At 35.6% G+C, this 144179-nt stretch overlaps 5 protein-coding genes across 7 annotated transcripts; 1 reads left to right on the forward strand and 4 right to left on the reverse strand.

Annotated features, from left to right (window-relative positions):
- Positions 1-1074: 1074 nt before the first annotated feature.
- LOC123546763 (transcription elongation regulator 1-like) lies at positions 1075-28290 on the forward strand. Its single transcript, XM_045333297.2, has 18 exons — positions 1075-1295; positions 9536-9809; positions 10481-10642; positions 10896-11058; positions 11288-11559; positions 11819-12079; positions 12615-12840; positions 13089-13140; positions 13717-13870; positions 14371-14460; positions 15008-15126; positions 15557-15707; positions 20153-20320; positions 20748-20933; positions 21578-21754; positions 22934-23017; positions 25126-25287; positions 27586-28290. The coding sequence occupies exons 1-18, from the start codon at positions 1111-1113 to the stop codon at positions 27724-27726; spliced, it is 3027 nt and encodes a 1008-aa protein (XP_045189232.1). The 5' UTR covers positions 1075-1110; the 3' UTR covers positions 27727-28290.
- Positions 28291-30683: 2393 nt separating this feature from the next.
- On the reverse strand, positions 30684-100955 carry LOC123546764 (disintegrin and metalloproteinase domain-containing protein 12-like). Of its 3 annotated transcripts, none has more exons than XM_053551072.1 (21): positions 100816-100955; positions 97287-97396; positions 84214-84290; positions 80887-80968; positions 79660-79742; positions 78743-78858; positions 78269-78345; positions 77243-77326; positions 76550-76621; positions 72355-72524; positions 69527-69611; positions 64989-65122; positions 63360-63374; positions 55342-55513; positions 54987-55082; positions 46104-46235; positions 45318-45493; positions 44255-44459; positions 43536-43722; positions 42957-43095; positions 30684-39604 (listed from the first exon to the last, which is right to left on the reverse strand). In XM_053551072.1, exons 1-21 carry the CDS (start codon positions 100901-100903, stop codon positions 38212-38214), a joined length of 3693 nt encoding a protein of 1230 aa, XP_053407047.1. In that variant the 5' UTR covers positions 100904-100955; the 3' UTR covers positions 30684-38211. The 3 variants fall into 3 exon arrangements, with proteins under 3 accessions (XP_053407047.1, XP_053407046.1, XP_053407048.1); XM_053551071.1 differs by lacking the exon at positions 69527-69611 and adding an exon at positions 71802-71892; XM_053551073.1 differs by lacking the exons at positions 63360-63374; positions 69527-69611 and adding an exon at positions 71802-71892.
- A 17232-nt stretch (positions 100956-118187) lies between these two features.
- On the reverse strand, positions 118188-125822 carry LOC123547839 (uncharacterized). The gene is made up of 7 exons (XM_053550475.1): positions 125710-125822; positions 124956-125048; positions 124226-124327; positions 122759-122960; positions 122304-122390; positions 120898-120984; positions 118188-119960 (listed from the first exon to the last, which is right to left on the reverse strand). The coding sequence occupies exons 1-7, from the start codon at positions 125820-125822 to the stop codon at positions 119247-119249; spliced, it is 1398 nt and encodes a 465-aa protein (XP_053406450.1). The 3' UTR covers positions 118188-119246.
- Positions 125823-134748: 8926 nt separating this feature from the next.
- On the reverse strand, positions 134749-136872 carry LOC123546065 (free fatty acid receptor 4-like). Its single transcript, XM_045332253.2, has one exon. The coding sequence runs from the start codon at positions 136639-136641 to the stop codon at positions 135541-135543; it is 1101 nt and encodes a 366-aa protein (XP_045188188.2). The 5' UTR covers positions 136642-136872; the 3' UTR covers positions 134749-135540.
- A 5315-nt stretch (positions 136873-142187) lies between these two features.
- LOC123547840 (somatostatin receptor type 4-like) lies at positions 142188-143918 on the reverse strand. Its single transcript, XM_045335085.2, has one exon. The coding sequence runs from the start codon at positions 143618-143620 to the stop codon at positions 142535-142537; it is 1086 nt and encodes a 361-aa protein (XP_045191020.2). The 5' UTR covers positions 143621-143918; the 3' UTR covers positions 142188-142534.
- Positions 143919-144179: the final 261 nt, after the last annotated feature.

Raw genomic sequence — 144179 nt, forward strand, 5'->3', positions numbered from 1 at the left:
CAAAGGTTTGAGCTTTGTATCTCCTAAACCCCTTGAAGGATTTTCATGGAATTTGGGTCAAATGATCACCTCATCAAGACGTTGTACAGAATTCATGAGTCATCCATGTTATGTCAAGGTCAAGGTCACAGCTAAAGGTCAAAGGTTTACTCTTTCACTATCCATAGCAGTGGCGGGGGATTATGTTTCATCATCGTGCCATCGCGTTTTCGTCATCGTACCATCTCTGACATATCAAAGGCGTTCGATCGAGTATGGCTAGACTGGCTCCCGTCCCTATGTTTGTTCTTCTTTACATATATTATAAGTTTTATTCATTTAGAGGAAGTTACTCCAGCAGGCTGTTTCTACATTGATATTTTTATTGCCCCTGGCTCCGAACATGAATAAAACTTATAATATATGTAAAGAAGAACAAACATAGGGACGGGAGCCAGTCTAGGCTGTATGGTTCAGCCATCAGATAAAATGTGCTATTTTAGAGGCTTAAAATTTTATTATAAAATGTTAGCATTATTTATATAAATATAACCATGCAGCCAGGGAGCCAGGCTAGAGTATGGCATGAGGGTCTAATTTTCAAATTAAAACAAAACGAAATCTGTGGAAATCTTCTGCAAATTTCGGCTTAACCAGATCCGTCTCAATTGAACGGCTAATGAAGGAAATAGGTTGGACTTCATTAAAAGACAGGCGCACTATTCAAAAACTTGTAATTGCTTATAAATTTAGACAAGGAAACTTGCCAAATTATGATATCTAGTAGATGTATTTCCTGCAACAGTTTCTGAATCTACTCTCTATCCTCTTCGTAATAACAATCATTGTTCATCTCTGTTATATCGATGGTGTATTTGCCGGAAAATAGCTCATGAGCTAGAGAAGCCTATCTGTTGTCAACTGGACAAGTAGACTGGTTGGACAGTTTAAACATTAAAACGTCGGGACCAACTTAGGTAATTAGAAGTTTACAGACTATCCCGCAGATTGAAACTAAAATTTTGTTTGAATGTGTGTTTTTTTTCTAGACGACAACGGTGCATAATATTATTCGAGAGGTTATTATTCCACGTGACCAAACGAAACCGAGGCTTGTCTGAGCGTGCAAAGATGGAAGACGGAGACATACAAGACAGATTTGACGATGAAAGTCATCCACAGGATCGACCAGATGATTATGGTGGTGGCTACAATGATAACTCGGGTTATAATGATTATGATGGAAGTAAGCAAGGTCGATTTCCGGGACCACGCGGCCCAGGACCAAGAGGATACAACATGCGCGGTCCACCCCGGTAATTTTTCGCACCACTATCCTGTGGTTCTTGTAGAAAACTGTCAGATTATTTCGAATTGTTATAAATAGCCCTGTCTGTCGCTGCTTATGGGTATATTTGCCAAAATATTGTATTGTAGTTTTATTAAAGCAGGAAGGACAACTCTTGGCCTTGCATCCCATAAAATTTTGGTGCTACTTCTAGCCGGTACTTCCGAACGAACAGTTATGACTGGGAGGCACTTGTCTAGGAACTAGACACTTCCATTTAACAAATGTAATTGTATGTTTGTTTTTCTTTCATATGAAATTTGTAATTTGGGTAGAAAAGTTGCAGTGGATACTATCCCAGACTCACCAGTTTCGACGCACATAAAAAGCAACATGGCCGCGCTTTTTCATTCAGTAACATACGTGACTCTGTTAGATATTGCATGTACACTAACCTTTTATGCATTGAATCATACCAATAACATCTTATTCTAAACAACTGACTGCCAGAAATCAAATGGTAAACAACAACTAGTGTGATCGGCCATACTTTTTCTAACACATCTATAGGAGAGATCGCCGTGACGTCACGCGTTAACATCTGTTTATCTGGTGGTTGGCAAAACAAATGATTTTAACATCGTTTGCGTATTGAATCAGAATTTTTAATTTTTAATAACTTTTTTGCTCATTTATCAGGCTGGTAACATTGCCCGATCGGGCTTTCGACATAAAAACTAATTTTTCTTGAAAATTAGTAAAGATATTTCTTTCAAACTTGGTCCATTTATTAAGCATTTCATATGACATAAATTAAAATAAAAATAACTTGGTTGCCTTCAGTTTTGGTAGAATTATTTCCCCTTTTCAGATTTTTATGATGCATAATTGTTAAAGTCCAAAAAAGACATGTTCTAATGCTAAGTTTAAAACAAAAAAGGGTTCAATGGCTTTCTAATGCTCTTAATTATTGCGCTAGTACATGAATGTATATATTTTACTGTGCTTTCACTAACAACATTATAGAAAAATGTTAGTTATAAAAAAATTGTTCATACATCTGCACTAGAAACAAAGTATTAACCTTAAATACATAGAATAAAGGTATTGGCGCACAAGTTTTGAGCAATAGAAACCCATTGATCCCTTTTCTGTTTCAAACATTTCATTAAAACATAATTTGTTTGGACTTCAAAAATTATGCATCATAAAATTCTGAAAAAGGGAAATAATTCTAAAAAAACTGAAGGCAACAATGTTATTTCTACCATAGTATGCGTCATATGTTATGCTTAATTAATGCACCAAGTTTGAAAGAAATATCTTCATTATTTTTCAAGAAACATTAGTTTGTATGCCTAAAGCCCGATCGGGCAATGTGACCAGCCTGTTTATGGGTTTTCAAAATTCAAAAAGATTTGAAATACTAACAATCTTCATATTTTTGTATCCAAATATCTTTTTTCAATCAATAACCGTTTTAAATGACATATAATTTTAAAAGCGGCGTAGTGATTTTCACAACCTTTAGAAAAACAGTGTAAGTTAAGCGTTCATAATTAATCCATTTTATTTCGAAATAACAATTAAAAGTAATCAATAAATTGCTTGTTTTATAACCTTTCCATTGATCAAAAAATTATTTATGTAATTTGTGTTTTAAGAAAGTTTAGACCGTTAGAAAAACATCACTGTTAACAAAAAACATGGACGGTCGGCTTCTGCCCACCCGATCACTGTCTTATCAGTTCTAAAAATAGAATTTGTATACAAACACGATCTCTCCTATTTCGACGCATCTTACATGATAATTGTTACGAAGCTTTTGATTGGCTTAAATATTTGTGCAATCACTGTAAGTAATGCGCTACACCATAACTGTCATGGATGCTGCAATAAAACTGAACATAAAAGCAGATGCAAGTAGATAATCAATATTAAAGGCCAAATGATATAAATAAAGGCAGTGGCTACGATTACGGTACCGTAATCCTAGCCTCTGGTTCTAGGATTATGGAAGTTCCATATTCCTAGACAACCCTATGAGGATAGGCTAGGATTACGTAAGTATTTAAGAGGCATCAAATATATGTTAGGACATGCATAAATGACGTTGTAAAATTACTTATTTCACTATTATTTCGTGCCATCGATCCGCTGTTTTGGGTTAGTATAATCTTAATGGTGGCACGCGGAAATATTATAGAATTATCTATGTTTCATATATACCTGCAATTTTTGTCATCAAATCAACACAAATGGTCTTTAATAACATACAATATGGTTATAAATAAAAAAAAATCAAAGTATAGAATATTTTTTTAAACCTAACTTTTACCCTCATATTTCTATAATATTTCCGCGGGCCGCCATTAATATAGCGTTTAAGATTATACTAACCCAAAATGGCGGATAGATAACACGGAATAATAAGGCAGGCATCAAAAATCGCTATTTTAATAAAGTGAAATAAGAAGTTTACAACATCATTTATGCATGTCCTAACATATATTTGATGCCTCTTAAATACTTCCGTAATCCTAGCCTATCCTCATAGGGTTGTCTAGGAATACGGAACTTCTGTAATCCTATTCCTAGAACCAAGAGGCTAGGATTACGGTACCGTAATCGTAGCCACTGCCATAAATAAATCTGAAAACATTTAAACATTCATCAACATAAGGGGCTAAGAACATAAATAATCACTTTGCTTTTTTAATACACACTGTCTGATGTTTTTTCTTTCATTTTTCTGGACTGCAGTGTTTACAGAGGAATTTGGCACATTTTGTTTTATACAAAACTTTAGATGAACCCAGTGTTCGCAGCCTACTTGACAAGAGAAAAAAAAATGAAGTGTGAAGTAATGATCGCATTGATATATAATGCGTACACCTTCCAAAACAGTGCGTAAAATAGTGCGATTACATATGTCACGTGGCAGTGATGTGACCTTGATAGCACCAAAGTTGGCTGCAGACGTACAACAAAATTTCCAGTAACTTTTTTAATCTAAGCTTCCACAGGGAGGTTTTTAAAATGGATGAAAATTTGCATTAGTAGAAACATTAAAAATCATGTATAGGGTAAATGTAAGTTGATAAATATCTTCAAATTCCTGAACTTTCCAACTTTTTTATCGGTAAAATTAACCATGATGTTTTCTGTCATTACACCGAGTAACTACGTCATCGGACACCCCAAGTTAATCGAGAACGAGGTCAAAACAAAAATGGCGTTGAAATAGGTGTGCGTAAAATTACGTGGTGCGACTATATCCCCAATTCCTGTATCTTCGTGCCTTCCTATATCTTCGTGCCTCTGTCATTTACACGCGCTGCTAGTTCATGGAAAAGTTCTGACGTCATTAAATTGTGTAAACATAATAAGCACATGGTATTTCGTAAACAAAGAAGGCAAAATGCATAAAAAAACCATGTAGTTTGCCTTTAATCTGCATTAATTAAATATCTGTCATTGACAATGTGTAGCTCCTAACAAAGAAACCAAGTACAATGCAATTATTTAAAAATATCCAAATTTTCATTTCCAAAATTTCTGACAGTTTCATTCCAAGGTCATTGCCAATTCTCCTAACCTAATTTCATCCAAGGGGAAAATTTCCATGCTTGAATGACATAAGCGACCCAAATAACACAAGTGGCACGATGATATAGGAAAATGGCGACCATGACTTAGGTTACACACATGGTGGAAACATCTTGAGATTTCACAAAGACTGTTTAGGATAACCAAACAAAAAAGTTTGCATGATAAAGATAAAAGGTTTATCTTCAATATCATATATACAGTTTTGAATGTTTTTTGCCTAATTTTGGGATTTAAGTGGGGGAATAAGTAGTGGGCACGAAGATACAAGAAAAGGGCATAATAGTCAGGAATATCCCCGTACTATTGATACAAATTTACGTGCATTGGAATGCTATAAATAAATGGTAGACCAATCGGTGTTTCCAGAAACTCTAAAATGGGGGTTTTTCACCACCAGAATGGTACTTTGCACCCCCAGTTTTGGAGCCGTCTGGTAACTGGACGCCTAGCCTACATTCTAGCCATCCGGTAGTCGATTTCTAAATGAGTAAGTATTGATTTAAAGGTCCATTACTAAGGGAAAGTGAGTTGGCAATTTTTTTCATAGCCAGTGCATAGACTTCTGCAAGACACTAAATAATGAAGACTGGCAGGTCAAAATTTACAGAAGGTCTTTGGAACTCAAAGAAATGTATGTGTATTATGTTGAAATTTCAATGAATCGACAGAATGACCCTCCAGGTCTTTTTAACTTTCTTCATACTTCATAGAAAAATAATTGTACATATACTGCGATTTATTTCAAATTTCTACATACCAACTTTCATTTTCCAATAAAATGAAATAGTTTCTGTGCTTTTTAAAAGAAATTAAAATGTTCAATTTCCTTAGTATTGGACCTTTAATATATGATATCGGTACTTATCTGCAAACAAAATTTTGTGTGAATAAATACCAGAGTATATTTGCAATTATTGTCTCGAATAGATTACTGCATTTTCAGGTAATAAAACGAAAATAAACTTCTATTTTTTGTCAAGCCCGCTTGCGGAAGCGAAGACATAGTTGTCCAAATGTCTGTTCGGTGTATGTGCGTCCGTCCGTATTTGTTTGTCCGGACAATAACTGACGCGCATGGAGCAATCTTGTTTATATTTGGTATGGATGTTAACCTCAGTGAGACGGTGTGTCATGCGCAAACCCCAGGTTCCTATCTCAAACAGTGCTCCAGCTAGCTATTTACAGCAGGGCGCATCGCCCGTTCCGAAATTCGTTCCGCCCTGTTGCCCCGTCAGGCACCCTGCCCGTTTTTGCAACCATTCATTTCTTTTTTAAGCCAAACTTCCCTTTTTTGCCTCGGTGATTATAATGCACTGCTTTATTGCCCCTTTTTATCGAGTGATACACGCCGGTGGGCATTGACATAATTAACAAACAATTAAACAATTACCTGCTGTAATCGTGCCCAAGGCAGATCATGATATTTTAGACTGCTCCACTAGCAATTAAACTAGCATTAAAATCACTGAACCTTAGTGTTAAAACAGTTTGCAAACCAGTCTGAAATCATTATCATTTCGCGCCACCTGTCAAAGTGTACTTTCGTTTTCGGTAATATAGTCGTAAATACCCCTTTATACATATCTGAAACTTAAGTCCAGACAACAGACATTTAAATCTAATTAATAAAAATTGATCACAATCAAATTTAAATAGGAAAATATTTTGATTTTATCTTTTTACAAGTTTTTGAAATCGAAAGTAGGTTGTCGTCTGTTTTGGGAAATTGCCGATTTTTCATATTTCTTTGAAATTAGTTTACTAAGATGTAATGACAGGGTACACTTTAATGTCAGATACTGTAAAACGCTGTTAAACAGTCTCTGCATCATAATAATTTTTCAAAAATACTGTTTAAACTGGACATTCGACGACTTTTAGAAAAAAGTGTAACCATATCCGGATATAAAATTTTGGATACCCGGAATATGTCTATTACAAGTGCTAAACTTGCTTTTAGACTGTTGTAAGTTAAAAACTTTGCCTGATTTCATTTATTTAAGTGGAAGTTTAAACTTTATTTTCTGTATATAATATGTTGCAGTATAAATTTATAAATATCAAGTAGCCTACATGGAGAAGATGTGTACTGAAATTGTAACAAAATAGGCCTAAACACATAGATATTGTTATTCAGTATGCAATTACAAAGAAATGTTAGAAGTTGAAAATCAATGCCAAGTAAAATACAAACAGCAGAATTTTTAGTTAATAAATAGGTACATTAGAGATGACAGACATAGCCTATTAAAAGACCATACCTAAAGTGTGCCAAAAAACATGTCTAAACTATGCCAAATTCCATGCCTAAAGTATGTTAAAATGAACTGTATGCATGGACCAGTTATATTTTTCCCCTGGGGAGCACGGTCCCAGACCGACCACCACCCCAGAAGTGCCCTTTTCAGTGCCAGCACCCTGCCCTTTTTTAATCCTAGCTGGAGCACTGTCAAAGGTCAAGGTTACACAGGTCGAAGGTCAAATTCAAAAATGACTTTGTCCTGAGCATTTCTTCTTCATGCATTGAGGGATTTTGATGTAACTTGGCACAATTGTTCACCATCATGAGACGGAGTGTCATGCGCAAGAACCAGGTCCCTAGGTCTAAAGTCAAGGTCACACTTAGAGGTTAAAGGATACAAGAATGACAACTTTGTCCGGAGCATTTCTTCATCATGCATGGAGGGATATTAATGTAACTTGGCATAAATATTCACCACCATGAGACAGAGTGTCATGCGCAAGAACCAGGTCCCTAGGTCTAAGGTCAAGGTCACACTTAGAGGTCAAAAGTCAGATACAAGAATGACTTTGTCTGGAGCATTTCTTTTTTATTCATAGAGGGATTTTTATGTAACTTGGCACAATTGTTCATCATCATGCGACGGAGTGTCATGCGCAAGATCCTAGAATTACTTCCCTTTGTTGTTACTATAAATAGCTTATATTTGTAACTTTTTTATTACTGGTCGTAGGGAAAAGTCAAGACCACTTTTCTGTAGGACAACATGCATGTTACATCCAATTTTCACTTTCATGTGTATTTTGACTTATCTCTACTGGTGCGGATTTTTGTGTGGACTTAGAATTTTTATATTTTTTTTTTAGATTTACGTTCCTTTGTTGTTTCTTTAAATAACATATATTGTAACTTTTTGCAATCTCTTTTATTTATCATGAATGTTTGCCTCAATGATACAAGGAGTGTCATATACAACTCCCAGTCCTTTTGACAGCTAGCGGGCTCGACATATTGCCCGTGGGCATCTAGTATTGTTATTATTATTATCAAGAATTCAAATTAATTAAAAGATAGAAGTACGAAAATAACGAGATATATTTTCAAAATCATTTTCAAACTTTGGAACTAACCAGTTTTATAAGAACATGAAATTAATCAAGATACCAGTATGAAATAAAAGACTTCTACTATAGTAATTCATTTTCAAACTTTGGAATTAAATCATTATATATAAAAACAGTTCCTTATAAAATATTATAATTTAATGTTTTGACAAGAGTAATTTCATTTATTAAAAAAAGTTGGGCCATGATAAGGGCACCTCCTTGTGGTATTGCCTGGATGCACTGTGTACAGCATGGTATCTCGTCAGATTGTGGAACATACAGTAACTACAACAAGATGACTACGACACAATCATCCTTTTCTATTCATTTTACGACGGCTAGAACTCAGGCTGGGTATCCGGTTGCCTAAAAACTATGCCAAATCTTCTTAAATTTCTCAACTTCTCCCTAAATTTTGTGAAGGGAGAGGTCACTTCACCCTAAAATTTTGACCTAGGATGGTCCCTGATGCTGTATATTGAAGAAATAAGACTCTTGCTAGTGGCAGCTTGCACTTAGACTAGGACCCGTATTTTTAGACCAAACACCCCTGATTTCTTAAATGACACCACGGAAGGGTGAAAATCCCTAGCCAAAATAGAAGGTTTGAACACTGTCAAATAACTTGCATGAATCCGTATTTAAGTACAAGTGCTCACCCAGGTGAATATAAAAGTTCTGTTTTTCAATGGAACCACTAGTGCATTGAAACCACCTGGAAGTTAATGCGAACACTGTCAAGCTTTTAAGCACTCCCCTTCCCACCCCCTCATAGAACACATCAAGGACCTAGTTGTCCCTATATCTACACAAACATATACAGAAGTGGCAACAACAAATGAGCCGCGCCATGGGAAAACCAACATAGTGGGTATGCGACCAGCATGGATCCAGACCAGCCTGTGCATCCGCGCAGTCTGGTCAGGATCCATGCTGTTCGCTTTTAAAGCCTATTGGAATTGGAGAATATATTAGCGAACAGCATGGATCCTGACCAGACTGCACGGATGCGCAGGCTGGTCTGGATCCATGCTGGTCGCACACCCACTGTGTTGGTTTTCCCATGGCACAGCTCAAATGTGTTTAACAATATTACATCTTATTTTATAGTGCTAAATGCACACCAGTTAAAAAGAGTAAATCTATAAGCACAGTAATGACAATTTGAAAAATGTCCCACCTCGCAGAAAATTGATTTAGGATCCGCAGAACTGCAACAAGTATACATTGTTTTCTTTTGACCACCATTTTGCAGACAGTAGTCATGTAAAGTGAATGTTTCACTGAAATATTTCATATTACTTTCAGGCCTTTTGGAAGAGGACCACCGCCAAGGTTCAGAGGGCCACCAGGTATGAGAGGCCCACCTCCACCAGGAATGAGGGGACCAATGAGAGGTCCAGGTCCAAGGGGCCCTCCTCCCCCACACTTTGGTGGTAGGCCACCATTTGATCCTAACTATGGTCCCCCTCCAGGTCATCATGGACCTCCTATGGGCCCTCCAATGGGTCCTCCACCTCCAGGTATGGGACCACCACCTCCAGGAATGGGGCCACCAGGCATGGGACCTCCTCCAGGAATGGTAAGTAAGACAACAAATAGGGAACATATTTTTTTCCCCCAAACATTGGACACCAGTTGAAAATACTATAAACAACTTGTTATGAAGCTACAGTTGAAGTGTGTTTTATATGCAAGTTCTGTCTTGATCTTCTTTTATGGGAGCCTCTGTGGCCGAGTGGTTAAAGGTTGCTGACTTCAGATCACTTGGCCCTCATCGATGTGAGTTTGAGCCTTATTGGGGCATTGAATTCTCCATGTGAGGCAGCCATCCAGCCGGCTTACGGAAGGTTGGTGGTTCTACCCAGGTGCCCACTCGTGATGAAATAATGCACGGAGGGGCACCTTGGGTCTTCCTCCACCACCAAAGCTGGAAAGTCGTCATATAACCTGTAATTGTGTTGGTGTTAAACCCAACAAAGTAAATATAAAAAAAAATTATATTTCACATTCATGCTGACACGAAATAGTCTGGCAATGGCTGTCTTACAGACAGCTCTTGTTAAAATGAAGTCTGCATATGGTAAAGTTAATTTAAAAAAAGAAAACTGATAGCTTTTTTCAAGAGCTGAATCTAGTTATTTGTATTTTAATATATTTTGAGGGTTATGCTTAACAGCTTCGTTTGATATCATGTACCATGTATTAATAAATTTACAAATGTATTATGAATATATACATATTTTTTATCAGAGACCACCTGGGCCAGGACCATCAATGCCACCGTCTGTTCCACCGCCAAACTTCAGTGTTCCCCCACCTGGTTTTATGCCTCCAATGGGAGGACCGCCTCAGAACCAGGGTGATCCGGGGCTACAAGAGCTTTGGGTTGAAACTAAGACTGCTGAAGGAAAAGTAAGCTTCTACTAGTTCTAGTCAAAGTTTATATATGTTATTTCAAGTCAGATACAAGTTGAATCAGTTCAGTTAAAATTTTGTTTCTTATTGATTGCTATGAGCAGCTGTGGTTACATAGTTCGCAAAGTGCATTAAACTTCTACATGTACAAAAACAAGTTCTGTCATGGCAATTCATACAACATAACAGCCTGTGAACAGTACATTTTGAATAGCTTTATAATTAAAGCATTCTATGTTTCTGTTTTAAGGTTTATTTTTATAATGCAAAAACAAGAGAATCAGCTTGGACAAAACCAGAAAATGTGAAGATTATCACTCAAGCCGAGGTAGAACAAATGGCAGCTCAAAGTCAGCAGGCTGTCTCCACGACAACAGGACCAACAACAGCAGCACAAGCTGCACAAGCACAAGGTATGTAGAGATTGTCTAGTTCACACTTCCAATGATCTTGAATGAACACAAGGGGGCTTATGAAATATATCTGATTATTGGTGAATGGTTGCAACTTCTGATGTTAACATAATAAAAGTGTATTTGATAACAAGATTTTATTTCTCAAGTAGGTTTTGTAGTGATGACATTAAATGACAAAATCGTACACCACATACAAAATACAGTTGTATATTATATAATGTTCCAGCACAAGCAACTTCACAGCCAGATGTTCAGCAGCAGCCCCCTATTGGAGGTATGCCTCAGCAGGGTGCCCCAGGACAGCCACCACCATTCATGCCACAGAATAATTACCCAGGAATGCCAGGAGGGTTCACACCAAGTATGGTACCACCGGGAATGGCTGGTTTCCCTGGTCCAATGCCAGGTGCTCCGGCCCAACAACCTGCACCACAACAAATTCCGGCACAGACTGGCCCAGATACATCTGTAGTTGCCCATAAACTGCCTTCCAGTCAGGTATTTGTACAGTTATCTCAAGATTATTAGATATCTATAATTAGAATATTATCTTGTATGTAACAAAACATACTTTCAGATATATTTCTGCAAAGCAGTGTTGCAGGTTAGTGACCTGAACTTACTTTAATGAGATGTGATGCATAATAATTCTCTATAAATAATAATTTAGTCTAGAATATTAAAATCAGAACAAATAGAAGAGTATTAAAAAACAAGATATTTATAAACAGAAAACTCTTAATATTTGACCAAACAGCTTCCACCAAAGCCACCGGAGGTTGCAGAGTGGACCGAGCACAAGAACACAGATGGACGGTCCTACTACTACAATTCCAAGACTATGGAATCAACCTGGGACAAACCACAGGAGTTAGTAGACTGGGAGGCCAAAATAGCTGCACTTCAGACCCCTGCGGTACAAGAACCAGAGCCCAGCAAGGTTAATGGTCAAGCTGCAATGGAGACAGGCGGCGATGATCATTCTAGTTCAGGGAGTGATGAAGAAGAGGAAAAACAGGTTTGACTTGTTTCTAGAATAAATGTCTACATGCAGCCTCAGTGACTTTTCAGAAGAATATGTCAGTTTTCAGAGAATAGAAATGGCAGTTTGAGAAAACTTAGATGATACAGTTTATAAATACTATGTATTAGTAGTTAAGCATAGAAAAACAATAAGTAGACTGTCATTTATATGTTTGGCATTAATTAAAGATTATGCAATCGCATTTTATTTAATAATTTATTTTGGCTGCTTATTCCTAGAAAAGATATTTCTTGTAACTAATAACTTTCAGAATTTGTTGGTTTGACTCTGGTTAAAACTGTTCAGCAGTTTATCACTAATCAATTATATTAAACCTAATTATTGTTCCATACTTAAACCAGAGGTGGAGGATGAATAACTTCAGACACGTCCAGTCAAGTTGTCGGGAAGTATGTGACTAGCCCTGAAATCTTAATTGTCATTGAAGCAATCTGTCGATGTATAGTCTTGTGATGTTCTTAATGAGCTGATCTGATAGCAATCTGTATTGGAATGATTATTTTGACAGGAGGAGGAGAAAGATGAAAAAACAGAGCAGGAAAAACAACAGGAGAAATCTCGTCCTGTATCAAGCACACCTGTGTCAGGTACACCATGGTGTGTTGTGTGGACAGGTGATGGTCGAGTCTTCTTCTACAATCCTAGTACAAGGACATCGTTGTGGGAAAAGCCTGAGGAACTGCAGGGCCGTGCTGATGTTGATAAACTTACTGTTGGTCCTCCTGGAGAAAAGAGTAAGTTTTGATATTGTTTATATCCAGTAAGACTTAGTTGTGTCTATGTCTGTTGAGGCACATTGATAATATTATGATATGCACAGGTAGCATGCAAGAAAACATTTTTTGTTTGTTTTAAGAGCCAGGTAGTAGAAGCTAAAAGTATTTCAAGGAAATGGCAGTAAATGACTTAATTTATTGACTGGTTAGTGAGTTCTGTCATATGTTGTAGCAGCACTAAATCTTGTATAAACTATTTATTACAGCTGCAGCCCCCAAAGAGGAAGAAACAGAGGAACCAGTTGCGAAAAAGAAGAAGTAAGTTAATATGACATATTTCTTGCATTAGGTGAAAGAAAAGAAGACAGTACTGGTGAAGGTTTATTTTCAAAGATTTGAATGCTTTTACCTGTGTGCTCTATTATAATGTAATGATATACATAATCTTAAGTACACCACAGCAGAAATCCGTTTTTTTTTGTTTTTTTTGTTCAGCCATCTTTTTCTTTTTAATGAGCAATGTAATACTTCTAATAAACTAGTGTAAACATACATTGTTGGGTGTTGGTGAAATTTTGAGATATCTGAATGATTGAATGGCTCTATTAAAAGGTCAAAATTAAGCATGTAAAGTAACTGCACCTGTTGAACAAGATGGCCTATCTTTAATCGTTACGCTGGACATGATTGATTCTGCCTTTGCAATCAGTGTAGATCATGATCATCCTGCACATCCATGCAGTCTGATCAAGATCTGCACTGTTTGCCATTCCATCAGTATCTTTTTTGTATGCACCCCTTTTAACAGGTTATGGTACTATCCAAACTGAAAGATGGACAGGTTCATTTTAGAAATTTAGCAGTGTAAAGGTTAATCAATCACACTTTTTACAGACCCAATGAAGAGAAGACGGAGGAGGAGAAGAAGCCTATAGACAACAGTAAGGAGGCTGCTATAGAGGCAGAGGTACAAGCAGCCAGACAGAGGGCAGTTGTTCCATTAGAGATACGCATGAAACAGTTCAGAGATATGTTGGCAGAGAAAGATGTAAGAACTTGTTCGTGTTTGGAAACAATTTTTAACTTTTTATTCTAGTCAGTGTCTCTAGTATGTTTGTTTTTATGCTGAATGAAAATACTTTGAATGCCAGAAAGGCAGTCGATGCTTTGAGGACTGAGTCATAGGCAGGTAGTTATTAAGATTGCTTGTAGCTGACTAAATAAAAGATGTGGAGTACCACTGGCAATGGCTTCACGTAAGCTCAGGTATATACCTGAAATTGATGGACATCTGACAGGCATACCAGACTGATTTTCAAGTGTAAGCTTTTATAAAGGATGTTAATTAGGAAAATTAATGAAGTGAAAGAAAATTAGGCAGTGTATTTCCAGCAGTGATGTAGATATTTTTCGTCATCAGTATATGTTTCATGTTTACTTACTGAAACAATGTTGACATAAAATCTGAGCAAGAAACTTGAGTAACTGATTGTAAAGTAAAGTTTAGAATTGTAAAGGTGTTCAAATGTTGGAATTTCTTCTTTGTAGGTGTCAGCATTCTCTACATGGGAGAAGGAATTACACAAGATCGTCTTTGACCCAAGATATCTTCTACTTACATCCAAAGAGAGGAAACAGGTATGTTCTGTTTTGAATTTCTTGTGTAAATGCCCAGCTTGTAAATTACTCGGTCTTTAATTTAGAGGAAAATTGTGGAATCTAGACCAATCTGTGACTTTTTATACACCCGTCTCGGAAAGAGCTGGACTTTATGTGAACAACCTGAGTGGATGGGCGGTCGAACCCAAAGCATGTCCGCTGTCTTAAGTCGAACAGTTTTCATCCAATCTTCACCAAACTTGCTGACAATGTTTGTGGCCATAATATCTTGGCCAAGTTCAATAACCAGCCAAATCGCCCCAGACACTTGGTTTATGGCCCTTGAATTACTGGAAAAACTGTCCGCTCTCAAACAGTTTTCATCCGACAGGCGTATTTTGTGACAGTCTGGCACTCTTGTTTGAGGATCTAGCGACTTTCCAATTTTGTATTTAGTTTTGTATATCATTTAGATCTTCCTGAAAGATGATGGAATGGAATATGTACAGTCATGACATACATGAATATTAAAAAAATGCATATTGTAAAAATTGTATGATACTATAATCTGTTGCTTTTTGTACAGGTATTCGAGCAGTATGTGAAGGAGAGGGCAGAAGAGGAAAGGAGGGAGAAACATCGCCGACTGAGGGAGAAGAAAGATGCCTTCCGACAACTGCTGGATGAAGCAAAACTACACGGAAAGTATGTAACTTTCAGCTGATGTTACCTTCTGCATTTCAGTTGTATTATTTTAAAACTGTTGATAACTAAATAGGGTAGTTTTCATGAGTTCGCTAGATTTATCATCTTGTGATAAACACATGGGGTCTTTCAAGCTAGTTTATGAATATATTTTGGATCTTCTAACCTAGGAATGCTCTGAATACTTGCATGCAAGCAGGAGTTTTCTCAGTAATCAGAAACAGGAGTCCCCAGACATTGTTGAGAAAGAAGAAATCCTATCTAACATGATTTTAACAAAAAAGTATGAAAAAATGGAGAAAGAATATACTTAAGGACACAAAAAAAGCTGATGGAAAGCTGAATAAAACAAAGTTTCATCTTCAAGAAGTAAAATTCTTTACTTCCATTGGGAATTTTTGACAATGATATTTTGGATGTTTTATTAAAGGTCATCATTCAGTGATTTTGCAAGCAAGTATGGCAAAGAGGAACGATTTAAAGCTATAGAGAAAATGAGGGAGCGTGAGGCTATCTTCAGTGACTTTGTGTCAGATCTTAGACGAAAGGAAAAGGAGGAAAAATCTCACCAGAAAGAGAAGGTATGTATCAAGTTCGGGAACAGGTTGGTTTTAACATCTTCATGAAACACAGAACATGCTTTGTGTGGGTGTAGAGAAAACAATCTAAAACATAGTTGTGAACTCTGGAAAACGGAAGAATGAGCGTTAGTAAGAGTAATTTAAAATTTTGTTCATGTTGAAAAGTTCTTGATGAATTTGAAGTTATGGGATTCTCACAGAAAGGCATGTGAAGTGGTATATGCATTCCTTACAAATTTTTTCTCTCTTTTATGTTTGTATAATATTTGTATTTCAGACATGCTTGCAACAAACTTTAATACTACTTTCTTTTCAGGCATTTTACTTTGTAATGATTTTGACTTACTTTGTCATGGCAGATGTTATTTATATGTTACAATATAACATGGATGACATTATATGTTAACAGTATAGTTATATATAGTCCCACATTTATTTATCATAGAAAACAGAAAGAAGAATGCATTTCGTTTGTGTATTTGTAAAAGAGATTTGTGTTCGATATACATACATATTTATACAGAATTCTGTGTTCATTAATTTGTAGCTGTTAAAAAAATGAAACAAAGAAAATTATATTGACATATTAATGGTAAAATAAAGCATATAAATTAAATTGAACATGAACCATTACTTCTTTATACTTGTATTGTGATTATGTTGTGATTAAACCATGCTTTTCAGCTTTTAATGACATAATGTGATTTTCAGGGATTGCCCATTTAAAATACTTGGCTCTTAAAAGTATGATTGAAGTTAAACATGTTAAAGTGTGAATAGATGGAAAGAGTTTAAAAACTTTGCATAAATGTTTCTTGACAATTTGAATAAAAGACATTTTATCACCCAAAATAACTTTTCATCAAATCTGTCATGTAAAGTTGTTAATAAGAATTGGTAAGAAAACCAGACTGTGTTTGTATAAAGTGAAACATATGCACATAGCTCAAGGTCACCAGTTTTCGAAGTTGCAAGTTCAGTTCTTGGCAAATGATCTCTTGACAATGTGATTAAAGTCTGTGTGAGAAATACTTGATTTTCTACCTTGACAAGTGGAGAAGTTGTCAAGTTAGTGCTGGTGCAAAATACAGGAATACAGGGTATGGTAAACAGTAGTGAATAACAGGTGAAAAACAAACATAAGAACATGGCTTTTATATCCATTTTGTAAGTAAGACTGTGATACCCTGCTCATACATGTAGAATGGACAAGAATTTAATTGTTTTGAAAATTTTTATTTCACCAACACTTTAAAAGCCATAGTATTTTGATGGGCAATATGCAAACATAAAATTGAATGAAAGGGTTAGGCCCCACGGTTTAAAATTAAAGATTGTGTCTTTTGAAACTTTGATAAAGCAGATTATTATGTATAATTTTTGTACCATTTACATTATTCTGTTCCTAAATGCTTTTGTCATAATGTAGTAACTGCGTTTTTATTAAGTGGACATTTTCCATACATCAGTATAATTATTTGTACATTTACAATGAAGAATATTAAAGTAGATAATTATATTAAATGATTGTAGATAATTTACAAATTATTACTGTTCATATCCATACTTTCTTAAAACTTGTTTTTTAAACATTTTACAAATCTTTCACTCATGAATTTCTAGTTTTGATATACACTTGTTTATGTTCTGTGCCCTGTTTTAACCACACTGCTTTATCACTTTTGAAAAGATGAAAGCGTCCAGGTCACTTAGCTACCGAGGTTGAAATGCAGTCTCCCATCAGTCAATAGACTGGGAAAAACCAGCTCTCAGTAAAAAGCGTTCTAGAGCAGAGGCGAAACCTTCCTGGTTTGTGAACACTGGTACTGATTCATGTTTGAACATTTTCAACTATAATATATACATTACTATTGCTTTGTGAAGTAGGCATAGCTCGCTTAGAATCTTGTTAATATTCTTTCAATTACATTGTGTGGATCAAAATATTAAGATTGTTTCAATGAAGTATTAAAGAAATACATACTTAATATACCATTATAAGGTATAATGTTATGCACACCAAAGTTTGTTTTTCCATATAAGTCATCTCATACTTTACAGTTGATAGTAGGAAATGTTTTATACCTAAGCTCAAATGCATTATGTCTGCCCGTTTAGCTCAGTAGGGAGAGTGCAGGTCTACGGATCGCGAGTTCAATCTCCGGGTGGGGCGTATGTTCTCCATGACAATTTAATAGAAGTCATTGTGTCTGAAATCATTCGTCCTCCACTGATGCATGTGGGGAAGTTGGCAGTTACTTGAGGAGAACAGGTTTATACTGGTACGGAATCCAGGAACACCAGTTAAGTTAACTGTTCACCGTTACATAACTGAAATACTGTTGAAAATCGGCGTTGAGCCCAAAGCAAACAAAATCAAATGCTTCATAAAGAACCTATTTCTGGAGGTCATTTGTTTAATGGTCACACCTCATAATTATAAAGCCTGTACTAGGTTTTCCAGGAAGCAAACTAGAAAGCAATTTAAAAGAAGCATTGACTTAAAGTACTTAATTTGTTGGAAGTCCAGTGGGTATCCTGTGAAATATGTTTTAATTAATGGTAAGTATACTTCTAAGACTAACAGAATATAGATGTAACTTGTTCTCAAGTTCAGTTACCGTTCAGCCACTTAAGTCATCAAATTTTGATCCACCAGTGATAATTGAGCTAATTCCTTATATAAATGATTTGTTAAAAGATATTAAAACTTGCACTACTTTGAAAAAGAGGCAGTATATGATTACCAAGGTTGCACCAATACTGAAGGTTGAAATTATGTACGAATGATTGTTAAAAATTGATGTGTAAAATAGTACAGTATCATAGGCAGTCTAAACTAAAAGTAAGCACTTGGGATATTTTCAGCTCATTTTAGCTAGTGACGAGAAGTGTACTGAATACATTCAAGGGTCTGGACTTGATATACAGTGCACCAACAGCTTCTGTATATTAATCCAAACTGAAGGATATAAAGAAAAAAGCTCCGTATTGGTTGATTTTTAGCATTAGTTCATTTCATGCACACTCAGATCAGCATAACTATGGTTTTTCTGGTAACAAAATGTAGGCAGACAACAAACTGTTGGAATAGTTGTACTGTAAGTTCTGTTTTTTGTTTGTATAAAATTTCTAGCTGTTAACAGCCTTGAAGATATTTGTTTAAAATCAAAACAAGTCTGAATGTTTGCTATGAAGATGTTTTTAATGCTGCCTTGTTCTAAAATGGGCTGGAAATAACCCCAGTCATGGAAACTGCAGTTTCATTTATGAATGAATAATTGATAATTTTCTTGCCATTTTGGAGATGGAGGTGGGGGAGGGGGTATATTTATGCAAAATTATAAAAGGTTAGAATTAACTTGATGCCATTGGTAAATGTAATATAAAAGACAATTTTAGTTGAAGTTTATACAGTTTTTTATTATGAATTGAGACCTATGATTCTGTACAGATCTCCTTTTATTCCCTTGCTTTTATTGACGCATCGTCTACTAAGACTGGTGTATTATACTGTGAAATAGATTTAAGGCAAATACAACAGTAGTTTTATAAATTAAATTTTGCATGGAAAATGAACCCTTTGATTTCATTTGTTAATATTAAACCAATGTCTTCCTTGAATAAGGGTTACTTTGCTCATTTTATGGTATTAAACATTTTTCACGAGTTGTGAAGATTTTCAAGATTGTGAAATATTTGATTATCAGACCACTACAGTTTGTACTTCAGTAAAAATATTGTTTTGAACTGGTATGTTTCTTTTACTTTCCATGTTTCCTTGTTTCCTATGGTATTTCTCATTTCAGAAGTTCATGAAATTAATACCAGCTTCTTGGCAAACCATTTTTTTTCTTGGGTTAAAGTTATTTTTAAATAATTTTTAGAAAAAAACTTCCTGTTTGTAAAAACAAAAGGAGCTTGACAGATCTCTTTAAATCTTATTTACATTGAAAATTTGGTTAGTTTTCAATTAAAGTTTTTTATCTATTTTGCACACTCTGAAGACTAGAGCTTTCTTCAGTAAAATTTAAGTCATCACAGGTGTTCAGAAGGTTATTAATCATGTCTTCTCTTGCAGGAATTAACGTAATGTCAATTTCTTTTCAGAGCCAGAACATCTGTGATGTTTGCCAGGAAGCTGCGAAATGTGTTTTAAAATGTGATAAACAATTAGTATACATGTCTTTTTCGGATTACCAATATGTAGAAATGGTTTATGACTTAAGGATACTTGTATATTTCACATTTTGTTGAATTAGTTTTGTTTAAAAGACATGATAAATGGCATTTTACTAAAAAGTAGACAAAATTTATGTTTTACGGAAGCTTCTTTTTGTTGTCGCAGTTTTGTGAAATATGCAAGATTTCAGTATGTACACTTTTCAGTTCAGTGATGTTATTCTCAGCCCAAATATTACATAAATGTTTTTTCCCCTTTGCAGTTGAAATCGGACTTCATCAGCCTTTTAAAGGAGACTTCAGACATAGATCGTCACTCTCGCTGGAGCGACATTAAACGTAAAATAGACTCTGATCCTCGTTACAAGGCTGTAGACAGTAGCTCCAGACGAGAGGACTGGTTTAAAGATTATGTGAAAAATCTGGATGATGTAAGTGTATGTTTTAGAATAAACCAGTCAAATCTGCATAAAGGTCGTATTTTAAGATAAAACTGGATGGCTGAAAAAATACTAGATTTACCCCAGACTGAAAGTACTTTCGTAAGATTTACCAAATTCAACTTTTGAATAATAATGATTCTAAAAGTTCCCTTCAGGATCTATGTGCACATGTATTGCAGTAATGTCTTAGCTGGTCTTTTAAAGATAACTCTGCCAATCGTATTTACTAAATTATCGAGTCTTTCATGCTGATGTTTTTGAGGGTTAAATATAAAGATAAAAAAATATTTTGTGACATATTAAATGACTTCAGTTTGTGTAGAAAAAAAAAGTTGTGGAAGTTAGGAAATTAAAAAAAAAACTGTGTCTACGATACCTTCCTTTTGTCAGTTGTCGAGTATAAAACTGTTTTCAGAAGGATTCAGATGATGAGGATCGAAAGACAAGAGAGAAACAGGAACGTATTGAGGCTAGTATACGTAAACGTGAGGAGGAGGTACAACGAACACTGTCTTCATCACTCAGGGAGCGAGAGAAAGAAAGGGAACAGCATAAGAAGGACGAAGCCATTCAACTCTTCAATGCTTTGTTGGTTGACCTGGTTAGTATAATCCCAGAATGTCTTTAAGAACCTGTGATAAAGGGAAATAAGATTTTCTTTATAGGCATTTAGTTTCTCGAGTTATTGTACTTCAGGTTGCAATAATTTTTCAGTTGAACGTAGTTCACTTAAACTCAGATAATTTGAACACCACCCCGTGGGCAACCCCACCGTTAGATCCCAGCAAAATCTATAATGTTAAATTTTCGATGGCTCAGACTACCAATAACTCGAACAAATTTTGTCTGTCTTGTCTAGTTCACAATACGTATTGCCATAGATTTAATTAGACAAAATTTGCCACAGTAATTTCAGCAATACTGACTATCATAGGTTCAGCTATATATGCTGCTGTAAGTTGAGCAGTACATACTCCCAACTGTTCTTAAACGTATTGCCACAAGTCCAGCAATACATACTGCCACCAATTCAGCAGTACACACTGCCATAGGTTCAGCAAACTTACTTTACTTGTATAGTGACTTTTAAGGTGGTCTGCTTGGTAAAATGTTGATGTCTGCTGTATTTAAAGAATATTTTGACTATTATTTCTTTTATTATTGACTGTTTGTTCCTTGTTATTGTATCAGTTTATGGAATTTATAAAATAGTGTGTAATCTTATATTGTAATTTCTTATTCAAGGTGCGTAACTCGGAGGCTACATGGAGAGATACCAGGAAGCAGTTGCGTAAAGACCATAGATGGGACCTGGCTGTACTGGAGCGTGAAGAGAAGGAAAAACTGTTTGAAGAACACATCTCTGCTCTGTCAAAGAAAAACAGGGAGATGTTCCATAAGCTACTTGATGAAACATCAGATGTAAGTTTTTCTCTCAAACCACTGGCACCAGATCAGAAAGAAAATGCCTCCGTGTTATACCCTACCCCTAGGTATTCTATAAGAACCATGGTCATGAACGGGAAAGTGCACTAACCCGTTTCAATCGTACATTTCTCAACTTAAACGCGCAGTTCGGTGAATGTGTACCTAGTATATTGAACAAGCGATAATTTATCTTCCATCGTGCACCAGTCACATTGTCTCAATATTCCATATTGCTGAGATTATCAACATATTTTATGCTTCCGTCAACGTTACAGAAAAAACTTGCTTGAACTTCCCTAATGAACATCCGGTCTAGAGGTCACGGCAGTGCGCACATGTTTGGCGAAACGTAAACAAACAAAAACAGATTTTTAAAAAATCACAATTTTACACTAAAACTCGAAATGATGAATGAAATTCATCTTGTATATGATCTTTAATTTGAAATCATACATTGGTCTGCATCTGTTCTGTATATTTTATTCATTTTGCACATTTTGCTGCATTTTCACATTTTAGCGAACACGTGTAGTAAAATGACGATTGACATACATTTTCACAACAGCCAATCAGAATGGTTTTGTAATCTAGAACGGAACTTCACCAGGGAAGTTCAAGCAAGTTTTTTGTGTAATGTTGAAATTACTGTAAACTACGCGTTGTTTTTCTAAAATAAGATGTATTGAAAAAATGTGACCGGTACACAATGGAAGATAAATTACCACTTGTTTGATATCCTTAGTACACATTTACCGCACTGCGTGTTTTAGGTATGAAATGCGCGATTGAAACGGGTTAGTATATTTTCCCGTTCACGACCATGGTTCTTACAGAATACCTAGGGGTAGGGTATAACACGTACGGAGGCATTTTCTTTCTGATCTGGTGCCAGTGTCTCAAACTTACAATAAGTGGTAAATATTTTTAGGACTCTCTCTCTTTATAATTATTTCTCAAAAACCCCCAGCTTGGATTAACCTAATTCTGTTCAGTTCTATAGAGCGTAACTTAAGGTCTTTGTGTTCTTGTTTTATTGAAGAATAAATATCTTTAAAGGAATTCAGAATTGCTACCCTGTATGTGTGAAGTATTGGAAATTTGAAGTACAATGGGTTAACTTTGCATTCTAGATACATATATGAGAAAGATACTGATATTATAAATATTTTGCAGATTACACTGTCATCATCCTGGAAGGATATCAAGAAACTGATCAAGGAAGACCCGAGATATTCCAAATTCTCATCCAGTGATAGGGTATGTATAACAGGGTCTTGTGGGGTTTTTTTGTACACACATTTATTATGTTTTTAGCTCACCTGTCACAAAGTGACAAGGTGAGCTTTTGTGATCGCGCGGTGTCCGTCGTCCGTCCGTGCATCCGTAAACTTTTGCTTGTGACCACTCTAGAGGTCACATTTTTCATGGGATCTTTATGAAAGTTGGTCAGAATGTTCACCTTGATGATATCTAGGTCAAGTTCGAAACTGGGTCACGTGCCTTCAAAAACTAGGTCAGTAGGTCTAAAAATAGAAAAACCTTGTGACCTCTCTAGAGGCCATATATATCACAAGATCTTCATGAATATTGGTCAGAATGTTCACCTTGATGATATCTATTTCAAGTTCGAAACTGGGTCACGTGGGGTCAAAAACTACGTCATTAGGTCTAAAAATAGTAAAACCTTGTGACCTCTCTAGAGGCCATATTTCTTAATGGATCTTCATGAATGTTGGTCAGAATGTTCACCTTGATGATATCTAGGTCAGGTTCGAAACTGGGTCACGTGGGGTCAAAAACTAGGTCAGTAGATCTAAAAATAGAAAAACCTTGTGACCTCTCTAGAGGCCATATTTTTCATGAGATCTTCATATATATTGGTCAGAATGTTCACCTTGATGATATCTAGGTCAAGTTCGAAACTGGGTCACGTGGGGTCAAAAACTAGGTCAGTAGGTCTAAAAATAGAAAAACCTTGTGACCTCTCTAGAGGCCATATTTTTCATGAGATCTTCATGAATATTGGTCAGAATGTTCACCTTGATGATATCTAGGTCAATTTCAAAACTGGGTCATGTGGGATTAAAAACTAGGTCAGTAGGTCTAAAAATAGAAAAACCTTGTGACCTCTCTAGAGGCCATATTTCTCAATGGATCTACATGAAAATTGGTCAGAATGTTCACCTTGATGATATCTAGGTCAAGTTCGAAACTGGGTCACGTGCGGTCAAAAACTAGGTCAGTAGGTCTAAAAATAGAAAAACCTTGTGACCTCTCTAGAGATCATATTTTTCAATGGATCTTCATGAAAATTGGTCAGAATGTTTACATTGATGATATCTAGGTTAATTTCGAAACTGGGTCACGTGGGGTTAAAAACTAGGTCAGTAGATCTAAAAAAGAAAAACCTTGTGACCTCTCTAGAGGCCATATTTTTCATGAGATCTTCATGAATGTTGGTCAGAATGTTCACCTTGATGATATCTAGGTCAGGTTCGAAACTGGGTCACGTGGGGTCAAAAACTAGGTCAGTAGATCTAAAAATAGAAAAACCTTGTGACCTCTCTAGAGGCTATATTTTTCATGAGATCTTCATGAATGTTGGTCAGAATGTTCACCTTGATGATATCTAGGTCAGGTTCGAAACTGGGTCACGTGGGGTCAAAAACTAGGTCAGTAGGTCAAAAAATAGAAAAACCTTGTGACCTCTCTAGAGGCCATATTTCTCAATGGATCTTCATGAAAATTGTTGAGAATGTTCAGTTTGATGATATCTAGGTCAGGTTCGTAACTGGGTCATGTGCGGTCAAAAACTAGGTCAGTAGATCGAAAAATAGAAAAACCTTGTGACCTCTCTAGAGGCCATATTTTTGTCAAGATCTTCATGAAAATTTGTGAGAATGTGCATCTTGATGATATCTAGGTCAAGTTTAAAAGTGGGTCACGTGCCTTCAAAAACTAGGTCATTAGGTCAAATAATAGAAAAACCTTGTGACCTCTCTAGAGGTCATATTTTTCAATGGATTTTCATGAAAATTGGTCAGAATTTTTTATCTTGATGATATCTAGGTCACGTGCTCAAAAACTAGGTCACTATGTCAAATAATAGAAATAACGACGTCATACTCAGTTCAACACTGAGTCATGTGGGGATAGGTGAGCGATTCAGGACCATCATGGTCCTCTTGTAATTTTATAACAATAGCATTTATGGTATAGCCACAACCTCTGTACAACAAACACATTTTAGTCTTAACAGTACTGTAGTGTTTGCGATAAATAATATATATGTCATCATTGATATGAAAAAATAGCTTGCTTGTTCTGTGAACAAAATGATACAAGATTTTCTTCTTCTATCACAGAGACGTGAGAAAGAATTTGACGATTATCTACGTGAGAAATATGTAAATGCTAAAGCAGAATTCCGAGAACTACTGAAAGAGACAAAACTCATCACATACAACTCGAGGGCAAAACTGCAAGAATCTGACAGCCATATGAATGACATTATCAAAATATTAGAGGTAAGTCATTGGCATTTGGTAACAGTTGGTTACCTCAAGAAGTGTTACCATCTTGTATAGTAATTTAGCAATACACATTGACGCAAATGCTTATTATTAAGAAATGGGTCAAAGAGTTCAGCTTGTAATTTTCAAGCGTTCTCAGGCATGGCCAGATGATGAAAATTTGGAACTGGTTCCTTATCACTATAGACATATTACATGTTTTCAGTAAGCTTGAAAGTAATAGGTAAACTTAAGGTATTGGACCCCTAATAGTAATGTTTAAAAAAATGTGTTTGCTAGGTATATTCTTAAAGTTGTCTGTGTTTTGCATTGTGTTGCAAATTTTAAACAACTTTTACCATGCCATTTTTTGATTTTTAGCTCGACTATTCATAGAATAGTGAGCTATTGCACTCGCCCATGCGTCGGCGTCCGCGTCCGCGTCCCGATTTTGGTTAAGGTTTTGTATGTAAGCTGGTATCTCAGTAACCACTTGTGGGAATGGATTGAAACTTCACACACTTATTCACTGTGACAAACTGACTTACATTGCACAGGTTCCATAACTCTATTTTGCTTTTTTACAAAATTATGCCCCTTTTTCGACTTAGAAATTTTTGGTTAAGGTTTTGTATGTAAGCTGGTAACTCAGTAACCACTTGTGGGAATGGATTGAAACTTCACACACTTATTCACTGTGATGAACTGATCTACATTGCACAGGTTCCATAACTCTATTTGCTTTTTACAAAATTATGCCCCTTTTTCGACTTAATAATTTTTGTTAAGGTTTTGTATGTAAGCTGGTATCTCAGTACTTACTAATGGAATGGATTGAAACTTCACATACTTGTTCACTATCATGATCTGACATGCACTAAGCAAGTCCCATAACTCTACTCTCTTTTTTCAAAATTATGCCCCTTTTTCGACTTAGCAGTTTTTGGTTAAATTTTGTATGTAATCTGATATCTCATATCCACTAATTAGAATGGATTGAAACTTCACACACTTGTTCACTGTCATGATCTAACATGCACTGTGAAGGTCCCATAACTCTACTTGGCATTTTTACAAAATTATGCCCCTTTGACTTAGCAGTTTTTTGTGAAGTTTTTGTATGTAAGCTGGTATCTCAGTATCCACAAATTGGAAAGGATTGAAACTTCACACACTTGTTCACTGTCATGATATGACATGCAGTACAGAGGTTCAATACCTCTACTTTGCATTTTACAAAATTATGCCCCTTTTTCAACTTTTGTATTCATTCAATTGACAAGGCTGTTGAATAGTCGAGCGTTGCTGTCCTCCGACAGCTCTTGTTTTTTATAAATTTTGTATAATTTATAGTATTTCCTCAAGCTCAAGTAGAAACAAATTGCAAAGTGATGGCCACTGTCCAAAACGTTTGCAGAGCATTCTATATACCATTAATTTTAATAAAATAATAAAACACAAAACTGTCAATATCATTGTTTCCAGGGTGCCTCAAGTAAATGGATTTAATGAGACAGAATTCTAACTCCAACATTGAATAATTATGGTCGAGTCCTGTGGGACTGTTTTAAATTTTGCTCACTTCATTCAAGAATAATCTTGGGACAGAAGTAAAACCTACCTGCATTTCTTTCACAATATGTAATCTAAAGAATAAAGGCAAAATAGAAAACTTTTACAGCATATATCACTGTATTTTTAAAGATGTTTAACTCTGCCCCCTTCTGTTCCAGAGGTAAATTCACTTTGAACAGCAGAAATTACTTATCAAATGAAAAGTTTTCACTTTTGTACAATAAACCAATAAATTTCGAAAAAAGTAAAAACTTAATAGGAAAAAAGGAAAAAAAGATTGTTCAAATTATCCCAGTTTGTCAAAAAAATGGCCACCAGGGAGCATGGTCACTTTTCCCTGTGTGTATGTAGTGGAAACTGCTGACCTGATTTTAAAATTTAACACAAAGGATCCTTGTTTGACCCTCAACAAAGAATGTTTAAATTAATCTGATTTGTCAAAAAAACATGGTCTCCACAGGGTGTGGTCACTTGCATATAGTGCAAATTTTGTTCTTGTATGCAACTGCTGGGCCAATTATAAAAATATTTCACACAAATGGTCCTTGTGTGACCAGGGTCTACCAAGATTGTTCAGTTTAGGGTAATCCAGTTGTCAAAAAACATGCCCCTCTCCCCCATTCTACACCGACACACTCCGAGACACATAACCTCATATTTCTAGTATTCTAGTAGCATCATTCCTAGAATATAAAAATACTTTAAAAGGCTGTACATGTGACATTTCTAACTTTTCAGAATGACAAGAGGTACCTAACGTTAGAGCCTGTAGCTGATGAACGTCGTAAGATACTAATTGGTTATATAGAGGATCTTGACAAAAAGGGAGTTCCCCCTCCACCAACAGCATCTGAGCCTTCAAGGAGAAACGTGAAATGAGAACAAGGGAAGTTAGGATAACCATTTAGGGACTTGCTATTTATTCTGTGCAAGTGGGCTTTGAAATCCATACACAGTCCGTTGGTGCAATTTAAGGAAGGTGCAAACTTACTTCTGGGAATTATTTAATTACATTACCATAAGGCATAAAGGCATGTTGTAAAGATTTTATATGAATGCCTAATTTTATGCCCTGGGAACACAATTTTAATTTGTTGTATTTTGGCCATGAACATGTGCTGTATTTGTGAAAGATGTCTTGCTTTTTGCTGTTGCATACATTAGTTGTTACTCATATGATGAACAGGAAGTCACAAATTTTAATGGAAAAGTAGATGTATATAATGTGTAAATATTTATTGTATGATATGGTTTTTAGATCTAGCCTTATACAAGAACATGGTTCAATATGGTACTAGTAGACAAGTGTGGCTTTGTGCTGGTACTAAGCGTTTGATTTATATCGGATAATTATGTCTTCAAATTTTATGTTTTATCGCTTTTGATGCCATTGTATGTTTAATGGTTATTTTATCTACAAATAAATGGCCATAAAAGAAACAATGCTTTTGTTTTTCATTCTGTTATATGCAGTATTACTGAAGTTATAAAGTTCCTTTCAACATTTGATAAAACTAATATGATTAAGTCTTTCCCCCCACCCCCAATCCTCTGTGGCAGACGTATTGTTTTTTGCCTTGTCCATATGTCACACTTCATTTCCGATCAATAACTGGAGAACCATTTGACATAGAACCTTCAAATTTCATAGGGTGGTAGGGCTACTTGAGTAGACGACCCCTATTTTTGGGGGGGGGGGGGGGGTCACTCCATCAAAGATCAGGGTCACAGGGGCCTGAACATTGATAACCATTTCCAGTCAATAACTTAAGAACCACTTGACCCAGAATGTTGAAACTTCATAGGATGATTGGTCATGCAGAGTAGATGACCCCTATTGTTTTTGGGGTCACTCCATTAAAGGTCAAGGTCACAGGGGCCTGAACATTGAAAACCATTTCCGATCAATAACTAGAGTACCACTTTACCCAGAATGTTGAAACTTCATAGGATGATTGTACATGCGAATTAGATGACCCCTATTGATTTTAGGGTCACTCTGTTAAAGGTCAAGGTCACAGGGGCCTGAACATTGAGAACCACTTTACCCAGAATGTTGAAACTTCATAGGATGATTGAACATGCGAAGTAGATGACCCCTATCGATTTTTGGGTCAAGCTATTAAAGGTCAAGGTCACAGGGGCCTGGTCATGTAAAATCATTTCTGGAAAGTAACTTGAGAACCACTTTACCTAGAATGTTGAAACAGGATGATTGGACATGCAGAGTAGATGACCCCTATTAATTTTGGGGTCACTTGATTAAAGGTCAAGGTCACAGGAGCCTGAACAGTAACTTGAGAACCACTAGGCCAAGAATGTTGAAACTTAGCGGGATGACTGGACATGACAAGTAGATGATCCCTATTGCAGCCAACCATCAGTGTCTCTTTGACTTTCGCTCCTGACCCCTATTGACTTCTTGCCTATACGACTTTGCATTTGGGGAGACGTGCGCTTTTTTACAAAAGCATCTTCTGTTAGAGAATCGGTATCACATGTAAGACAGTTATAACCCTCTTTCAGATGGAAATCTCATGAGATTTATAAGTTCAGATTAGCATTTCTTTTGTACGTTTTATGTGAAAAGGTATGGTCTGTACTGTAATACACTGTTAGACCCAAAGTTTGATTAGAGGGTTCAACATTCTGGGTAGAACAATAAATATGCAGTACACAGGGACAGGATGGCGAGCTCAAGCATATGGAACCAAGTTGGACAGCTTAACATTAGAAAATTTTAATAGAATTTGTAGAACATTTTGTTGTTATAGCAATGGCCTAGAAAATGAAGTGGCCTGTGTAGTGCCTGCCTGTTTAGCTCAATAGGGAGACAGCAGATTTAAGTATGGCGGGGTTGGGGAGTTTGATCGTTAGGTGAGGCATATGTTCTCTATGACAATTTGATAAGACATTGTGTCTAAAATTCATCATCCACCTCCGATTCATGCGAAGAAGTTTGCAGTTACTTGCAGAAAACCAGTTTGTACTGATAAAGATTATAGGAACACTGGTTTGGTTATCTAACAGCTGTTACTTAACTGAAATACTGTTGAAAAACTGTGTAAATCCAAAAACTAACCGTTCTCAATTTTGCTCCACGTTTCCTGGAAAGACTGATTTTGTGGCAGATGGATGTGGATCAAATAGTCTCCATTTTGGTGACTTGTAGGGACACTTACCTGTTTCCGATGTATAAACATGATCGCTTCCACTCACTTTTTAAGACTGACAAGATTTGTATGTTTGCAGCATGATGCTACCATTATGTACCATAACTTGAAAAATTGCAATACCAAGTTTCCCAGTTTTATGAACCCAAAGGTACAAGTTAGATTTCTGTTTAATAAGACAAAATTTTTATACAATACAAAAGTCTGTTAATACAGTCCAACCTCTTGTCCGTTTCTCCACGGAGCAAACACTTCTACAATGAAAGGTACATAAAATTTCTCAAGATCTGCACAGCAAAAACCCATCTACAACTCGCAGTTTTTTTTAGCCCAGTTTTGGCGAATGCTAGTGTATTACTGTCAGTATGCCTCCCGCAAAAACTAGCACAATCATGTCAAATGGGGTGTGGTTGTAATGTCATATCTTGCCATTTGCTCAAGGGAGGTTGCACTGTATTTGATTTCATTCACCGAGTTAAGGGGGCATTCAATTGATAACCTTGCATAAAAAATGCTGTTACACACTAACAAAGCAAAAGGTTCTCAATTTGTTGAGCAGAAACCATAGGACCTAAAGTTCTATTGCTCCATGTTTGCAAAATTACAGTTCAGCATTGAGGGATTTTCGGATAGATTGGTGTGTGAATTCATAACAATGCATAAAATTATACAAGTAACTTTTAATTTGTAAATAATGCATTAAACAAAATAGTATATGCGATAAATGAGCATATTTATACATCTCTAACATAAAACATTTGGTTGAAAACAATGTACATTAAAACAACAAAGATTTGACAAATTATTGTAGCATCTGATCAGAATTTATTTTCTTTGGAATTTGTTTTATTAAACACAGATCTGTAGAATGCCCTGTACATTTTATAACATTTGTAGAATGTTTAATACACACTACCCTTCACTGAATAATTACAATCATGTTAAATGTGTACAGAAAGTTACAATAGTATAATGGTGTAACAGTAGGATTAACATTTCTGGACATTAACCCTCATGCCTCTAGATATATATCACAATTCTGAATATTTGTTGAGAAACTGGCAAGTCCAATGTAATTTGTCATTTATGTATTTTACAGTTGCCACTGACTGCCGATATGGGCAACTCCTACAGAAAAATGATAGAAATTTTAGGTTCTGAAGATGCTGCAAGATAAGAAAATACATTTAATTCCAGAAGTCCCCCCCCCCATCTTGTTCTCTAATGCACGTAGTATAAAACACACTACATTAATACAGAAACTTGATATATAATTGCATTAAGCAAGAACTGTCACTATAAGCAACATAGACCACCAAATGAAAGCAGGTTTGATATAAAACCTATCCACTGACAGCAGTAAAAATTCAAACATGAAACAGTTTGAATTTTTTGTGCCACATGAACTGTGACAAAATCTTGTCACACAGAAAATACTAAAACACTGACCTAGACCTTTGAGTAACCAACCTCAATAGGGGTCATCTGCTGGTCATGATCAACATGCTTTCCAAGTCCGAGGTTTTTCTTTACTTACCAATTGGAATTCGAGAGAAAGAATGGACAGATAGACCATCTGATTACTATATGCTGCCTTTGGGGGCATTGAGACTATCGGAGATTTTATATGCAATCTTGTCTAACATGAAGTTTGGATCAAAGACCTTCCACATGTGAAACCAGTGCACTATCCACTTGACTATAGAAGGTTATGTTACATGTTGAATTCCAAATTTTAATGGTGCAGAAAGACCACTAGGGCTCCTACGGGTGTTGGCAAATAATTTGAAGTTGGCAACCATAAACCATCTAGCCATTAAGGCCGTCAGGAAATCAAATACTTTACATAACAATATTTACAAAGTACATATTGAACATACATGATAAGTAGTAGATAAATTCTTTAATTATGACATCAACTTTTTAATGCATGACTACTGCAATGGTTAGCACATGTAATTATTTGACATACTAAGTAAATTTTGTCTACGACTCCATGAATCATTGTTTTAACATTTTACTTGCAATAAGCGCTGTCAGTGAACAAGTGCACTCGACTACTCCTGCTTGACAGTGAAATAGGGCATACCTGATGAAACTAGAGCTATCAATAGAGTGATTAATACCCCATATGGGAACTGATATGGGACAGCAGTTTCGAGTCGAATCCATTTAGTAATAATGCATTTAACCATACTTTCTAAATGCCATACATTTTTATGTTTAAAAGTGACATATAAGCTACTAGCTTGTTTTCAAATCCATGTATTTGAACTGTAAAAATTTGTTGTACATGTTATGTGTATGTTGTTTCAAAAATAAGTACATAATTTAAAAGTGAATAATTCATGGAATATTATGCCTAAGTAATGCAACTTGTGTCTAAAGATCAAACATCCCACGTAACAGAGATAGAGCGAATGTGCATAAAAAATTAAGCTGAAATTCAAATTACAACTGGGGCATTATTCATGAAATAATTCAGCTGGAGTTATGGACCTTGTGTCCTATGATGATTAATAATTACAAGGTCATATGATGACAAATGCTAATTATTATACATTTAAATCAAATCGTATTAAGAGATACAAGTGAAAGTGCATCAAAACTTCAAACTGAAATTGCAAGTAAAAATGAGACATTCATGAAATAATAGTGTCAGGGTTATGGGCTAGTGTCATATCCAAGGGGTGGTGATGTAAAACAACTATTTTAAATCTGAATCAAATTCAGTAAGTAATAACTGTGAAAGTGCATCAAAAACTTTAACATGAAATCTAAATGAAAAAGGGCATAATGAAATGTTTGTGAGATTTATGAACCTTGTGTCATATGATGTAGCTGGTGTCAGATGTGAAACAACAATTTTAAGTTTTTATCAAATCTATTTCGTAATAAAAGAGAGAGAGAAAATGCATCAAACTTTAACCTAAAATTCTAAGTAAAAAGGGGACATAAATCATAAAATATTAGTACAAGAGCACTGGCTATTGTGTCACATGACTGATGTTGAAAAACGCCTCTTTTAAGTCAGAAGCAAATCCATCAAATAATAACAGAGATAAAATGAAAGTGCATCAAAACTTTTAACTAAGCTGTTGATGATGTGCCGAAGTGAGTAGGAGGACTCTGTATATACAAATACTTCTTATATTTTGAAAAAAGTTGACATATATCTAGTGGCATGCCCCTTAATCGTTAACCTGAACACATTTTGTATCTCATTTACTGCCATCATTTAAAAAGGAACAACAAGAAATAGGCTAATATCAAATAACTTTTTATACTTAAAACAGTATTTGTTCAAGGGTTTATCTATATTGCACAATATCCCTAACATTTTTATGGCAAATCTGATATAAATAACAGTGAATTACCATTTATTCTAACACGATCCGATTCATTTTCCTATTAAACAAAGAAGGCAGAAAACAGTGAATTATTATACAACAAATCACTGTTCTGACGTCACAGTTATTACGTCATGGCGTCAAACGGCATAGCGGCGCGCTGGAAAAGAAACCAATTGAAAACGGGCAAACATTTAATTAATGTCGTCAAGGATGTACTCTTGGTAACGTGTTAGAATCGAAATAATATATCTCATTTAGTGATTTGCTCTTGAATAAATCATTTTTTGTCGTTCAGATGCGTATTATTATATCAGTCGGGCTGCGCCCTCGTGATATAATTCCTTCGCAACTGAACTCCAAACAATGATTTATTCAACGACAAATCACTGGATGAGATATATTATTTCTTAAATAAAAACATTTTGTCAAATATACAAAAAAAATCAAATAAATTCTAGTCTAAAACTTAAAATTTGCAGTCTTACTGGCATAACTTTTTTAAAACACATTCTAAAATGATTAAAATCAAATTGTAGGAGAGAGTTTTGCAGAATAGTCTTCATAATTACATAAGGACAGACATTGGTAAACCAAAAATAAGTAAAAACTGGGTCCACTTACAAACCAACATGAAATAGTGAAGAAATTGCAATAGTGAAGGTTTTATATCAATCCATTTTAAACAGTGTAAAAAAAAGTGGAAGCAAATTATTCAAGTAGGTAACAAACTGTACTGTACATTTTATTTTCTATTTGGCATGTTTTTGTTGAACACGCATGAAATTTTGAAAAATCTTACACCTTATTATTGAAGGAATTTGTTCGAGTAAGATTTTCCTATAATGTGTATATTTAATATCATGGCAAAATAAATAGTAAATAGCTTTATTGGAGACTCGCAGCTCTATAGTTTTACAGAAATTAGGAATGATAGTAAATATTCGCCTTGACACTATTCAGCAAAAATAGAACCTTCCAAATAACATATGTTCATTTAATTTGGTATTCTAAATAATACTAGATACTTCCAAATGTTATGTTTATAAATTTTTCAGCAACATGTCAGACTTTCCTGGTGCTGTCAACTAGAAGGAACAGCAGCTATATGTATGTTTAAGGGGTAAATGTAATAAACATTAAGATTACATGTTTTCATACAAAACTATCTTTCATGTTTACATCATATGTTTTTCTATGGCTATACAGATTAACAGTTTAGACTATGTCTAAAAATGTACGAAATGGGAGAAAGTCACTCAAATCATGGAAAAAATCTGACAACATTTGTCAAAGCCTAAACAGTATCACACAATAACTGTGAAAATCTAGAGTTAAAATACTGAAGACATATGGCACATAACTAAAGCTAGATAGTTACAGTAACTACATACATTATTTCCATTTCCTTGGGACAGAACATATCTGAAATGTTCAAGACCTGAAGTTGTCACAAAAATGCAAAATGGCAATAAAAATGACAACCATTACATAAACCACTTCTTTACTTCAATTACAGAGTTGTTTTGATGTGTTTCAAGTCTGACAGACATAATTTAAATCATGATTTTCAACTTTTAACCCGTATCATGCTGGAAAAGATTGATTCTGCCTTTGCGACCAGTGCAGATCATGATCAGCCTGCACATCCATGCAGTCCAATCAAGATCTGCACTGTTCGCCATTCAGCCAGTATCTTTTTGGTAAGCACCCCTTTTAACAGTTAATGGTACTGTCCAAACTGAAAGATGGTCAAGTTCATTATAGAAATTTATCAGGGTAAGGATTAATGTTGCCTTTTGAAAGATTTGATGTGTCCATCTGGACATTATTTCAAGAATCAGTAACCTGGTACAACCACAAACTTGTGTGAAAGCTTTCTCACACGAGAGAGTAACATATCTCTTGCTGGACTCTCAGCCCACAGCAGTGAGGGATTTGACGTTGGTAATCTTTACCACTCGGCCAAGCCCCCACCCCGTAATCAAAATGAGATTTTGGTTGTAGAAGTTGCTGCAAAGACCAAATGCAGTATGAAAATGTGTACAAAAATACAAACAGATAAAGAGTAACAAGTGTTTCCTAAAACCTGTCTTGTAAATCAATAAAGTATCATGTTAAATGAAATACAGGTTTTGCAAGTGCTGTCAGATATAAATACAAATGAGCTTTGACAGCTTAGGTATTTATAAAAATTTCCAACAAATAGCAAGATCTGTACATGAATAAAATTTCACCATTAACAAAATGACTATGATGACAAATGAACACAAAATGAAAATAAAATGAACACAAAATGATGAACATAAATAGGCAAGATACAGAATATATCACAGTAGATATGGGTGTAGTATATCTGTACAATTTGTACATGCTCCTCTTCATCCGCACCTTTTATTGCAATGTAAATTTTTTTATTTAATGACTGGCTTAAAATAAAATTTGAATAAAGATGATCAGCTCGAGCAAATAATAAGACAAAATCCCTGAATAATAGTTAATTATTTTCAGGTATATCAAGGCTCCTATCAGAAATGGCTATGAAACTCTAGATTTGTCCATTGTAAAAGTATTAAACGTAAAATCAGTATGTATAATGAATGAATGAATTGGGTTTTACGGTGAACTGACAAAAAAAGGTCATATATCGCTGAGCAGTATGTCTAGTAAGAAGTAGTAATGCCCCTACCAAAATGCCAGTTTCTTGGTTCTTTTTTTTTATGTGTGTTGCATGTGTATTTTTTGTTTCCTTATTTGTCCTTGTTTCAAGTTCACAGTTATCTTGGGAAATGATCTGATTTGTAAAGTTGTAGCTGCTTTGTATACTCATATATCTTCATGTATTGTGTGAGTTTAATAAAGTGCTTGTTCTGCTCTGTTTTATTCTGGTAAATGACAGTATGTTGAAAATTTTAAGCTTATTTAAAATTTCATTTGTTTTTTTTCTTTAAAGATAAATTGATAATTAGCAAATCCATTCAATTTAAGTCCTTGCATATATTAAACAGTTTTTGAAAAAATAACATGTTTCCCAATGCATTCAGTTTTGCTAAACCAGTTTTATTTCAGGAAATAGAATGTGGATGTTAACATATTCCCCAAGAAAAATACTGAAAATCATGAATGGAACTATCTAAATTTTATGTATAAATATAAGTTTCATTTAATCACCCACCAACAAAAAAGTAAATAGTCCTTATAAGTTTTATTTAAATACGATCTTTAAGGAGATATAACTCCAAAAGAAATAATCTGCGCAGGACATTCCAATGATATGCAAAATTAGGCTACATACAAATAACTTTCAATGAAATCTGAGAAGTTTTGAAGAAGCACTGACAAAAATCTCTATACAAACTTTATGTATAATAATCAAGTGGCCATAACTCATTTCAAATCAATAAACTGTGAAACCTAAAATACATGCAGAAAAAAGCTTGGTGCTGTTCATTCTACTGAAGTTTAAGTAAAATCCCACTGATAGTAAAGGAGTGGTCAAGACATATTCTTTTACAAAAATTACCTTTAAGGGGCCAAAACTCCACAAAAACTAATCGGAACAAATGTGCCAAAGGTATGTACCAAAGACATCATTCCCGTGAAGTTTCATTGAAATCTGGCAAGAGATTTTGTGAAAATATACATGGCCAAGCTAAATATAAATGGATGGTCAGACACAGACAGCAAAGGCAAAACCAAAATGTCTCCCTCGGAATGGGAAGACATAATTAATTATAGTGAATGTATTACTGTCATAATGAATATTCTGTCACTGGATTCCTTGTTTGAAACAGAATTTTTAATTTGAAATCTATGTTTCTTTTTTCAAGAGATTTTAGCAATATGTTGTAAAATTTACCGGAAATGAAAGTCAGTAAGTTTTACAAACATATTGCAACAATAACATTTAATATCTTGGGGGGTCAAAATACCGAAAACTTGTTGAGAAGAAGTGCATCTGATTTCTACAAAACATGTCCTATTTTCTCCACTTTAACATCTGAACATTTCAAAGTCAAACATACATTTTAAAACTTTTCAAAAGAATAAAACACTTTGTAAAAGATGCTTTGAGTCATGGATAAAGATCTCAGAAGTTTAAGAAAACAAAACAAATATGATAAAAATTCAAGCAAGGAACTATGTTACGTATTTCTGCAACAAAGAAAAGACAAAACCGTTAAACTGATTGCCTTTGAACAGAATAATGTACTAGTTCTATACATTTAAACAGAACCTAACATCTGGAATGGGCAAATATTCAACCACATAGTAAGTTAGACATTTAAGATTTACTTTTAAATGTGAAATCTGCAATTTGGTTTAATTTCCTTAAAGGGATCTCAGTACCTATAAAAAGTAGTGTTGCATAATCTTTGCTTTTTGCACGTAGTGAGACAAAAACTAAAATTCACATTTCGAAGTCTAACTTTCTGACTTAAGATGTTGACAAATACAAGTTCCTGATTATCAAAGGACTATTTTTGTATGTATGAAGTAACATTTGTAGCAAACATATCTTAACATGATAATTGCATTACTGTAAAAGCAGAAACTTTCGAGAGGGTTTAATTTTTCGCAATATTCGCCAGGCCCTACATCTTGCGAAAATCAATCCACACAAATACTCAAAATTAGTAGAAATTATAATTAAAATTCAAGTAGGATACTATTTTTACAATTTCGCGAACATAATGAAAATTTCAAAAATCACGAAATTTTGACCCAGCGAAAATATCTGCTTTTACAGTATGATGATTCAATGTCATATTTAGCTACTGGTATATATAGTTATCCACAGGCTAATATTTCATTTGTTACATGACAATACTATTTTATCATCAAACATCAACACTTCTGATTTGTTTCACACCTGACTTTGGTTTTGGAGGAGTCATAGGAGCTTTTGCAGCACCCTGAGACTGAGTTCTTTTAACATTTCTATCACTTAATAAAGGTTTCTTTTGAACTTCAAATCTTTGTGCAAGTCCTGCAACACTAGCGGCACCGGCATCTGGATCATCGTCCAGCGATTCTGTGGAAGGTTTTCTAGTTGGTTCACTTGGTTTCAGGTTGCTCGACTGACTGGCTTGTTTTGACTTTGAAGAAAGACCTGGTCTGGCTTTTGGGTTAAATATAGGTTTTTCATTATCAGCCCACTTGGCTGGGTTAGGTTTTGTATCAGATTTTGCTTTATTAGCAGCAGTTTTGGGATGTAATGACTTCTTAGTATCAACACTCTTTGAAACTGTTGTGCGTGGTTTTGGTTTCATATTTTTTGGTTTAATTGCAGGACTAGAGGAATTGTTTGGAAGTTGTTTTTCAGGACTGTCACGTGGTATTTCTATGTTTATGTCATCTAATTTAGATAATTCATCTTCAAGCATTTTTCTGGTATTATCTACATTCGGTTTAACTGGTGGTGGTGGTGGCCTCTGGGGCATTCTGGGTGAACCTGTCGCCAAGACAGCAGATTTACGACCATCTTTAACTCCAATATGTACATCATCACCACATTCACTCTCGGGCATAGACATTGGACGTGGCGGTAAAGGACGATTTCTTCTGGTTGTAGAAGTATTTTCATACTCATTTGCTAAACTGACTTTTGGTGGCACCGGAGGAGGCGGAGCATCAAAGTCTTCTTGTGAAGGAGCAGCAGTAACGTTTAAATTTTCAAGCTTTACAAGATGTTTTGACCTCCTGTCTGTTGTACTTATCAACACTGGATTTGATATGTTTCTTGTTAATTCTCTCTTCTTCACAATATTGGCAACAGGAGCCTCTTCTGCCTTTTCTGCCTCTGGTTTAAGGTTTTGTGCTCCTTGTTTGTCACTCTTTGAAAAACTGGGAATTTTGAAAATTGGACCAAATCTCGATTTACTCTCTGCTGGCGGTGTTTCATTATTTGCCTCTGTCTTAAATTCAGACTGGTTACTGGCTCCTTTATTAGGTTTCAGTGGTGGTTTTGGTAAGGCTGGTTTGTGAGTAGGAACCGGACTTGGTTTCACATGTGATTTGGTATTAGAATGTGTCGTACCAGTCAGTACCGGGTCGGACACTTTGACAGATAATCCTGTACGGTTGTTATTGTTAACAGGAGGCTGTGGTCTGGCTGGCTGGGGTCTCAGGGGTTTTGTGTCAGTTGGTTGTGGACGCTGTGGTGCTTGTCTTACAGGTGAGTGCTCTCTCTTTGGTGGAGGTCGAGCCGGACGCAAAGGTCTGTCTTGACCCCTGAAGAAAGTTTGTATTTCTTTAACTTTGTTATTAACTGTAAATCTTTAATTTTTTTTAGTATATTACAGAGCAAAATAAAGAGATAATTGATATTTAGGCATCAGACAAAATTAAAATTTAGAAGCCATTAAACTCTGAAACTAAAGATTTTAATTAAGATAAACTGCATTATTCTGAAAATCAAATCCCTGAACATAAGGCTAATTCTGAAGCTGATAATATACCGTACAAAACACTGAACAGTTTTTACTCTTAAAAGTTCTCTAAAATGTAAATCTAATAATCCCCAAGTAGAACTTGTTAAACAAAATAACAAAGAAAACTGCATTTGTTACATATATTAAAATATATTCTTCAACCAAGACAGAATGGTGTTAAAGTAGTTCTGCACGTTTGGATTGAAATTTTTTCTACAATGTAGAATTTGATTAAACTCTGATATGGGTGGTTTTCAAAATAATGAAGCTTTTTCTTCTCTCTCACCTTACTTCAATTCAGTTCAGTTTTAGAATGTGTTTTGGAGCAAAATATATCCAAATCAATGTACTCAATAAATGTGTGCAATTTTATCTTGATGGCTCAAGCAGTTTTAAAGTTATATTAAATTATATAGCTAATTTTGTCCCCTGTGCACCCAAAAAAGTGTGACATTTTACATGAAGTATAGTTTTCAACTGAGGTTTACTTTTTAAAACCATGATTTATTGTTACAGTTTTGGCTTTTTAATGTAACTTAAACTCTGCACATTTAAATAAAATACTTCTTTTCATTACCTACATCTTATTGTTACTAATATTTCACATCTTGTGATGGAACCCTTTTCACGAAAAATAGTGAAAAAAATACTAAATTTAAATGTTGAACACTACAATTTCATAACCCTATTACTTTTCAAAAGTCTTAATGTTTTTCTAAGATCTTTATCCTTTCAGCTGTGAAGACACAGTATGATTTTTTTCTTTAATAAATCGACTTTCTCAGAAACTTGATGAATGTCTATACACCTAAAAATGTCCCCTGTGCACCTTTTCAGTTGTTAAGTGTCAGATTTCTTTTATTCTTTAAATAAAATGGGATTTTACTTTATTTTCCTTGAAAGGGAGTTACAACAGATACAAAAGCAGCCTTCAACTTCACATATTACTGACTGTTAAACATTCACAAAGCCAAAAGTGATGTCCCCTGTGCACCCTTTTTTTGACATATATCAATTATCATAGCATTACTGTAATTTGTGGTGGCATTTCTATATTCTTAGCAGTGTGAATGCAAAATTTAGGCATTACTTGATAATTTAGCATTATATAAGAAACCCTGGACAATTAAAAATTCATTGTTTGCATTTTTTTCCGAAGTTGCCAATTTTCAAGTTTAAAAGTGGAAACATCAGTTTTATTGCTTCTTAAGCTCTTAAGTTTACCTAAATATGTAAAGGTTCACTAGTAAATATTATGTAGTTAAAAGAATTTTACTTACCATGAACATATTCTATGAATAAATATTTGATACAATTTGTCCCCTGTGCACCCTTTTTAGTAACATTATAAAGTATGTATGAATTTTACTATTCCTTTTTATCATGCATGGTATTTTGTCATTTTTCTAATATGAATAAGCAGTTCATGTAAATTAAATGATTTCAGTGTGTTAGTTATGTATAAAGTCACTTATTTTTCATTTAAAAGCATTACATTTTGTTGAATTTTCATGTTTTTGTAGTGAAAATTTTCAATTTTGTAGTTATTTTGTGGAATAAACTATTTTTTGATAGTATTTGTCTAAAGTTTATTACCAGTAGTCTTTTTATGAATAGAAAACTAATAATGGATGAATATTACACTGATCTTCAGTATGTGTCCCCTGTGCATCTTTAAAATAACTCAATTTTGAGTAGACAATTCTAGAAATTAGAATTATTGGACATTCTTGAAATTTGGCATGTGGTTTATAAACATGCAACATGTCAGAAAAAAGTTGGTTTATAATATATGATAGTTATTTTGCATTCAGCAACAACTTTTCTAGGTAAAGTTTTATTTTCATGTCAAATTTGTGCAGAAAGGGTGATTTTAAAAACCAATGTCCACAAACATATGATTAAATAAGTTTCAAACCATACACATACACCCATTACTTATCATTTATGTTGAAAAAATTACTGTAATACATATTTCCTTGTCATAAAACCATGCAACATTTATCACCCACCTTACTGGAAATTCACTGAACTTTTGAATTAAAGGCTGAAATATTTTCTGATTGGCATTTCTCAACACTTCCCCAAAGTTATTTCCTTCAAATATGAAGTATTTGCTATAATAAAAAATAGGTGACCACCATAAGAAATAAGTTTGAATTTTCAACCCCTATGTCACACTTTTGCTTCATTATTTTGAAAACCACCCATATTTCAAAACTTTAGAATATACCTAGAAAATTCAGCAAATAAAAAAGATAGAATAGTGTACATGATTTTTTGCTAGACTGATTTGAAAAATTTGGACCTCAAGCAATATTTCATAATGGGGGTCTATGGGAAAATCTTAACTTTCATAACATTTTCGCAAATAGAATTTTTTCTACAATGTAGATTTTGATGAAACTTCTCACAGTTGTAAATAAACACATAGCCTATGATTTGGTGAAATAAAATTTATCGGTCTGTGTGCTTGTTTTTAAGATATTTGACCATGATTAAAGTGAAACGTACATTTCACGCTAATTTTAAGATATTATTTTGAATTTTTTAACGTGTCATATGATTTATTATCATATTTTGACTTTAGAAATATAGCAACAGTGTCACTGTAATAAATTTACTCACAGGTGTCCATTAATTCATAAACTGATTTTCATTTCCGTATGCCGAATCCAGGCTTTATTCTACGTTTTCCGGATAAGTGACTTTAGCCATCACTTCCGGTTTTTCAAACGTGCAAAACTACCTTAAATGATTTAGACTCTGAGAAAATTCCAGGCAATAGATCTGAAAATTGAGCCACACCATGAGAAAACCAACATAGTGCATTTGCGACCAGCATTGATCAAGACCAGCCTGAGCATCCCCGCAGTCTGGTCACGATCCATGCTGTTCGCTTTCAAAGCCTATTGCAATTAGAGAATCCATTAGCGAACAGCATGGATCCTGACCAGACTTAACGGATGTGCAGGCTGGTCTGGACCTATGCTGGTCGCAAATGCACTATGCTGGTTTTCTCGTGGTGCGGTTCTAATGTTTTTATACTCTGGATAAAGTAAAGATATGGTAAACACTTTAATGTAAATCTATAAACTTCTTTCAGCAAAAAATTATTTACATGTAGTATTATAACAAAAGAAACACCATACTTGTATTTCATGTTAAATCGATCATTCCACCAAGCGAAAATTGTTGCTCGGAAGAAGTAAGCAATGAAGGCAAGTACACCTAGAAGTGGCACAACAACCAGAAAGAACACTAGCAGACCAATCAACAGGCTCTTGTCATCTGAAATATCATCATTACAGACTAAGGTGAAACATTTCAAGACAAAAATACAAGATCAGAGAACTACCTGTAGGAAAAAAAACCTGCATAGAATAAAGTATGTTATGTGTTTAGTGAAAAAAGGTATTCTTGCAGTTTTTTTGTTGTTTTTCTACTCGAAGTATCTTGTACTCATTCATAAAACCTATCTGACATAGATTACTACCAAAGTTTAAATTCATTTTAAAAATCTGAAAAAAGTCTAAAAAACTAAAACCAGAAATGTTATATCTTTGTTTTAAAAACAACACGAGTTGTGAAAGGTGTTAAAAAAACATCTATTAATTTGATTAGGCTAGTCTCTTAAATTTGACTGCTGTCTTGTAATAATGTATCTCCTTCACTTAAAGAATCCTTTATCATGTAAATTATAAACCTAATTGCATTAAACAAAGATATACCATTGATTTTGATGGGTCCGCTATCTACACTGCCACCATTCCCGGCCTCGTCACATTCAGGGCCTCCCCATCCTTCGTCACAATGACAGTTTCCGTTACTGTTACACACTCCTCTATCTGAGCATCCAGAGGAGCAGTGGGAGATATTCAAGTGACTTAGTGCAGTACACTTGTGGTCAACACAGATCTGAAAGATTTTTTTATCATTATTAAGATGTTCTATAGGACTGATACTTGTGATTTTTTTTCACTCTACTCTGAATATTCTAAATGAAACCCATAATGGGAATGGGAAAAGATGGCAATCAGTAGCCAAATTTCACTGAAAAACATTACTGAAATATTATGAAGATGTTCTATAGGACTGATAATTAAGATTTTGGTATTCTACTGTGAATACTCTCAATAAAAGCCAGAATGGGAAATTGGAAAAGGTTGTAATCAGTAGCCAAAGTTCATTGGAAAAACAGTATAGATACAAACACAAGCAAGAGCTGAACTGGAATCTGTTATATAAATGGTATCAGTCATGTTAACCCGAGGAAGAGATTATCGAAAACTTTCTACAACTGTTTGCCTTGATAACAAACTTTATTTAATGTAAGCTTAAAAATGACTAAGACATCCCTGATGTTGTTTCATGCTGGTGGATTTAATCTGCTTTTGTGACATTTTTAAAGATATAATTCATGAAGATCTGGTTTAAGAATATCATTTACCTTCCTATTATCACACTTGGCACCATCAGGAACCATGCCAGGATCTGGCATATCAAGGCCAACATCCAGCATTGCACCTCTACAGACATAGGTTTGTGGTCCTATTGTAAGAAAGGTGGCTGGAGTGGCGTGAGCTAGATTGTCCTTCCAAAACATCAATTTCTCATTCTGGTGTACACAATGTAATAATCCACACATAACATTTCTGTAATATAAATTTGAACAAATTTGGTAGAGGCACACTTGGAAAGGCAACATACCAAATATCAAAAGCATATGCCTTGCAGTTTCAGGCAAGAAGACTTTTAAAGTTTTTTCCTATATAAGTCTATGTAAAACTTGAGACCCCTGTGGCAAGGTTCTTTTCACCCGAAAGGGCATAATTTGAACAATTTTGGTAGAGAAACACAAGGCAATGCAACAAACCAAATATCAAAAGCATAGGCCTGTGTAAAACTTTGAGACCCCTGAGGCAGGGCCTCTTTTCACCCCAGGGGCAAAATTTTGGTAGAGGACCACAAGGTAATGTTACATACAAAATATCAAAGGCCCATGTCTTGTGGTTTAAGAAAAGATTTTTAAAGTTTTTTCCTTCATAAGTCTATATAAAACTTGTGACCCCCCGGGGTGGGGCCTCTTTTCACCCCAGTGGCCCAATTTGAACAATCTTGATAGAGGACCATTAGATGATATCACATGCCAAAATTTATATCAAGGCTCTACATCTTGAGGTTTTGGACAAGAAGATTTTTTAAGTTTTTCAGAGTTCTGCATGGAATTCAATTCTTTGAACACTTTTTTGAAAGGGGCCACCCGAGGATCATTCCTGTGAAGTTTGGTGTAATTCTGCCCAGTGGTTTTCTAGGAGAAGATATTTTTAGAAAATGCTGACGGACGCATGACAAACGATTGACGCCGGACATTGAGCAGTCACAAAAGCTCACCATGAGCCTTTGGCTCAACAACTGGAGCATAAACACGTCACTGCCTAAACCTACACCACTGCCTAAACCTATGTCATATACATGTAAATACCAGTACTACATGATGTTAAAGAACTTACTCTCTCTGGCATGGCTCATAAGTAGACTTGGTCCAGTTATATCCACAGTTACCATGCTTGCTGCCGTTTGAGTTGAGATGTTTGAAGCAAACCGGGTCAGAGACTCTCCCCGTACTTCCCCATAGTAGTTTACACTGACCTGTGTGGGTCTTACACTGACCCTTGTAGCAATAAGACTGAAATGAAATGTAATATACAGATCTAAAATAACTTCTAATAGGAAAAATATAGAATAACAGAAACAAAACATGCAGTTCAGAATAATTAGTCACCAGAAGGGCAGAAATCAGCTGTATGACAAACTTTTCGCCCCAAGGACTGCCCTTAAATTATGAAGTGTTTATTACTAACTGGTTATGTACTGTGAAATGCCTCTTGATTATGAAGATAAATTCTATCATATGAAAGCCTACATTCTACTTCAGTTTTCCAGACTTTTAATCTTTCTCAGAACTAACAAAGAAAACTATTTTTTCTAATGGTTTTAAGCTGAAATGAGGGATGCCACTGTACATGAGTGATCATATATGAGCCACGCCATGAGAAAACCAACATAGTGGGTTGCGACCAGCATGGATCCAGACCAGCCTGCGCATCCGCGCAGTCTGGTCAGGATCCATGCTGTTTGCTAACAGTTTCTCCAATTCCAATAGGCTTTAAAAGCGAACAGTATGGATCCTGGCCAGACTGCGCGGATGCGCAGGCTGGTCTGGATCCATGCTGGTCGCAAACCCACTATGTTGATTTTCTCATGGCACGGCTCATATGTTTTTTTTTTTACAGTACCTGTCCACTGTAACAATCTACACCATCTTGTAGAAATACATCTGCTGGACACCTTGGGTTGTCCCCCTTACAAAACTCAGGTAAATCACAGTCTCCAACACTTGGACGGCAAAGTGTAGCTGCTGCCTTTGGCTTAAATTACAATAAAAATCCCTTGATACAACCATAAAATGGAGTTTTAAACATACGCCTTATGATAAATATGAAGGATATTTTGATAATAGGCAAAACTCTTGATCCCTAAAAAAATCATTGACCCTAAAGCGCTCACTTGTTTAAAAGGCTTCAAGTGTATTTGTATAAAGTAATGGTATAAGTACATTGTTACGTTTATATAAATATCAAGGCTCTAGCTATTATGGATTCTGAGAAGAAGATATTCAAAGTTTCTTTTATATTAGCCTATATTATATACATGTCACACACATGGGAATGGTTATTTTTTAACCTAGGGCAATAATTTGAACAATTACAGTAGAGGGCCAAACACCGATCTCACACACCAAATATCCAAGAAACATCTGTATAAATATTGTTTTAGAATTAGGCCTGCGGTTTCTGACAAGAACATTTTTAAAATTTCCAATATATACATATAGGGAAAAAGTGACAACTCTCCATGTTTTATGACAAAAAGATAATTTGAACAATCTTGGTAGAAGGTCAAACAAGGACCATTTGTGTGAAATAATTTAAAACAAGAGGACCATGATGGTCCTGAATCGCTCACCCATCCCCACATGACCCAGTGTTGAACTGAGTATGACGTCGTTATTTCTATTATTTGACAAAGTGACCTAGTTTTTCAGCACATGTGACCTAGATATCATCAAGATAAAAAATTCTGACCAATTTTCATGAAGATCCATTGAAAAATATGGCCTCTAGAGAGGTCACAAGGTTTTTCTATTATTTGACCTAATGACCTAGTTTTTTAAGGCACGTGACCCACTTTTAAACTTGACCTAGATATCATCAAGGTGAACATTCTCACCAATTTTCATGAAGATCTCGTGAAAAATATGGCCTCTAGAAAGGTCACAAGGTTTTTCTATTTTTCGACCTACTGACCTAGTTTTTGACGGCACATGACCCAGTTTCGAACCTGACCTAGATATCATCAAGGTGAACAGTCTCACCAATTTTCATGAAGATCTCATGAAAAATATGGCCTCTAGAGAGGTCACAAGGTTTTCTATTTTTAGACCTACTGACCTAGTTTTTGACCCCACGTGACCCAGTTTCGAACTTGACCTAGATATCATCAAGGTGAACATTCTGACCAATATTCATGAAGATCTCATGAAAAATATGGCCTCTAGAGAGGTCACAAGGTTTTTCTATTTTTAGACCTACTGACCTAGTTTTTGACCCCACGTGACCCAGTTACGAACCTGACCTAGATATCATCAAGATGAACCTTCTGACCAATATTCATGAAGATCTCATGAAAAATATGGCCTCTAGAGAGGTCACAAGGTTTTTCTATTTTTAGATCTACTGACCTAGTTTTTAACCCCACGTGACCCAGTTTCGAACTTTATCTAGATATCATCAAGGTAAACATTCTGACCAATTTTCATGAAGATCCATTGAAAAATATGGCCTCTAGAGAGGTCACAAGGTTTTTCTATTTTTAGATCTACTGACCTAGTTTTTGACCGCACGTGACCCAGTTTCAAACTTGACCTACGTATCATCAAGGTGAACATTCTGACCAATTTTCATGAAGATCCATTGAGAAATATGGCCTCTAGAGAGGTCACAAGGTTTTTCTATTTTTAGACCTACTGACCTAGTTTTTGATCCCACATGACCCAGTATCGAACTTAACCTAGATATCATCAAGGTGAACATTCTGACCAATATTCATGAAGATCTCATAAAAAATATGGCCTCTAGAGAGGTCACAAGGTTTTTCTGTTTTTAGATCTACTGACCTAGTTTTTACTCCCACGTGACCCAGTTTCGAACATGACCTAGATATCATCAAGCTGAACATTCTGACCAATTTTCATGAAGATCTCATGAAAAATATGGCCTCTAGAGAGGTCACAAGGTTTTTCTATTTTTAGACCTACTGACCTAGTTTTTGACCCCACGTGACCCAGTTTCGAACTTGACCTAGATATCATCAAGGTGAACATTCTGACCAATATTCATGAAGATCTCATGAAAAATATGGCCTCTAGAGAGGTCACAAGGTTTTTCTATTTTTAGACCTACTGACCTAGTTTTTGACCCCACGTGACCCAGTTACGAACTTGACCTAGATATCATCAAGGTGAACATTCTGACCAATTTTCATAAAGATCCCATGAAAAATGTGACCTCTAGAGTGGTCACAAGCAAAAGTTTACGGACGCACGCACGGACGCACGGACGGACGACGGACGCCGCGCGATCACAAAAGCTCACCTTGTCACTTTGTGACAGGTGAGCTAAAAACAAGGAAAGTAGTTTCATACAAGAAATTTTTTTTTGTTTCTACTATATACATAAGTTATAGGGAAACAAGAGGGCCAAGATGGCCCTAGGTCGCTCACCTAAGAAACACTCAATAACAGTGTAAAACATGTTTGACCTAGTGATTTCATGGAAACAAATATTCTGACCAATTTTCATTAAGATTGGACCAAAAAATTGGTCTCTTGCGATAAAACAAGCATTTTCTTAGATATAACCTAGTTTTTGACCCTAGATGACCCATGTTCAAACTCGACCTAGATTTTATCAAGGCAATCATTCTGACCAAAATTCATGAAGATCAACTGAAAAATACAGCCTCTATCACATACAGAAGTTTTTTCTTTGATTTGACCAAGTGACCTAGTTTTTCACCTCAGATGACCTATATTCAAATGCGACCTAGATTTCATTCAGGCAATCAACCTGACCAAATTTCATAAAAATCAACTGAAAAAAACAGTCTCAATCGCATACACAAGATTTTCTTTAATTTTGACCTAGTGACCTAGTTTTTGACCTCAGATAACCCATATTCAAAATCGACCTAGATTTCATCAAGGCAATCACTCTGACCAAATTTCATGAAGATCAATTGAAAAATACATCCTCTATTGCATACACAAAGTTTTTCTTCGATTTGACCTAGTGACCTAGTTTTTGACCCCAGATGACCCATTTTCGAACTCGGCCTAGATTTTATCAAGGTAATCATTCTGGCTAAATTTCATGAAGATCAGTTGAAAAATACAGCCTCTATTGCATACACAAGGTTTTTCTTTGATTTGACCTAGTGACCTAGTTTTTGACCCTAGATGACCCATTTTCGAATTTGGTCTAAATTTCATCAAGGTAATCATTCTGACCAAAATTCATGAAGATCAATTGAAAAATACAGCCTCTATCGCATACACAAGGTTTTTACGTGATATGACCTAGTGACCTAGTTTTTGACCCCAGATGACCCATTTTCGAACTCGGCCTAGATTTCATCAAAGTTATCATTCTGACCAAAATTCATGAAGATCAATTGAAAAATACCGCCTCTATCGCATACACAAGGTTTTTCTTTGATTTGACCTAGTGACCTAGTTTTTGACCCGAGATGACCCATTTTCGAACTCAGCCTAGATTTCATCAAGGCAATCATTCTGACCAAAATTCATGAAGAAGAATTGAAAAATACAGCCTCTATCGCATACATAAGGTTTTTCTTTGATTTGACCTAGTGACCTAGTTTTTGACCCGAGATGACCCATTTTCGAACTCGGCCTAGATTTCATCAAGGTTATCATTCTGACCAATATTCATGAAGATTAATTGAAAAATACCGCCTCTATCGCATACACAAGGTTTTTCTTTGATTTGACCTAGTGACCTAGTTTTTGACCCGAGATGACCCATTTTCGAACTCGGCCTAGATTTCATCAAAGTTATCATTCTGACCAATATTCATGAAGATTAATTGAAAAATACAGCCTCTATCGCATACACAAGGTTTTTCTTTGATTTGACCTAGTGACCTAGTTTTTGACCCGAGATGACCCATTTTCGAACTCGGCCTAGATTTCATCAAGGTTATCATTCTGACCAATATTCATGAAGATTAATTGAAAAATACAGCCTCTATCGCATACACAAGCTAAATGTTGACAGACGACGGACGACAGACGACAGACGACAGACGACGGACGACAGACGCCGGACATCGAGCGATCAGAAAAACTCTCCTGAGCATTGCTCAGGTGAGCTAAAAAGAGACCATGCCCTCTCATGGCCATGTTTTTTTATGAATTAGAGTAATTTGAATAACCTTTGTAGAAAGTCACACAAGGACTATTTGTGTGAAAGTATTTTTAAATCAGCAAGCTGTTTCTCACAAGAATTTTTTTTTAAGTTTCTACTATATACATATAGGGAAAAGTTACCACGCCCTCTGGCAGTCATGTTTTTAAATAAAACCGAATAATATGAACAAGCTTTGTAGAGGGTCACACAAGGACAATTTATGTGAAATTATTTTAAAATCTGGCTGGCAGTTTCACACAAGATTTTTAAAGTTTCCACTATATACATATAGGGAGAAGTGACCTCAGCCTCAGGCAGCCCTGATTTTTGACGAATCAGAATAATTTGAATAATCTTGGTAGAAGGTTACATAAGCACCATTTGTGTGAAATCATTTCTTTTGTTTGTTTGTTTTGGGTTTAACAACTTTTTTCAGTATTTCATTTATGTAACGTTGGGCAGTTAACCTAACCAGTGTTCCTGGATTCTGTACCAGTACAAACCTGTTCTCCGCAAGTAACTGCCAACTTTTCCACATGAAACTAGTGGATGTTTTTTAGCCTCAATTTACTTTTTCAATGTATTACATAAATATATCAAACATAATTTGGTAAATACATATTTACTGTTGATTAGTCAAAGCTAAGAGCACATACGCAAGCCTTTAAGAAGAGCCAATCACCTGAACCTTTGGCAACTATAACTGAACACAGCAGAAATTTAGCTTATGTCACACTCAGCTAGTGACACTGTCCTGATCTAAGTAAATATCAGGAAAGCAAACACCATTCTGAATTCTGCTAAGGTGCTAATGCAAATCCCATGAAAGTTCAAAGACCTTCTCAATACCTAGTCTTATATACATCCTCATATTATTTGCTTCACAACTGTATTACAATTACTGTATGATTATAATTGTTCATCAGGAACTAACATAATTCTTTCATAGTGAAGTACAAAATCAAAGCCCAGTAATGAAAAAAACAAGAGGGCCATGAAGGCCCTGTATCGCTCACCTGACCTATTGACCTAAAGATCATCAAGATAGTTTCATTAAGATATGGTCATAAATGTGGCCTCTGAAGTGTTAACTAGCTTTTGCTTAGTTTTGACCTAGTGACCTAGTTTTTGACCCAATATGACCCAGATTCAAACCTGACCTAAAGATCATCAAGATTAACATTCTAAGTTTCATGAAGATACAGTCATAAATGTGGCCTCTAGAGTCTTAACAAGCTTTTCCTTTGATTTGACCTGGTGACCTAGTTTTTGACCCCACCTGACCCAGATTTGATCTTGACCTATAGATCATCAAGATTAACATTCTGACCAAGTTTCATTAAGATATGGTCATGAATGTGGCCTCTAGAGTGTTAACTAGCTTTTCCTTTGATTTGACCTGGTGACTTAGTTTTTGACCCTACATGACCAAGATTCAAACTTGACCTAAAGATCACCATGAGTAACATTCTGACCAAGACGTATGAAAATACAGTCATAAATGTGGCCTCTATAGTGTTCACAAGCTTTTCCTTTGCTTTGACCTGGTGACCTTGTTTTTGACCCCAGATGACCCAATATCAAACTCGTCCAAGACTTTATTGAGGGTAACATTCTGACCAAGTTTCATTAAGATTGGGCCAAAATTGCAACTTCTAGAGTGTTAATGAGCTTTTTCTTTGATTTGACCTGGTGACCTAGTTTTTGACCCCAGATGACCCAATATCAAACTCGTCCAAGACTTTATTAAAGGTAACATTCTGACCAAGTTTCATTAAGATTGGGCCAAAATTGTGACCTCTAGAGTGTTAACAAGCTTTTCCTTAGATTTGACCTGGTGACCTAGTTTTTGACCCCAGATAACCCAATATCAAACTCATGCAAGATTTTATTGAGAGCAACATTCCGACCAAGTTTTATTAAGATTGGGCCAAAATTGTGACCTCTAGAGTATTAACAAGGTTTTGCTTTGACTAGACCTGGTGACCTAGTTGTTGACTCCAGATGACCCAATATCGAACTTGTCCAAGATTTTATTGAGGGTAACATTCTGACCAAGTTTCATAACGATTAGGTCAAAATTGTGACCTCTAGAGTGTTAACAGTCAAGTTGTTTATAACAACGGACGGACGACTGACGGATGACGACAGAAGACAGAGACAGGGCGATCACAAAAGCTCACCTTGAGCACTTTGTGCTCAGGTGAGCTAAAAATCCATTAATCAAATTTTTAAAATATAACAATTCATTTCCTACATAGCCATTTTGGCTGAAACTGGTACTTCACCCTCAAGAAATTGGAAGAAAATGACAGCCTGTTAACATCAGTTCAATATCTTCCCCAAACTTTAAAACATAAAGAGAAAAGAATCAGAACAGGAAGCCATATCACTTCAACTAAAATTTTGGTTATGTTTGTATAGACTTGAGCTACAGTTTAGCAACAGAAAATTATTCTAAAAACGGATCTCTGGCTAAGTAACAAACTAAGGCTGCAAAACTGACGATACTTTCCAGTCAACACACTAACCATGCAACATGATATTTCAAATGATTAACAAGAGGACCATGATGGTCCTGAATCGCTCACCTCTTCCCACATGACCCAGTTTTGAGTATGACATCGTTTTTTCTATTATTTGACATAGTGACCTAGTTTTTGAGCTCATGTGACTCAGTTTTGAACTTGACCTAGATATTATCAAGATAAAAATTCTGACCAATTTTCAAGAAGATCCATTGAAAAATATGGTCTCTAGAGAGGTCACAAGGTTTTTCTATTATTTAACCTATTGACCTAGTTTTCGAAGGTATGTGACCCTGTGTTGAATTTTACCTAGATATCATCAAGGTGAACATTCTCACTAATTTTCATGAAGATCTCATGAAAAATATGGCCTCTGAGAGGTCACAAGGTTTTTCTATTTTTATACCTACTGGCCTAGCTTTTGACCGCACATGACCCAATTTCGAAACTGACCTAGATATTATCAAGGTGAACATTCAGATCAATTTTCATGAAGATCCATTGAAAAATATGGCCTCTAGAGAGGTCGAAAGATTTTAATAATTTAAGACCTACTGACCTAGTTTTTGACCGCAGTTGACCCAGTTTCAAACTTGACCTAGATATCATCAAGATGAACATTCAGACCAACTTTCATACAGATCCCATGAAAAGTATGGCCTCTAGAGAGGTCACAAGGTTTTTTTATTATTTGACCTACTGACCTAGTTTTTTAAGGCACGTGACCCAGTTTCAAACCTGACCTAGATATCATCAAGGTGAACATTCTGACCAATTTTTATTGAGATCCATTCACAAGTATGGCCTCTAGAGAGGTCACAAGGTTTTTCTATTTTTAGACCTACTGACCTAGTTTTTGACCGCACATGACCCACTTTCGAATTTGACCTAGATATCATCAAGATAAACATTCAGACCAACTTTCATACAGATCCCATGAAAAATATGGTCTTTAGAGAGGTCACAAGGTTTTTCTATTATTTGACCTACTGACCTTGTTTTTGAAGGCACGTGACCCACTTTCGAAATTGACCTAGATATCATCAAGATGAACATTAAGATCAACTTTCATACAGATCCCATGAAAAAATATGGCCTCTAGAGAGGTCACAAGGTTTTTCTATTATTTGACCTACTGACCTAGTTTTTGAAGGCACGTGACCCACTTTCGAACTTGACCTAGATATCATCAAGGTGAACACTCTGACCAATTTTCATGAAGATCTCATGAAATATATGGCCTCTAGAGAGGTCACAAGGTTTTTCTATTTTTAGACCTACTGACCTAGTTTTTGACCGCACGTGACCCAATTTCGAACCTGACCTAGATATCATCAAGATGAACATTCAGACCAACTTTCATACAGATCCCATGAAAAATGTGGCCTTTAGAGAGGTCACAAGGTTTTTCTATTATTTGACCTACTGACCTAGTTTTTCATGGCACGTGACCCAGTTTCGAACTTGACCTAGATATCATCAAGATGAACGTTCTGACCAATTTTCATGACGATCTTGTGAAATATATGGCCTCTAGAGAGGTCACAAGGTTTTTCTATTTTTAGACCTACTGACCTAGTTTTTGAAGGCACGTGACCCAGTTTTGAACTTGACCTAGATATCATCAAGGTGAACATTCTGACCAATTTTCATGAAGATCTTGTGAAATATATGGCCTCTAGAGAGGTCACAAGGTTTTTCTATTTTTAGACCTACCGACCTAGTTTTTGACGGCACGTGACCCAGTTTCGAACTTGACCTAGATATCATCAAGGTGAACATTCTGACCAATTTTCATGAAGATCTTGTGAAATATTTGGCCTCTAGAGAGGTCACAAGGTTTTTCTATTTTTAGACTTACTGACCTAGTTTTGGAAGGCACGTGACCCAGTTTCGAACTTGACCTAGATATCATCAAGATGAACATTCTGACCAACTTTCATAAAGATCCCATGAAAAATATGACCTCTAGAGTGGTCACAAGCAAAAGTTTACGGACGCATGCACGGACGGACGGACGACGGACAATGCGCGATCACAAAAGCTCACCTTGTCACTTTGTGACAGGTGAGCTAAAAAAACAACAACAAAGATTGCTCACCTTGCATGTGTTGAGATCGCAGCATCCTCCAGAAGCACACATTGATCCTGGAGTCAGCTTACAGGTACTTGCATTGCAGCATTTGTTCAAACAATCCTAGCAAAAAACACAAATAAAATATTCCAACAATGTTTAGAAATGTTTAGAAAAAATGCCATGAAAAGAAGAATAATATTAGCTGCCTATTGAATTGTTTTCTGAATCTGTAAGTCCAAAAAGAATTTGCAGCACTTCTTATTTACCTATTCCTTAAGTCTAAACAGAAACTGTTTCACTGGTAGCTATGGACTATGGTAACTAGGCACTCTTGTGACTTCAGTTTTTCTTGTGAAATGCAGATTTAGTACAGTGTTACCTCTGGCATCCCGCAGTCACACTCCTCTCCTTCTTCAAGAAAACCATTGCGACAGACCGGACCTTCGTACAACTGCTCCGGTAAATTACGTAGACAATAATCCATTCCCATTTCAAACGCTTCTTGTAAAGCCAACATGGAGCAGGACGACCAGTGAGTAGGTGTATTTATCCTGTACAATATAAAAAGACGACTTAATTTCAAATTCTATTTATTACTTAGAAAAGTTGTCTATACAAAAGTAATACTGTTCTACAGAACTGATGTTATATGATCAAAACCAGCAACAACCGGGCTCAGATAACATCAACATTGTCCAGATATTTAACACTGAGAATGGGGCTGCATTAAATTCTATTGTTATCATTCTTTCACCCATTTTATAAATACCACTGTCATTGTAATTTAAATCACACTTGGACAAAATCACATCAATTCTCATAGAGGTAGCTTTACAACTGAAATGCTTCTGTGGAGTTGATTTGAACTGATCAAGTGCACATTTTAACAACATGTACAGTCATTTTAATTCATCCATTTTATATACAATACAAAAGAAACACCTGAATAATTCCCAAAATAAAATCATGGTAGTGACCCACACTAAGTATATTTATTCTATAATGCCTAGTTTATAAGAATAATTCTCTTTAAACGTATCCAAGATAATAAACCATATTTCCACCAAAAGAACAGGAAAGGGTGGGGCTAAACCATTTTGACATTCATATTATAACAAGAGCTGTCCGTAAGACAGCCAATGCTCAGCTATTCGAATTGTTGTCCCAGAAGCAGGAATATAATTATGTTAAAATATCTATAGAGTTTCGATCCAGTACCTGTATTAAGTTTTGGAGATAGTAACTTACATGCAAAACTTTAACCAGAACTTTTTAAGTTCAAAAGGGGACACAATTTTGCAAAATACATGTCAGAATTATGAGACTTGATGCTATCACCTAGTTTTATAAACCGAAAGAAACATGTGAAGTTTCAATTCAACATTTGGATTAGTTTTTGAGATAGTAATTTGCAAGCAAAACTTTAACCAGGATTTTCTTAGTCCAAAAGAGGGCATAATTTGGCTAAAATGCATTTCAGAGTTATGGGACTTGATGCTATCACCCAGGTTTTATAACCCCAAAGACACATGTGAAGTTTCAATTCAATATCTTCATTAGTTTTGGAGATAGTAACAAACATGCAAAACTTTAACCAGGATTTTCTAAGTCCAAAAGGGGGCATAATTTGGCCAAAATACATGTCAGAGTTATGGGACTTGACCTAGTATACATGCCTTTAAATGATAGCTGCATGTACTTGCATGCAAAACTTTAACCAAGGTGTGACACTGATGCCAGGTTGAGTAGAATAGCTCAGCTAAAAAAAAAAATAAGGCAGTAGGTCAGAAACCATCAATACAGGCAAAGACTGAGATGAAAATTCAAGAGTGGTTTCATCTGACCTAAAAGTTCCCATCAAATTTAATCTATTGACAAAACATACTTGGCACAATAAATATAGCAGAAAATCCATTTTGTATCAAGACTGTTTTCCTCATGTCAATCATATGATGAGTTACCCTTACATTGAATGTCATAAACCACATAGTGCTTGCCGTATGTACCTACCAGCGCATAGCGTTGGAGGATCCTCTATGCTGTTGCTACGTTCCTATGATGCTTTTGAGGCATCATTCCTGACCAGTATCATGAATTGTATATGCTGGGTTGAAATAACTATGTTTTAACTCATCACTATTTCTACAACGTCAATACTCTGTCTCAACAAGCAACATATGTTTTAACATTTGATCAATTCTGCTAAACCTTATGTGATGTTTAACATTATCATCTTATAATAACTAACCATATCACCACCGCCTCAGAGCAAAAAGGGTGTAACTACTTAGACATGAAGGAGAGCTTATCCACTTCTGCACTGAGGTGGTGAGTTATGACTAAACAACAGTTTATCAAATATAATCATCTAGAATTTTGAGGAAATAGACAATTACTTTATTGGTATAACAGTCTCACAATTGGTAGTTATTAGTAAATTTATATGCTATGCAAGATCTTCATCATTTCAGACATGCAGTTAACAAATATATTTTAGTAGAAAATGAAGAATTATCAAGTAACAATAACTAGCAAGCATATATTCTTCCTTTCAACAAATTTTGGAAATTAAACAAAGGCTTTCTATTGACATATGCCATGCTTTTCATCTTAATACTTGGTTAAATGAACTAAAACAAGGCCCTATACGCCCACCAGGTTTTCCTAATTCAAACGGGTAATTTAAACATAAAACATTTATTCTTTGAAAACTGGCCAGCAGATTCAGAGGAAGATTTTCAAAGTTGACCATCAATCCATACAGGGAAAACTAGACTTGCTCCCAGCAGCCATGTTCCTTTATTCCACAAATCAAGGTGTCTTTAACACAAGCAACATTTGTGAAATTATTTGGAAATTGGACCAGTGGTTATTAGGAAGATGGCATTTGAAGACTCTTCTATTTTTAGCTCTGGCAGCCATGTTTTTTGGCAAATCAGAATAACATGAACATTCTTGATAGATAGTCACTCAAGCAAGCTTTATATTAAGTTCTGACTATGTGCAACCAAGTCGAACCATTAATTTTGAACAACGATGCAAGAGGACCATACAAAAAGCAACTGGGCCAAGTTTCATCAATTTCAAACTCATGGTTTTAGTAGAGATGGCATTTGAAGAAAATGTTGACAGACTAATGGACGACAAATGGTGAGTGATCACAATAGCACCTTGAGCATACTCTGCTCTGGTGGGCTAAAAGCTTTGCCCTATCTTGGGAGGAAATAGTTTTAACTCAGCAAGCCAGGGTGTCTTACCAGTTCACAATATGTTCATGACTTAGCTTTTTCTTGAAAACACAAGTTCATTAAACTTTAGCCTGCTGGTGGCAAGTGATTCTGCCTTTGCGACCAGTGCAGACCAAGATCAGCCTGCACATCCGTGCAGTCTGATCATGGTCTGCACTGTTCGCTATTCAGTCAGTAAACTTTCAGTGGACACCCCTTTGAATAATAAATGGCACTGCCCAAACTGAAGGATAGACCTGTCCATTTTAGAAATCTAGCAGGGTAAAGGTTAATTTCCCAGCAGTTTATGAGGAAATTACAGACTATCATAAAGCAGAACAAATTTGCTCACATTGGCGATATCTGAAAAACCTTTTTTTTTCAGGACAGCAATGAGAAGAGTGACTTTTTAGCAATCAGTAGTCACTGTAGTGTGATCAGACTTGTCAGGTAATGTTGCTATGGTTCCTGGTATTGTTCACAATCAGTTTTATCAATTTGTTCGTTTTCACGAAAACTAAATCCATCACATATAGAAGTTAGGAAGATATTAGTCCAAATAATTTGATGTCAGAACTGATTCCAAGATATTTTCGTGATAGGGCAGAATCCCTCTCCTTATGTCAAAACCAGTAATGACCTTTTCTGTGGTGAAAATAGATTTCGGTAAAAACACGATCAGGCAATACACTTAAACGATGAAATCGTAAAACAAAATAAGGTACAGCTGATGGTGCAGTTGGTCATTATCGATCATGTGACACTAAGCGGAGCCATGTAAAATGTGAGTTAACTTTATGGTGCATTGTTTAAAACAGTGACAAATTCGTGTTTTGCTGTTTATTCACATAAATATCAATTGAATGGAAGGAAAAATGCAGGGCCTCCGCTGCCGATCGCCAATGTCGCCATTTGCGATAATTTTAAGAATTTGGCGCTAAATTTTGCGAACTGGCGAAAATAAGTGGCGCATAGTTTTTTTCCTCGGCATTTGTTTTTTCCGTAGTGATATCAGCGGCCCAAGAATTGGTTCCCGATACACGTGTTTACCTAGACGCTGGTAGTGAATAAAATCGATAACCAGTCTAGGCGGTGTATTTAACAATTCGACTATTGAAGCTGGTTGACACTTTGAGAAGATAATTGCGTAATAATGTGTGAATTGAAGATTAATCAGTAATCAAAACATCTGCCAGCTTGTATGTTTGACCTCTGCCGATAATAATAATGAAATTATTTACAATATTTTATTTCTCTATGCACACTATGACAGCCAACTAAAAAAAACAAGAGGACCATGATGGTCCTGAATCGCTCACCTCTTCCCACATGACCCAGTTTTGAGTATGACGTCGTTTTTTCTATTATTTGACATAGTGACCTAGTTTTTGAGCTCATGTGACCCAGTTTTGAACTTGACCTAGATATTATCAAGATAAAAATTCTCTCCAATTTTCATGAAGATCCACCGAAAAATATGGTCTCTAGAGAGGTCACAAGGTTTTTCTATTATTTGACCTATTGACCTAGTTTTCGAAGGTACGTGACCCTGTTTTGAACTTTACTTAGATATCATCAAGGTGAACATTCTCACTAATTTTCATGAAGATCTCATGAAAAATATGGCCTCTAGAGAGGTCACAAGGTTTTTCTATTTTTATACCTACTGGCCTAGTTTTTGACCGCACTTGACCCAGTTTCGAAACTGACCTAGATATCATCAAGGTGAACATTCAGATCAATTTTAATGATGATTCATTGAAAAATATGGCCTCTAGAGAGGTCAAAAGATTTTAATAATTTTAGACCTACTGACCTAGTTTTTGACCGCAGCTGACCCAGTTTCAAACTTGACCTAGATATCATCAAGATGAACATTCAGACCAACTTTTATACAGATCCCATGAAAAGTATGGCCTCTAGAGAGGTCACAAGGTTTTTTTATCATTTGACCTACTGACCTAGTTTTTTAAGGCATGTGACCCAGTTTCAAACTTGACCTAGATATCATCAAGGTGAACATTCTGACCAATTTTTATGGAGATCCATTCACAAGTATGGCCTCTAGAGAGGTCACAATGTTTTTCTATTTTTAGACCTACTGACCTAGTTTTTGACTGCACATGACCCTGTTTCGAAAGTGACGTAGATATCATCAAGATGAACATTCAGACCAATTTTCATACAGATCCCATGAAAAATATGGCCTTTAGAGAGGTCACAAGGTTTTTTTTATTATTTGACCTCATGACCTAGTTTTTGATGGCATGTGACCCATTTTCAAACTTGACCTAGATATCATCAAGATCAACATTCAGACCAACTTTCATACAGATCCCATGAAAAATATGGCCTCTAGAGAGGTCACAAGGTTTTTCTATTATTTGACCTACTGACCTAGTTTTTGAAGGCATGTGACCCACTTTTGAATTTGACCTAGATATCATCAAGGTGAACATTCTGACCAATTTTCATGAAGATCTCATGAAATATATGGCCTCTAGGAAGGTCACAATGTTTTTCTATTTTTAGATCTACTGACCTAGTTTTTGACCGCATGTGACCCAGTTTCGAACTTGACCTAGATATCATCAAGATGAACATTCAGACCAAATTTCATACAGATCCCATAATAAATATGGCCTCTAGAGAGGTCACAAGGTTTTTCTATTATTTGACCTACTGACCTAGTTTTTGATGGCACGTGACCCACCTTCGAACTTGACCAAGATATCATCAAGGTGAACATTCTGACCAAATTTCATGAAGACCTTATGAAATATATGGCCTCTAGGGAGGTCGCAAGGTTTTTCTTTTTTCAGACCTACTGACCTAATTTTTGACCGCATGTGACCCAGTTTCGAACTTGATCTAGATATCATCAAGATGAACATTCAGACTAACTTTCATACAGATCCCATGAAAAATACAGCCTTTAGAGAGGTCACAAGGTTTTTCTATTATTTGACCTACTGACCTAGTTTTTGACGGCACGTGACCCAGTTTCGAACTTGACCTAGATATCATCAAGATGAACGTTCTGACCAATTTTCATGAAGATCTTGTGAAATATATGGCTTCTAGAGAGGTCACAAGGTTTTTCTATTTTTAGACCTACTGACCTAGTTTTTGACGACACGTGACCCAGTTTCGAACTTGACCTAGATATCATCAAGATGAACATTCTGACCAATTTTCATGAAGATCTTATGAAATATATGGCCTCTAGAGAGGTCACAAGGTTTTTCTATTTTTAGACCTACTGACCTAGTTTTTGATGGCACGTGACCCACTTTCGAACTTGACCTAGATATCATCCAGATGAACATTCTGACCAATTTTCATGAAGATCCATTGAAATATATGGCCTCTAGAGAGGTTACAAGGTTTTTCTATTTTTAGACCTACTGACCTAGTTTTTGAAGGCACGTGACCCAGTTTCGAACTTGACCTAGATATCATCAAGATGAACATTCTGACCAACTTTCATAAAGATCCCATGAAAAATGTGACCTCTAGAGTGGTCACAAGCAAAAGTTTACGGACGGACGCACGCACGCACGGACGACGGACGACGGACACCGCACGATCACAAAAGCTCACCTTGTCACTTTGTGACAGGTGAGCTAATAAAAGTGGCTCAGAACTTTGGCTCAAAAATGGCTCTAAAGTGGCTCCAACTTTTTCAAATTGGCGAAAAGGTTGGCGACAAGTATGAAAAACCCAGAGGAGGCCCTGAAAATGGATATTCTTTCCAGGTATCTTAAAACTTCACTAATGTTTTCGTTTTTTAATGGTTAAAATGTGATTTAAAAAATGCTGAGAAACGCCGCGAGGGTTCACCACAGAAAAGGTCCTTCCTATGTTGTTGTACGTGGAGGAGAGATATTGACCTAGACAAAAATTATCTCAATATCACGACTCGCCTACAATAAGTTGAACTAGGAAGATATAGATTTATCATATTTCAATTAAATGATAATTTCATCTTGCAGAGAATTACATCAAATTTCAAAGTATACATTGACCATTTTCTAATATTTCCTGAAAACAAGGAGCTGCGTTCAATAAACGCTTGATGCCCCCAGTGGCATCGTTGTCAATACAAAGCAACCTTAGTCCAAAACGAGGTCAAGGTCAAACTGAGGTCAGGTGATGTTTGAAGATGAGGAATGGTCACAGGTTACATCTGTATTAGTATCAATTCATTCTTGTAAGTGGTATTAATGCTAGACGAAATGGTCCCATTTGGTTAACCAAGAGATGGCCCATATAAAGCAACCTAAGTCCAAAATGAGGTCAAGGTCAAGGTCAAACTGAGGTTAGGTGATGTTTGAAGATGAGGAATGGTCACAGGTTACATCTGTATTAGTATCAACTCATTCTTGTAAGCGGTATTGATGCTAGACGAAACGGTCCCATTTGGTTAACCAAGAGATGGCCCATATAAAGCAACCTAAATCCAAAATGAGGTCAAGGTCAAGGTCAAACTGAGGTCAGGTGATGTCTGAAGATGAGGAATGGTCACAGGTTACATCTGCATTAGTATCAAGTCATTCCAGTAAAGGGTATTGATGCTAGACGAAACAGTCCCATTTGGTTAACCTCATACGGACGGACAGGACGATCACTATATGCCTCCCGCATCAGTAGATGCCGGGGGCATAAAAATGCAAAGAAACAAAGAAGCCAAACAAAGCAGCACCTAAGCATAAGACATACATCATGATTAGATGGTATTATAACCTATAAGCTGAAACACAAACTTGTATATGACAGAGCCATTAACCATCATTTCCATACACCATACTTGCTTATCACATACTTGCTTATCAAGATGCGACACAATTTTTATTTAAAAGGTTTCTTATTTAAAATGTTTCTGAAATCATCTTATAATGACACTATACTGTGAAATCACATTTATAATGAGGTTCTAAACAGGCTCAGGCAGGTAAACTATGGATTCATGTTTGTTTTGTTTTTTTTCATTTTACTAGGAAAGAAAACTGCTGTCAACCTCTATTTCTGACATTAACCATGTCACCATTCTGTTAATCTCTCACTACAAGCAGTGCTTGTGACACTCAGGCATGACTTGATAAGCAAAGTATGATTTCAAAAATTGGATAATAAAAAAATAGCAGTCAAACTGGGTTATGTCCCTTACCTGTTGTCCCTGGAACTGAAACATTTCATAAAGTTCAAAGCTTACCACTTCCATACATAACTTCAGATCTGATGCAATCTACCAAATCAGGGGGAAATAACTTTGATAACTTTTTATTTTTAATATCACTTTCAAAGGTATTGTATAATTCAATATTAGTTATTTTTGATCAGAAATATTTTAAGATTTTTTTAACAGCAATCTATATAGCAAAACTCAACAACTCAATAAATATCTCTTCTGAATTTTTAAACATAACTGAAAAAAAGGTATTTTCCCCCTTTACAGCAGTGTGTATTACAATAAATAATTCTTTTGAGCTATTCTGCTAAACAGGTTAATTGAAGCTTACATCTTATATCAACCCTGGTTATACCTATTTCAGTCTTTTACCAACTTCTCAAAGAACCATTACAACCAGATATGAGTATAAACTCAGTAAATCTTAGTCAAACACCAACATAATAAATATCAAGCTATACTGACAGCATAATTTACATACTGTGAAATCAGGAATTATCGTAATGTATTTTACCTTCAGAATTGGAAATCCATTTATTTTTAAATCTCAAAATATTATGCCAATTTATGCAAAACAATTTCAGCGCTGAACACACCACCAACCCTGCCCATTGCTACATTTCTTAACAATATTCTCCCTCTCATATATCTATCTCAACCGCAGTAAAACTTTCGCCCTAACTCAACATGAATCAGTCACTATTTTTCATGGATTTCTTGGTTGTGCAATCCAAAACAGAAAATGAAATTGTCACACATTTCAACTTTAAAATTTGTTATACATAAATTTTTGTTTTTAAGAAATAGTAAATTTCACTGAAACCTGGAAATTATATGCCAACACAATTAAATTTCACAGTTGTTAATGCTGAGGTAGAATCAAGCACACTCAAAGCCACCCTTGAAACAGTCTTTGCAAGAATTTATGACTTGCTGTACAGTAATAAAAGACAAAGTAAAATCAATTGTAAACACTAAAATTCTCTTAAAGGAAAAGCTTGTTATAAAATTTGGAAAATGTTAACATATTTTGATAAGAATAATTATATAACCTGCTATGGCAGACTGTATTTGCCTGTGAATAGCAAATTAATAACTTTGTTAAATTGAGAACTTCTTGTTTTACATTTCATTTCTGATGATCAGGAGGGGTACCTTTACAGGTCAATATTTGTTTGTTTCACTGGCAACTCAGTTTATAAGGTGACTTTTCTAGCTTTTGATGGCAGATGCGGACAGCAGGGTAGAACCACCAACCTTCAGCGTGACCACTTTCTAACATAAAGAATTTGATACCCCTAGCAAGGTTTTGAACCAAGACTGGTAAAGGGTAAGTGATCTGAAGTCAATGGCCCAAACCACTCAGCGAAGGAAGCCCCTTGAGTCTAAATATCAATAGCTGCCTATCTCTACAATTTCTTCAATTTCTTTCTATGTAAAACATAGACGTTCTACATTATTCATGGTTTCTCTCCATTTCAACTGCATCAGTTATCCATGTATCTGATCATAATTTCATTAATTTATTACTCAGTTTTAGTCTACAAATAATAAAACATAATGATACAACAAGCTAAAGAAAAGTAGAGCAATATGACAATAACTTACCCTCCACTGGTAGCAGCCATGATACATTTCTCCTCCTTACACTGACAAATAGTGTAATTATCATGATCCATGCCAAAGTTGTGTCCCAGCTCATGAGCTATAGTGGTAGCAGTCTGTCCTTCTGTTGCTAAATTCTAAAAGATTGTCAATCATGAAATGAGCCTCACCATGAGAAAACCAACATAACCTGCGTTTGCGACCAGCATGGATCCATGCTGTTTGCTAACTGTTTCTCTAATTGCAATAGGCTTTGGAAGCGAACAGCATGGATCCTGACCAGACTGCGCAGATGCGCAGGCTGGTCTGGATCCATGCTGGTCACAAACGCACTATGTTGGTTTTCTCACAGCACGGTTCAAATTAATGTAAATATACAGTCTTCATTAAACATCAGTCCAATATGGTTCCTGGTCAATTTATATTGATATTTAAAATAGTTCTGCATGTTCCACTCAACACTTTTTCTACAGCATAGAATTTTATAAAAGTTTTGTTTTTCAAAACTTCAGAAAAACGATGTTGGTTTTATAAATGTACACATGGGATGACATTGATATGCAGGATGATTTTTCTTTCTGTTTGTCCAGCTCAAACTTTATTCTAAGTTATCCAGATAAATGACATTATACTAGGCGAACATGCAGGACTATATCAATATTTCTGACATTTAGATATTTTGAAATAATGTTGAAAACTGAAGCATGAAAAAAGTAGATAATACTACATCCATTTTTTGCTATTTTGTGAGGAAATTAGTTATATTTCCTGGTACTTCATATCTAAATTTCTAAATAACACAATTCCTGCAATGTGGATGCAAAACAAGAGGGCCATGATGGCCCTGTATCGCTCACCTGAGTACCATTGCTTAAAATGATATGATCCTTTCAAACCAATCTCATTAGAAGCTGCTAAGGTGTATTCATTTAGATAAAAAATAAAGGGAGGTAATTTGTCATAAATTCAGTCAATATGTATCTTCATTGATTGTCAAAGTCCATCTGTTGACATAAATGAATTTTCAGATCGGTATCTTCATTAGTTATGGAGATATACCCATTTTAATTTGAAATAAAGGGAGGTAATTTGAAATAAAATCAGATCATAGTTACCTACCCTGATTGTCTCAGTCCAACTAATGACAATAATGAAATTTCAAGTCCTATAAGTACTTACTGATATAAATCCATTTGATTACAATCAGGGGAGGTAATCAGATATAAAATAACTCTGGAACCTACGACTGGATCTGACAGATTCATCATGGAATCCAAGATTTATTGTTGTTGAAGATATTTTGGAAGTTTGTATCAAATCAAACCATAAATGAAGTCTCTATATGGCTGCAACAGCCAAAATAGCAAATTTTGGACTATTAAGGGGCCATAACTCTTGAACCCATGATGGAATCTGCCCAGTTCAAGAAAGGCACCAAGGTCTTGTGGTGATACAAGTTGTGTGCAAGTTTGGTTAAAATTAAATCATGAATGAAGCTGCTATTGTGCAGACAAGGTCAAAATAGCTAATTTTGGCCCTTTCAGGGGCCATAACTCTGGAACCCATTATGGGATATGGCCAGTTCAAACAAGAGCTGTCTGATGACAGCACGCTCGACTATTCGGAGAATTGATTGAAGAATGGGGTCAAAATATTTCCACGGATATTCAGACAAAAGAAATAAATAGATTAGACAAACAATGTTCCTGTATTATTTTGATTTTGATAAGTCTTGCACTAAATGGCAATATATGAGCCAATTTCAAAGTCCAAAAAGGGCCATAATTCAGTCAAAATAGTTATGTACTCTTGCCTACAGATGGAAATGATAATGATAAACAAGTGTTCAAAGTTTAAAAACCATATGTCAAATAGTTTTGACAAAACATGGACTTGCATGAAAACAGAACCAATTTCAAAGTCCAAAAAAGGCCATAATTCAGCCAAAATAGATGGCAGAGTTATGTTCTCTTTCCTACATATAGAGACTATTATACTTAACAAGTGATAGAAGTTTCAAAGCCATATGTCAAACACTTTACACAAAATATGAACTGGTACGAAAAACTTAACCATGATTTTTTAGTCAAAAGGGGCCATAATACAGCCAAAATCCTTGATGGAGTTATGTACTCTTGCCTATAACTGGACATGGTGATGGTAAACAGGTGTTGAAAGTAACAAAGCTTTATCTCAAAAGACTTTGTCAAAATATGAACTGGTACGAAATATTAACCCAGATTTCAAAGTCAAAAGGGCCATAATTCAGCCAAAATCCTTGATGGAGTTATGTGCTCTTGCCTATAACTGGACATGGTGATGGTAAACAAGTGTTGAAAGTTTCAAAGCTTTATCTTAAAAGACTTTGTCAAAATATGAACTGGTACGAAAAACTTAACCATGACTTCTAAGTCAAAAGGGGCCATAATTCAGCCAAAATCCTTGATGGAGTTATCTGCTCTTGCCTATAACTGGCCATGATGATGGTTAACAAGTGTTGAAAGTTTCAAAGCTTTATCTCAAAAGACTTTGTCAAAATGTGGACTGATACGAAAAACTTAACCAAGGTGTGACGCCGACGCCGTGGTGAGTAGGATAGCTCTACTTATTTTTAGGAATAGTCGAGCTAAAAAGGAATCGAGATCTTATGGTGACACAAGTTTTGTGCAAGTTTCATTGAATTCAAATCATAAATGAAGCTGCTTTCGTGCAAACAAGGTCAAAATAGCTAATTCTGGCCCTTTCAGGGGCCATCACTCTGGAACATATTATGGGATCTGGCCAGTTCAAGAGATGAATCAAGATCTTATGGTGACACAAGTTGTGTGCAAGTTTGGTTAAAATAAAATCATAAATGAAGTTGCTATAGTGCAGACAAGGTCAGAATAGCTAATTCTGGCCCTTTCAGGGGCCATAACTCTGGAACCCATAAAGGAATCTGGCCAGTTCAAGAAAGGATCCAAGATCTTATGGTGATACAAGTTGTGTGCAAGTTTGGTAAAAATCAAATCATAAATAAAGCTGCTATTGTGCAGACAAGGTCAAAATAGCTAATTTTGGCCCTTTCAGGGGCCATAACTCTGGAACCCATAATGGGATCTGGCCAGTTCAAGAAAGGAACTGAGATTTTATGGTGATACAAGTTGTGTGCAAGTTTGGTTAAAATAAAATCATAAATGAAACCACTATCGCGCAGACAAGAAATTGTTGACAGACTGACGGACGCACAGACCACGGACGACAGAAGAAGGGTGAACAAAAAAGCTCACCTTGTCACTATGTGACAGGTGAGCTAAAAAATGACAAGACTATTGGATAAGGAAGTGTGGTTATTTAGAAGCATCCTATAATTTATCACAATCACAGTGACTGTGGTCTAGTATATACAAGGTAAGGTAGGTAGATGCTGGCAGAACTGGTAATTATTTGTTGGGAGTGAAAATCAGACATGCAGAACAATAATATACTGATTTGGTACTTTGAACAAATATATAAAGCATGTTGCAGGGCTGAAGCAAGTACAAATTTTGTACCTGGATACCAGAAGAAAAAATACCCACAGGTACCAATCTACACAAGCTAATATTGAATCTATCAGAATACTTTATAAAGATTTAGGATGTCCCTTTATCAGAGAGAAAATGGCAAACACTTCAAAGTCAAGCTTTGTATTTTATACATCCATCTTCTAATCTAACACACATGGAAGTGTAACCTTTGTTGTAAGAATTAAGCTAAAGAGGAGGTGACACTTTGTTGATAAAGATTTCTAAGATGTTCAAACATCCATAAAAAGTCTAATCTCTAAACTATGCCAATCACTAAAGACTTAATTTCAAGTTTTAACATATACGAAGCATCAATTCTATGAAGTAATAAATACAAAATTAATTGATTCAAACAAAATATCTTGGCTAAATCTGTTAGATAATGTACACTTTTAGTAAAGGAACAATGAGGGTATAAAGACGTCATAAATGTGAACATCAATAATTATATGACCTATTGTGGAATCACTTAATTTGGCTGTATTTTGTTGTTAACCCTTACCATGCTGGACATGATTTGTTTTGCCTTTGCGACCAGTGTAGATCATGACCAGCCTGCACATCTGTGCAGTCTGATCATGATCAGCATTGTTCGCTATTCAGCCAGTATCTTTTTGGTAAGCACCCCTTTCAACAGTTAATGGTACTTTCCAAACTGGAAGATGGACAAGTTCATTACAGAAATTTAGTATGGTAAGGAATAAGGCCAAAACTGCTATTTCATGGGAATATGCATTTGTGTTTTTCTTCTTCGTCACGATTTACATTTTGTAGACTGACTAAACCACTATACCCCCACAAATTAGTCCCCCTCAAATGACTGCCCAACTGATCCAAAATTAGTCCTCCTTGATATTTCACAGTATTACTTCTGGTCTCACACATGGTGACGAGTTTGCATCTGGACTTCAATGATTTTCTGTCCTAACCTTGGGGATCCTTCTAATAAGGGTCCTAGAGTGTAGGATAAATAAAATTCTGTATAGTACTAACCAAGTTGACGCCTCCGGAATATTGAAATGTACATATTGTACCCTTAATGGCTTTTCCAACAACTCCATTACCAAATGTAGTGTCTCTGTAAGGAAATAAAGCATGCAGTCATGCCTGATCAGAGTTCAGACTGAGATTAGAGAAGAGGAAGAACTGAAAAATTTCATGGATTTCAAGTCTTATTAATGAAAAAAATTTCAGTACAGAATATGCATATTTAATAATCTACTCCTCAATTAATCTGTAATCGTTATCCTTATGTACTAACCTTAAACACTTATAAATCCATCACTATCAGATAATGACACATGACATCAGACTTCCGGAAAGTTGGGAAAAATGGCCGGACATTTGGTCTGGCAATGTCTAAAAAATCTGCCAGACCAAAAAACAATCCATCGGACCGAAAATGAACTTGTAATGCAGAACCAAAAAAGCCTCTGTAAACTACCATTTTAACATGCTGTTTTACAAGCTAGGCATGAATCTTCGCCATTTATCATTTATATTAAGATAGAACCTCTTCACTTTGTACTCATTTTAGCTTTCTGTACATTCAGCAGGTGTGTATTTTCATTAAATTCTGGATTCTGCACCGGTATTATTTTAATGACACCATTTTGTCCGAGATGTTGCAGTTTTCGGGATATGATAAATGCTGGTCAGTAGTACCGCATCCGGGTTAAAAAACGTGGACCGCTTCAAAATTTTGCAGTCATGTCCGTCGGACCGACGACTTTCCGGAAGTCTGTGATATTATTGCAAGGAAAAGTTTTTGCTTTTTTCTAACCTTCATGAAAACAAAATTTAAAGGTTAAACTACACCCAAATTTCAAAATTTAAAAATATGAACAATTTCTATATAGAGTAAACACAAAATTAACATGTTTATGTGTAGTACCAGTACTATGCATTAGGTTTAAAATAGTACACACTCAATACATGTATAGTTAAACAAAGTATAGGAAGTTTTTTAACAATCGACTGTTACTGCATGACATGTAATTAAGACCGTAGCTCAACATGAACAATTAAACTAGAAATTGCTTTTGTAAAAAAGCACATGTCTCCCCCAATGCAAAGTCCTATAGGCAAGAAGTCAATAGGGGTCAGGAGCGAAAGTCAAAGAGACACTGATGGTTGGCTGCAATAGGGATCATCTACTTCGCATGTCCAGTCATCCCGCTAAATTTCAACACTATTGGCCTAGTGGTTCTCAAGTCACTGTTCAGGCCCCTGTGACCTTAACCTTTGATCAAGTGACCTTAAAATAAATAGGGGTCATCTACTCTGCATGTACAATCATCCTATGAAGTTTCAACATTCTGGGTCAAGTGGTTCTCTAGTTATTGATCGGAAATGGTTTTCAATGTTCAGTCCCCTGTGACCTTGACCTTTGACGGAGTGACCCCAAAATCAAGAGGGGTTATCTACTCTTCATGACCAATCATCTTATTAAGTTTCAACATTCTGGGTCAAGTGGTTCTCTAGTTATTGATCGGAAATGGTTTTCAATGTTCAGGCCCGTGACCTTGACCTTTGACAGAGTGACCCCAAAATCAATAGGGGTCACCTACTCTTCATGACCAATCATCCTCTTTAGTTTCAACATTCTGGGTCAAGTGGTTCTCTAGTTATTGATTGGAAATGGTTTTCAATGTTCAGGCGCCTGTGACCTTGACCTTTGACAGAGTGACCCTAAAAACAATAGGGATCGTCTACTCCAGCAGCCCTACAACCCTATGAAGTTTGAAGATTCTAGGTCAAATGGTTCTCCAGTTACTGCTCGGAAATGAAGTGTGACGTACAGACGGACGGACGACCGGACAGGGCAAAAACAATATGTCTCCCCCAGAGGGGGGGGGGGGGGGGGAGACATAATTACACATTTAGTAAAGCTATATATATTTAATGAAGATTTGCTATTTAAAGTTAATGTCTTCAGATGATCAGTACCTTTAAGCAACATTAAATAAGTCCCATATCATTCCCCAAGCCAATCCCAGAAGTTTCAAAAAGCAAACTCCAATAAAATGTTTTCAAAAAGTTCTTGACAGAAAATTAAACTGTGTGAGACAGTATGTTCAAAATTCCTGACAGAAGACAAAATTCAACTAAACAGTTCATAAACAATTTAAGAAAGAAGACTAAATTCCATGAAATAGTTCATACAAAATTCTAGAAAGACGACTGAATTCCATGAAATATATCATACAACAGATGGAGGATTCTACAGATTTCTGAAATCTAGACATGTGATGTATTAAGAACAAACCTCGCTGACTCCGCCAGAATACTCAACAGTGCATATTGCACCTCTATGTGATTTGGCAATTCCCCTAGTGTCACGAAGCAAATTTGTACTCCTGACAACAAATTATCAGACATTTACATTTTATATTGACAAAAAATTATACATGGGCATAACATAATTTCTATAGATCGTAACGTTTCTCACTTTTAACCTACCTGGTGGCTAAATATCAAATGATACCGCTATGATAAAACTTGTCTACTTTGCAGACTGTACAAGAGTTATCAGAGAGGATAGTGATGAACAAAAATGACCAGGACTAGGTTTTTAGTATTTCCATTTCAAATAAAAACTATTTGTTTGAATTACAACATTATGTGATAATATTATTAACATAGCACTGACACAAGTATAGGTCATATGGCGACTTTCCAGCTTTGATTGTGGAAGAATACCCCAGGTGCCCCTGGGTAGAACCACAGACCTACCGTAAGCCAGCTGGATGTTTTAGAAAAACACAAACTTCAATACGCTGAAAAAAAATAAATACATGTAACAAGGTGACAAAACTTACGTGATAAGCTGAGCATTATCATTTTGATGTTTTGGATTAATTCGAGACTTTCTGTAGTGCAAAAAATTTTCCAATGTAGTATCCGCCTCCTGTGTTATTGAAAATAAATCCTGGACCATCCAGTTTTCAATACCAACTAGCGCTATATATATGTTGAATGGCTGATACAGCTGAAATATAATGTATTTATTTATTTTGTTGGGTTTAACGTCGCACCGACACAATTTTAGGTCATATGGCGACTTTCCAGCTTTAATGGTGGAGGAAGACCCCAGGTGCCCCTCCGTGCACTATTTCATCACGAGCGGGCACCTGGGTAGAACCACCGACCTTCCGTAAGCCAGCTGGATGGCTTCCTCACGTGAAGAATTCTACGCCCCAAATGAGGTTTCGAACCCACATCGATGAGGGGCAAATGGTTTGAAGTCAACGACTCTAACCACTCGGCCACGGAGGCCCCTGAAATATAATGTTAGATAACATTTAAGCTGCACCGTGAGAAAACCAACAGAGTGCATTTGGGACCAGCATGGATCCAGACCAGCCTGCACGGATGCGCAGTCTGGTCAGGATCCATGCTGTTCACTTTCAAAGCCTATTGCAATCAGAGAAACTATTAGTGAACAGCATCGATCCTGACCAGACTGCACGTTGCATGCTGGTTTTCTCATGGTGCGACTCATTTGATCATTTTGTTATGCCCTGTGAGGTTGTCAGACGATGTGAAAGGGTGAACAACAATTTCTCAGTTTTGGTCATCTGGCAAACTTTCCAGCTTTAATGGTCGAAGAAGACCCTAGTTGTCTTTCCAACAATAAAGGTATAGGGATAGAAATTGACTGAGTTTGTTTTAATGGCACTGTTACACAGATTTAAGTCATATCGACTAACAGGATGAAAATGTTTCCGATGTAAAAAGTCTGAACTGAAGATAACTTGGTTACCCCCTACTTACAGTTTTCATGAAGTTTGTTGTTGTGTTTACTAACATTCCAGCTTAAATAGTGGAGGACAACTTCAGGAGCCTAGCTGAAAAACTATACCTAATGAACTCTGTTCCAGACACCTTAGCCACACGTCAACAAAGGTCTCTACGCAGTTTGTAACTAATATCTTAAAACTGCACCCCTCCAGATTTATGTCAAAATATGAAACTAAGAAAACGCTTTTTTTAGTTAGTAATTGCAACAGAAAGAAATTTAGAAGTGATTCTGTGCAACTATAGGTACTTTTTATGTAGTAACATTAGTCAATAAAATATGTAGAAATCTCTCAAAAGTGTTTGTACTGCTATTCAAAGTTTATTTAAAACTAGAGATGATTTTGAGAAAAGCGCATGTCTCCCACAACTGCCCCTATGAAAAATGTCTTGGCTAAGATCTTATGGTCAAACACATTTTGTTCAAGTTTGGTGAAGATCAGATGAGAAATGTTCGACTTAGAGAGCGGACAAGAGTGAAAAGGCCGATTTTTCGGTAATTCAAGGGCCGTAACTCCAAAATGCCTTGACCGATTTGGCTAGTTATCGAACTTGGCCGAGGTCTCATGGTCAAACACATTTTGTTCAAGTTTGGTGAAAATCAGATGAGAAATGTTCGACTTTGAGTGCGGACAAGAGTAAAAAGGCCAATTTTTGGTATTTCAAGGGCCATAACTCCAATACGCCTGGACCGATTTGGCTAGTTATCGAACTTGGCTGAGGTCACATAGTCAAACACATTTTGTTTAAGTTTGGTGAAGATCGGATGAGAAATGTTCGACTTAAGAGTGCAGACAAGAGTAAAAAGGCTGATTTTTGGTAATTCAAGGGCCATAACTCCAGTACGCCTGGACTGATTTGGCTAGTTATCGAACTTGGCCGTGGTCTCATGGACAAATACATTTTGCTCAAGTTTGGTGAAAATAGGATGAGAAATGTTCAATTTAGAGTGTGGACAAGAGTAAAAAGGCTGATTTTTGGTAATTCAAGGGCCATAACTCCAATACGCCTGGACCGATTTGGCTATTTATCGAACTTGGTCGAGGTATCATGGTCAAACACATTTTGTTTAAGTTTGGTGAAAATCAGATGAGAAATGTTCGATTTAGAGTGCGGACAAGCTTTGTGACAGACAGACGCACAGACAGACTAGAGTAAATCAATATGTCTCCCACACCACTGTGTGATGGGAGACATAATAAATGGAATTTAGCTGTATTTTATATAAAATATATTAAAATATTTTAAACTAGAGCTATCACTAAAGGTGATGAATGTACCCCCCCCCCCCCCCCCCGCATGCACTGACACAGTACATTGCAATTTGACACACACAAGACTGCATAATTATGTGGACTGTATGTATATAGACTGTATGTATACAGTATAGTAACAAAAAACAAAGTCCCATAACTATGCAGAATATTTATCTAAAAGAATGTAACATGCCCCATGCACAACTAGGGTTGGTACTGATCACTTGTGTGAAGTTTCATTAAATTGTGTGCAAGGGTTTGGTAGATTAGGCACGCACAAGATTGCATATGAAGACTGTATGTACATAGTATGTTAACAAGAAACAAAGTCCCATAACTCGGCAATTTTTGTCGCTGAAAGAACCTAACATGCCCCATGCACAACTACTGTTGTTACTGATCAGTTGTGTGAAGTTTCATTAAATTGTGTCAAGGGGATGAGGAGAGATGGTGCGCACAAGATTGTGTCTATGTCTATAGTATAGTAACAAAAAAGCAAAGTCCCATAACTCTGCAAATTTTTTTTTCTGAAAGAACCTAACATGCCCCATGCACAACTACTGTTGTTACTGATCACTTGTGTGAAGTTTCATTAAATTGTGTCAAGGGGATGAGGAGAGATGGTGCGCACAAGATTGTGTCTATGTATATATTATAGTTACAAAAAAACAAAGTCCCATAACTCTGCAATTTTTTTTTCTAAAAGAACCTAACATGCCCCATGCACAACTACTGTTGGTACTGATCACTTGTGTGAAGTTTCATTAAATTGTGTCCAGGGAATGAGGAGAGATGGTGCGCACAAGACTGTGTCTATGTATATAGTATAGTAACAAAAAAACAAAGTCCCATAACTCTGCAAATTTTTTTTCTAAAAGAACCTAACATGCCCAATGCACAACTACTGTTGGTACTGATCACTTGTGTGAAGTTTCATTAAAGTCTGTCAAGGGGATAAGGAGAGATGGTGCGCACAAGATTGCGTCTACAGACAGACGACCAGACGGACAGACGGACAGACAGACAGACAGACAACCTGAAACCAGTATACCCCCCCTTACAACTTTGTTGTTGGGGGGTACAACAAGACTGGTTAATATATATAATACCACTACTGCTATTTAAAACTAGAAATGTGTCCATGGGACACAGATGCCCCCACTACATGACAAAGGACACAGATCAACTTTGGGAAAACAATATGTTGCTATTTAAAAAAAAAATGCAAAAAATAACCATATATAATGTACATATAAACATATATGCTTTCTTGAGATTTTTAGATACCTGTCCATCACCACATTTTAATGTTGCTTGAACTCAACGATGACTATGCTGTGGTCTGAGAAGTATGTAGGTCAGGGGCCATAACTCCTGCAATACTGAATGAATCCAGATGCAAAACCCTAGGTGCACAACTGCACATGCTGACCAACATTCCTGTAAACTTTGGTGACTCTACGTCTAATACTTTTGGAGCTAGGCACGACACACCACTAAAATGACCAATTTTTACAAAGTCAGGGGCCATAACTCCTTCACGACTGAATGAATCCGGATGCGAAACCCCAGGTGCACAGCTACACATGCTGACCAACATTCCTGTAAAGTTTTGTGACTTTATGTCAAATACTTTTGGAGCTAGGCATGACACAACATTCTCGGAAGGACGGACGGACAGACAACGGCAAATCTATATGCCCCCCCACCCCAAAGCGGGGGCATAAAAATTGAAATTTTGCTGCTTATCTGGAGGCGTGTCCCTTTTAACTGAATTCACTCTTAGTTTCCATCAGACAGATTCTTTGAAATACCTGGTAGACAATATATGGACCAACAATGATGCTCTCTGTTATTCCTAGGTACACAAACCTATCACAAAAGATGTAAGGATATGACAAATATTTAAGACTGAAGATTGTTTTGTTTCATAGTTCAGAAGAAATCTGAGCAAACTTACCCTGCTAACAATATTGATGATATTCTGTGTCTTCATTATCTGATACTCTTCATTTCTACCATTACTTTCAAACTGGAGAAAAACAACATGACTTGGGTATCATTATTCAATGTACATCTGCTAAATGTGACATAGTATTTTGAATATTTTGACAATGTTTTGAATATTCTGATAGTGTTTTGAATATTCTGACCAAGTATTTAGAATATTTTGACAAAGTGTTTTCTCATTTTCTAATTTTGGAAGCAGCAATGATTTCATTATTCTTACAAACAATGCAAAAATTATTCATACATCTGTTCCATTTGTTATTTTAACCTTTACCCTGCTATATTTCTAAAATGGACTGGTCCGTCGTTCAACTGGGTCAGTACCACTTTTTATTCAGAGGGGTGTTCATATTGCATAATAATGTATCATTCCCTTTCAATGTATTCTACTTTTCAGTTCTAGATTATGACAAACATTTTTTTTTTAAAAGCGATCATATTTTCTAAATTCCTCTCAAATTGGTAGCCTGAATATTTATAACAGAATACACGGGAACTAAATGTTTGTTCATACTTTGTAATATTTATTAGGTAATCTGGTATCAGTTTACAGTGTACTGATTTTACTAAAGGCCACTGGCCCATACACATAAACACATAATTTACCAAAGTATCATTCAATAGAATTATAACAAATACTTACTGTTCTATAATCATTAACAACGTACATCTCTACATAACGAGTATTTATATTTGCATCATATGGTTGCTGTACACTCCTTCTCATCTGAAAATATATCAAAATACATTTTGTTTTCTTTAAAAAAAGTTTTATCTACAAGAAGTAGTAACTGTCAGGAACCTACAGTATAAATGGTTCATTTTGCATCATGAAAATGTCTGCAATAATTGTGAATACAATATATTACCAACAAAATCTGTATGAAGATCCTTTGGAAGCATAGAATGCATCCAAGCAAAATAATAGCAGGCTCGGTTTGACTGAGTCTGTTCATGAGAGGTAATGGAAAGTGCAACAACTCTGACACCCACTAGCATCGGCTTAAGCGGAATTCATTTCCACACACAAAAACTGTTATTATAGTGTTTCGTAATTTTTTTGAGGTTTAAAAAACATTCACTCATCAAGTGCATTCATTAACATTCTGATTTCTGAGTATCAAATTCTGCCACGAGCTCAAAATTGCAAGTCTTTATTTTCTTTTTGATTTTCTATTCAAGGCCGATACAGGTCATGGACTGTATAAAATCATAACTTAATTTCATATGTGTCCTACTATCTCTGTTCTTACTAATTTTCTTCAGATACTTTACATCTTAAATAGATCAAGATTACATGCAGTTACAATTTATCATTATAATCCATACTGCTAGTGAATATTCAGGCCAATTTTTACAGTACTGAGAAATCTTCTGATTCTGCTGGCTTACAGGTTTTGTTGATTTCATGTTGTGTTAATCCGCAAAATAAAATCCCAGTATACTTTCTCTTTAAACTTCGAATATACACATTTAAGCCCCCTCCCCCCATGCAATATCCATTTTGGATAAATCCACTAATTTTTATGCCAATTAAATAAAATTATTTCACAGAATTCTTTGTTTTATATATAAATATATCTGGTTACTGAAAAGGCACTTTTCCCTTATTTGTATATTTGTACAAACAATTGATAACACATAATTTTGTTTGTATTTCAATATTTACCCTCTTAAACACGTCCTTTTTATGCTCCATCTCTATGGTTTCATTTCGTTTAATAGACGGTCCAATATGATGAGCACCTGAAGAATAACAAACACTTGAAAACAGGTATTTAAACAGCAATAAAAATATAATTTTCTTTCTTTCTTAATGACTTACTGGTACATACTTTATGTTTAATATGCAGCAGACCACCTGCTGTTACAATAAAGTGTAAAACCAGTAATACTCACAACAAAGAATATCTCCTAGTCAGTGAGCTTAGCATGTACAATTTGTTTGTTTTGGGTTTAAGTTTTTCAACAGTATTTCAGTTATAACATGTACAAAGTTAACTTGTTTAAATGGCACATACAAGATGGTACAATTTCTGTGCCTTTAATTAGTGAAGATGGTAGGCTGGAGACTCAGCATCAATGGAAACCTAGAGGGCTATAAACAGTGATAAGCATATAGAGTATAGATATCAATACATACCACAAGTTCTATGTGTTGAAAGACTATGTTCATCTTTATACAATCTATGACTGTATTTGTCTATATCAAAAGCTGGCTCTATATGAAAAACATCTCTGCCGCTCTGTATGTATCCACTGAAAATATTCACATTGTATGTCAAAACAAATGGACATATCATCTACTCTACCATAACAATAGAACCTTTTTCAACATTTAATTTTGGCTGAAAAGTAACACAAATTTTGCATTTTCTTTTCCCCATTTACAACATATCAAATCATGTTGATAATACATATTAAATATTCTTATTGCAAAAAAATCAGCTATCAATGTTTAGTTTCTCTAGCCATCCTGAACCTTGTTTTATATAAAGTCAGTGGTTCTAACCAGAGGTCTAATTGTGCATAAAATGATTTCCAGGGAAGCAGCTTGGGTCTTCCTCCTCTACTAAAAAGTTGCAACACGACCTGAACCATTTGAACTGGAGCAAAGTGATCAAAATGCAACAAACCAATGAAAAACTAAATATTCTTGCTAAATCTGTTATAAAATACTAATTACCAAGATAAACTACTTAAAACAATCAATAAAGATATAGGAACAACATCTGGCAACTGTTGATATTTGAGCCCATCTTGAATGTCCCTGATTAAACATAACATGTGCCTTTAGTAACCACTGAGTTTGAAGCAACTCAAACATGGCCATAACAAACTAGAGCTATGACTTACACATATCCCTGAATACAGCTTTGTCACAGAAAAGAACACATTTGTAACAAAAATATTAAAGGATAGGGTAATGGGTATCCCAAGTGCCAAGGACAGTTATAAAATAACCAGATAAGAAAATATGTCAAGAGAAGAACAGTTGCCGTCTTTACATAATTATATCATTACTTTTTAGTCTTATGTCCATGATAAAACACAACTTACCTTATACCATAACATGTGCTTAAAGCAACCATTGAGTTTGGAGCACCTCGTACATGACCATGATAAAAACAATGTTTGTATAACTGAAAAATCAAAGAATCGATTGGCAATTAATGCAATGTTTAGAGTTACATCCTAAGTTCAAGCAAAATACATATGATCTTATTACATGGTAACTTGACTGTGTTAAACTTATTTTTTCTGACAAAGCTGCCTGCAGGGCAAATCAGACTTTATGTTAACTTGCCTGTACAGACCTCAACTTGCCTGGATAAGTATAACATGTATTTAAATTACTAAGAATCTGATTAAAAAATAACATTTATACTAAGAGAAATGAGCCGCGCCATGAGAAAACCAGCATAGTGGGTTTGCGACCAGCATGGATCCAGACCAGCCTGCGCATCCGCGCAGTCTGGTCAGGATCCATGCTGTTCGCTCTTAAAGCCTATTGGAATTGGAGAATCTGTTAGCGAACAGCATGGATCCTGACCAGACTGCGCGGATGCGCAGGCTGGTCTGGATCCTTGCTGGTCGCAAACCCACTATGTTGGTTTTCTCATGGCATGGCTCAAATTATGAAAAACAGGAAATTTGGGAGTTGCCCATTAGCCAACCTAGTTAGCATTTTGACTTGCCATGCAGCTTTTGGGACTTTCAGGGGCATATCCTTATTTCTTACACGGACTTGACACTTTAATTCTGGGTCTAGAATGCAAGAATTTCACTTGTTACGGTTATGGATGACAGTTAGGGACTGGACATTTAATATTTAGCTAAGTGTGAAGTTCTTGCTCTAAACAGTCAACACTCTGTCACATCATGTAGTTACAAGGAACATTTGTTCCATGTAATATTAAAATCCCTTGAGAACTGGCAGTGTTGTCATCCGGACACAAAACTGATCCAGTAAATCTTTGACCTTAATGTATGATCTTAATTTCTGAACTATGCCACAACTTGTTGGGACAAATAAAAATAACTTGATGAACTGCAGTTATGGATCTGAAAAAAAAACAAACAGACCCTATATACCTATTACCCATTACTGTGACCTTGACCTTGGTCTTGCAGGAATCGCATTCACTGCACTTCCTGAAAAATCATCACTGGTTCTTTGAATTACCTTAGTGAAGCTGGAGTCATGGCCCGAGGTCAGAAAACATTGGGACAACTTTTATAGCTGTTAAAGTTATTTATGTAAACAGTCTTGTTTCAATCACCTACCTTTTTATGATGTGGTCTTGTTAGTTTATAATTATTTTCATCTTTATAACCTTTTTCTACATATGCTTTGGAAAACAGGTGTCTGTAAACCAAAAATATAACTAGTAAGTAAAAATCTCTTCTGGAGGAAACAGAATGTTACAAATATGTTAATTTAAATACAAGCATGCACATTTTACAATTAGATATAATAATTTTTTAAGCAGTAAAGTTTTAGACATTTAACATTTATACTGTGAATAAGAATACTTTCTTTACTATAAATGAATACTATACTGTATAATGTATTTATCTGGTTCTGCTTAACATAACTTACAAACATAGCATCATATTTTTGGAAGATGCACAACAATGATATTAATATATAAGCAAGCCTTTATATTTCATCAAATCTTCATCAAGGAACTTCTGAAGGCAAAAACTAGGGAAAATCTTCATCAAAACAGTGAAAATCTCCATTTAAATACTATAGGCTATAGCTATGTTGCACCACCACTGTATGACTCACATGGTACAGCCTGTTCATACATCAACCACAATTTTACTACAAGTGCATCCTGTGGGTTTGACATGTGTCATATAAACGATCAAATTACCTTACAATCATTAAGGAACTGTTTTGTAGTGTATATATAGCATTGCACTGACACTATGATTTTCAGTACAAACTGGCGAATCCTAATATCAAACTTTGAAAGACTTATAAGATGGCAATTAAGAAAATAAAGCACTTCTTAGTCTGTACTATAAACTATGGTACAAATTACCATGTTAAAACAGATTTATACAAGCTTGCAGCGGTTTCATTAAGGACCCAGTGATGGGTGGGATTTCCCCCTTCTATAGCTGTCTGAAGTCGCGACTATTCCACCCCAACCCCACCCCCTGGTAGTCAAGAATGTTCTAAATGGGAGTTTGCCTAGACCCCCCTGAACTACTTTACAAGTTCCACCTTTTATTTCAGTGATTAATGACACCCCTGAGAATGAAAGGTGGTAGCATAAAAACACTTGAGCTAAAAAATCTCAGAACTGCAACATGTTAGGAACTTTTGTAATTCACAGTGCATTGTAATTGGGCTTTCAATATTTACTCATTTTGGCAGTAATTTTTACACATTTTCTACAAAGACAAAATATCAATAGTATACATATTTTATCAGATACGTAATTTAATAAAACCAGATGGGAGAATTGGTTTTATCAGAACTGTTCTAGTAGAAAGAAATCCATTTACCACATTGAGAGATAATCAGGCTAGATATCTATGTTTGCTGAGCTCTTGTAGAGAAAACTGGCATCTAATCATTACAAACTTTGAACTTCTATAGATAAATCTATATCCTATTATTTACAGTATACCATCTTTATACAATAAAATAATGTCTAACACCAGTCTGGCACCAAGAATAAATTGCTGTTTTTGTTTGCTTTAAAACTGATTTTTACCAAAATTTCTGTTATTGTGTACTCACGGCTGAGTAATATAACAGCACTTCATTTCTTTGTCTTTTTTTGGGATTCTAGCAAAATGTTTTATATCTTAAAACAAAAGTTACGTAGTTGTTTCAGTAGGGAAATCTGATCCTTTGTTGCCAAAAGCAAGTGGAATGACCATTTTAAGATGGATACCAGTATGGCCGCCAAATGTTGTTTTTTTTTCAGTTTTCCATCTACCTAAAGAAGATTTATATATGTGAATAACATCATCAAAATAATTTTGATGTGTGATAAATTTTAATTTTTCTTATTTTCAATATTCAAGAAGAAATAAAAAAGTTGTCTTTGGTCAAGAAAAGCAAACAAAAAGGTCCCTGTCTCTTGGAGCATAACTTTTCACCTGGATAAAATTGTGATACAATGGGAGAGAAGCTAAATTTGGTCAAACTGTAAAACCAACGCAATAAATTTCAATGACTTTAGACTGATTTAAGGCCCCTGTTTCCTACTAAAATGTGAAAGTCTATGTATTTTGTCCAAAAATAATCACATTAAGACTATGATATGCCCTTTGAATACTGACCTTATTCCAAAACGTTACAATTTCTTCCCACCTTATTGCATATTCTGCCAAATAATTTGACTGACTTTTTTTAGCTTAAACCCCCAACTGCCATATAAAAGCCAGAAGATGGCGCTGGGGCAGGTTTTTATATAAATTATGCATGTTTCACATCAGAGAGCCCTTTTTCAAAATTTTAAATAAACTACTGAATAAAAAGTTATGAAAAATTGCATAAATACACATTGAAACATTCTTTATCAATTGGTGTTTTTATTTTTTAAAACAAAAAATTGTGAAGTATAGTTTCAAAAAATTATTTAAACCTAACTGCCAAAAATTTGAATTTGCCGGGAGGAGCTAATGAGGTCATGAACCCTAGAGAAACAGAGAATGTAAACAATTCCCACGTGGTTAATTTTATCAACAAACTTGATCAGCAGAAGGCTTGATGTATCAATGGAATTAACACCTAGAGTGCATTGTAAAACTTTTCCAGAAAAGTAATTTTGAATTTTTAAACTGAATAGAATATCATATTCAATCATTTTTGCAGTTATATTTTTATGTGTTATTTAAAAAATGTTTTAAAGATATAGGGAACTAAATAACAGACATACAGTGATAAATTATTTCAAATAGCTTATCATTTTTATTAGACCTTATCACAGCAACACTTGCTAATTTGTGTGCATTGTGCTACATCTCAGACTTAAATAGTTTATTATTTCTGCATTTATTGCTACATTATCTCAATTAATGGACCTGCCAGCAATGACAGAAAAGTTAAGAATGTTTGATTTCGAGTTTCACTGTTCAATTTACATTAATAAGAAGTTTAAAAGTCAGGAATGCTAGTCTCAACTCAATTTTTCATAACAATGATATTGATATGGATGCACAAAATATGTATAATAATAATTTGTAATCATCAAAACATATAAGTTCATATTTCTTCTTCAACTGACCATTGTTTACATTTGCTTGTGAATCATTGAAAGTGAGCTATTTTTAGCTGACAGACAGCCTAGAGTAGCCTTGTTATTTGATAGGCTCCTCCTACAAAACTTACTGCCAGGGTAGTAAAAGTTGGGGCTTTAACTAATCAGCAAGGTGTAAACCTGGTGTTCTGAAAAATTATATCACAGAACAAGAGCCTTTTTATTCAAATTACCACTCCCCACTCATCAGAATCATGTAATATGTGATAAGCATTAATTTCATTGCACTTCAACTTTTAAATAAAGAAAGAGTTTAATTTAGAAAACTACCAGTGTAGTATTAGCATAATGAACTGATACAGTGTCAGAAGCAGTTAAAGCCTACCTGTTCCTTATTAAATCTATAACAAAGTTATCTGTTGCTGTATGAAACTTTATTGTCACTTCACTGTGGTGGCCCATCTGAAACAACAAATTAATTAAACAGTTAAAAAAAGAGATTTATAACATGTATAATGGTATTACTGATTAACTCTTATCATGCTGGACACAATAGATTCTGTCTTTGTGACCAGTGCAGTCTGATCATGATCAGCACTCGCTTTTCAGTCAGTATCTTTTTGGTAAGCACCCGTTTTAACAGTTAATGGTACTGTCTAAATTGAAAGATGGTCAAGTTCATTATAGAAATTTAGCAGGGTAAGGGTTAAGTATTTCTGCTATTGCTATAGCTTCAGGTACCTAGAATGAGGGAACCATGGGCTAGTCAATACTACTGGCAAACAATAACCAAACTCAAAACAACAAATATGTCAGCTTCTTTAACAGATATCTGACAGGGCACTCGTTTGGCCATTTTTGGGGCCGAATATGGGTACCATTCCCCTCATTAAATAATATGCAGGGTTCTCGCCAGGCTATTATCGCCTGTCGCGCGCGACATGCCTTCAGACTTTGAGTTGTATATTCGACATCGCTTATTTCCCCCGTCATCCCTTAATTGCTGAAGCGACATGTCATAAAATCATCCCAATAAACACCCCGATTAATCCGATAGTGTACTATGCCCCAACGATAACTTGATATTTACAAACATGACTATAAATAGATTAAAATGGAACATAGGGAATTCAACATTTTCCTAACATATTACAATCTAAATATTTCCAGGTTTTGTAGCAGTTACGAATTAGCTCAGTGGTAAAGCATGCAGTCCATGTACAACAGATCTTTTGCCATGTGGGTTCGAAACTTAGCATCCACATTTATTTTTTTAAAAATTTTTTATTTCACTTTTGCATAAAAATTAAGATTCCTTCATGAGCTCTGTGACAATACGAAGAGAGGTATCTAAAGGCGATATGGTAGAATAGAATAGTTTATTACATAACAAAGATGATATTGATTAAATGCATGCACTAAGCCATGCAAATAATGAACATATTAGTGTGTTATATCAAGACATATATAGAAATACAAGTAAGCCCACGGCAGAATGTCGAGCCCACCAGCACCTTTGACCTCTAAGTGCGACCTTGACCTTGGACCTAGGGACCTGCTTCTTACACACGCACATACACCGAAATTGGTGTGGCGACTATATCGAGCTCACCGCAAGCGCGCTCGACAACAAACCATCAAAGAAAGAAACAAAAATACGGAAGCGAAAATGAAAACGAATAGGAAAAACAAAAACAAAATCTGAAAAAAAAAAAACAACAACCCTCGTGATGATTCGAACCCACAAAACGATCTGCTTCCACCCAATTATTGTCTGCATTTTACCCAACTGAGCTATGTTGCCATATAGTTAGTGGATATTTGAAATGAAAGAAATACTAATAATTGCGTGTCAAGTAATGTGCAAGCATTATGAATGGTTATTTCATCAGTTATCATGAATTACACTCGTCCTCGCGTTTCGGCGGGAATCACGTTATCATTGGGGACTAGTATTCGAAAAGCTTCCATGTGCTACCCGATAGATTAGGTAAAGCGATGCGAGTTAAGATAACCGATAAACCAATGACAGCTTCCTATATGTGGAACGTGTGACGTAAATTTCATCGTAGCTCCGCCTTTAAATCCTTTGACAGGCGGCATCTTGGGATGTGTACATGAAAGTGACTGTTTTCGCAAGTTTTAAGATTATACATGTCATTAGATATAATGACAGATGATTCAACAATTATCGTCCGAATGTTTTTCGCAATCAAGGAAAGACAATGTAAAAAATTAAGTCAAAAATTGTGCAACACGGTAAAATGCTTTTGAACAATTATCGCCGTAATATTAATGTTTTTCACATGTATGAAATGTGTTTTCTCGGGCGGAATATCGAAAAGACAATGCAAGAATTAATGTTTTCTGTCGTCACTTTCAAAAAAGAACTTGCAGAGAAAAGTTTGAAATACCCTTCGTGCATTATTTCAACACGAACGGACACTTTGGTAGAACCACCGACCTTCCGTAAGCCAGCTGGATGGCTGTCTCACATGAAGAATTCAACGCCCCGAGTGAGGCTCGAACCCACATCAATGAGGGGCAAGTGATTTGAAGCCAGCGACCTTAACCACTCGGCCACGGAGGCCCCGGTCACAATTTCAGAATCCCTCCCAGCCACGCCAAATGGCCATTGATCCAAAATGGAAACCAGCGTTTCCCTGGATGACAGTCTCAGATTGTGTTGTTTTACATGTATGTACAACAAACAGTTGACATTTTCAAAAACTTAAAATAGATAAGTTTTCAGCAAATAAACTCCGCAGAAATAGAAGACATAAACTTTAAAATACAAATAGATCTGTGTGCAGCGCTAAAATTGTGTTGTTTTATGTATAATAAATAGTAAATGAACATTTTTAGCAACTTAAAATTGATGAACTTTGAATTGTCATTCAGCAAATAACTCCATAGGATTTTTATGACCTAATATCTTTTCTTGTTGTACATGTAAATGATGCTTATTAATCACTGAAAATACCACTACGTTTTTCACTCTGAAATGCACCAGAATGCACCAAAAAGAGTTGTAGTAACACAAAATTTTCTGGGGTGACCATACCCCCCATGCAGGAGGGGACACCCCTCCCACACCCACCCCTTTGCTCGTCAGAAAATATCCTTCTGCAACATGCCTTCAGAAAATCCTGGCTAGAACCCTGATATGTTTTTTTCCCCTTTCTCAGAAGAAAATTCCCCTGATAAGGTGTTTGACACAACTATATATGAGCCGTGCCGTGGGAAAACCAACATAGTGGCTTTGCGACCAGCACGGATCCAGACCAGCCTGCGCATCCGCGCAGTCTGGTCAGGCTCCATGCTGTTCGCTAACAGTTTCTCCAATTCCAATAGGCTTTAAAAGCGAACAGCATGGAGCCTGACCAGACTGCGCGGATGCGCAGGCTGGTCTGGGTCCATGCTGGTCGCAAACCCACTATGTTGGTTTTCTCATGGCACGGCTCATATGAACTCTCTTTCAAGTTGTATTATAATGCCTCTAAGGAACAATACTGCTTCAATAGAGTTACATTAGTTAACAAGAGCTGTCGGAGGACAGCAACGATCGACTATTTAACAGCCTTGTCGCTTGAATGAATAAGAAAGTGGAAAAAGGGGCATAATTTAGTAAAAAAGTAAAATAGGGTTATGGAACCTGCAAAGTGCTTATCAGCTCATGACAGTGGACAAGTGTATGAAGTTTCAATCCATTCCCATTAGTGGGTACTGAGATACCAGCTTACATATAAGAATCTAACCCAAAAACTCCTAAGTTGAAAAAGGGGCATAATTTTGTAAAATGCAAAGTTGAGTTATTGATCCTTTGCACTGCATGTCAATCATGACAGTGAACTAGTGTGTGAAGTTTCAATCCTTTCCCATTAGTGGATACTGAGATACCAGCTTACATACAAAAACTTAACCAAAAATTTCTATGTTGAAAAAGGGGCATAATTTTGTAAAAAAGCAAAATAAAGTTATGGGACCTGCTTTGTGCATGTCAGATCATGACAGTGAATAAGTGTGTGAAGTTTCAATCCATTCCAGTTAGAGAGTACTGAGATACCAGCTTACATACAAAACCTTAACCAAAAAGTTCTAAGTCGAAAAAGGGGCATAACTTTGTAAAAAAGCAAAATAGAGTTATGGAACCTGTGCAATGTAAGTCAGTTTATCACAGTAAATAAGTGTGTGAAGTTTCAATCCATTCCCACAAGTGGTTACTGAGATACCAGCTTACATACAAAACCTTAACCAAAAATTTCTAAGTCGAAAAAGGGGCATAATTTTGTAAAAAAGCAAAATAGAGTTATGGAACCTGTGCAATGTAGGTCAGTTTATCACAGTGAATAAGTGTGTGAAGTTTCAATCCATTCCAACAAGTGGTTGCTGAGATACCAGCTTACATACAAAAACTTAACCAAATCGGGACGCGGACACCGACGCGGACGCCGACGCGGACGCGGACGCCGACGCATGGGCGAGTCCAATAGCTCTACTATTCTATGAATAGTCGAGCTAAAAATGATTGAAAACAGTATTAATATGTGTGAAAAGCAGTAAAATATATGTGGCTAAAAACTTCCCCTTTTTGTCTTAAAACGAAGAAAAATTCCCCTTTCTAAGGGTATGGGTAACTGTCCCCAAAAGTTGTCTAGTGCCCTGTCTGATATTCCCTGATTTTTTTTAAAATATAATTATGTAAACTATTAAAAGTATTTATCATCATCATCTTGAATATATTTTATTTCAAAAGATTGTTTGTTTCAGACTAGCTTATCCATACTGATGCACCCTTGCTAAATCATTAATCACCAAACAGCCTAAACTATTAACAATTATCTCCCTTGTCCATTAATATAAACTGCTGAAATAACACTCCATTAAAACTAAAAACTTGTTTCTTTTATATCAGACATAATTTTCAAATTAACAAATCTGAAATAGGAAACAAGATAAAATGGCTAAGTGCTTTTATTATATTCAGCTTTCTAAAGGAATAAAATCTTATTCTGATAACATTCATTGACCATTTCTATTAATGTCGTTCACATGATCAACATTCACTGCTTTCACCTATTAAGTAAACTACCAGATATATAACACAGGTCAAAAGGAATATAATATTCCGTTTATAACATATTTTTCAGGTCTGCATGAAAATAAATATTCCAGCCCATCTAAACAGGCTGGTATTACAACAGGATTTTGTCTAAAAACAATGAAAAAGACTGTAGCTTTTCAATCCTTATATGAGCCGTGCCATGGGAAAACCAACATAGTGGGTGTGCGACCAGCAAGGATCCAGACCAGCCTGCGCATCCGCGCAGTCTGGTCAGGATCCATGCTGTTCGCTTTCAAAGCCTATAGTAATTAGAGAACCTGTTAGCGAACAGCATGGATCCTGACCAGACTGCGCGGATGCGCAGGCTGGTCTGGATCCTTGCTGGTCGCAAACCCACTATGTTGGTTTTCTCATGGCACGGCTCATATAATAATATATAAACATATTAAGCATTATGAATAAACAGGCCGCCGGCTAGCTGGTCTTGCATTTAATTTCTATAATATAAATAACTTTAATCATAATACCAAACATTGTATATACTTGACTTTTAACTTACTTTTAACAGATTTCATTCTAGTATGGAATTACTGATATATATATATATATAAACCAGCAGCTAAATTTCATACATTATTTTCATGTTACACTGAAGATGCAAGGCTCAGCTACAACAATGCGAGAAAGAAAGTACAAATATTTTTTTGTTGCTGTTGTCAAGTTTAACATCACATTGACACAATTATTAGTCATAAGGCAACTTTCCAGCTTTTCTTGGAGGAGGAAGACCCAGGTCCTGTTTCAGACATAATTTCCAGCACAGGCAGACACCTGTGTAGAACCACTGACCATCTGTAAGCCAGCCACATGTAACAATTCTACACCCTGAGTGAGTTTCGAATCTGCAGCATTAAGGGGCAAGTGACTTGAAGTCAGTGACCAGTTTTTTGCTTAAACCACTCTGCAACAGAGGCTTCTCAAGTACTTTAAATGAGACAGAAGGATAGAGGACATGAGGAGGACAGTACAAAATTATTATTATGTTTTCTAGACATTTTATGTCACTACCCTAGGAATCAACACCATCACAGGTCACTAGCCTTCCACTTAAAAATAACAAGACGCACAATGTCAGTAACATATATCAATGTTCTTTAACAATACCATTTAAGGTTAATGATCACCTTATTCAAGTGATGTTGACCCTTACATTTGTTTTGATTACTTCATTTTATATATTTTAACAGTCTACATAGCTTTGATGACAGGTTAAGAAAATACCCTTAGACATCTCTACAAAAGTATTTAGTTCATCATATTTTTTAAACAAATGTTACTTAGCTTGACTGCAAGTCTTCGAACTTACTTCATAATAGCTCTCAAAATATTCAGCAGACATTCACAACAGCTATATTTGCCTATCAACCCCAAAACTTCCTACCTACAAAGTTTGGTGAAAATCAACCAGATTTAAATAAAAGGTCCAGCCTTATTAAATGTGTAAGTGTCCCGAACAACACGCCCTGGACAGGAAAATAATAATGTAATTCATTGTAATTATTTCCTTCCATTTTCATTTGAAATACTTAAATACTGTGCATGTAATGTATACATATTAAGTTCTTTTCTTTGAAACATAACATTTTCAGTCAGTACACAAAGTTTAAAGAAATTCTGTCTGTAGGAAAAGTTTTGCCTATATACATAATTATAGAAAACTGTCAGATGTGTTTTTAAGCAAATTTGTATCCATGTTGCTGGGAAATTAGGAATCTGAACGCTGACCACTTATATCCATTAACATTGAAAAAAAAATCTACTAGGAACTGTTCAGACTTGTGTTAGTTACGCCCATCAACTATAAGTGGTCTTCCTGGTTTGTTCTGTTAGAACCAGTTACCATGGCCACTTGAAAAAAAAGCCACTTACATTTATTAAGTATGTGAGATAATATTGCTGTTTTGATGCTAAATATTAGAGAATGATGCAGCAGTCCAATTCCAATAATTATGCATTCTTACTTGGCAGACAGCAAGTTGGATCTACCTGTTACTATTGCAGACAAATCAAGAACACTGTACAACAGTATTTAGGTTATATGCAACAGCAGTCAGTTAACTGTTATTCTGCTATAATATCTATAATGAACTTGTCCATCTGTTAATTTGGACAGTGCCATTAACTGTTAAAAGGGATGCTTACCAAAAAGATACTGACTTATTGGCATACAGTGCAGATCTTGATCAGACTGCACAGATGTGCAGGCTGATCATGATCTACACTGGTCACAAAGGCACAATCAATCGCGTTCAGCATGGTAAGGGTTAACCAAACTAAACAAGTGCTTTTTCTCTGCAAGTACAGAAGCTGACAACTCCTGCACATGGAATCAGAAGCTTTAGATGTACCTACATACTGTCATATCACTAGAGAGACAATTCACTATATCGTATAAGGATCAAACTCCTCTCCTCTCCATTCACAGTTTTGAGTTCTATCTCAAGTGAGCTAACAACAACATACATAGTATCACAGAGAAAGTGTAAGGCCAGTGTGTAAGGAAAGAGTTCTTAAATTTAGGTACAGAAACAGTGTGACCTAAGTTTATGAGAATCAATGAATGATTTATAACCTACAGTTACATAGGCGAACAAACTCAACATCTGGAAATTAAGTCCAGGTCCAAGTTTTGTAAAATTCTTCATCTTTGGCAATATTAGAAACAGAAAAAGTTCAATTTAGCTATGCTTGCAAAGCTGGGCTTAATGAAAGTAGGGAAACACATGTTTTGTAGGATTCCAAACATAAGTTGTAGGGTAATTATATTTTTAACTTTAATAATTTATTGTTTCACTTTTACATCATCTCCTTGTTATACAGGTATTAAAGGAAAATTTAACAAGAACAGCCTATAAAAGATCTTCTCTATCTAATTAAAATCATTAAGTTTGATTATACTATCATTTCCTCCTAACAGGCAGCCAAAATGTAATTTAATAAGCATGTCAGACTATCTATGAAGCCTGAGGCAGTTGTTAAGCAACTAAATTACAACTACTTATAAAACAGTGGATGATCAAAGATGATCACATGATACAACACTGACCAACACCCCCAGGGGATAACAACCAGGAATCATATGATACATGTGTCACCTCTTTTAAACAACATGTACATCTGAACTCACAAAGACTAGACAACTCTGAAATTAATTTTTTGAACACAATGTAATTGTGGTTTATAATATAACTGCATCTGGTTTGTGGAACAATAATAACAGTAATATAATACTGATAACTACTTTATTTATTGAGATTACATGTACATTTATTAATGGCCTAGTATGTAAACTTTAAAGATGAAATGCAGGCTTCTAATCCAGTGGTGGTTGGTTCAAACCATACCTGGGCCATGACTGCTTCCTCAAAGGGACAAAAACTCTTGTTTCTTTCAGAAAAAAACAAAAAACCCATGACTTAAAACTTCCAGTAGTATTTTTATTAAAATATATACAAGTAAAATTTTGGAAGCATGTCATACTTTGGAAACAGGGTGCAACATAAATACTGAGCATGCTCAGATTTTACTGAAAAAAAAAAAACTAGAAATGTGTCCATTGGACACGGATGTCCCTACATACTCTGTCATCCTCTAAAATAGCAAAGTTTTTAGTAAAGACCATCTTCACATGATTGTGGGAGGTTCAACTAAAAGTTTGAAGCAAATTGTATTCAGATAAGGCTGTGCATCTGAGCATCCTTCAAAAAGGGTATGAGGAGTTGAGGGGCAAGTGATTTGAAATCTGGGATCACTCGGCATCACAGTCCCTTTGAAATAACAAGAAATTTGTTTTATACGTAAAATCAATATATATCTTTCACTTGCAAACACCAGATATTAAATTTTCTCTCATTGCTATGCCACTCAAGAAAGTACTGCACCTGATATTCACAAGGTTTTGTTTGTTTTGTTTTGGGTTTAACGCTGCTTTTCAACAGTATTTCAGTTAGGTAACAGCGGACAGTTAATCTAACAAGTGTTTCCGGAGTCTGTACCAGTATAAAACTGTTCTCTGCAAGTAACTGCCAACTTCCCCACATGAATTTGAGGTGGAGGAAGAATGATTTCAGACACAATGCTTTTATAAAATCGTTACGGAGAACATATATGGCCGGCCCGGGGAGCGAACTCACATCCCCCGCGATCTGTAGATCTGGCTCTCCCTTTTGAGCTACACATGTAAGCGGATGGGTGATGTTCACTAGGTGGAAGATATTTCAATCTTATTACACTGAAACAGACAAAAATTTATTATCCTCTATTTTATTGCAAATGACATTATATCCTATGAAACATGTTAAGGATATACGTTTTTCAATTGTCCTCATATGAGCCGCGCCATGAGAAAACCAACATAGTGGGTTTGCGACCAGCATGGATCCAGACCAGTCTGCGCATCCGCGCAGTCTGATCAGAATCCATGCTGTTCGCTAACAGTTTCTCTAATTCCAATAGGCTTTGAAAGCGAACAGCATGGATCCTGACCAGACTGCGCGGATGCGCAGGCTGGTCTGGATCCATGCTGGTCGCAAACCCACTATGCTGGTTTTCCCATGGCACGGCTCATATCATTAATTATCTTAGCCATGTAAGTGTTTCCTCTCCTTTCCCCTATTTCCAGTTTAATGTAAACAAATCCCTACAAGTAAGTACTAATATCCTGACAAGTATAATTGTGTTTAAACTAACTATCCATTTAGTAATAACTGAGATAGAGTGAAACTGCACCAAAACTTTCATGTGAAATTCTAAGTAAAAAGGGGGGATAATATATGAAATACTGACCAGAGCAAGAGTTATGGTCCTTGTGTCATCTGATGTAAGTGATGATGTGGAACAACTATTCTAAGTTTGAATCAAATCCTCTTTTTAATAACAGAGATATAGTGAAAATGCATCAAAATTAACCTTAAATTCTAAGTAAAAGGGGGTACAATTCATTAAAAAAATTGGTGTCAGTGGCATGGACCTTGTGTCATATATTGTGGGTGATGATGTGGTACAACCATTTTAAGTTTGAATCAAATCCGTTTCGTAATAACTGAGATAGAATGAAACAGCACCAAAACTTGAACCTGAAATTCAAAGTAAAAAGGAGGGACAATTCATAAAATAATGGTGCAGGAGTTATGGCCCTTGTATCATCTGATGTGAGCAGTGATGTGGAACAACTATTTTAAGTTTGAATCAAATCCTCTCTGTAATAACAGAGATATAGTGAAAATGCATCAAAATTAACCTTAAAGTCAAAGGGGGCATAATTCATAAAAAATTGGTGCCAGAGTCATGGACCTTGGTTCATATGATGTGGGTGATGATGTAGAACAATTATTTTAAGTCTGAATCAAATCCATTTAGTAATTACTGAGATAGAGTGCATCAAAAACTTTAACTTGAAATTCTAAGTAATAACTTTAAAAGGGGGAATAATTTATGAAATATTGGTGTGAGAGTTATGGCCCTTGTTCAATATGATGTGGGCTTGATGAGGAATAAATATCTTAAGTGTGAAACAAATCCATCAAGTAATTACAGATATAAAGAGAAAGTGCGTCAAAACTAAAACCAAGGTCCGAGACGCAGGGTTGAGTACGACAGCTTTACATATTTCGTTTAGTCAAGCTAAAAACAATAGGGGTCATCTACTCAGTGTTTATTGTCTGACGGCCAAAGTGTTCTTTATTAAGCTGAAAATTCTTCAGTTTCAAGGCCAGTGTGAAATGACCTCTTACCTACTGACCACCAAGAAGTATGACAATTGTAGGCCTGGCGTTCTTTAGTTATTGACTGGAACCTGTTTTCTGACTCAAGTCACTGTGACCATGACCTTTAATCTTCTGACCCCCTTAAACATAGGGGTCATCTACTGACCACTAGCAATCATACATGTACTGTGAAGTCTAAACATTGTTAAACCAAGCATTCTCAGGTTACTGATTGCAAACCGAATGGTCTACTGATTGACAGACCAACAGACTACAATGACTAAATTGGACCTCCAAATAAATATGCCCCCTCATCTTTGAAATGAAGGGTGGAGGGAGTTGGGGGATACAAATTGCATATTTATACCTCCTAAACAGCACCTAGGTCTCACAAGTTAGTATCTCAAATGCCATTTTTGCAACAAAACAGACTACAGACCAATCTTATCAACTGAACATGAAAAAGAGCAGATACAATGTACAAAAAACATAACTCTATTATTTACGACAATGCCAGTTTTACTTTATAGCCTAGTGGAAGAGCGCCACCTAGCGTGTTGGAGGTTATGGGTTCAATCCCTGGCCAGGTCATACCAAAGATGAGAAAAATAATACAGCATTTAGAGGATACATGTAGTACTAGGGCTGGTCAGCCTGGTGTCAGTATAATGTGACTGGGTGGGTGATCATGTCATGTGTCTATGGCATGATATTCCAGTGAGACAGCAATATAAAGTTGCGCTCACTGCTAATGGTAGACACTGTCATTTATATGACTGAAAAATTGTTCAAAAGACGCTAAACATGAACGCACTCACACAGACACTTGACCTTATGACATTGCCAGTTTAACCCTTCACACCGCATTGGTACAATGATACAATCTTAGACTTAAATCATTATCCTGAAAGTCTGAATCCTGCCAGAAAGGTATAGACTCTGGACTATTTACAAGGAAGTACAATGTATGCAAGGTATGTCATTGACAAAAATGACAAAATATTTTGGGCAGACATCTTTGTACGCACAAATACCTGTCTAGAAATTCCGCCACTGAAGGTACACTTTATTTACAATGCAAATTAAACTGTTTAGAAATTCAAAATAAAATACGTAAGGATGTGACTGAAGTAACTAGAGCTATCACTAAAGGTGATGAATGTACTCCCCCTCATGCACTGGCACAGTACATTTGTACATTGCAATATGACACACACAAGACTGCATAATTATGTGGACTGTATGTTTACAGTATAGTAGTAACAAAAAACAAAGTCCCAATGCCATAACTATGCAGAATATTTATCTAAAAGAACGTAACATGCACCATGCACAACTAGGGTTGGTACTGATCACTTGTGTGAAGTTTCATTAAATTATGTGCAAGGTTCGGAAGATTAGGCGCGCACAAGATTGCATATGCAGACTGTAATAGTAAGTTAAAATGGCCTCAACGTGAAACTAGTCTATGTGTATATAGAAATAGAAGCAGATAGACTAGTTTCGCGTTGAGGCCACAGTATGTACATAGTATGTTAACAAGAAACAAAGTCCCATAACTCTGCAATTTTTGTTGTTGAAAGAACCTAACATGCCCCATGCACATCTACTGTTGTTACTGATCACTTGTGTGAAGTTTCATTAAATTGTGTCAAGAGGATAAGAAGAGATGGTGCGCACAAGATTGTGTCTATGTATATAGTATAGTAACAAAAAACAAAGTCCTGTAACTCTGCAAGTTTTTTTCCTGAAAGAACCTCACATGCCCCATGCACAACTAATGTTGTTACTGATCCTTGTTGAAGTTTCATATGTTCAGGATGAGAAGAGGGCCCAATTGTGTCTAGTATATGTATAACAAAAAAATTAAATCTGCAATGTCAAAGACTAGAGCAATGAGGAGATATGGTAAGTTTCAAGCAAGATTGGAGTACACTACGAGCAGGGACAACAACTGAAACCAGTATACCCTCCCTTACAACTTTGTTGTCGGGGGTGGGGTGGGGGGGGGGGGGGGGGGGTACAAAAATCACGAAGTTACCTGTTTTACAGTACCCAATTCAGTTTAGCACAATTCAAACAAAATCATGGAGTTTAGTCTAATACCAAACTGACCCTGGAAGCTTATCTGTTTATCTGATACTGCACAGGAGAGCTTGCTTTGTAATTTTATTAGTCAAGGGACCACACTGAACAGGGGTCATTGTTTAAGTTTACATTGGTTTGCATTTAACTGTAGACACCCGTGTGTACTGCACAGGCACAGTTTTTTTATCCTTTGGACCTACGGATGTTTGCATTTCTGTACCTTTTCAGTTTAATTTTTTGCCTTCTAGATTGACCAAAAAAGTTTCTTTCCTAAGATCTTAGGCACAAACAGAGGAGCAAATTATATACTGGTGCGAATAATACATGCATATATCTACAGTATTTTCCACATGTTCATGCTCAATGCAGTTTTCTCAGGTATAAGTTTGGCGTGGCTGTTTATTTAAACTTGTATCTTTATCCTGCAAAAAAATTTACACTGAAAATATTTTTATCAATTACTTCAATGTAAAATAAGTATTAAACGATAATCTTTGACTGCGATGCAAAAAGTATGTTAAAAATGACTTTCAAAAATACCTTATCTTTTGTAGATGGCAACTGTCTGTCACCTTTATATATCACAGGTTTAACAATCTCATGATGGGAGAATTCAGATGCTGCTGTTTTAAACAATGGTTTGAAGTCATCTGAAAAAAAAGAAAATAGCGTGAACCGCTGAAGCACAGCGACACATTCTGCCTGGCACTCAAATGATCTCTCTGACATAATCTCATACCTTAGTTGCGATGGATACCATCATGAATGAGACATCTATAAGCTGAAAAACTTATTTCTCGATTGGCTTAAAATAAACTAGTATAAACTAGAGCTATCACTAAAGGTGATGAATGTACCCCCCGCATGCACTGACACAGTACATTGCAATTTGACGCACACAAGATTGCATAATTATGTGGACTGAATGTATAGAGACTGTATGTATACAGTATAGTAACAAAAAACAAAGTCCCATAACTATGCAGAATATTTATCTAAAAGAATGTAACATGCACCATGCACAACTAGGGTTGGTACAGATCACTTGTGTGAAGTTTCATTAAATTGTGTGTAAGGGTTTGGTAGATTAGGCACGCACAAGATTGCATATGCAGACTGTATGTACATAGTATGTTAACAAGAAACAAAGTCCCATAACTCTGCAATTTTTGTCGCTGAAAGAACCTAACATGCCCCATGCACAACTACTGTTGTTACTGATCACTTGTGTGAAGTTTCATTAAATTGTGTTAAGGGGATGAGGAGAGATGGTGCGCACAAGATTGTGTCTATGTATATAGTATAGTAACAAAAAAACAAAGTCCCATAACTCTGAAAAAACATTTTCTGAAAGAACCTAACATGCCCCATGCACAACTACTGTTGTTACTGATCACTTGTGTGAAGTTTCATTAAATTGTGTCAAGGGGATGAGGAGAGATGGTGCGCACAAGATTGTGTCTATGTATGTAGTATAGTAACAAAAAAACAAAGTCCCATAACTCTGCAAATTTTTTTTCTAAAAGAACCTAACATGCCCCATGCACAACTACTGTTGGTACTGATCACTTGTGTGAAGTTTCATTAAATTGTGTCAAGGGGATGAGGAGAGATGAAGTGCACAAGATTGTGTCTATGTATATAGTATAGTAACAAAAAAACAAAGTCCCATAACTCTGCAAAAAAAAAATCTAAAAGAACCTAACATGTCCCATGCACAACTACTGTTGGTACTGATCACTTGTGTGAAGTTTCATAAAATTCTGTCAAGGGGATAAGGAGAGATGGTGTGCACAAGATTGCGTCTACGGACAGACGGACAGACAGACAGACAACCTGAAACCAGTATACCCCCCCCCTTACAACTTTGTTGTCGGGGGGTACAATTACATATATTACTATTATTAGCATCTGAAAAGGACACTGGCATTTGCATTTCATATTAGTATATTACTGCTGCAACTTTTCACCTTATGCAAGACTAATGTAGGCAGACACCTTATTACACAAACTGAAGCCATTAAAAATGTCCCCCCCCCCCCATGATGTATTTTAAAATGACTGATCCTTCTGTCCATTTACTTCATCAAAAACTTTGACAGTAGAACACTCAACTGGCTTGTAAAATGAAACAGTGATTTCTACGTAAACTGACCCCAAATGAAACAAGATTTTCAAGAATGCTTACAAGTGCATCTTTTAATTCATTGGCCTATGCTTAAATGACTGATTCAGCAACTTGAAAAGTGTAAATAGCTTAGTCATCAGACTCATCTGAACATACATGTACATGTATGAAAATAAATTAAAATTTTACCTCAAGATTATTTCTGACATATTTATAATGACTAAAACCCAATTGTTGATTCTCTCAATCAGCAAAATCAATAACAGTTAACAGTTTGTAATCAATTATCATTAACACCCTTTCAAATAACCAAGCTTGTAGCCTAATCAAAACGGTTTTAATGTGTCATGGTTTTATTATTGCCTGAGGATTGTAATATTTTTTGCAACAGTATTAATTTTTCCAAACAATGAAGTATTTTCAAAGGCCATTTTTTGGAACAAATTAAACCAATTCCCTCTGCAGAAAGAGGTTTCCCCTCCCCTGTTTTGACAAAAATTCCCCTTGAAATACTTCAGAGAATGTGAATTTGGCGCCTGCACCTGGATACACAATGGTAACAGAGCTCCAGATAAGCTTTTGGTGCAATTGGGTATTTACCCATCAGCTTTTGTCCTAAATGGGTATTGGAAATCTGAATTTGGTAAAAATAATATCATTTCCCAGCCTTTTCAGAAGTAATTGGGTATTTGCTAAAACCAGTTGGGTATTTCACCAGTCTCGCACAAACAACTGAGTATTTTTTGCTTACAGCATATATGGTATATCATTAACCAGGAATGACTAACTACATAAAAGTACTTTAATAGCACCCTTCAATGTTTAATACAAAAGTGTATTTAAAACTAATGAAATGTTATTTATTAAAACAGTACTGTCTTTTTAAATTGTTTTTACATGCCTGTAAGCGATCAATGTAAACATTGTGTATTTTAATTCATAGTACCAAAGATATTTATTTTCTCCAATCATTTAATGTATTCTGAGATACTTTGGTTCCATACTGCTGTTATTTCTTTTTCACTTTTAATGCAATCAGAGATCAATTTATCAATATCCCGAACGATGTGTTCACCGCAATATGCATTCTCCTGTAAGATGTCATCAAGTATCGATGACACTACATCGTCGCAAAGAGATAACTGTCATTGTTGAACATCAAAATATCCCACTAATTTGTTTGTGCTGCAACGATGTTTTTTCTTCACTCTTTTACATTTTTAGGCGTAAAGAAATTGTTTACAAAGCTTCCAAATAACACCGATCAGCAGATTGAATGGTCCTGTGATTTTTCCGATAAATTGCAACCTGTTTTGTGGTAACATATAACCAGTCAGTTGTCTAGCGTTAAAGTCTTGTACCCGTTCTAGTAATCAGGAAAATGCGATATGCAAGCAATTCTTTATGAATTGGGCATAAGGAATATTAAATGCGTCTTAGTACACACACTGTATGAATTCAATTGGGTTTTCAACAATGCGCAAATACGCAGCTTATCCGGAGCTCTGATGGAGATGAAAAAATAATATAGAAGTCGGGACTAGGAATGTGGCAGGGGCAAATGTTCTAAAACTAAGTGTCTGTGGGCGAGACACTTTTGCCCAGATACTGACTACTGAGATATTGTTTTTTTTTTTAAATATAAACATTTTTAAAGGCCAGCACAAATTATTTGACAAGTGGCTTTGCAATTTGCACAAAATTAACCACAAATTCTTGTGAAAGATTATTTGAGTTTCCAAAAATTTCTAATTCACATTTAAGTTCTAAAGATTAAATCAATAAATACAATCCTACAAAGACCTAATTGAACTGTGTTTTATTTTTTAATGGCAAAAGCCGAGAACAACCGCATATTCTTCCATCTTCAGCAACTATTTATTCAATCATTATGTTATCGATCTCGTTTGATTATGAAATATATCTACAGTTAAATTTTACCTGTCCTCATTTCAATTACATCTCCAAAGACTTTGTTACAACAAAACATAAAATAAATAAATCCAAATAAATATGCATTTAGCTCCATCTTTTATCATTTTGTGCGGATGCTTACAATGCAAGAATTTTTAACAAACGAAACTAACGGTTGAGAACGACTAAATCCACCGATAGAGCCAAAGGCTAGAAGATACTAAATATTTCCGCAACTTGCCTTCTAACAAAATATACAGTATTTCACTTCTTGTGAGATAACAAATTTGTCGAAAAATAGAGAAAATACGGGTAGAACTTAAATAGCGTGCACGCCATATCTGTAACACTCAAAAGACGACCTCAATTAGAACAAACATATCAACAGATTAACAATAAATGCAAACAGAACACTAGGTTTCTTTAAACCCAACATCAAAACAAAACACAAAAAGGTCAACAGACACGCGCACAGGTTAACAGACATAAGCTGGAAATGGTCCAGCGACGCACAGTCAGATGGGTTAAAACGATTATTCACGATACACGAGCGTAAAGGACCCATAGAACGCCTTAGGCTGGAGCACACTTGAGAAGAGACGTCTAGACTCCAAACTGGTCATGTTTTGCAAGATTTATCACCATCTTGTGGCCATCCCGCCTCCAACATACTTAGAAGTCCCAACCAGGTTAACCAGACAGATGGTGCCCTCAGTCTCCGCCAAATTCACGTCATTTCGGACTTCTTTAAATTCTCCTTCTTCCCTCACACCACGTACAGTGCTGTGGAACAGGTTACCCCCCGCATATAGCGACTTTGCCTGATCTTGAATCTTTCAAGCAGGCAGTGGCCCTGTCCAAGTATTGAATATAGCAGTTGTTTTTAACTTTCTTTCACTTTACTACTGTTTTTAACATTTTAACAATCATGCTATGTTTCATATTCTTACTATGTCTGGAACTGAAAGTACGGTGTTCCGTTTGGACAATCGTGACTTATTATTTAAAACTAAACCGCGATGCACGATGGTTACAGGTACGATGACGAAAACGCGATGGCGCGATGGCACGATGATGAAACAACGATGGCACGATGATGAAATCGCAATGGTGCGATGGTTCGATGGTGAAATGTTGATGTAATATCGCGTTTTCATCATCGTACCATCGCGTTTTCACCATCGCACCATCGTGCCATCGCGTTTTCATCATCGTACCATCGTGCCATCGCGTTTTCATCATAGTACCATCGCGTTTCCATCATCGTGCCATCGCGTTATCACCATCGTATCATCGCGTTTTCACCATCATGCCATAGCGTTTTCACCATCGTGCCATCGCGTTATCACCATCGTACCATCGCGTTTTTACCATCGTGACATCGCGTTTTCATCATCGTACCATCGCGTTTTCACCATCGTGCCATCGCGTTATCACCATCGTACCATCGCGTTTTTACCATCGTGCCATCGCGTTATCATCATCGTACCATCGCGTTTTCACCATCCTGCCATCGCGTTATCACCATCGTACCATTGCGTTATCACCACCGTACCATCGCGTTTTCACCATCGTACCATCGCCTTCCGGTTAGAAATGCGTAGTGCCGTACACTTGAATTTTTGTCAACAATAGATGAATGTATCTCAATGTATTTTGTGAGAAGATATTTACCATTTAGATTCTGCTGTTTTGCAAATTGTTTTTCAAAATGTTTAGTGCTCAACTCATTAAAACTGTGTACACTCTTCAAGGCCACGTCCTTTGTATTTATGTATGCATGAAAGTAAATAAAAAGCTGGATGTAATAGTTATTCTTGTTAGGATGTAAAAGGTACATAATGCAATGTGAAAATGAAATTTATCAAGCCTGTATTACTGACAAATATACTGTACCATTGCACATGGCCACCGGAAGGCGATGGCACGATGGTGATAATGCGATGGTACGATGGTGATAACACGATGGTACGATGGTGAAAACGCGATGGTACGATGGTGATAACGCGATGGCACGATGGTGAAAACGCGATGACACGATGGTGAAAACGCAATGGTACGATGATGAAAACGCGATGGTACGATGATACGATGGTGAAAACGCGATGGTACGATGATGAAAACGCGATATTACATCGACATTTCACCATCGTACCATCGCATCATCGCGATTTCACCATCGTACCATTGTTGTTTCATCACTGTGCCATCGCACCATCGCGTTTTCGTCATCGTACCATCGTACATCGCGGTTTAGGATTCAATAAAAAGTCACGATTGTCCAAACGGAACGCCGTACTGGAAGACTTCTTCCAGTTTTACTTTTATTCTTCACTAATATCCGGCGTGCACCCTGCCCATAATACTCGCGAGAGAGGCAGTAAACATAGATAGATAGAAGAGTAGTTCGCATTAATAAAAAAAAATACGGTTGCCGCGAAATAGCTAAGTAGCTATCACGATAATATTGTAAACATTCCTAGAAATTTGTCCATCTTTCTGAAAACATTTCAGCAAAACATACATTTTCTAGAAAATATTTTAGCGCAAAATTTCGCGTTAGGGTTTGAAACTGCCATGAGATACTCGCTAGCAATCAATATAATATTCTAAACTTTGCAGGAAAGATGTGCACTGTTCTGAAAACATTATCACATTAAATTATTGTTTTCAAGATATGCTTTTTATTTCCAAGAAACGTTTAATATTAGGCTGTTTGGATGAAGTTTTCAGAAAAGATCGACATATCTGAAAGTATCGAAATAGCTAATTTGCTACTAAATGGCACATGTGAGCACTTACACAAAAATACCAAGATGCTAATGTAAATTATCACAATAATATTTCCAGGAAACCTTAAACAATTGAGATAATCCTTTCAGAAAACTTCGCTTTTTTTGCGATAATTTTTTAAGTATCGCCATAGATACCTAGCTGTCTCGTTGTAGATTTGCCACCATAAAAAAAATAGATAGGAAACGTGGTCTTGAGATAGTGCGGGGATTCCTTTTTTAAATTACCTAGACGTTAAGACACAATTTAGAAAAAAATATGGAGTTGCTTAAAATCATCTGCAAATGTTCCTCTTAAGTCAATCATCAACAAGATTTATTTCGTGCGACGTTAAATAAAGCTAACCTTTACATTTATTTCTGGCCTAAAAATATTCCAACATGCTATACAAATATCTTGAAATCTGGACATGAACACCCGAATGCCTTAAATACGCCACATTTTCAGATTATGTAAATTGGATGACCTTCAAAGCACTTGGATCAAATTCAAATTGAGGGTTAAAGACAAAAGCCTTTCATTGTGTTGATACTGGACATATATTTGATTATGTACAAGACCATAAAACAATTAAACATGTAGATGTTGCGGCGACAAATAGGAAATATGAATATTAAAATTCAAAAGGGTGCGTTATAGATTAAGTTAAAATTCCATTTGATTACAGAACAATTAATAGATATGATAAAAGCTTACTTTTCGAGATAATATAAAACACAATTTTACCTGTAGTCTCTACAGTAAGAGTAATTACTGACCTGTCAGTCTTTTACCTCTGATGTCAAAGTTGACAAAATATTAAACCCTTTCTTTAGTGTATTTAAACCGGGTTCCGATTGTTACACAGCTCTGTTAAAAAATTGTCGAGGACCGGAAATATTTCAAGACAAATATCAGTACCTAACAGCAATCCTATTGAATCTCTCAAAGTTCTTCGGCTGCTTACTTCACGATTTTTTTTGTTACTGTAAACGAAAATATATGGCATTACTGAATAATATTTGAACCTGATTGAAAGCTACCTATCTAAAAGCGAACAATGTTTAAGAAATTGTTCATATTGTATGTAGAAATTATCAAAATTTTACCATGGTATTCCATAGGGCTCAATAATCAGACATTTTAACCAATGCTATTTTTAACTTCATTTTAATATATACCTACGAATCTTGTGTCTGAAACACAGTATGTTTTTTATTAACGAATACAAAATCCTGTATTTAACTCCGATCGGATACGAAAAAACTATTCAGAGGTGGGACTATTTGCTTTTGCTGTGACGTCAATTATCGCATAGTGTGACAGTTTTCCTTTGATCTTTGCAGTTAAACATGGTAACACACATTAATACTACAGAATCTGTGCTGATATTTTACAAAACTGTTACGATATATATCAACACAGAAATCTCTATAGAGTTTCATTAGAAAGAAACTGTTGTGATATTTATCAGCACAGTAAAACTGTTCCGATATATATCGCAACACTTTTTCTCTATCGAGGTCCTATCGAGGGAGTATAATTTTTTCCTTTCAAAGAAAGGATTGTTTTAGCTCCAATTTACAGCTCACAGAGAAAGAATTATCACAAACACCTACATTTGTAAAGTAAAAGAATAAATAAACTAGAATATTTCAAAAACCCGATAGTTATCGCCAAATTCAGAAATACATGAAATATATGAAATTCTGAGATTTCTCAAATGTTTCTTTTTCTTTGATTTTTTACAAACAAAACAACAAGTTTTACAACATGTTTGGCCAATGAAATGCAAAGATTTAAAACCAATGCAGAAATCTGTTGGATATTTTTATCTGGGGAACGCATTTTCTAAAACAGAAGCTTTAGTGTTTCAGTCAGCGAGGCGCAGAAAGGGAATCAAAAATAATAATAAACAAATTTAAATGAAAATAATATATAAATTCGAATGATAAAACTATGCGATAAAACAGTTATAATATGTAATGCTCGTGTGTTACAAGGATATATCAGAACTAGGGGTACATCTCGGTATTTTTCTCTGCACATATCTGTCTCGGCCTACCGGCCTCGACAATATGTGCAGAGAAAAATACCCTCGATGTACCCCTAGCTCTGATGTCCTGGTAACACACTCTCACACATACTATAACTATTACATAATAATGACATCAGAAATGACGTAATAAAAGCGTCTCGACGTTTCATTCGTCAAAGCGTTCACAGTTTCAAACGAAATTTCATCTTTGGGTATCTCAAAAATATAGTCCATGTCGGCTGATATAACTATAGAAATAGCTACATGTACCTGGGCCATTTAAACTGAACCTTGGCCTAAAATGATACATCGGGCTCTAGTGGCTTTAACCAGGCCGGATCACACTCGGAATTTGAATTTCTGGGTTGAATAGATCTATTTGATACTAGAACGCCAATTTGCAATGGTACTGCTGCGTTGCAGTTGCATTCTGCTTTAGCAAATAGTTCCTGCATGTGGTTTTCGAGTGAACTCTGATCATCTTTATCCGTCCTCTAAATAGACGCTAAACATATATTTTATGTTTATTAAATGAAAATTATTTCCAATGGACATCTGAACTTATTGCAGTATACTATGCATATTATATGTTATAAGGTATCATTTTTGTAAAAAATAGCGTTTAGTGATCGCGTCTATGCTATTCATCAACAATATACATTTAGCAAAACCGGAAACTTTAGCAATTAAAGCCAGAAACAGGGAAAGAGCACTTAACTAATTTAGTAATTAGCTTGCATACTGTATAAGTGCGTCTTTCATGCAATGTCCACTTTTTAGGATTTGGAATATGTCCTAGAATATTTACAAAGAAGTCTTATCAAACAGTGATTCTCAGTTTCATTAAGAATTTAGAACTTCTTTCTAGCTTAGAAGTCTTGACTGATAGTCCTTTGATTACTTTGGTCAATGTAATTCAAGGCATTTTGTAAGATTTTTCTTTTAATGTATCAATTTTATGTATTTGAAAGAATTGTATATGACCAACTTGAACAGAATTTACTATACGAGTTTCAATCAGGTTTTAGAAGTTCTTTTTCAACAGATACATGTTTAATACATCTGTCTGACTATATACGGTTCAATTTAGATAAAGGTAATTATGTTGGCATGATTCTGCTTGATTTGCAAAAAGCGTTTGATACAGTTGACCATGCTATTCTTTTAGACAAACTCAGAATGGTAGGTTTTAGTCAGGATGTTATCAGATGGTTTCAATCATATCTATCTGGTCGACAACAATGTATAGACATATCTGGCGTTCTTTCGTCATCTGCGAATATCACATGTGGTGTGCCTCAAGGCTCCATACTTGGGCCTCTACTGTTTTTAATTTATGTAAATGACATGGCAGGTGTTGTAAATAACAAACTCTTATTGTATGCAGATGACTCTGCCATTTTAGTGTCTGGCAAATGTAAAATAGAAATTGAGCGTTTGTTAACCCAGGATCTTGAACGAGTTAGTAACTGGTTAGTTGACAACAAATTGTCATTGCACCTAGGAAAAACAGAATCAATTTTATTTGGCTCAAAGCCCAGGTTAAATCTTCATATAGTATGTAATGGTACGGTGATTAAGCACACCAACTCTGTTAAATATTTGGGTGCTATATTGGATCAATGTTTGAGTTATGACACCATGGTCACATCAGTCATTAAAAAAGCAAATGCAAAACTTAGGTTTCTATACAGAAAGCAAAAGTTTTTAACATTGTACACTAAGAAAATGTTAGTCATGGCCTTGATCCAATGTCACTTTGACTATGCCTGCTCTGTATGGTACTATGGCATTTCTCAGAGTCTGAAGAATAGGCTCCAGGTTACTCAAAACAAGATCATTAGATTTGTCCTTAGACTTGATCAAAGAAGTCATATTGATACAGAACACTTCTTACAGTTGGGCTGGTTACCTGTCACAAGAAAAGTAGAACAAATAACTCTAAATCACGTTTTTAAAATACATTCAGGTTCTGCCCCTTCTTACATGAATGAGTATTTTACTCAAGCCAGTTCTGTACACATGCACAATACCAGGTTTAGTAAAGGGTCATGCTTCAGCATTCCTAAAGTCAAAGGATTTGGTAAAAAGTCATTCAGCTATAATGGTTGTTCTTTGTGGAATAATTTGCCACATAATGTTAAAAATTCTGCAAACATGCAGCAGTTCAAGGTTTCAGTTAAAAATCATCTCCTACATAACTTGTAGTTACATTTGTCTTTTCTAATTATACTGTAATTGTTTTACTGTGAATTTTTTTTAAACTGTTGAAAACTTTTACTCAAGTTACCACCATTTATTACAAGTTGTTGTGCCTTGCTAGGACATGTCATCATTCATCCAGGACCACAATGGAAATAAGGGGTTTCACATTCCCCTTTTTTTGTGTCATCCTGGGTATATGAATACATGTCCTGGTACATTTTTTTCTGCAGTTTTTGGTATTTTAAATTAGTAATGTTTCTTAATTGTCTTTCAATATGTTTTAATTCCTAGTCATTGTATATGTGATATTTGAAATGTGTTTTAATTTTGTGTTGTACCATTCCATGTGTTTTATATACTGAAATCAATCAATCAATCAATCAATCATTACTTGTAGTAATTCAAAAATAAGGGCCCGTTTCTACAAAACTGATTCATGAAACTATAACAAACACAAACAATGAAATGGATCAAATACTAATAGCAACGGGAACGCAGCCTCCCAAAACAAAACCCCACAACAGCATATGCATGTATGTATGTATGTATGTATGTATGTGTATATGTATGTATGTACGTACGTACGTACGTAAAAACGATATACATAAACACATATAGCCATACATACACGAAGTAAACGAATTTAATAGACAACAAAGAAAATACAAACACATTCAGGAAAAATAGTAGGGAACCACCTTGGAATGGTTAGTGGGGAAAATACCATCGGGGAGCTTAAACCTGTTAATTTTTGCGCGTAAACACTCACTCTTTATCCCTACCATATTGTAAAGTACAGGCTAGAGCAAATAAAAGTTATTCCACCAGGTGAATCCCTTATATATGTACTGGTAACTAAGGGCACAACAAGTTAAAATGCTCGTGTAAAATACATAATATTTAAAACCTCATAGAACCAAAATAACGCCTGAACACATTGCATTTGCTGAAAGCAGAGCAACAAGAGAGACTCATTACTGAAACGAGGAAACAAAACAGAAGACACGTATTAAAGCATCTCAGTCACACTGGGTTTTAAGAACTGCATATAATGGTGTCTTCCATATGTCCACCCAGACAGTGCGTTTTCACACAGTGTGTTAGTGGTGTTCCTATAAAGTAAGCTTTTGGCAATATTATTAACATATGTAATTGGAGGACCCCAAACTAAGGAAAACGATCGGGAGCCTATTGCAGTTGGGCATCAATATGTACGAGAACGTTTATTATCAGCAATAATTCTGAACACGTTGTTTCCATGTCATTTAAATTTCAGTAGGCCTTAATGGGGCCGAGCAGAACCGTATGAATAAACCTGAGGAAAGACATTGAGAAGACATCACAAGGCTGCTACAAACCAAGTTTGGTGAAAATTCATCAAGTGTTTCATGAGAAGTCATTTGAAGACTTTCCTATTTTTAGCTCTAGTGATTCCTTAAAAGGATCAAACAGAACCACTGATGAAAATGGACAGAGTCTTATAAGGATGCTGAAGGCTAAAATTGCAAAAATCCATCATCTGAGATTCTTCTGTTATAGAAAGAACAACTAAAGAGTAAAAAGGCTTTAAGCCTGTGCAAAGTAACGGACATATAAATGTACTTCAAAGTTCAAAGCATTTAAAGAAAACTTTGAAGAGCATGTGATTGGTAAGGAACACACGTTCTAATTTTACTTGATTTAGAGATGTTGAAACTGAAAAAAGGAGAGATGACCAACACAAATTATAATTTTACGAAAACAGATATTTTCTTAGTAGTCACAAAAGTTTAATTCATATTTTATCATACCTATTATTAGACATTTCTAACTTAAACTTCATAAACGGAATACGCGCTCCGGAAATATTAGGGGGATTTCTCAAAACAAATGTGCTGATATTTAAGTCTTAAAATCTATTCAAACCATTAAAAGTTCTTATCTCCATGATAGTTGACAAGAACTAAGGTTTTTCAACAATTTTTAAGTATTTAATATTTCCTTGATAATTACCATTATGGAAAAGATAAGTGGGGAACACTTGCAATCTGTAAAGTGCGCCTTTAACACCTGTGATTCAATAAAGATGTTAACATTTAAGTAAATATTTTTGCTGTATCACCATACTAAAACGATCACAGTCAACATTATAAACCGTTGCAGCAGATTCGCAGACCTCCGGTTTTAAATTTATTTGTACAAGGTAACTACTTCATTTTTGGGGGGTTGGAAGTCAGAAATGGCTAAAAACTAGAATTGTTAGTGTAACATTAGTTTTAACATGTAGAAAAGGTAAGAGATTGTATCGATGAACTGTGTCCATTTGCATTATATTCTTCTTTAAACTCCCGTTTTGCTCGATTATGGAACTAGAAAAGCAATATCCACGCGCCTTGGGATGGGAGAGGTGGATTAAGTGGGAAAGGTCTGGTTACACTGATCAATCAATGTTTTTAGGCCAAAGTAATTTTCGATGAAACATGCGTGCTTTTAACCAGTTCTTTGTAGATCTATCTACAGCGCGTGTAAGATTATTTACACTTGCGACGGCCACTTCACCAAAACCACTTTTACTTTACTTAACATTTAGTTAGAGGATAATGTAAGATACAGAAGACGCTCCAATTCTAGAAGTTTCTCTGGTTCTATAGTGTGCCAGGTGTACCGATATACAGGACTCTTATCCCCATGATAGGTAATTCTGGTTTTCGGAGAAGGGGTTCATACTCTCGACCCTTGTGAGCAATGCATACGCACATGATTGCACACTTTATCGCGCGACATACAATTAATCAGTGTCATAACAGTCGTGGCAAGTGAGAAAAATTATATCCCGCTGTTAGAAAAGTTGATGACACGCCTTACTAAGTAATACAACAAATGAATAAGCCACAAGAACATTTTTATTCTGGGTACCAAAACGTCCATTGCCACACATACTCATATTGTTGTTCATACTGATGGTATTGTCATTTCAAGCCTTCTATATGATGCACAATGTTCAACATAAACAGTTATACGCTTCACTTTCCGGATCTACCCAAAACGATGCTTTACTCCATACACCAAATAAACAGACATAACGTCAGGGACAGAGGTTTCAGTTTGAGGACACCTCCAATCTCCGTACCTGCCAAAATGTCAGCCAATGATTTAGCCTTTTTAAACAAACGGAGCGTATGCCTCGATAATTAAATATGTTCTATTACAAATTCAACATGTTTTACAAATAAAGAACGAACGTTATTACATTGATAGTAAAGGTTGAAGGTCAGTAATTTAAATCCTTCTTTGTTTCATATATATATATATATATATATATATATATATATATATATATATATATATATATATATATATATATAAAACAACAACAACAACAAAAAAAAAACAAAAAAAACCCCGACAACTTAAGGTCGTTTTTACGTATATTTAATGAACATGACTTTTTCCTACATCTATTTTTCATGAAGGTTCTATCATAGAATTAAAATGGCGCATATTTGCTTTTGTCCGCACAATAAACACTACTTTCGATTTCGATCTACAAACTTGCCTATGGGATCAGACATAGATAACAATTGTTATCTGGTTGTTATCTGGTTATATGATAGGTTTTGCTGTAGACGAAAAACAGTTTCCCTGTTGCAGGTCACTGTGACCTATTAGGGGTCATAGTCACTGTGACCATGACCTGATGACCTCAAAATCAGGTTATGATCAACTTCCGCCAATCCGAGGACTGTAAGCCCAAGCATTTCATAGTTACTGAAATTCATTTGAAAATCTTCAAAACCTACCACTGCAATGATAATGTCTCCTCCCCCCCCACCCCCACCTCTGGGGGAGACATATTGTTTTTGCCCTGTCCGTCCGTCCGTTCGTCCTTCCATCCTTTCGCCCTGGCGTCCGTCCGTCCGTACGTCACACTTCATTTCCGAGCAATAACTGGAGAACCATTTGACCTAGAACCTTCAAACTTCATAGGGTTGTAGGGCTGCTGTAGTAGACGACTCCTATTGTTTTTGGGGTCACTCTGTCAAAGGTCAAGGTCACAGGGGCCTGAACATTGAAAACCATTTCCGATCAATAACTAGAGAACCACTTGACCCAGAATGTTGAAACTTCATAGGATGATTGTTCATGAAGAGTAGATGACCCCTATTGTTTTTGGAATCACTCCATCAAAGGTCAAGGTCACAGGGGCCTGAACATTGAAAACCATTTCCGATCAATAACTTGAGTATCACTTAATCCAGAATGTTGAAACTTCATAGAATGATTGTACATGCAAAGTAGATGACCCCTATTGGTTTTGGAGTTACTCCGTTAAAGGTCAAGGTCACAGGGGACTGAACATTGAAAACCATTTCTGGTCAGTAACTTGAGAACCACTTGACCCAGAATGTTGAAACTTCATAGGATGATTGTTCATGCAGAATAAATGACCCCTATTGTTCTTGGGGTCACTCCGTTAAATGTCAAGGTCACAGAGGCCTGAACATTGATAACAATTTCTGAACAATAACTAGAGAACCACTTGACCCAAAATGTTGAAACTTCATAGGATGATTGGTCATGAAGAGTAGATGACCCCTATAGATTTTTGGGTCACTCTGTCAAAGGTCAAAGTCACAGGAGCCTGAACATTGAAAACCATTTCCGGTCAGTAATTTGAAAACCACTCGACCCAGAATGTTGAAACTTCATAGGATGATTGGCCATGAAGAGTACATGACTCCTATTGATTTTGGGGTCACTCTGTCAAAGGTCAAGGTCACAGGGGCCTGAACATTGGAAACCATTTCCGATCAATGACTAGAGAACCACTTGACCCAGAATGTTGAAACTTCATAGGATGATTGTACATGCAAATTAGACCCCTATTTATTTTGGAGTCACTCCATTAAAGGTCAAGGTCACAGGAGCCTGAACATTGAACACCATTTCTGGTCAGTAACTTGAGAACCACTCGACCCAGAATGTTGAAACTTCATAGGATGATTGTTCATGCAGAATAAATGACCCCCACTGTTCTTGGGTTACTCCGTTACAGGTCAAGGTCACAGGGGCCTGAACATTGAAAACCATTTCCGATCAATAACTTGAGAACCTCTTGATCCAGAATGTTGAAACTTCATAGGATGATTGAACATGCAGAGTAGATGACCCCTATCGATTTTGGGGTCACTCTGTTTAAGGTCAAGGTCTTAGGAGCCTGAACATGGAAAACCATTTCTGGTCAGTAATTTGAAAACCACTCGACTCAGAATGTTGAAACTTTATAGGATGATTGTTCATGCAGAAAAAAATGATCGCTATTGTTTTTGGGGTCACTACGTTAAAGGTCAAGGTCACAGGGGCCTGAACATTGATAATCATTTCCGTTTAATAACTTCAGAACCTCTTGATCCAGAATATTGAAACTTCATAGGATGATTGAACGTGCAGAGTAGATGACCTTATCGATTTTGGGGTCACTCTGTTAAAGGTCAAGGTCACAGGAGCCTGAACATGGAAAACAATTTCCGATCAATAACTTGAGAACCGCTTGACCAGAATGTTGAAACTTCATAGGATGATTGAACATGCAGAGTAGATGACCCCTATTGATTTTTGGGTCAGTCTATTAAAGGTCAAGGTCACAGGGGCCTGGTTATGTAAAATCATTTCTGGAAAATAACTTGAGAACCACTTGACCTAGAATGTTGAAACTTAATAGGATGATTGGACATGCAGAGTAGATGACCCCTATTTATTTTGAGGTCACTCGATCAAAGGTCAATGTCACAGGAGCCTGAAAAGTGACTTGAGAACCACTAGGCCAAGAGTGTTGAAATTCAGCGGGATGACTGGACATGCCAAGTAGATGGATGGTCCCTATTGCAGCCAACCATCAGTGTCTCTTTGACTTTCGCTCCTGACCCCTATTGACTTCTTGCCTATAGGACTTTGCATTGGGGGAGACATGTGCTTTTTTACAAAAGCAATTTCTAGTTGTACACTGAACTTGCCCTGGTGAAAGCTGCCAAATTAGCATCTTACCATTTTTGCGAGAACCTCACCTGCTAGGCTTGTTTGTCGACGGGCCCAAGAGAATAGCTTCCGAGAAGCTTTAAAAAAGCTTAGAAGAAAATCCCAATCAAACGGACGTCTGCCGGAAGTGAAAAAATATATCATTCTTTTTTAAATGATTTTTTTTCAGATATTTTTATTGTTAATGTGCTATTTGAAATTCTAAACATTTTATTTGTTCTAGTTTATTACTCAGTTTGTCGAATTGTCGCATTGTTTTGAACATGTGATTAACATCTTTTGACTATCAGAAGCCCGGAAGAACTCTTCTTATTCCGGCAGATCTTCCGAACGGGGCAAACGAAACCGCCAGTTAAACTATAAATTCATTTAATTGAACGAAATACATTTTAACATGATTCATTTCATATGCATATCCTTGAATACTGCGAACAAAGAATAGTAACAATATACCTATATATTTTTTTTTGTTAATAACTGAACCGTTTCGAACATTTGTAACAATAGTATTACAGTATATCTCTTTATTTTAAACGAACAATTATTTTCGTCTTAGAGGATTTCAAAACTTACTTGTGCGCAAGCGCATTGGGCCATTTTAGACTGGCTTACCGTAATTTGTGCTAGAAAGTGAAATCTAACGCAGTAAAATTAATAGATTAGTCTAAATTCTCCTTGTTTGAAAGCCAACACTATGGAGAGGTCTTGACAGACCTCTCCAATAAATGTACATGAAAGCCGTCTCATTTCAGACATAATGTATTCTGGCAGTGATAACGAGTAATTAAAGCACTCGTTCTACATGAATTTGGCTAAGAAATGGGGAGATAAGGATCTATTTACTTTGGATTTTTTTCGACTGCAACACGGAAGCACATTTTTAACCGAATTACCGACCTTATTCCTAAATGGAATTAATAACGGAAACGTACGTTTGGCTAAATGTATGGACGGACAGAGGAGACGGGCCGACTTCCAGTTGTCTGTGAGATAAACAGAAAGATTCAAGGATAATGAAATCTCGGTAGGAAGAATTGTAACTGTAAGTAACTGCCAACTTCTCCACATAAATTATCAGAGGTGGAGGACGCATGATTTCAGATACAACGTCTTTTATCAAATCGTGACGGAGAACATAACGCTCCGCCCGAGGATCGAACTTGCGACCCCGCGATCCCTAGACCAACGCCCTTACTACTGAGCTAAACTGGCGGGCTACATTTTTGTTTAGACCAACCTTGTTTCAAAAACTAAAATAGCTATAGAGCTTTGAAACTTTGCTCACTTGTTAATCATTATTAGGTGACTACGTAGATCAAGAATGGTAACTCCGATAAGCACTTTGTTAGAATATAAGCATTTTGTTAGAAATGTATCACTTTTTAAAACAAATTGAAAATTTGATTTGCATGGTCAAAATTTTTGCTTTGGCCCACTTTTTCCAAATATCTATCAGAGCTACAGCTTGTTTGTTGTTTGTCATTATTAGATGTTAGTAGACCAAAAACCATAATTCTCTCTTGCATTTTGTAAGAATTATGGGCCTTTTAAACTTAGAAAATCAGTATTTCTTGGTTGTTTCCACTTTTGTGAATCTTACTACAGCTTTGAAACTTCAAACATTTTTGTAATCAATGAAGATGAGTAAGAAGGCCAAGAACCATAACTCTTTTCTTGTATATTGTCAAGCACTTACAGACGAGCGATTGCACCCGCAGACAGTGCTCTTGTTTTATTATTGGCAGTTTAAGTACTCTTGATTTGCGATGCAATTATTACGAAGTAAGTGTCTGTTTACATTTACGTTTCAGTTTAAGGTAGAAAGGTCTATTATTACGTATAAACGAGTACTGTTCAAGATTTTCTAAGTGCTATGATATACTAATGGTACATATCGATACTAATAAAGTTTATGATTAATACAATATTGAATACAAAATATGAAATCCTTGCAATGTTGAAGTCTAATGGAATACTATTATGGTATACACAACAGTTTACAAAGAATAATGGTGCACTAATGATTTACAAAGTATAAACTATAATGGCATACTAATGGTATACACAACCGTTTACAAATTATAATGGCATACTAATGTTATAAACAGCAGTTTACAAAGTATAATGGCATACTAATGTTATACACAGCAGTTTACAAAGTATAATGGCATACTAATGGTATACTAGTACACACCATAATTTACGAGATAGTATACTATTGATGGTCAAATCGTATACAGTACAGTGCTATACTAATTCTATACTGTAACAGTATACTAAACGGTATACAATTAGTATAGAATTGATATGCAATTAATTGTTTGTTAAATTATTTCTTTTGTTAGGGACACCGCAGCATCGACAGCCATGACTGTCATCGTTCAAAGTTATATTCAATGAAATACAAGTCGAAAGATTTCCTGCGGCCAGAAGTTATACAGACCAGAAATTGTATGTGTGACCACTCATTCTAAAAAGTAACTTATGGGTGAATGACGTGTGTGTGTTTTTATTATTATTATTATTATTATTATTATTATTATACCATTACACTTTAATGTAGGAAATATTACTCCATTCTACATGATTTAAAAGTAGATCTATGGCTATGGAATATGTACATGTATTTCTCAATTCTGAAAGTTATTGTTTTGAGCAAAAATAACTATATTTCCCTTTCATGTATAACATAACTTTTAGCTCAAGTGGTCACATTCCTTGATGACTATACTGAAATACTTTACTAGAGCTTTCACAAATGTGATTCATGCCTTCACCTGGACTTCTTTGACAACAAAGGACCATAATCCAGGAAATTGAAGAGCAATTCACACAAAAACCCTTATGCACAACTAGGTACCAATATTGATCATTGCTGAAAGTTTGAATAAGTTATATGAAATAATGAATGAGGAATTCAAGTCACAAACATTTCTCTATATGTCATATAGAGTGCCAGCTATACTGCAAAAACGGCGTTCCATAAATGCGATAAGCCAATCGCATATCGGTAAAAAGTCACGTGAAATCACCCAGTCCCCATGTGCTACACTACTTGTTGTATTTCAATATACTTGCGGCCTCTAGGCCGCAGGCAATAACCAAGTAAAAATTAAATATTCTAATTACCGGAGCAATAAATTTTACTAATTGCTTTTCCTTTTCAGTCATTATTAAATCAAATTAAATGTATTCTTTTGTATTTCCATAATGGTAAATATACATGATTTGCATGAGAAAAAAAACGAGTCAAGTATCTAGTTACAAATTGACAGCAGACTGGCACCAGTCGTTAGAGTAATTAAATATAAAGCAATTGGCCATAGAATCAGTCCTCTGCACTTTCTGAAAAAAAAAATCTGTTGAGATGAGCCTAGAGAGAAAATGGTTTTCTGAGAAAATATCAGTTTCAGTATGAAGAAAGAAATTAACATTATTACAGATTATTTGATCTGAACAGACTTTGTAAGTCTATTTAAGGCCAAGACGATGTGTTTAATAAATATATTATTATTTACCAGATTTTTATAGCGCTCTTTTCATCTATAAAATAAACGTTCAAAAGCGCTGTTGACTTATTGACTTAATGCTGCAGTTTGCAAAGTACTTTGGGTATTAAGGTGAGTTTACACCAAACTTTGTTTCTACAGTATAATACACTCATTATTTTATGTTTTTAAAACCATGCTGAAAAGAGATGGACTGAATAAGTTTGCAGGTGAAGTTGTAACAAGAAATATCTTTAAAAAATGATGGTCGGCGAATTGTAATAAGGAAAGACGTTTATGATTTTTTCATCTAACATTCATCTTTCATCTTGCAAAACTAAACACCGCACTTCAACAATTTAAATGGTTGTCTTTTAATTTTTCGCAAAGGTTTCGTAGGTTTGCAATTTTGTTTCGTTTATCCTTAGACGAATAATTACAGCAGTAGTTTGATGGAGATTCATGAAGCGGTTTATGAGAAGAGGTCATTAAACGTGTTTACATTTTTAGCTAAATTGGTCCCTATCCCTATTTGTAACAAAATAGCAGGAGACCTTACGATATTGTTACACATCGAGTTGATAAAAATCCATTACATTTTAGTGGTTAATACGAAGAAAGGCATATCTACTTTTAGCTATAGTGGTCCCTAATAGGGCCCAAGTTCCTATATAAATAAATTTGGAAGAGGACCTTATAATGATGCTCCAGACCAAGTATTACAAAGATCCACCAAGCTGTTCATGAGACGTTGTATAAAGGCATTTCTAGTTTTAGCTCTAGCAGCCCCTAAAAGGGGTCAAATGTCCCAGCTGAACAAAGTTGGCTGCGGGGCTAATAAAGATGCTACAAATCAAGTTTGATTAGAATACATGAGCAAAAATCAATTAAAGGATTTTTTTATTTATTATTTTTATTTATTTCTAAAATAGGCCAACTGACCCCGCTTTAACAAATGCATATTCGCTATTCATGAATCTTTGGACAATGACGTCACACCTATAAAAATGGTGAAGGTCAAGCCAAACATACAATTGTAATTATTTCAATATTTCTGTTTCATAAGCAAAGTTTGACCGTAGTCATATCACAAACTGTATGCAACGTACCTTCATTTCAATGTAATGAGATTCAGTCATTATATAGCATATATATAATGAAACAGATTTCAACTGAGTTCAATATTTGCATACCATACTAAAGAACAATATTCATATATAATAAATCAGTTAAATAATTTATAACAAATATATCAAAGCAAACAAGTACTCATTTTAATATGCAATCTGAATAAGTCACAAAAGCAAGAAATCTTTTCATATACAGACGACAATTGTAACAAGGAAAATCTTTTAAAAAGCACTTCTCTACATAAAAAACTCTTATCACACACTTATTCATGTGATACGCAGACCGTATTCAGCTCTTTCTTTAATTTGATATATGTTGGTATTTAAACAGGTTTTTATCATATTTATTAAGCTTACTTATCATTTTGAGATATATCAATATTCTTGCTAAATATACTGAGCCAAAGTTAGCTTTAAAACTGTGAACAGCGTCGTTTAGGATAAACGCTTTGTCTACATTTCACTCAGCGTAGCACAATCAACAGAGTGAAAGAAATTGACACTCTCGTCCAATCAGGCAGAGTGTTGCATAAATCTTCCATTTTGATAAATTATCTATAATGCGTTATCAAGTAGTTTGATTTGCAAACTGAAGTCACATGGCATAGGTAACGAAAACGAATTTAGACGGCGTCGCCGAAAAAAACTTATAAAAACACATAAACTCAGGAAGGGCCTAAATTGTCCACCTGTCATCTTGTAGAATAGCTGTATCATACTAGTATTATCGGAATGATTTGAACGAAGTTCATGTGGGAGGAAAATATATGTAACACCCGTTCGCATACTGTTTACTGTCACACTGTGTCATTATTTCCGTTTTACCGTTATAACATCACCGTGCTTTAAGTCAAACATATCTGTCTTCGCACTACGGGCTGGTTTTTGTTTTGGGCATGGGTAAGTCTTTGATTTTGGTGTACCGTCCGCAGTTTCGTCTTCGCGCAATGGCTCAATTGATCTCCATGGAGAGTTATTGCTAAATTTCTTGTGGAAATCTTCTTTTCCATCAGTACTATCAGGCTTTTTTGAAGGCAAAGATGTAAATGTACCTTTTAAACTAACTTGTTCGTGAGCATTTAACATGAAACTCTGATTTCTTACTCTTGGCTGTGATGTTTGGTTTTGCTCAGTTTGGTCAACATATTCGCTGTTTTGCTTTTCGTTTTCTAACCTAGACAGGTTTATCGATTCATGAGGTGAAGTGTTTTCATCGTTAGTATGGCGTACTAATGCAAGCGTTTTCCTTTCCTTCTTACTCTTTCTTCCCTGTGCCACACCCTTTTGTAATATCGGCCCTCCTTCATGAAGCAACAAGGCGGGCCATACAAGATATGCCACACGGCGACCACTAACTGTGTAGGGACTAAAGTATCCCTCGTCGAATTTTCCTTTTGACTTTGTATACAGACTTAAAGGAGGGTCTTGTATACACATTAGCCAGCAAATCTCTATGGCTGTTTCGACATAAATTTTCATTTTGTATGTTCTCTCTTCCTCCAAAGGGATAACCTCTTCCGTAATCTAAAAGATTCGAAAATATTGCTATTCAAGCGTGGAACTTGCTTTCTTATAGTGTTTTAATGACACTACTTTGTATGGTACACATTACATGCGATGTTTAATCTATTGAATTATAAACCGATTGTTAGAATGACAAGGAAAGCCTGACAATAAGATAATTTCATATAAAAACCATCCTCAAGACTTTCATAAAGCTGACAGAAGTTTTAAAATTGGACCACTATTGAAAAAGATATGGCAGTTTGAAAGTTAAGAAAATTGCTGATCATGGAGGCAGCCATTTGGTGTGTTGATGACGTCATTTACAAACTGCCGAATTCTTTATTTAGCAAATAACCTTTCAAATAGGTTAATTATATATGTTTCTTGCGTGTAAGATGTAAAGCATGGTACATTCTTTCATTAAAAGCTAGATACAGTAAATTATTTTACAGAAATAAGTATTTACAGTTCAAGCATGTGTCAAGAAATTTAAAAAATCTGCCATTTTTTTGTTGCCATGGAAACAAAATGGCCATCATTTTGATCAAATATTTAAATGCTCATAACCGTCTCATTTTTTATGAAAATTCTTTCACTTCTTTCAATGATTAAAGAAATCCCAGACGGTGGAATTAACATCAAAACAACATTGCCTTTCCCTTTAAGAGAAGTAGACTTGTGGTTAAGTGCTGGTCGTTGATGCACATCCGCTGGGTCGCTACTTCTTATCTCTGAAAATGGCATTACTACCAGCTTTCTCAAGAAGCCGATCTTATGGTGATTCAAACAAATCAAGAATCACCTTTATTCTAGAGCTAAATATTCATTTTTAAAGATAATAACTGCAATAAATAATAGCGTTATAAAAACAGAATAGATTAACATTTAAGTAACATAATGGATGCCGTGTAGTTTATTAAAATGAAATGACGAAATGAAATCGGACATAACGTACCGTACTGATACATGGAACTGTACTTTTGTAATTTCTTTTCCGTTCGTCTTTGTATACCTTCAGGGACGCTGCTAGCGATTTGTTTAACTGAAATAAGAATTAAACTAACACAATCCGCTCTGCTTTGAATATTAATGAATTTTCTGTTGATTACGTGCTAACATTCAGTTGAAAATAAGTCCGATACATGCCCTTAGTACTTTCTCTGACAATTTCTGTTTTATCTATTTTTTACGATTAAACATGTTACATTTTCACCTACAGTCCGTGACTTTACAGCTCTCTATGATCAAAGCCACGCTTCAAAAACCCAGTCTCCCTACATCGCAAACCAGTGTAGGTCACACACGCACATACACACGGACACACGCGCGCGCGCGCACCTAACCTCATTTATATCGAAAGGAGAGAAGGCTAAATGTAAGGGAGAGACGAGTGTGGGGAAGGGAAAAGAAACACTGAGAAAGGCTCTAACATTAGTGACAAAATACTAGATTACATAAACTAAAACATATAAAAACATTCAAAATATCGCCAAGGTTCCTCGAGGTTCCATTGAAAGCTTAAATAATGTCAATTTGCATCTAAGTGAAGCGCGCATGAAATAGGGATACAAATTTTATATTGTCAAATTTAATAAATATGTTATCTAACAGAAACTATAGCGCTTCACAAACCTGAACACAACTCCATAGGGTGTAATTTTTAAATTTACTGTTCGAAAAATAATCTAGTTTCATTACATGCCAAATGATTAAAGTTTTCTCTTGCAGATATATTCTCAATAAAATCTACCAGTTTTTCTTTTATGATATTCTGTGGTAGTAGAAAAGTCATAAGTACTTATAGTCGGACGTGTCTTTGTATTTTTTATACCATCTCAAGAATTCTTGATTGACCAGCATCAAGCAATGCATTGCTTGCTAGGAAATTAGTTTTCTGCACTTGGAACATGAAATGCATGGATCTGGAAGGACCGTTATTGAATTCAGATTCAAGGAAATCGTTATCTATTTTTTTAACCAAGCCTGTACAGGTCTAACATCTGACTGGAGGGATGAGTACCCGAACTGAAACCGAACTTCGGATAAAATTTCACTTTGTAGCATTTAATTATATCGAACATTACGTAGGAGTCAAGTACAAAACAAAAGGTTAGAATTAGTTTTCATTCTTACACCGAATGGCATGTAGAAAAGAAATAGAACCAGGCCGGATGCGAAGTTTTTCTATCAATGAAAAGATAGTTCGTCAGTGAAATATGAAATTTATTTCCCTGACATGTCCAGGTACCGGCATTTCATCCAAGAACAAAACAATGATGATAAATAAATAAATAAAATCAATAAATAATTGTAATGTTCTAGAATTGAAATAGGTAATTAGAAATTCGAGACGCCAGATACCTTTTTATTTCCTGTGAATTTTAAGATTGCTTCTTCAAGATGATGAGAATGCATTTCCGCGTTTCCTCTGCACGCCTTAAATATAGCCTGAAAATATTACGTATACATTATTTGAAGATCTAATCCATATGAAACCACGAGGAAAATAGTATTTCACACACTACAATATTTGCGGTTAAATTATTTAACTGTACATGTTTGCAAATTAGACCCCATCAACACGTCTTGGGTGAGATACATTAACAATCTTATGACAATTTTAGATATCTACACAACAGAAACGTTTACCTCAGTGGCAGTTAGGGCACGTGTACACTTTTTATACAATAGACACATTAAAACGTGTGAACACGTAACACTTTATGAGTTAAACTACAAACAGTGGGTGATTTTTATTTTTATTACAATGCTAATGTTGTCTAATGTTCCTGTTCGTAGAATGAAGGAAGGCTTACCAAGAGTATATCAAGAAGTGTTTGAATAGCTTGAGATTCTTTTCTGTCACATTTCTCTGTTAGGTCTTCGAAAGCGTCACTCCATTCATTACTGTATAGCTCTGAAAACTTCTCACCAACTTTGATTGCTCTATTTTCATCACTAAGGTCAGCAATATTTGGGTTGTTGTCTGTCAAGCGATCCGATGCCATTTTGCTAAGTCTTGCATGAAATAATAACATATTACACAATATATAACTACGTCACTGGAAGCAACGACACAGTTTGGTAGATGTGAATAGTTACTTATTCTTGCACAAAAATCTACTTTTTTTCACTAGTTATGTGAGAAAAATCACGTATAGGCCATAAACGCTGTTCGCTAGTTCGCTATAACCGTGATTATGTTGAATACTACGTGACTTGTGCGTTGTGTATTTTCAAGAACCATACCAACTACACTGGGAAGTATTAACAGATGTTTTATTCAGTTTCAAAACGCATATGAAGTAATTTTGGAAGCAAGTCAGTTTCTGTATCGTACTCAAAATATTTCGTACAAAAATTATTTGTGAAACTGTGTCCCTGTTTACCGGAGTTTTAAACGATATGTAAAATTATAGGTTATATATTATACCAAAAAAGAATTCTTTGTTTCATATTGAAATTGAGCTACTTCAGATCCATTTTGAGACAGTTACTAGACTTTTACTCCGTCATTTTCCGAAGGACATCCATATATTTGTTTCAAAAAACGAAAAGAAAAGGGGTGTTGAATAGTATGCAGTGTTATGCAAGTCAGCTGAAGTCAGGTATCCTCATATTGCCGCATTTCAGAAAGAGGTCCACAGAATAAACACACTTCTTTCATTTTCAAGTAAAACCGAAAACACGAAAATATAAGCATGAAAAGTGTCCTGTTTTATGCAAAATATATTCCATGAGTGAAATAATGTACATTTGGCATCCGCTTTACGCGCAAACGCGCTTCAAATAAAAAAAAAAAGGTTCTATTTATTAATGACTGTTTTTTCGGCTACACCAAGGAAGCACATTTTTGATCGAATTACTGTTGTATGACCTATATTGCTCATCAGCTAATGCCATGTTTGTGGTAAAGAGAAATATATTAAATATATTAAAACATTTAAATACATGCTTTTGCTTGTGCGCTCCGGTTATGCAGATTTAAAACACGTTGACTGTTCAACAAGAAAAAACAACTATAAAAGTAAATCGTAAAGTCATCACCTATCATTGAAAACAATATATTTAGTGTTTGTGAGATTTTTTATGCCCGAATAGCTACAAACACTTTTGATTTGTGTATAAATGTCAGCAGAAGCCCTAAGGATAATCGCAATAATAAATGATACATGTAATACATAAATATAAATGCGGAATCATTGTAAGCATACAAAATGTTACAATGAGTAAATAGATGTTTAATATGTACTACCTTAACGTTATCACACTTTTCATTTTACCTGGATTTAAGCTCATCAGACTCCTGTGTAAGCCTTTTCATTTCGTTTTCAGTTTTAAGTACGAATTCTTCCTGTTGATATTTCATGGCTTCTATTTCAGACCTATGTTAATAAAAACAGATCAAGACAAGATCGATTTGGTCAATATATATCCTGTCATTTGTTGTCTCCAGTAAATCAACATCGTCATAAAGTATTCCAGACTTTTGGAAAAAGAAAAGTTTATTTAAAAGCCATTTTGATTCCTCTTTGCCATATGGTAAACGTTTAGTCAAACGGCCGGATATCTTCGGTCATGAAGTCATTTGTGATTACAAGATTGGACTTTGTGGGTTCAGTAATTACGTTAGAATCAGACTCGTGATAATTTATTTGCTAGTTTCCACATGTCCAGTATTAAACCATACACCGTAAAGTGGTCCATAATGTCCTCATTAGCTTTGAAAACGCCAACAATATTTCGCGGCATGGTACTTTTTTTCAGTGAATCAAAAAATTAGAGTGAAATATATCTATAATATAATCCAAATGTACAAAATTTGGTTAAAACCATTGAAAAACATGAAATAAAAAGAAAGTTTGTATGATTAAATATTATTTCACTCTAACGTTTTCACTCTTGGCTTCGTCACTCTTGAAAATATTGCGTATTGTGTTCGCTCGATAAGATAGTTCGAGCTTTGACTAAAGCAAACAGGGTTCCTTTATATTTTATGCATGATCGCCTTACCTTAATGCTTTATTTTCTGTAAATAGCTGTTTCTCATTTTTCAAAAATCTTGTACTCTCTAGCTGATTATCTTTGACCTTTTCATTTTCCTGACTTAAAGTACAAAACATGTACACAGTATACATATTATACAATAGCTATGTAACTGTTGATCTACATTATATGGTTATTATACATTGCATGAAAATTATTTTGAAAATATCAGCAATGCCTTTCGTTAAAACCACGTTTAACTATTGAATTTGATCTACTTTAACTACCTGATTAATTACTACACGTTGTTTTATATACTATTTGTAATTTAAAAGTGAGGGCCGGGTGTTCCTTATATTACTGATGTATTTGTATATACAATGTATTGAATATGTATTACACAAGTCACTATAATAAATAATTTACTTACTTACTTACTTATATGGAATGACATACTTGTCGACAGTATGATTATGACATTTCAAACTGTTTTATGAATTGTCGTTCTTGACTTCACTTTCCTCATTGTCAATGTGGCGACCAGTTCAAACGACAGATGACATCAGGTAGAACATTAAGGCAACAAAACGACATGTTAGGATTACTACAGACTAGGAATAGCATTCCAAGCTTTCAAGTTTTGCTGACCTTAAAATGAGCATCGGAATGTCAGACGTCGTATATTGCTGCGGATGTTTTTTTTTTTTTTTTGCATTTAGTCCATATGGTATAAATGTATACAGTTTTAGACATCTTAATATATCATTTAAAATAAACTCACTTTTCCTCCTGAACGCATCGATCTCTTTCCTCTGCGGAGGTACTACACGATTGCACTCTGTGTACCACTGCCTGAGGACAAATAATATACATATCATTAGAATCATAACCCATTACTATCCCTAATATTTAAGATTAAGGGGACGCATATTGCTACATTCACAGTAATACAGAAATGAGGAAGGGGTGCATATTCAAGAAAATGATGGGGGAAGATAAAAAACTTATTCCTAAACTGATATAATACTGATGGACATCTGTAATATTCAGTACTTTGTGGATAAGGATGTGGTATTATGAATGTAATAGGAAAACAGAGGTCTTTGTGAAAGTACGTTCAACACAAAATATTAAGCTTTTGTATAAGGAAAAAACAGGTTTTTTACAATAACAGTGTTACAAATAATGTTGAAGGGATGAAATTTTCTTTCTAACACACCAGGTTTGCTTAAACATGTAAAAATTTAACGCCACGTCATTTCAGCTCGGGATGGACGCCATATTTCTCATTGATAAAAAATGTAAACAAAAAAATCAGAGTGGGATTAGCATTGCAAGGGCATAATGTGACATTCTACACAATGAATACCTTAGAACAGATATCTAAGATACTACACAGGTCAGGCGGGTTAAATGCATAATGTCGATCACTTGAAATTCATCTTGAAAAGGTGGTTAATTTTAGTTTATTTACATGTTTTTTAATTTTCCCACGACTTCTCGGCGATTCACTGCAAAAAGTATTACTGCGCCGGACGAATGGTAACTCTAATAAACAACGGGAGACAACTTAGGTGTCAGCACGTGTATGATTTAAAAAAAAACATGTCGATGATTATAATTTCTTATCAAATAATGAATCCTATTCAGATATTCGTCTTTAATATCTGGAAATTATTAATTTCTGTGGACATTTATCAAAAAATATTACTTACAGTGGACTACTTTGCGCATCAAACTAGTTTCTGCTTCAGTTGTGAGGCACTTCCGTTATACTTTTTGACAACAATAACAAAAACACAAAATGAATCAATAAAGTCACTTATAAATCGACTGCTACTTTGATCAGTGTAAGTATAGTTGTTGTTACAACATTATACTTGTTTATTACGTTATGAGATAAAGTTTATCTTGAATTGCATAATCCATTAATTACGTTTAGATGATATTGCATTTACAACTTATCTGACCCCGTTTTTTTACGTGAATGACAGCATTCTCGTGCAACTCGTGCAAACAGAGTTAAGAAAAGTATGGTGGAGAATTCAAGGACAAATTATAAATGACATTAAAGTGAGGATAACTGTATATTCGTCCTGTTTTGATCATTGACATTCCTGCTGTGTATTAGTAAGTTTTGTGAACAAGATTAGAATGTTACTTTTGCACATATACACATTGATTGGACCTCTCAACCAAATTTCATACCTTATTTTAGGGATTTTTAAGACAACACATTTTCAAAAGTTTGTTGAATGTGTTTTGATATTTAAGTGCATTGTAGTTCATGAATACCAAGTTGAAAATTAATAATGGCAACATTTCTAGGCCCTTATTGTAAGCCACTCGACTTCTGTAACGATAAATGTTTTATGTATTAAGGGGAATATACTCTTTTAGTTTTGGAATGTGGCATTCCTTGACCACCGTATCTTTTCTTATGCACTATTTTGTAAACAAACTAAATACCTAATGTGTTTTAGCTTACATATGCAAAATGAAAAGCAAGACAGTGAACTTATTTCACTTTTTTTCTTTAAATTAGAATCTGTAGGAGATTGATAAATGTTTGGACAAGGTGAAGCACTATTATTTTCGCACAAAAAAGTATTAATTGTTGACTTTGAATGTACACAATAAGTCTTATGTAATTCAACAATAACTTTCTTGTTTCAGTTTTTCTCATTTTTATTTTAGTGAGCAATCCTTTGTGTACTTATAACAGTTGAAACAGTATCCATTTCATGTACCAAAACCTTGTACTTTTTTGCAAGTAAATTTTATCATACCCCACCCACTTTTTTTCTAATTTCAAAGTATGCGTCCCCTTAAACCTGTTCTTTGCTTATATAAAGTGATATCTTACCACATTCCTGTCGCGGTGTACGCTATCGTCGTGTAGGCCTACCCAGTTATTTCTCATTGAACGAAGTGTTGATGTTTCTACTCGTGTGTTGGACTCAGGCGCACAACTGGATGTACTTTTTCCTTTGATACATATTGAATTTCCCATAGCAACTTTTGATTGCTCGTACCACAGCGTCTATTTTGCCAATGTCTTTATGGCGGCACATGTACCTACTTAAGAAATACACACAACGATTTTAAATGTAAAGATATATAGAACACTTAAAAAGCTACTGGTTCAAAAAGATTTATTTTGTAAAATATCCCACAGAGAATTCAATAATTGGCCCTTATCCGGAAACATATTATAAACACATTAATTCAAATTCGCCTTAAAATCGATCGCGGAAGTAAATTATATGCTTAGTCTTGAACGAAATCCAAAATTTGAATAAGTAAGCGGGTAATCAGCACAAATCAATATTGACAAATTTTTAAAGATCTGATAAGGTGTATTTATTGTACGGTGGTATGTTTAGGACAAGCATTTATTTTTTTAAAGATTAATTTATCTATTGCTCACTACATCTTTTCTCGAGCGCTCGACATCTAATCTCGCGCGCACGACAACTTATCTCGAGGGCACGACATCTTATCTATATTGATAGGTAATAGCACTGGCGCCAGATCAGAAAGAAAATGCCTCTGTACATGTTATACCCTATCCCTAGGTATTCTATAAGAACCATGGTCGTGAACGGGAAAATATACTAGCCCATTTCAATCGCGTATTTCATAACTAAAACACGCAGTTCAGTAAATGTGTACTATTGATATTAAACAAGTGGTAATTTATCTTCCGTTGTGTACCCGTCACATTTCTTCAATACTTCTTATCTTAGGAAAACAACGTGTAGTTTACAGTTTTTTCAAAGGTACACAAAAAACTCGCTTGAACTTCCCTGGTGAAGTTCCGGTCTAGATTACAGACACACTCTGATTGGCTGATGTGAAAATGTATGTCAGTCGTCATTTTACTACACGTGTACGCTAAAATGTTTATACGCAGCATAAATGTGCAAAATGAATTAAATAAACAGAATAGATGTATACCAATGTATGATTTCAAATTCAAAATCATATACAAGATGAATTTCATTCATCATTTCGAGTCTTATCGTAAAACTGTGAATATACTGCATTCTGTTTTTGTTTGTTTACATTTCGCTTAACATGTGCACACTGCAGGGGCGTAGGGACGATTTGAGCATTGGGGCGGCGGAGGGGGGTGGGTTTGGGAGGGGGTGTCCCCCTCCTATGAACGGGGTACGGGGTTGCCCCGGGAAAATTTTGCATATAGCTAGAGTAAATGGTGCAATCTGGCGACTTCTTGGACTGCTCAGTATCTGTTGAACATACTCGTTTTTTTTTCGAGTTTGCACGCCTTTTACTATGTTTAAACACTGTAACGGCGGTACGATGTTAGATACGCACAATGTCTTGCCAGTGTAAAACCAGTGAATGTCTAAGTAGAGGATCGAGCACAAGACCCTGACTTAAAGGGGTAATCTAATACTTATAGCATTTTAGTCATTAAATGGCATTGTAAAGGTAAAACGCAATTCACTGTTTTCTTTGAACCATTGAGGGTTGAATGAACGGAGTTCATGGTTCTTTTTACCAAATGATCGATTTGGAAATGCAAAATTGCGAGGCTGATCGGCCTTTTATATTTTATTGTAGAAGCTGTAATACTTGTTAATTTAACTAGATCTGAGGATTTTTCTACATTTTATGCGTTGAATTTAATCATTATGATTGGTGCCTTTGATTTGCAAACAATATGTTTAAGCGTCAAAAATATTAATTTAATATAATATTTTATGTAAAGACATCTAAAGATCCCGATTTGCGTTTGTGTTTTACTCAAGATACTTTCCTTTGTCGGCAGAATTTGAGATACAACATTAATTGCAAGTTTGGCAGTAAGCAATTAAAATCGGTTAACTTTCATTAATTAATGTATCGCCTATAATCCAAGTCTACAGGGCGTAAATTTACGTAAATTTAATAATCCGCAACAACCAAGGTCGCTGTATTTTTAAAAATACAGCGACCTTGGTTGTTGCGGATTATCGATTTTGTACAATACCCTGTCACCAAGGTGATCTAGCAAGGTGTCGGCGATATGACAAGATTCTGTGTACATATCAGTCGCCGATGCACTTCATGATAAATGGTAGACCGCTGTTTTTATTTTCAATTATATTTTCTAGCCTTTTCAAAAATTTACGAGTTCGGCATTTCGCCGCTCCTCGAAATATTGGGGCGGCGCCCGCCGCCCCTGCCGCCCCAGCTCCTACTGCCGTGACCTCTAGACCGGATGTTCATCAGGGGAGTTCACGCAAGTTTTTTCTGTAACGTTGACTAAAGCATAAAATATATGGAACATCTCTGCAATATGGAATATTGAGACAATGTGACTGGTGCACGATAGAAGATAAATTATCGCTTGTTTAATATCAGTAGTACACATTTACTGAACTGCGTGTTTTAGGTATGAAATACGCGATTGAAATGGGTTAGTATATTTTCCCGTTCACGACCATGGTTCTTACAGAATACCTAGGGGTAGGGTATAACATGTACAGAGGCATTTCTTTCTGATCTGGCGCCAGTGGGTAATAGTATTTTTTCAAAACTCGAGATAAGATTTCGTGCGCATGAGATACTTTAATCTTAAAAAATATTTGTATGTCCTAAACATACCACCGTATTATTGATTACGACAGTAATCTTATATAGTTTAAGGGAAAGGCAATGTTGTTCATATGTTAGTTCGTCAGCTAGGATTTCTTAAATCATTTAAAGAAGTGGAAGAATTCGGAATGCAAGTTTGAAAAATTACTATTACCTCCCTTTGCCTAGATTGGAAATAAATGAATTCACAAGCTACATGCTGTTTAAAACAATCCTTTTGGTGCGGCTTGTTGAAACACCCTATTAGCTATAAAAACTAAATATGTAACTGGAAATTATATAAAAATCAAACTTTACTTTTAGATACTTTCATATTAATGGGGAGTTATTACAAATTTTCATAAAAATAACAAAACTTACTTCTTATACAGGGATCTAACTCTATGCAATGGAACTTTCTATTCCTTAAATATATCTCTAACAGAATAAATGAAAACTGAAAAATATCATAAAATACTGCTTAAATGTGACTGACCACCTTAAAGGCCGTTGTCATAAGGCTGTTTCATGACTAAATTATTCAAAAGCCGACCCGCTTAGCTCTGTAGGTAGAGCGTTGGTCTACGGATCGCGGGGTCGTGAGTTCGATCCTGGGGCGGGGCGTATGTTCTCCGTGATTATTTGATAAACGACATTGTGTCTGAAATCATTAGTCCTCCACCTCTGATTCATGTGGGGAAGTTGGCAGTTACTTACGGAGAACAGGTTTGTACTGGTACAGAATCCAGGAACACTGGTTAGGTTAACTGCCCACCGTTACATGACTGAAATACTGTTGAAAAACGGCGTTAAACCCAAAACAAAAATTATTCAGAAGTTATTATGTAAATGCGGTGTTTTATGTTTTATTATGTCTTCCCTATAGGTGGGGGAGACATATTGGTTTGCCTTCGCCGTCTGTCTATCCATTCGTCCATCTGTCCGTCCGCATTAAGCTTTTCCGGCTTTCACAGGCCAAACTACTGGCTGGATTTCGACGAAACTTCACAGAAGTGATCAGTATCTATGCCTTGTTGTGCATGTCGCCGGCACGTGCCGTTTCGATCCACAAGATGGTCACAAGAGCTAAAAATAGAAAAGTCTTGTCCTGCTTTCACAGGTCAAACTGCTGGCCGGATTTCGACGAAACTTCACCGGAGTGATCAGTACCTAGCCTAGTTGAGCATATCGCCGACACGTTCCGCTTCGCTGCACAAAATTGCCGCCAGAGCTAAAGGTATACATAGGGGGGAGACATACGTTTTTGTGACAAAAACACCTTTTAGTTTTCAGGAACATTTCGGCATGTAATTCGTATATTTTTACTATCTATATATGTTTCAAGATTCAGTTTTCAAAAATCATTGAAATCTGACAGAACATGATTTGTCAAAAGAAAGTAAAGTTCAGGGAAAATCTTCTCAACGGATGGCTAGTATTACTCTGAAAATTTACAAACTGTTAACAGCTTCAGTTGTAAACAGACTGAATCACTTTCAGTCGCTCTAAGTCCTCCTGTGTGACATTAAACTACTTTTCTATATTGCAACGGATTTGTTATAGACGTAAGTAATAGAAAGAGTAGGTGTTCACGAGAATAACCTCATTATTCAAGTGGACCCTACGGAACAGTTGCTAGGTAACTGTTAATAGGGTACTATAATAACGTAACCTTTGCAGCTGTCTTACCAAAATGAAACTCCTTGTTCTATTTAAACACTTTAGTCCGTGCCGTTTCGAATTTAGGAGACCAGCCTCGAGCCTTTACTTTTCTAAGCTAGTCAGAATTGTGCAGGAAAATGCTTACAACACAAAACATTTTATATAAATTGATTAAAGTGCCGCTGGTGGGAGACTGTGTATGTGTAGCGAAATTAAAATCAAACAGATAGATGTTCCATAACGGCTTTTAGTGGGACTAGTTAAGGGGAGTTAAAAAATATCTAACCCGATAGTCTAGAATGCTGAAACATGGTAGTTTTGTCTTGGACAATATTTTGCCATAATCAAAGGTGTACAAGATGAGCAACATATACATGTATACAATAAACTCCGATACTTTTCTCTTTCGACGAGACCGTTCTTTCGGTGGCTCATAAAAGAAATTGGAAGGGTCATGCCCGCAGTTACAATGTTTTCCATCACCAACCTTTCGAAAAAGGAGGACGGTATATTGCTTTTGCTCATACTCGAGTAATCTATTTAGTTTCGGAAAAATAACTTCATAATTGCCTGTGGTCAGTTGACGACTCCACTGCTTTTAGGGGAAGTAGTTTGAAGATCAAGGCCACAGTGACATTGAGTGTCAAAAGTCATGATTGACTGTGACTGTGGCAATCATTTACGAGGTCAGGAAGTCAATAGTCATGATGAAACGGTTTCCGGTCAACTGGAGGCTGTGCTGACCTAGGACTTTGAAACTTCATAAGACGAGTGTCAAGTGGTTACTAGATGGCCCTTATTGTTTTGGGAACCAGTAAATCAAAGTGTAATGTCACAGTGACTTGCAGACTACAAACGGTTCCTGTTCAATAGCTTTAGAATGATTTTGGCCTTCGGCTCTCATATTTTAAGGTGTATTCACTTTGATTAGTAAAGTATCACTTTTGTTCTGGTCATCAGAAGGTTAAAGGTCAAGGGCACTTAGTATGGTTCATAATCTTTATAGCGTGATTGTTCATAAATAGTAGATGATTTTCGTCAAGGTAAAAATACTTGAGACTGAAAATTGCACACTCTGCGTTGTTTTATTTATCATGTTATGAAATTCTGTCAAGCTTTAATAGGTTATAATATGCTTTTAACTCACTGTACTATTCCATACCGCTAAATTATGCTATTATTTAGTTCCTATAAAATCAACTTATTTGATATAAGATTTTTAGAGAATTATATTCCAATTAAGAACCATATAAGAAAACAATGCATGTTAACTTGAAGCATACCGAAATTAACCAGTTCAAGTTCTTCATTGTCATTTTTCAGGACTTGAAATTCCTACACAGCCATTTATCTAGCCTGCGAGAACAGCATGTAGATTTCAATAGAGCGTTTAGCTAAGTAAACGAAAACACGATGCTAGAAGGAAGAAGGATTAGGACTTACTCTGCGCAGGCTTACATTTTACTTTGGTAGTGAACAGTCAAAGGCAGAGTTCGGGTACTTACTAAAGTGACAATAAATTGACTATACACCAACAACATCAATGAACTTATCCATCTTACAATTTGGACAGTACCATTAACTGTTAAGGGGTGCTTACCAAAAAGATACTGACTGAATGGCGAACAGTGCAGCTCATGATCAGACTGCACGGATGTGCAGGCTGATCATGATTCACACTGGTCGCAACGGCAGAATCAGTCGTGTCCAGCATGATAAGTCCTAATCAAGGAATGAATTTTAAATACTAAATCCTTACCTCACTTTGAACAATTATCTTAAAACTGACATCAAAGGAAGCGGGAAGTAAGGGTCAAGTAGGTACAGAAATTTTTTCCTGCACAGTACCACAGCAAAATAACACTGTTCTGGCCCAGTATTACTATAAAACTGAGTTTAATTGTACCAAATGCAACCTTTCTTCCTTTTTGTTTCCGACCAAATATATAAACTGCATCGGATCCTCAACTACAGTGTTATCTAAACAAAAATTACCCTAACTAGCCACAATGAAGAGGCAGCCGAGACGTTCCATACCAATTTAGCGATTAACAATATAAAACATGAATACTTCTGTGTTCTTCAGTTTTTTATTATTGTAGCTGATGTGTTTTGTTCATATTCATTGTATTACGTTCTTGCAAAGTTTTAAATTGTGTTTGATGTTGATTTTGTTCTTATTTAAGGATGTAAAACGAATAGAATAAATATAAAATTAAACAACTTATATGTACAATTTAGGAACTCAGCTGTTAAGTTTGAACATGCAACATAGCAAGGTTCTTATGTTATTATATACCATTATACATGCTCTCTGGTTGGCCTTCGTACTGTATATCAACCCACAATTAGCAAAATATATAGAAGAGATATTACAATTTATTTAAAATTATTCAAAATTTCTTTTTACTGAATGTTAATAATACAAACATGTCCGTGTCGGGTGTCAGTAAGGCTTACCATGCACCCAATTCAATTTCTTTTTCAGATTTTAAATTGGTCAAAGGTCAAATAAAAAAGGAGATAAAATGTTTCCATAATAACACTCTTTTGCACTACATGTAACTTGACTGTTTCCATGGCAAACTTTTTTTAGGAATAAAAACACGAGTGATAATTCAACAATTTCTTAGTCAGTTCTGTAGATCAAATGACACAAAAAAATGGAGTTGAGACACTGACCTTTAATTCACCGTTCTTAGGCTTAAAAACTAATTTGCATACTCATATTTATTAGGCAAAATGATCACCTACTAGTATACATGTTTTATCTTATTTCCTGAAAAGAACGGTTGCCACGGAAACAATGAAAATGCATATAGTACAAACTAATTTTAAAGAACATTTTTGCCCATTTTCATTTGACCCTACCAAACAATTTGGGACCAAAAATGTGTATGGGTTGGGGTTACGTGATAGGCCTTACTGCACCCGCCCTGTTAGGTCCGTACATCTTGCAACGACGTTTTACAATATGTAACAAGTCACGTGAAGCTAGCCTTCCTTGAATAAAATTCGGGGTGCATACATCTTGAGAATGACACATACTGCTTACGACAAGAAATCAAATGCAGCTGACATACATTTCACGGTCAGCAGTCAGATACCCAATGTTTGCGCTAGGTATAAGCAATCACGTGCAGCTAGGATATCTTGACCAGAACACCAGGCAACATGTTCATCTAGCGGTCAACAGTCAGCGCTAGGTAAGCAATCGCGTGTCGTTAACAAAAAGATATCTCCAACAGAACAACTGACATGTACATCTTGTGTCTGCGTTAGACAAACTCTCGCTTGGAGCAAAAACACAGTATTTTACAGGGCAATGCTGTAACACTGATAGTTGCTGCTTATAAGGTCAAAACTATGGACGCGTGGTGTTATTTTTGTCATTCAGGTTAGTATTACTGGCAAGCAATTCCTCTGACGAATTTTGACACTGACTGCAACAAAACAGCACATTCTGACATACTTCAAGATTAATGAAACCGTATAAGAACGGATTAACGCATGGATTCATATATGCTACTATCAAAGTCCAGGTTAGTCCGTAAGACGGTAAAGTGTTATGCGTATACGAGACATCGTGATGTAATAGGCTTAAAACAACAAACAGCGGCAGCCACATAATGACAAAGACGAACACTAGAAGAATAAGCGTTTTAACCATTTTGATGTCCTTATTTCGTCTTGAAATAGCTGCTCTTTGACTTCTTGACTGAATATGACTCAGTGCTCCTACGGCTCGCTTAGAAGACCAAAACTTTCTGAAAATTTTGTAATAGTCGAATGTTATAATTGTCATTGGCAATAAGAAAGCAAACACAAATAGCATAGCCATAAAGAGAGCGGAATAACGAATTCTTCCTTTAGGCCATAGCAATGTACATATTGATATGATGTCGTCTGCAACTTCAATTTCTTTAACATGAAAGAACACCGCTAAAGGAAGAAAACAACAGGCACTTATTATCCAAATACAAAGGCATATTGAAACAACATGTACTGTTCGCACTCTATTTACCAATCCCCTGTTGATACACAAGTACCTGTCTATACTAATTACCGCCATTGTCCATATCATAGCTATGGCACAGACGAACATCCCATAAGTTAACAGATGGCACATCCCGTCTCCAAGACGCCACGTGCCAGTGATTCTGACGTAAGCAACAAACGGTGCAGCGGTCGCAAACAAAATGTCTCCGATCGCAAGGTTACAAACAAAATAGTTCGTGATGTTTCTGGAACTTTTCGTCTTAAACATGATTCCTAAAATAAAGAAGTTTCCAATTCCAGACAAAACGAACAATGTAGTCATTACAGCGGCTTCAATATAGGCTGCCCCTCTCCATGGTCTGTTAAATTCACTGAAATAAGTAAAGTACGTAACGTTCCCATGTCCAAACCTGGTGTCTACAGCAACGAAATAAGATCTATTTATTTGGGAACCACAAATCACCATTGTTCAAACGTTTGCAAAACTATCACGTTTTTAATCTATATATACTAAACTGCACAAGACTTCATAATGTTCATTTCGCCCGCCCTATGTTTGTGCAGAGAAAAAATCGTGCAGTGAATCACTATGTGTATACTATCAAAAGACGTAAATAATTTTGCTCTACACATATTCCTTTTCAATTCAAATAAATGAAGGGTATGTCTGCGTCAGTATAATTATTTTAATGTCTTGACCAGTCGATCTCTACCAGGATTAGTGAACAACTGTTAGATAAGAGATAGAATTTCCGGGTGATGAATGTCTTTTCTCACTAGAGTGTTTGTGAGAAAAAAATCGGTTATCTAAAGATACAGAACAACTCCGAAATTATGTTACCAGTTGTAATATACATTTTGAAGTAGGTTAGGGAGATAATACACACATTTTTTTCAGCTAGTAATAAGAGGTTTCAAATTTAACAGTTTTTAGAAAGATTTATCACAACTTGTTAATCACAATCATATTCAAACTTCTGTAAGAAATGAAACTTATTTCCACGCTTTTAGTTTTGAAACTTTATCTATGGAGACCAGTTAAGTCACTGTATCAAGAAAGTACAAGATAAACAGGAATTAAAAGAGGCGGCATTTGTCCCTATAAAATAGTAATTCTGGTCCAATAATTCTGGCGTTGCAGTTCCAATGTTGAGGCCCTGGAAGTCAAAGATCACATTTCATGGATATTAATTAAAGATAACCATCATATGTATCATAAAGTATGTTGTTGGTAAAAATATATTATTACACTTTTTGAAAAGAGTTTGTCTTCCGATAAAAAGTTTGACAATGACAAATGCGAATATGTTTCCGAACGCATGAACATACTTTGTATTCATGTACCTATATCGCTTTCTTGTTGTTCCATTTCTAGACCGTTTGTTCTTGATTCTCTTTGTTTAATATCATAAAAATATATAAACACTTATAAATCGGTTATGCATATATATATATATAATGAAACCGTTGCTACAAGTAGAACATAAACAATCAACAAATCACTTCAATGCTAAATATATGCACAATATATATCAACATTTCGTACGCATAGTAAAAGTTGTCATGTACACAGCTTTCATGCTTCATTTTTATTTTCATTATTTAAAAATAATTGTGGACGACAGCTTTTTCACGTGGCTATCAATACAATAGGGTTATTATAACAGTAGCTTGATCTGGGATGCAGTATTCGGCTACAAAGTCCCAGATCTAGCTACTGTTATAATGACCCTTTTATTATATACATTTACCAGTTTGATTCTTGTTTTGTTCTTGAACGAAATCTTCAATGTTTATCGATATTAAATGGAACTTAGTGAAGTTTTTATGTGCGCTATTTATAGAAATGTGTCGGATCATGCATATTAATGAAAATAGTCCGGCAGAATACAATACGGAAGGTACAATACGGAATTTAAAAAGTACAATACGGAATTTTTGTCTGTCTGTTCATATTTAATTGTGAAATACAAGCCGATTTTTTTACAGAATTTATATAGGTATATAATAAATGTAATCATGCTTTTCGTGAACTAAACAGAAAGCTGTAGATATGACAGTAAATTGCCCCGTTTCCAATGATATATTAGAGGTTCAACTTACCTAAATATTATTCAATATATATTCTACATAATTTTCATAGAGCTACCACACACAGTTATACCCATTTTAGACTACAAATCCTAAACTCAATCTGAAGTATTATCCTAAAACTGACATAAAAGGGGTCATTTATCTTCTGAGAGTGTTTTACTGTTACATTTGCTTAGTGCAAAATATTATAAAAACCAAATTTTGGAAAAAGCTGTTTCCAGATTTTTCTATATTCATTAAATGTATAAAATATTGTCAAAATGTACAATAAAATACTGTAAATACAGTCAGAGGGTACAGTTTAAAAAAAGGACTTCTTGGGTTTGTTCACATTACTGATCAACCAAAACAGACTAAACATTTCCTTATTCAGCCCAGGTATACGATAAGTATATTCATAGTAAGTTCCCTGTACTTTTTTGAATTGGTGGTTTTTGACCTTGTGATTTTAATGATTGTTTAAGCCCCCATCACACCAAAATAGTTCTGAAAACGTCCCAACCCGTCCTGAAATATTGTAAAACGGGCTGCGATCTGTCTAGAACGTTTGTACTTTGGCCGGAAAATATCCATAATGCGATCGTAGTTAGTTCTTAAACAGTTTTCGATACGTCCATCGCGTCTTTACCCCGTCTGAAGTCCGTTTATAGTAAGATCAGTTCGGAAAAAAATGCCCGTTCACCTCATGTGAACACCGTTTGTAGGCAGTCCAAGTCCGTCTGTAGTCAGATTAAAAAAGTTCGTAACTAGTCCTACTTCGTTCCGAGTACGTCGAAATACGTTCTAACTAGTTGTTAACTCGACCAACTCGTTCACAGATAATTAACTCGTTCTGATTTCGTCCTCATCTCTCCCTAGTACGTTCAGAACGTAAATTGCAATCACGTTCTGGCTATTTAAAGCCATCACGTTTCGCCCAGTTCTCATTCTCGTTTGTCTCTTCATCCTCTCAAGACACAATAAAATCCACAGCAATAGGCAAGTATCAATATGACTTAGTACAAAGAAAAGTGAAGCCAAACAGAGACGGGGTGTAAAGTGTTGAAGCAGTAAAAGACCAATGTCTCAAAGAAGCCGATACAGAGTCTCCTGAGTCACCCCTGAATGTGAAAGTCAAGAGGATGAGCGTCGTAATTTATTCCCTGCACCTTTTGACGACTCTGCCTCCAAGTCCGAGGATGAAAGAGGACAGAGTCAGAAACCAAAGAAGAAAAATGCAAAGGCATAAACTTGGCTAAACCTTGTGCCCAAATCTTGAACCGGTACAGCAACGGCATGTGTTTATACCCTAACTTGTGTAATTGTACTGCAGACGGGATCGACGTTGTGGGAACTGTGAATAAACGTACTAAACGTACTAAAAACGTGTGGAGCGTACTGAGAACGTATTGCAAACTCTTAGAACTGTTTAGAAACGTATTGCAAACTAAGTAATTTATTTTGATCATATTCAGACGGAATAACGACGCACTAAGGATGTAATTCGGTCGAGTTAAGTCTTTCTGTGAACTGGTTAAACGGGCTACAAACGTGTGCACACTTACTTAAATTGACGCCCGATCGCATTACGTCATACCACGTCTCTAGTACGATCGAAGTACGGCGGTTCAGTTCTTAGTACGTCCATCTCGTTTTAAGTACGTTGTCAGTCCGTCTAACTGGAATTATCAGCAGAAATTTTTGAGTAGGCTCAAAGTTCTGGAGCACCATTCCCGTTCAATCCCGTCCGAGCCAGTCCATAAAGTTCTTAGACAGACTGTAGAACGTCGCTACTACGTCTGTTCCGTTGCTACACAGTTTGAGCCCGTTCGGCTACATTTTTTAGAACGTACTGAAAACGAGCTTGGTGTGATGGGGGTATTATGAAATAACAACTGTCAATGATTAAATCGAGTTATGGTTTTATTGTCTATTTACATTTATAATATGAAATAAGGCACAGCCTCAATCGGGAATCGATCCGACTTCAACTTATCCCATAACATTTGAAAAGAACTGGGAAGGACATACTTTTTAATTCGATAGTAAATGTCTCATTCGGTATATCGCACGTTACCTTATACAGAGGAATAGATACCGGTATTCGTCGCATCCCCTATCAATTTAAATGTAGATTTTGGAATAAAAACAACACTGCCCATATTTGTACTGATGTGCAAGACGTTGCGGTTCGGACAAGTTATGTGGACGGTTATTAGGCACAAGGAAAAGCGTATTCTTCCAAAAAATCCGAAGTCAGACGATCTGTGCACGTGCCGGAAGGACACATTTTTTAATTCGAGGATATATCTCGTTCGGTATATTGCATGTTACCGTAGAGGGATCGATCCAAATCTTCGCGACGAAAATCGGTAGGATCGATTCCCTATCAATATGAGGACAATGTAACACGAATATAAACCATATATGATTATCCTATGGAGTGAAGAATGAATGTTTAGGGTATTTATCAATTCTCTTCTTTCCTTTTTAAATTTGAACTCGGAATTTTATTAATGCTTTGACATTTGAACATTCTCTTATAATGAGTGGCAAACTATTCAAAACAACCGGTCTGCTAACATAAAAAACCCGCATTTTTCAATATTTCAGAATTTCGTCAAACGATATATATGTTAATGTACAAAAAATAGAAGATTTTTTTGTCTTAAATGAACGTTGACAATTTAATAAATTATACATATTTTGCCTTTGTACAGTTAAGAAAGTCGAGCTTTTTCAAGTAACGTTTACATTAATTAACTGATTTTATGCAACGCGAACGCAATTCAGCATGTTCAGAGTTACAATACGTTTTCGTACGTTTTTTTTCGGGGAAATTAAGTGAAATAACAATGTACTTGAGACACACAGATTTTTACCAGAGTCTTGTGGAATTTTTTTGTACATTTCGATATACAATTAATGTATGCTTATATTATACCATCAACATATCTACAAAAATGCCTCTTTCCATTACGTTAACATTGCGCGAGACGTTTTTTTTTCGTTGACCATTTAATACATAAAAATGTTTCAGCTCAACAATAATATCTGTGGTGTACTGTATCTATGGCTATTTAACGGATATTACCACTTATAAAGGTGTTGCCAGGATATTAATGTCAGCTGTAAATCAATGTTTTGTTAGGCACTCAACCCACTGATAAGACTCATTAAGGCACTTGAGGAACCTGTTTATTGTAATATTCAACAAATGTGGGCAGTCACAGAGCCAATATCAAGTTAATGTAACATATGTTTGACAGCTATTCAAATTAATTTCATAGCCATGGTAAATATTTGCAATATAACGATACATTATTAAACTTATGATATTCTTTACAAATTTAGTTTTAGATTTATTTAAAGCATGCATACTAGTATGTTTTTATAGAATTAAACAGAGAGTAGACTGGCAAAGACTTCTGCAAAGTTTGATTTATTCGTTACAACCGCTTGTTCAGCAGAATCTAGACTAGCCACTAGACTGATAATAAATATATTTCTACATTTTTCACCTTTTTTGTTGAATTCAATTTCATGGAGACAATTCTAGTCTATTTTAGAGATTTTCACTGAGGAATGATGTTAAAATTATCATATTGGACATAGGATATAGACTGGCTCAGTTCACTACATTCAATCATAAAAATGTAAAAAGATATATCATAGTCTAGAAGCTAGTCTTAGCAGAAACAAGCTTAAAGGAAACTTTACCTACGTTTAGTGGGCAATGTAATCAGTACTGTTTAACTGGATCGTGAGCTTTCGAGTCGCAGTTCATTTATTCCTAGGATCGTGTGTAGATCGTGAATAATTTCTGCACACTAAACGTCGCGTGAAAATTTCACAATCTTTGTACAATGTCTTGCATTTATTCCTCTTCTAGATTTTCGTACAGAAATTAAATATGTAGTAAAAAATGCAGAACACATATTAAAGGATTAAATGTTATTTTTGTGCGTTTATTCGGGTCATAACCACATTTGGAAATAAAGCAAATACTCTTTCCAAATTTAATTAAAATATCTAGTGAAAAATCTCATCGTATCCATGCAAATTTAGTCTTTCCGATGAGAAAAAAGACTTTGGTTATTATTTGATTTTCTTTTTGAAGTTCTGATTGCCGATTTTTTTCAAACGATGCCATTTGCTTTATGTTGTCCTTTTTGTGATATCACACTTGAAATCTTGCAGACAGTTATTGCACCAATGTTGTTCATTTTAAAATAAACGTTATTTTCTTTCCATATAAAACTAAGAGTGAAAATTTTAAAATGCTGTTACAAGTTTGATGCACTAGTCTGGCCTTCGCGTAGATTGGTTCTACTTACAGCGGTCTGTTCATTCGACTGTCTGTACTGTCTACAATAACGTAATTTGCGGAGGAATTCTTCGTTCATGAAACCGTACAGAAATGGATTAACACACGGGTTAAGATAGGCGATTATTAGGGCCCAGGTTAATCCGTAGGACGGCATTTCATTCCTTTCGTTTTCAATATCTTCTCTTATCATGCTGAAGACGATGACAATCGGTAGCCACATTAAGACGAATATCACAACCAGCAGAATTAGAGTCTTAACAATTCTCTGTTCTTTTCTTTTCCTTGTTCGAGTGCATCGCTGGATTCCTGATACATTTTGTGTATCAATGGCTCTTTTTGATGACCAAAACTTTTTGAATATTCTGTAGTAGTTAAGTGATATTATTAATACGGGAAGTCCAAATCCAAGTAGTAGTAACATTGTTGTAAAGAGTACCGAATAGTGTATATGCCCACTTGGCCAGGTTAGCGTGCAAAATGTTATCACACCGTGATCTAAATGTATATCTTGCAGATGAAAGAAAAATGCCGTCGGAAGGAAACAACAGGAAGTGGTTAGCCAGATACCAGCACAAATTAAAACTATATGTACTGGTACCAAGCGTCTCGATGTCGGTATGCCTATGACGATACAAATATATCGGTCAATGCTTATTGCCACCATTGTCCAGATCATGGTGTTGGAACAGACAAACATCCCATAATTCAACAAATGACACATTCCATCTCCAAGGTACCACGTGCCGGTAATTCTGACGTAAGCAACCAAAGGCGCTGAGGATACAAATAAAATATCCCCAATTGCGAGATTACAAACGAAAAAGTTTGTCACCGTTCGGGATTTTCTAGAATTGAAGATAAATCCTATTATGATACCGTTTTCAAAAATAGACAAAAGAAAAATAATGCTCATAACAACAGCTTCGATAAAGGCAGCACCTTCCCATAGCCGATTGAATTCACTAAAGTAAGTAAAATAAACTGTGCAGTTATCCGTGTCATAGAAGAACGAACGGTTTATTTGTGAGTTGCCGTAAACCATGGCTATATGGATTTATCTAAAAGACAATGTCGAACCTCCTTTATCCGTTTTGGTATTGATACACCAGTCTCCATCTACTGTAAGGAATAGATTCCTTGTCTGCCTGGGGATTCAAATATCTATTCACTATTTGCTAAAATCCTCACGCACTATAGGAATCACGGCTGTACTCGCTTGATTGTCCGAAATGACAAGCTCTCGTAAAGCGTACCAAATAATCACTACATGCTTGTTTGCATATGAATCAAGAAACATTTAAACAAGAATATTTTGATTAACGTATACACTTGTACCTTTTATATCAATGTTTCATAGATACTAATTTCCCAAGCCATAAAGTAATAATAATAAAGTGTCAGATATAATGGGTAGGTCAAAATCGGAATTTAGTAAACACAGCGTAATTATAAACATATTTAACATCTGAGGAAAATACAAATGTCAATATATTTACTGTCTGTTTCATTGCGGTTGTTCCATTTCTCAGATATTTTGTCTAACATCATAACAAACTATTCCAAAATAAAGTATACGTTTATAATACGACTTTCAGTTGCTT

This window comes from Mercenaria mercenaria, chromosome 9 (assembly GCF_021730395.1).
Source record: "Mercenaria mercenaria strain notata chromosome 9, MADL_Memer_1, whole genome shotgun sequence".
Taxonomy (NCBI): Eukaryota; Metazoa; Mollusca; class Bivalvia; order Venerida; family Veneridae; genus Mercenaria; species Mercenaria mercenaria.

What these genes read in the sequence shown, in the direction of transcription:
- LOC123546065 (XM_045332253.2), bottom strand. Translation starts at nt 136,641, where the DNA reads ATGGTGATTTGTGGTTCCCAAATAAATAGATCTTATTTCGTTGCTGTA.
- LOC123546764 (XM_053551071.1), bottom strand. Translation starts at nt 100,903, where the DNA reads ATGGAGCTAAATGCATATTTATTTGGATTTATTTATTTTATGTTTTGT. An exon ending in CCAAGTGTGATAATAGGAAG is followed by an intron (nt 43,723 to 44,254) that starts GTAAATGATATT and finishes AAAATCTTTCAG; the next exon opens with ATCTGTGTTGACCACAAGTG. An exon ending in CGGACCCATCAAAATCAATG is followed by an intron (nt 43,096 to 43,535) that starts GTATATCTTTGT and finishes ATGATATTTCAG; the next exon opens with ATGACAAGAGCCTGTTGATT.
- LOC123546763 (XM_045333297.2), top strand. Translation starts at nt 1,111, where the DNA reads ATGGAAGACGGAGACATACAAGACAGATTTGACGATGAAAGTCATCCA. An exon ending in TGGGACCTCCTCCAGGAATG is followed by an intron (nt 9,810 to 10,480) that starts GTAAGTAAGACA and finishes ATTTTTTATCAG; the next exon opens with AGACCACCTGGGCCAGGACC. An exon ending in ATGAAGAAGAGGAAAAACAG is followed by an intron (nt 12,080 to 12,614) that starts GTTTGACTTGTT and finishes TTATTTTGACAG; the next exon opens with GAGGAGGAGAAAGATGAAAA.
- LOC123547840 (XM_045335085.2), bottom strand. Translation starts at nt 143,620, where the DNA reads ATGGTTTACGGCAACTCACAAATAAACCGTTCGTTCTTCTATGACACG.
- LOC123547839 (XM_053550475.1), bottom strand. Translation starts at nt 125,822, where the DNA reads ATGGGTTATGATTCTAATGATATGTATATTATTTGTCCTCAGGCAGTG. An exon ending in CGATGCGTTCAGGAGGAAAA is followed by an intron (nt 125,049 to 125,709) that starts GTGAGTTTATTT and finishes TTGTACTTTAAG; the next exon opens with TCAGGAAAATGAAAAGGTCA. An exon ending in TCTGATGAGCTTAAATCCAG is followed by an intron (nt 122,961 to 124,225) that starts GTAAAATGAAAA and finishes ATTTCATGCAAG; the next exon opens with ACTTAGCAAAATGGCATCGG.